This window comes from Hyperoodon ampullatus, assembly GCF_949752795.1.
Source record: "Hyperoodon ampullatus genome assembly, chromosome: X".
Classification (NCBI taxonomy): Eukaryota; Metazoa; Chordata; class Mammalia; order Artiodactyla; family Ziphiidae; genus Hyperoodon; species Hyperoodon ampullatus.
In genome coordinates, this window is record NC_136913.1 from 72,362,447 (window position 1) to 72,478,461 (window position 116,015).

At 37.4% G+C, this 116,015-nt stretch overlaps 1 protein-coding gene across 2 annotated transcripts; it reads left to right on the plus strand.

The window, feature by feature from the left end:
* Nucleotides 1-32,941: 32,941 nt before the first annotated feature.
* APOOL (apolipoprotein O like) lies at nt 32,942-112,597 on the plus strand (the record flags this gene model as incomplete). 2 transcript variants are annotated; one of them, XM_079727034.1, is made up of 8 exons in its annotated part: nt 32,942-33,046; nt 61,343-61,462; nt 71,986-72,040; nt 73,521-73,619; nt 79,880-79,971; nt 100,524-100,661; nt 100,846-100,963; nt 112,509-112,597. In XM_079727034.1, 8 exons carry the CDS (start codon nt 32,942-32,944, stop codon nt 112,595-112,597), a joined length of 816 nt encoding a protein of 271 aa, XP_079583160.1. The 2 variants fall into 2 exon arrangements, with proteins under 2 accessions (XP_079583160.1, XP_079583161.1); XM_079727035.1 differs by having other exon boundaries at nt 100,524-100,637.
* Nucleotides 112,598-116,015: the final 3,418 nt, after the last annotated feature.

Sequence of the window (116,015 nt, forward strand, 5' to 3'; positions counted from 1 at the left end):
ACATTTCTCCAAAGAAGATATACCGGCTGCTAACACAGACATGAAAGAATGCTCAACATCATTAATCATTAGAGAAATGCAAGTCAAAACCACAATGAGATATCATCTCACGCCGTTCAGAATGGCCATCATCAAAAAATCTAGAAATAATAAGTGCTGGATAGGGTGTGGAGAAAAGGGAACACTCTTACACTGCTGGTGGAAATGTGAGTTGGTACAGCCACTATGGAGAACGGTATGGAGGTTCCTTTAAAAACTACAAATAGAACTACCATATGACCCAGCAATCCCACTACTGTGCATATACCCTGAGAAAACCATAATTTAAAAAGAGTCATGTACCAAAATATTCATTGCAGCTCTATTTACAATAGCCAGGAGATGGAGACAACCTAAGTGTCCATCATCGGATGAATGGATAAAGAAGATGTGGCACATATATACAATGGAATATTACTCAGCCATAAAAAGAAACGAAACTGAGCTATTTGTAATGAGGTGGAGAGACCTAGATTCTGTCATACAGAGTGAAGTAAGTCAGAAAGAGAAAGACAAATACCGTATGCTAACACATATATATGGAATTTAAGAAAAAAAATGTGATGAAGAGCCTAGGGGTAAAACAGGAATAAAGACACAGACCTACTTGAGAATGGACTTGAGGATATGGGGAGGGGGAAGGGTAAGCTGTGACAAAGCGAAAGAGAGGCATGGACATATATACAGTACCAAATGTAAGGTAGATAGATAGTGGGAAGCAGCCGCATAGCACAGGGAGATCAGCTCAGTGCTTTGTGACCGCCTGGAGGGGTGGGATAGGGAAGGTGGGAGGGAGGGAGATGCAAGAGGGAAGGGATGTGGGAACAGATGTATATGTATGACTGATTCACTTTGTTATAAAGCAGAAACTAATAATAAAAAAAAAGATGTGGCACATATATACAATGGAATATTACTCACCCATAAAAAGAAACGAAATTGAGCTATTTGTAATGAGGTGGATGGACCTAGAGTCTTTCATACAGAGTGAAGTAAGTCAGAAAGAGAAAGACAAATACCGTATGCTAACACATTATATGGAATTTATGAAAAAGAAATGTCATGAAGAACCTAAAGGTAAAAGAGGAATAAAGACACAGGTATACTAGAGAATGGATTTGAGGATATGGGGAGGGGGAAGGGTAAGCTGTGACAAAGTGAGAGAGTGGCATGGACATATATACACTACCAAACGTAAAATAGATAGCTAGTGGGAAGCAGCTGCATAGCACTGGGTGGGCTCGGTGGTTTGTGATCTCCTAGAGGGGTGAGATAAGGAGTGTGAGAGGGAGACACAAGAGGGAGGGGATATGGGGATATATGTATGCATATACCTGAATCACTCTGTTTTACAGCATAAATTAACACAAAAATGTAAAGCAACTATACTCCAATAAAGATGTTAAAAGTAAAATAAAATAAAATTCTTAAAAAAAACTGTTTCTAGAAATAAAGAAAGTCATTTTAATGGGAAGTGGGTCAGTTCACCAGGAAGATATAATAATTATAAATATATACGCACCCAACATTACATCACCTAAATATATAAAGGAAATATTGACAGATCTGAAAGGTGAAATTAATAGCAATAGAATACTAGTGGGACACTTCAATATCCCCACTTTTAATAATGGATAGTACATCTCGACAGAAAATCAATAAAGAAACAACTGAGTTATATAACATTATAGACCGAATGAACCTAACAGACATATACAGAATTTTCACTCAAGAGTGGAAGAAAACACATTATTCTCAACAGTACATGGGATATTCTCCAGGTTTGATCACATATTAAGTCACAAAACAAGTTTTAACTAATTTAGAAGACTGAAATCATACCAAGTACTTTTTCTGAGCACAGAATGAAATCAGAAATTAATAACATAAAGAAAACAGGAAAATTGACAAATACATGGATAATACACAATACACACTTGAACAACCATTGGATCAAAGAGAAATCAAAAGGGAATTTTAAAAATATCTTGAGAAAAATGAAAACAAAACACAACATACCAAAACTTATGAAAGGTAGTAAAAGCAGTGCTAAATGAGAAGTTCATAGTGATAAATACCTACGTTAAAAAAGAAGAAAAATCTCAAATAAAAAAACCTACCTTTACACCTCAAGGAATTAGAAAAAGAACAAATTAAGCCCAATGTTGGCAAAAGGAAGGAAACAATAAGATTAGAGTAGAAATAAATAAAGATAAGGAAAGCAATAAAAACTGTCTATAAAACTGAGATTTGGTTTTCTGAAAAGGTAATCAAACTCTTATCTAGATTACCTAAGGGAAAAAAAAAGAGAGAAGACTCAAATAAATAAAATTTGAAATGAAAGAGGACATATGACAATGGCTGCCTCAGAAACAAAAAGTATCATAAAAATCTATTATGAATTTTATGTCAACAAATGGGATAACCTAGAAGAAATGGATAAATTCCTAGAAATATACAACCCTCCAAGACTAAAACAAGAAAAATTGGAAATTCAGAACAGGCCAATAACAAATTAGGAGATTAAAATGGTAACTGAAAACCTCCCAACAAAGGAAAGTCTAGGACCAGATACTTTCACAGGTGAATTCTACCAAACATTCAAAGAAGAATTAATATCAATTCTTCTTAAATTCTTCCAAAATAGAAGAGAGAACACTTTCAAATACATTTTATGAGGCCAGCCGCACCTTGATATCAAAGCCAGGCAAAGACACCAGAAGAAAACTGCAAGTCAATGTTCCTAATGAACATAGATGCAAAAATCTTCAATAAAATACTAACAAAATGAGTTTAACAGTGAATTAAAAGGATTAAACCCCATGATGAAATGGGATTTTTATTTAAGATGCAAGGATGATCAACATATGCAAATCAATCAATGTGATTTGTGGTATGCTCTCCTAGTAATGCTTAAGACATGGGTCATGTGTGGGTTTGTTCACACCCCTAGCTGATTTTACTCCTTTGTTGGAGCGTATATGAAAACATTTAGATTCACATGGCCACCAATGTCCTAGTTCTATGATTGTTTTCAAGTTTACATATATATAATTAACTCACAATATAATTAACTAATCAAAAGATCTCTTCTGTGTAATACACTTTCAGTAATGTACCAAACAAGGTTGTAGAACATTTCTCTCTTATAAGAATTGGACTTATTTTAAGAAAGAGTTCATGTTCTGCATATGTGTGGTTTCACTCCACTGTAAAGAAAATGTATGCTAGCACATACTCTTTTGTACCAATTTTATTATGATACAAGTTATATAAACATTCACCCTTATAAAACGGTTTTAGTATACTCACAGAATTGTGCGACCATTGACACAATCTAGTTTTAGAACATTGCATAATCCCAAAGGAAAGCCCTTACCCATTAGCAGTCACTTTCCATTTCCCCCCAACTTTTCAGCCCAAGGAAAACACTAATGTACTTTCTGTCTCTATAGATTTCCCTATTCTGGATATTTCATATAAATGGAATCATATAATATGTGGACTTTTGCGACTGACTTCTCTTTTACTTTAAAAAAGATATCATTTTATTTAGGCAACAAATATTTATTGAAAGACTATAGTAAGAAAACAATGACAATAAACATTTTATTAACATGGTTATTTCCCTTTGAAGACCTCATTATTCACAGGATTATGGAGGAGGAAAGATAATTGTGACCAATTATTTTGGAATTAGTCTGTGTGTTTAAAGGAAAAAAAAGTATGAAAAATCATGAGATGAGCAGTTAGGGGAAATGTGATTACATTCATCCCTATATATTTTTTTTTCTTTGCGGTATGTGGGCCTCTCACTATCGTGGCCTCTCCCGTTGCAGAGCATAGGCTCCAGACGCGCAGGCTCAGCGGCCATGGCTTACGGGCCCAGCCGCTCCACGGCATGTGGTATCTTCCCGGACCGGGGCACGAACCTGTGTCCCCTGCATCGGCCAGCGGACTCTCAACCACTGCGCCACCAGGGAAGCCCCATCGCTATGCTTTTAAAACTGCATTTATTTGTAACACATTTAAAAATGAATGGTATGCCGTTCTTCCTATGTGGTAAATATGGATGGCTACTAGATAACATGAATTTTATAAATTCATGTTTACATATATTTTACATATATATATATAAATCATATATATATATAAAACTTGCCAGTTACACAAATAATTTAAATCATCATTTAGAAAGCATACAAGTGAATATTAGACTTCACAAAAATTCACTTCTTATTTTATTCCAGTTAGTGTGCTTTCTTTAACTTAGCATAAAGTTTTAAAGTTTCAACCATGTTGTAGTGTATATAAGTACTTTATTCCCTTTTATTGCCAGATAATACTCTATTTAATGTATATACCATATTTTGTTTATCCATTCATCAATTGGTGGACATTTGGCTTGTTTCCACTTTTTAGCTACTATGAATAGTGCTGCTGTGAACATTTGTGCACAAGTTTTTGTGTGCACATACTTTTCATTTCTCTTGATTGGATACCTAATGGTGGAATTGCTGGGTCATAAGTTATTTCTAGGTTTTACAATATGAGGAACTGCCAAACTATTTACCAAAGTGGCTATACCATTTTATGTCCCCATCAGCAGTATAGGAGGGTTCTCTCCAAATCCACACCAGCAATTATTATTCTCCATTTTTTTTATTATAGCTAATCAAAAAGTGACTGTGAAGTGATGTCTCATTGCAATTTGGATTTGCATTTCCCTGATGACTAATGGTGTTGAACATCTATTATGAACTTGTTGGCCATCTGTAAACCTCCTTTGTAGAAATGTCAATTCAGGTTTTTTTCTCATTTTTAACTAGGTTGTCTATTGAGTTGTAAGATTTCTTTACATATTCTAGATAAAAGTCTCTTTTTCAGCTATATGATTTGCAAAAATTTTCTCTCCCATCCTCTCTCTCTCCATATTTTATATACATATTCTTTTCACTTTCTCCATGGTGTACTTTGAAGCACAAAAGTTTGTAATTTTGATAAGTCCAACTTAATCTTCTCTTTTTGTGTTTTCATTTTTGGTATTATATCTGGGAAATACTATATACAGGAAATATAGAATCCCTAATGCACAGTCATGAAGATTTGTCTTGTGCACATCCTTTATAATAATTTCTCTCCTGTCTTGTATATATCTTTGATATTATGCAATGTGTAACAGTATGGTTTCATAGAGGAATTTTACCAACAGTTTGTTCTCTCTGTACAAATGCTTAGTGGCTAGCTTTACACGGTTCTTAACAGCTAGGTTTACGCAGTTCTTAGCAAAAGGAAGTCTTTTCCTCTGTTTCCTATGATAAGTACATCTTTGAATGATGCTTCTTTGTTTTGGTCTCTTCCCAACTTTTAGAGAAAAAAGTCATAAATTTTATTTCATAAATAATTACTTTGTACTTGTTTTAGAAAAACTCAGTTAGTTTACATTGCATGTACTCTGAACGTGGCATGAAAGCATCAATAAAATCAATCCATTATTTTCATAATTCTCATAATCGACAACATCCTAAGGATTCAGAGTGAATGCATCACTGGTCCAATGAAATCTAATTTTTAGATATTTACCATTGTAGTTCCTGGTACCCTTTTTCCCTTTTTTTTAAAAGCTACTTATGCTACTTTTACAAAATTATCACATTTCCAGACTCATGTGTCTAAGTGCATAATGACCAATAGTCTATATTTGCTCAAAAAGTATACTAAAAATATACTACTTTTTTTTCCTTCTAGATAATAAGGATGTTTTATTAATAATTAATGTCTCATTATTAATTAACTAATAATGTCTTACCTCTGTCTATAGGAAAAGAGTTGTTTATACTGTTTTCTCTAACTCTTCACTAATTCTTCGCCTTTTTATATCTTTATTTTTTATTAAATATGTAATACATGAATACACTCTCATCCGAAGAAATTTCAACTGATACAGAAATAGAGAAAAACATAAAAGTTATGTTCACTATCCATATTTATATTGTTATGGCTTGTGGTTTTCAGGTTACTCATTGTAGTACTTAGACTATCTTAACAACTCTTTTACGTATTATTGACACACTCTTCCACCAATGATTAATTTTTGCTAGTTGAAGACCTAAAGTAATCTAATTAGTAACAATAAAATGCAAATTTAACAAATCTAAATATAAAATACAAATACTGGAAAATATACTAAGCAAGAGAAAACGAACCATTAAATAAAATAAAATGTCCTTGATGTGCACACATAACCTTTGAGTCTACAATTATTATTAAAACTATAAAGAGATTTCTGTAAAAATATTAATCTAAATTCTCAAATTTGTGAATATGTAAACAAAATTATTTTCTCATATTTTTACTCTAAAACTTCCAAATAGCCTTAAGAGATAACTAGGAGAAAGACCACTCTATGCTCACCCTGAGCAACCTCATCCATTGGTCACCTATATACAAGATTCCAAAATCTTTGTAGACAGTTCAGACCTCTCGTCCAAGCTCCAATATGCAACTGAATGTCCCACAAATATCTCATATTTGGCACATCCAAAACTGAACTCATCATCAACTCACATCCTCCTTTGCTCCACTATACAACTGTCCTTGGGCACATTTTATTGTAATAAACAGAAATTTACTCAAGGTTGATCACATTTCTTTTTTTCATCTCATGAAACCCAACTGTTGCAGGGCATAATAGTTATGGGATTTGGTTTCCTGCTTTAATGATGAACTTCTCTTCTATCCTAGATTGAGGGACACTAATTGTACAAAGTGTGGAGTATTTATTCCTCTCTTCCAGTGAAGGAAAAGTGTATTTCCAAGGACATGGGAAAAGATGTAACAAATTAAAAGTTAATGTGTTGTGAAAGACTGGGGACATCAGGCTCTTTCTCATGATCATCAGACCCTATTATGGGGAATACATTTTAGAATGAAGGCTTTTATGAATAACATTCTAAAGAAAAAGTGAGTAGAAAGAGCAGGGCAAAAAACAGATTGAAGAGGCTCTGTGTCCTGAAGTTCATATGCCTGGCCATATACTTGAGTCCCATAAACTATAGTCTGGAAGGTGCTGCAGCTAGTGGGTTGCTATGAAGGGCACTGTGCAAGTGCCCAGAATCTCTTATTAAATGGAGAATTCATACCAGCACCATAGCTTGGAGATGACTCACCTGGTTAGGCCACTCAACCTGAGTGGAAACCTTGCCATACTGTGCCTCAAGGTATTGCAATGAGATAGACTGGGCCCTGGGACCCTTTGCTTCAGTGCTTGCACCTAGACAAATATCTCGTTGAGCAACAGAATACAAAGAAACTGTAAGGGACTAAAAATAACTGCACACATGCGCAGTTGAGGCACATTATGAGCAACAAGATACAAAAGGACCAAAACCCAACTGCCACTTCTGAGATGTTGGGGCAAAAGCAGGATACTTCACAAGATCCCTGCAGATAGCACCACCAAAGGGGTGAGCAGACCACCTAAGCCACCCCTCTTGCCTAACCCATGAGTCTGCCCCTACCCTCACCCCATTTAAGGGACCAGCTTGCCCTCCTTCAGGGAGCGAGCAAGGGAACATGTTTCCTGTTCTCACTCCCTCATGCAGCAGCATGAACCTCAATAAAGCCTTGTCTGAATTTTCTTGTCTGGCTTTTTATCAATTTCTATTTATTAAAGAGTCCAGGAACCCTGGTCGGTAACAACAATACAAAATGAGCACAGGACTTGGGACTTCCTGCCAATTCCTACTACTCATAACGTCCGGGATTTAGGTTGCAGACTATGAGTGTGGTCTAAAAATTTAAATACCAGAATATTTTGTCTTGAAAACTTGGAACTGAGTAGAAGGGACTGCTGTAAAGTTTGTCAGAATCTCTCTCTCTTTCTATTGTCTTCCTGATGCTGAGGCTGAGTACCAGGGGCCATTGATCATTGCACTAGTGTTGTTTTCTTAGTATCCTTTTTTTCCAAAATGGAAAAATAAAAGGTAGACCAAAAAAAGCTATATATTTCTTACATGTCTTGTACTTCACTCATTTAGGTTAACAGATTATGAATAATTTTGTGCCAACATATTTGACAACTAAGATGAAATGAGATGTCAGTACTACTATAACTCAACATATGAATCCCGAAAAATCAATGCACCATGAAATCATGTAATAAAAACTGAAGATCTTATGGGGAAAATGAGATTAGAGGCACAACACCCAAACACTTCATCAGTAACCCATTACAAAAAGATAAGAACTTAATAAACATGGTAGCACACTTTTAAAAAATATATAAATACTACATACAATACATAGGAAAGTCAACTGAAGTTTGCTTATAGAAATGGATGTAGGAAGGGTTGCAGCTTGTGAGTCATTGTGAAGTAGTTTTAAGCAGGGTTATCAAAATTTGCAATCTTTCATAGCCTTAAATCTTAGGTCATATTATTCTTTCTTTCAAATGTAGGTCCTTCAAGAGATACGTATATAACAGATAACTGTTTCATTAAAATTGAAAATGTAATCCAATGTAATCCTTCTTCTTCAATTATCATGTGTTTCACAGCTAGACATTCTTCTGCAAGTTTTAAATCTGCAATCATATCTTCACCCAAGGCTGAAAGCTTTGGAAATTGCAACAGTGTTTTAAATCACCAAACCATCATTGAAGGAGCCACTTCTGCAGGACCTGACAATTTTCATTTAAGGCCTTTGTGCATAGATAGTGCCTTCTCATTGAATGTGAGAAAGGTTGTTCCTAATTTTTTTTACTGTCTAGTCTTCAATCAATAGATTCATCAATCTTTTCATTTCTTCTATTACTTTAGGTCTCATTACTAATTCTGAATTTCTTGAAGTTTTTCCAGACATAGATGTTTCCTTTATTTTCACTGTATTGTCTCAGAAGGTCCAAAAATGCATATTTCTTTACACCTACTGCTCAGGAGATATCACATATTCTCACACTTCTTTCAAAATTCTTGGTTACTTCAAACTTCACCTCAATATTTAAAGCTTTCCTTTCTCATGCAGTGCTTGGTGTTTTTGGGCCAGGGTGCTTAGACATGTTTAGGATATTGTTTACTTACATAGAAAAATTCACAAATAAAAAATAGTAACAAAACACAATTTTGTAGGTAACACCTGAGTGAACCAAGGTATCCGGTAGATGTTTGAGGAGTCTGTGTGTGTGTGTTGTGCATTCTTACACAGTCTGATCGCGCTGGGTGCTGTTTTCTGCATTCACATCATGTTTCTTATGGACGAAATAGTGCATGAGTGAACATAACATTTATGTAATTTTCAAATTGTTTCCTAATATATCCACCATTTTGGAACAAATTCACATTTTTAAATAAGTGTTATTGTAGAACTGACTGTGCACAACTCAGCAAAGCAGCCACAAGAAAGAGTGGAAAATCTGAGAGCATGTTAAATAGTTTGGATTTATAATTAAAAACCTTATTACAAAGAAATCTCCAGGCCTGGATGACTTCGTTGGTGAAATCTTTTAGATATGTAAGGAAATAATAATGTCAATCTTAAACAAACTTTTCCTGAAAATAAAGAGGAAACAATTCTCAATTTGTCTATGAAGCTAATAAAACACTGATACCAAAGTCTTAAAAGAAAATTACAAACCAATAACCATCATGGACATAGATGTAAAAGTCCTAATGAAAATATTAGCAAATGGAATTAAGCAACGTATAAGAAGAATAATGTATTAGTCTGCTTAGGCTGCCATAGCCAAATACTATAGACGGCGTGGCCTAAACAACAGAAATACATTTTCTAAGTTCTGGAGGCTGGAAGTCCCAGATCCAGGTCCAGCAGGGTTAGTTTCTGGACACCACTGAAGGGATAAAAAGGCAAGCCACAGTGTGAGAGAAGATATTAACAACACATAAAACTGGCAAAGTGCATGTATACAGTCTTCTGAAGAACACCTACAAATGAGAAAAATGTACAACAGAATAGAAAATGTGGGCTAAAAACTTGAATGAGCACTTTATGAAAGATAACATCAAAATGGCCAATTGAAATATGAAATGGTGATCAATTTCATTAGACATCAGAGAAATGCAAATAAAAACTTGAATGAGGGACTTCCCTGGTGGCGCAGTGGTTAAGACTCTGTGCTCCCAGTGCAGGGGGCCCGGGTTTTGTTGCTTGTAATCAAAGAATGCTGACCAATACAGAAATTGGTATCAGGAATAAAGAGTAGTTCAGAGAGAAAGGTGTAGGGATTTTGAATACTCTTAGCCCTCCAGATCCTCCCAGATAGCCCCCTTAAAATGTCAGACTACCACTCTCTCCTGCTCAAATTTCTAAATTTTTATATAAGTGGCCTATCAAGGTTAGGTATGAATTCAACTGAAATAATTTTAGAAACCAAAAGAATCAGTCTTTGAGTTTAGCTTTTAAAAATCTAAGCTTTTTTTGACCATGAGAAGTAAAGGGGCTTTCTTTAGTATGGCCATCAGAGGTCCCTGAGATTTATTATATGCCTAGGGGAAAATTTAAGAAGCTGCATATACTTTTCCTCTCACGTTAAATTAGTCAGTGACATCAGATGTAGCCACTTCTGACACACTGGCCTTTTTTTTATTGCTGTTCCTTCTGCGTGGAAGGTTCCTTCAGGACTTTTGTATTCCTTCAGGACTTTTCTCAAAATTCCTAAATTTTGAGGACTAAATTCCTTCAGGACTTTTCTCAAATGTCACTTTATCAGAAAGCCTTTCCCTAATCTATCTAAAAAAATAAATTCCCACCCCATCCCCATACTGTTTTATTTTCCTTCATAGCATTTGGCACTTTGTAACATTTATTTGTTTCTCTTTTCCTCCTGGAATCACAAGCTCCGTGAGGGAAGGCATTACGTTATGTTCTGTACTTTGAACAAGTGGCTGGCACGTAGTAGGCGCTTAGTGACATACTCTTAGGCTGTATGAACTTGCCCACGTATTGCAGAGGTAACATGTTCTTTTTGTGACTATACAGTTATTTAATAAAGCAGCCGGACTTGGATTTTAAGTCCTCAACTAGACAAATCACATATGCCTGAAAAAACGAACATAATGAAAAGTTCTGCACCCAGCAAAGTAACTTTCAAATGGACTATGGAGAAAATTCTGAAAGGTGTCATCAGGGATAGCGACAGTCAACCACAGGGTTGAACGGTTTTCTCCGGAGAAACAGGGCCAACTTCAGCAGCTTCCTAGAGCGGCACTAGGAAGGCGGAGGAAGGGCGGAGCCGGCCGGCGAGGGGCGGAACTGGGTGGGGCTACTTTGAGCGGTGCCTAGTTGAGTTATTTTGTCCCTTTCCGCTCTCCGTGCGAAGACCTGGGCGGAGAGCGCTACAGCTATGGCGGCCGTTAGGGTAAGTAAAATTTACTCTGCTTAGTTTCTCTGGATGCTGGTAGCCCTCTGATAACTGTAGAAGGGATCCTCCTAACTTCAGAAGGGAGTCCCACGGCAAGAGGCGAGGTGGAGATAGGGTTGCGAGAGAATTGGCAAGGTCAGGGAATCTTTAACATTTGAAGCCTCAAGACACCTGCTTCTCCCCTGTAGAGTTTCCTCAGCCTGGGACGGTTCTGTCTTCTCAATCCCCTGCTGTTGACTGTTTACACAGCGGCAGGGTGAAAACTGGGAAACAGCTGGGCGAAAATGGCCCGCCAGGCGACGAGCAGCGAACAGACTTGGGTCTTGAGATGAAACAAAGAGAAAAGAATCCTGGGCATTTGTCTGGGTGCACAGGGCGGGGCCTCACGACCCTTTGAAGGACTTTGTTCAAACATTATTTCGGGTGAAATAGACCAGGATAGAGACGTCTCAAGTTTCTCTGCAGTGCCTGGGTTTGTATTCACTGTTGTTACTTTACGGGTTTGAATGACAAACCTAAGTTTCTTTCGAGTTCTGTAATGGGAAAAGGTGCCTTTACTTAGGAATCTGTGTACAGGAAGTGACACAAGTGGCTGCTAGCTGCAGTTCCCTAAGTAGGTTTCAGTAACAGTAGTCGACAGATATCTATGAGTAGACAAATACCTATGGGTAGATATTTGTAGCGGGTTTTAAGTGTAAAATGCACTGCTTGCAGGAGATACAAATATGAATAATTCAGGCTCAGTATCCGTCTTGATTCGCCATTCTCACTCCATTTCTGCTTTCAGAATTTATTTGAATTATCACAACACCCTTCTAACTGGACTCGCTGCCTCTAGCCTGGCTCTCATGGAATTCATTTCCCCCTGCACTGCCAGAGTATTAAAATGTAAATCTGATTATGCCCTTCCACTACTTAAAAATCTTTATTGGCACTCCATCATCTGCCCTCTAGTGTCAGGTCAGACTCCTATGTCTGGAACAGCCGACTCTGCTTTGGCTTTCCAGCTTCATTTCCTGTCTCTCAGGAACTCTCCTAATATCTGTACTCCAAGCCTTTTTCCCTGCTCTTTCTCTGGGCCTGAATGCCGTTTCCCATCCTCATCTAGTTAGTTCCTATTCATATTTAACTCATTCATTTAACAGGGATTTGTGTACTGCCTCCCCCTATGCTAAATACAAAATGCCTTTTCCAAGATAGTGTCCCAGATCTCCCCAGTCTGATTTAAATAACTCCTCTTTATGCTCAAGAGGATTCTGGGCATACTTTTACCATAGGACTTATCATACTGCAAATAGTAGACTATTTACTTGTGTATTCTATCCTCCTAAACTATAAGCTACTTGAGGACAGTAATTATAATATGTTAATTTTTGTATCCTTAGTACCTAGCACAGGTATGAGCTATATTAGGGACTCAATAAATTCTACATGAATAAATAAGTGTCAGACAATGGACATAAAAGATATTAAATTAAGTAGTGGAGATGTATCATATAACAAATTATTGTCATTCAGAGTAGAGGAAGTGCCTTGTTCTCAGGAGAAGTACAAAGTGATCTGAGGGTTCAGAAGAGAGAGTTCACACCTGGTTGAAGAGAATAAAGAAGGACATCATGGAGGGAGTGCAGAGAGAGAAGGAATGGTCAGTAGTTAAAAAGCAGACCTGAATAGTGTGTTGTCACTGAAGCCTAGAGAAGGAGCGAGTTGAACAGTAGAAGGAGCGAGTTGAACAGTCTTTTGATTTGGCTATTAATAAGTCACTGGTAGCTGCCATTTATTAAGTGCTTACTGAAAGGCCAGGCACCATGCTAAAATACTTTGCATATGTTATTTCACTTAATTCTCAAGACAACTTTATGTTGTAGATGTTAATGATCACCATTTTACAAATGAAAAACTAAGGTTTAGAAAATTCAATTAAATTACCCAAAGTCACAATGCTAATAAGAGCTGAAGTGAGGTAAAGTGGTAGAGTGAGAACCTAGATTGTAAGGGGTTAGGGAAAGGATAAGGAGTGGGAAACTGGCATTCATTTAGCACCTACTTTGACCACCTGCTCTACATGTATTACTTCAGTTTAATCTTCTTGATGACCCTAAGAAATGGGTAGTATCCCCATTTTACATATGAAAAAAACTGAGGTTTAGAAAAAGTGCTTGTTCCGGGTTATCCAAGTGGAAGAACCAGGTTCAAACACAGGTATATTTGGCTTCAAAGTCCCTGATCTTTCCACTACTCCTTGCCTCCTCTGGAAGGGAGGTGTACATTACTCTTTAGAGAAATGTTGCGGCAAAAGGTAGGGAAGAAATCTTGAGTTGGGGGTAGCAAATTCCAGGAAGGTTTCTTTTCATTTAAAAAAGTAGGAGACTATATGCCAATTAAATCTCAATAAAACTGGTGAAACAAAAATGTCAGGAGACCTGAGCAGGTTTGGAGACAAGTGGAAATGTGCCAAGAACTGGTAAGAATTAATAATAGTGATCACAGCTATTATGCTATTGAACATTTACTGTGCTAGGCATTTTGCTAAGCACGTTATGTGAATGTTCGCATTTATGCTTCACAGTGGCCATATATCTAGGTACTGTTATTACCAGCATTTTACAGGTAAAGAAACTGAAGCTTAGAAAGGTTGAGTAACTTTCCCACAGTCACTCAGTCATAAGTGGTAGATATGGACCTGAAATTGCTATGGTCTGAGTTCAAATCATGGGGCTTAAGCTTGAGGAAGCATCAGTGAGGCCGAGTTACAAAAATGCTGATCTGTGTTAATTTTGAAGCCCCAGAGATTAATAACAAGGACTAAGGTAGAAAGGAGTCCTGAAAGTTGGTAGATAACTCTGAAAATAGTTTACATACATTTTGAGAGATAAGAACTTTTTGAGCAGATGTGATGGTGGAACACTGATGTGGAATTAGCCTTGAGAACAAGTACTGTACTGATCTCTTCTCCTGACCTCTTGAATCAGAGAGAATGGCTGGAGGACTGGCCTTCATTTAAAAGGGTTGGGAGGAATGTAGTGTCAAAAGCTAGACTTCATTAATGCCAGAGATTGAGTGAACTTGAGGAAAATTTTCATCCTAAAAGATATTTGTTTCCAATAGAATACTTAATATTGAAATATGGCTACCATGTATTGAGTATTTCCTATGTGTCAGACACTGTATTATGCTGTTGATGCACATTATTTCATTTAATTCTCACAAAAAGTTTTCTGTGGTAGATAGTTTTATTGGCTTAAAGAACAGGAGTAAAGCAGTAAGGAAAACAAAGCTGAAATAGGAGGTTGTAGTTAGAGAAAAGCTTGTTGAGTTTATGATTTTAGCTATTAACAAGTTCTGGGAAATGGTAAATTCAGGGTGTACTCATGGAGTGGGTAACTGCAGTGGAGTGAATATAAAGGTCTAAAAAGGTGAGGTCAAAGAAGAGTGAGGTGAGGCTTTTGAGTGGTTCAGCCATATGGACGTTAAAGTCACTCAGAGTTATGGCAGGATTTAGAGTATAGAAGAAGACTATTAACCAGGATCCTAAATCTTCAATGCGATGAAGTGACCAGGAGGCAGGTGCTAAGGATGAATAAATGGGTGGTATGAGTCTCAGAGGAGAATTACTTTTCTTTCCTTTATGAAGACTTTCTTCAGTTGAAGTATAGCATACATACAGTTAAATACACAAATCATAAGCAGCTTGGTAAAGTTTCAAAAAATGATCATACATGTTCACCCAGCAGCCAAATTAAAAAAAAAATTACCAGCAGCCCCGAAGCCCTCCCCTTTGCTCCTTCTCCACCATAGATTAATTAGCCTATTTTAACTTTATGTAAATGTAATAAGGCAGTATTTACTCTGTTATGTCTGTCTTCTTTCACCCAATATTGTTTTTGAGATTCAGCCATTGCACATGTATGCTAGTTCATTTATTCTTATAGCTTTGTGATACTCTAGAGGGTGAATATATCATGATTTATTTATCCATTCTACTGTTAATGGACATTTGAATTATTTTCAGTTTTGAGTTATTACAAATAATGCTCCCATCAACATTCTTGTATATGTCTTTTGGCACACATAAGTGCACATTGCTGTTGAGTATATACCTAGGAGTGGGATCGCCAGGTCATAGGGCGTGCAGCTTTGGTAGCTACTGCCAAATAGTTTTCCAAAGTGGTTGTACCAATTTACATTCCCATTCATGAGGGTTCCAGTTGTTCCACTTTCTCACTAACAATAACAGAGATTTTTACCTAAGGCTGGGGAAGTAATGGCTTAGAAGCAGCATTGGCAATCAGAAGAAGACAAACTCTACCTCCTATACCTGAGACACTTTGAATAGCCTCCACTTGAGAGTTACAAGGGAAGCAGTGACCTCAGGGGACAGTCATGTTTCATTTCAGGAAAGGATAGAAGAGGGTAGACACAATGGAAGGGCTTTTGGAGTTCGGTGGAGTAGCAGGAACTTTGGTCAGTGAAGAGAAAATACAGATCACTGTAGAAATTAGAATACAGGAGATGATACATGACTCTGGAATTGTGTTTTGGGTCTTGAGTCAAGGATGATGGGGATGGGAAGGAACATGGATGCCATAGACCTAAAGGTTTCAAAATCCTTGATAATACCAGCCTTCGTGTCAACTTTAGTCTTTGTCTCTTTCCTCTTTTGTTTCATGTGACTGATATCAGAAAGTAGTTGGAACCTAACAAAGTGAAGTTCATTCTTGGGAAGATGGTTGGTTATCTCCAGCAAAATCAGTTTTTTCACTTTCCACTCAGCATTGTTTAGCATCTGTATTTTCAGTGCAACTTTGAAAGTATGCTTTGAAACCCTTAACCATACTTGGTATAGGTTCCAGGATGTTGCTTTATGCCATAGAGTGAAAATGATCTGTGCCTTGCCTCCTACCACACCTATATGACTGAGCTATTCCCTGTGATGCTATCCTTACAGGTGGCTGTTAGGTGTTCTGTGAACCTCATTTAATATGGAAATTGAAAATTGCTTGACATGGACCCTAAAATGTTTGCATAACGGGCAGATGTAAGTCAATATTTCCTGATCTTAGCTGTGCATTAGAATCATCTGGGCAGCTTAGAAAAGGTACTGTTGCCTGAGCCCCACCCCAGACAGGGCATTTTAATATTTTAAAAGCCCACGAATGATTCTGATGTGTTGCTAGGTTCGAGAACCACTGATTTAGGGGAGAATTTTTGGCTTTTATACAGGTTAGAGAAGAAAGGGTATTAGGCTTTTCAGGTTATGAAGAACAGAGGCAAGTTCAAATCATCTTAAGTGGTAGTTTATTGGAAAGTTGCATAGGTTAGGAAGAAAACCTAGGAAACTGTCTCACCAGCTAAACAAATCTCAAGAAGAACCGTTCAGGATACCATAGCAACTCTGGTAGTTACCATTCTCATGACAGTCCTGCTTCTGCTAACTCTATGTGTTTCATATCCAGGCTTCCCTAGAGAGAAGATCTGATCAGGTTGGCTAGTCACTAACCACTGCAAAATACCCTTCTTAGGCAGAAATTGCACATCGGGCCCCTTTGTAAGGCAGTCTCTTGTTGGCTGCCTTTGGCTCAGATACCAATCCCTGGTCCAGTCAGTTTTGGCCAGTGCATCAGTCCTGTAGTTAACAGCATAGTGAACTATGTTAGAAATCACAGAAGGGAGCAATATAGTTGTCAGATGCTCTAAGACTTCTTAGAAGGGGCAAGGCAATGGATGGATACTTTTGGGGTTCATGGTCTGGTACAATTTACTTTTGAATACTTTCCAGAAGTGATAAAGTTGTTCAAAATATGGTAGGATATAGTTAGAGTTATTATTAAAAGCTAACTTATTAAGATCTTGTAATTTAAATTGGGAAATTGGTTGCCCAAGGATAAAAAAAAAAAACACTGAGACAACCAGTGTAAGTAGCAATCTGTGGTGGATAATAAGATTTGCTTAGTATAATTTGAACATATTCAGGGAAAATGTAACCCACTTCTGTAATCTCTCCTGAGTTATATAGACTTGATGGATATTAGTACTCTAAGCTAAGGCATGAGTTGCATACTTAATGTAGATTTGGCCTGGCTGTTTTTGGATCTTTTCTCTCAGTCATTCTGAAACTTAATAGGGACTTCTCATATCACTAGGCTAACTGCTACTGCCATATCCCCTCAGCCTGGCTCTATAGTTCACCTCATTCATTCATACATCCAAATTCCTACTTGATATCTTTAGGTGCATCAAATTCAACATGTGCAAAATTCCTTTATCTTTACCACATTTGATTTTTCTGCTGTATTCCATCATTTTAAAGAATCCTCTACATCCATACTGTTAACAAGTCTTGTGAATACTTTATACTTTCATACATTCTTATTCTTTTATACATTCTTTCAAAAAAATCTTAATGCCTATAATGTGCAGGAGATGGTGACAAACATTGGGGATACAAAGATCAACAAGATATGAACAAGAGGTATATAGAAGAGAAAACACTAAAACTAATAAGCACATGAAGAGATGCTCAAAATAATTAACAGATAACTACATATTAGAACAATGAGATAACATTTTATTAAGCTAGAGGAAAACAGAATGCTGGTTAAGTCCAAATGTTGTTAGGGATATTGGAATATAAGAGCCCCCATGGACTGCTGGTGGGAGTATTGACTGGTACAGCCACTGTGGAGGTCAATCTGATATTATTTAGTGAAATTAAGTACATACTCATGTCCTGTGGCATGGCAATTCTGTTCTTGAGTGTATATCACAAAGATATACAAGTTCATGAGGGCACTTATAGGAGGATATTCATCGCAGTGTTTTTTTATGGTGATGGGGAGTTTGAGGCAATATAGGTGTCCATCACTGACAGGGATAGGTGAAATGTTCTGGATGTACATCATTTAGTACTATATAGCAGCTAGAAGAAATGGGTTATATGTACACATAGGAACACAGATGGATATAAAAGGCTATGTTTTATGAAAAAGGATAAGAAACAAAACAACTGTAATACACCATTTACTTTGTGAAAACAGTAAGAAAAAATGAGATGTGTAACAAAATTAAAAATACGTGTACACATTACTACAATATGCATTTAGTAAAAATTCAAACAAAAAGATAATCATTAAATATATGAAAATAGCTACCTGTGGTGGATGAATTAGAGTGAAATTTGGCAATTAAAGGAAATGAATGAATTAATCAATTATAAAGGAAGGAGGGCAAAGTAGAACAAGACCAAAGTACTGTCCTCAAAGAATGGACTCTAGCGGGTGAAACTGATAAGTAAACACAAGTTGTATTCAAAATAAAATATATCTAAAAGTTACTATGGGAGAAAAGTAGTTTAAATGCCTACAGAACATAAGGCTGCTTCATAATATTTGTTCATTTTAGTTCATTCATTTAGTTCTTCAACAAGTATGTATTAAGCACCTACCATGGGTTAAGAACTGCTACTTGACATGTGGTGGTAGATAGTATTTTTTATTTCAAATATTTGCTTTCTCTTCCTGTGAGAGGATTATACACCCCTGCCTAGATTTCTTATTCTTTCCCTCTACCTCAAGAATGACTAGTATTACTTTACTAGGTAAATAATTTTATAATTTGTTTTTGGCATATTTTGGTACTGATCAAAATATGGTTAAAGCAAAATATTTACTCTACCTTAGTCTAATTGAAACACGAGTCCTTCTGTTTATCATGAAAGAGCCAGTAGAACTTAATTTTGTAAGCAGAGAAAATACTGTTATATCCATTCACTCATCTGGACTAATGGAAGGAAAGGAACATCATAAATAATTGAAAACCAATATTTGCACTTAACTTTGGGATGCATTTTTATACTTATATTTCTGCCTATAACAAAACCTGAAATTTTGGGCCCCTGTGACAAAATTCACAATAGAGCTCTTGTGACAGAAATTCACAGAGCCATGTAACTGGCAGGGACAATTCATCCTCCCATTGAATTGTCTTGGCACATTTGTCAAGAACTAATTGACCCTAAATGTAAGGTTTATTTTTGGACTCTCAATTAACTCTATTCCATTGATTTATATTTCTATCTTTATGCCAGTGTTACACTGTCTTCATTGCTGTAGCTTTTTATTAAGTTTGAAATGGGAAAATGTGAGTGCTCTAACTTGGTCCTTTTTTTAGTATAATTTATTGTGAAATAATTTCACATTTACAGAAAAGTTGCAAGAAGAGTACAAAAAACTCATCTCCTTAAATCAGATTCTACAGTTGTTAACTTTTGACATTTTCTCCCTTTCTCCTCTGTTATAATTATTCCTTTTCTGATCAGTCTGAGAGCAAGTTGCTATTTCACCCCTAAATATTTCACTGTGTATTTCCTCAAAAAGAAGTATACTGTTCTGTAACCTTTGTGCAAGCCTCCCAATCGGGATGTTAATACTGATACAACACTACCATCCAGTCCACAGATGCCATTTATTTGATTTAGTATAATAATCACCACATTAATTTGGCCAATAAGTTTTGTCATGACACATTGAAAGTAGAATGTTGTTTCTAGTAAGAAATAATCAGGTTTGCTCTGTTGTCCAGTTAGGTATAGTCTTCAGAAGTTTGAAATTTAGTCAAGAAATGTGTTATAAGAATACTACCTTCCATTTATCTAGCACTTAACAGTTTATAAAATTTTCATGTATTATAGTATTTGATTCTTAGAACATTCTTGTGAGATTTTTTAGTAAGGAGAGAAATATTCTCTATTGCATTTATACTTGTATCAGGATAGGATGAATTTGTGATAAATTTTAGTTGTGGTGGGCCTAGATTTAATTGGGTCCCCAAATGCTTCAGAGAGTATGGTGGAGCCTGCAAGCATATGCAAAATTTTGAGAATAACTACATTTTGGGGACCATAATGCATAATTTTCATTGGATACTCAAAAAATTAAAATCATTAAATCAGTCTTACAATTTCAGATCAGCTTTAGGACTTTTAGTTATCATTTGCCTTCACAAATACTTGGCACATAGGTAGTCAGTAAATGTTATATAGAAGAACTTGCTAGATTACCTATGTATACTGCCTTATTTAAACCTGTGAATGATTTTATTACTTTTTTTGAGATCCTTAGTCCTGCAAAGCCCTTTGAATACAAAGAGGCATAAGACTACTCACAAGGAACCTGCATTTTAGTAGAAGAATAGGCTATATATATTTCAACGGGTAAATAATAATGTAACATTATGTTTGTTTAATTCCAGATTGGTGTTTCATACAAATAAGAACTTTATCAACTCAGAGAGAGGACTATGAGTGATCTAGTAGGACTTGAGCTAAACCTTCAAGGAAGGACAGAGTTTAGGCAGTGTATTCATTCAACAAATAGTTTTTGAGTACCTGCTACGTGCCAGGCACTGTTAGGTGCAGGAGAGGTGAAGACATTTTAGCAGGGAAAATGAAGTGAGTGAAGGTACTGAGGAAGGAATGTACTTGACATGTTTTGGCCTAGGAAGATTAATTTGGCTAGAGCCAGGGAGCCTAACAGGACATTGGTTCATAAGACATTTGGTTTATAAGACATTTGGATGACACCAAAAAGTCCTTGAAATTTGGTCCTATCTAAAATGTCCATGAGCATATTTGGTCTGTGCCAAATGGTTTTGGACAGGACCAAATATCAAGGACCTTTTGGCATGTCTTTTGGACGTTTTGCACAACACCAAATATCTGCTAACCCCAGAGGGTATATAGAGAAGGATAAACTAAGATGGTTTATTTGATTGTTGAACCAGGAGAATAAAGCAGTATTTTAGAAAGATTCATTTCATTTCCTTTATAGTTTACTTAATCCTATTTTGAAATTTAGCAGCAACTGAATTCTAAATGGACAACATCTTGAAAATCATCTCTTACTGGAGTATTACTGTCTTCTCAAGTAAATAGAATGCTCTCAATATTCCTTTCCCACATCACTACAAGGTAGATATAGCCTAATTTCTTTGTTATAGATAGCACACATGTTTGTAAATATGTATTGTGAAAGGGAGCTGTTAGGTGTTTTTTTTTTAATTTAGTTACTGATTTTGACAATAAGTTAGTATTTGTCTGACCCTGATTACCATAAACTGACTAAAGTTGAATTATGCCAATCTGTGTTACTATTTCTGGAGGATTTTTTTAAAAAATGTTTATGTAACTGCTACATTCCCTGTTTTTATTTTTAATTTTCTACTTAAATTTTTATTTATCTAAAGTAAACTTTTGACACTTTCAAGTGTTACTCAGTAACAATTACATCACAATTATTGAGTGTTCATAAATTCCAAAATAATTTTGTTCTTTCATACATCATAATTAAAGCACTAGGTGCTTGAAAGGCTTTAACATTAATTAATGTTCTATAATTTAATAATACAGTAAAAACCATACCTATCCAAGCCACACTGAGGCAGGCAGTTATTTATTCTGTCTAATTTAAGATTGGCCTTTCAAGTGCCGGAACTTTAATTTTGATGAAGATTAGAGCTCAAGTGTATCATGTACTTCCCATCCATCTTAAACCTATTCATCATCATTCAGTATCTTCATTGTTTAACTTTGCCAATTTAAATATGCTATAGCTGTTATTCTTAATGAAGATGCTATATAGATAGTGAATGGTATTGAACGCGGAAATAGCCTTAGGATCTGCTATCTTGAAAACATTTCTGGTGTCATTTTCTTTTTTTTGAAATAAACTATATGCAACTTCTTAGCTTTATGGGCAGTATCACATGCTCAATAAACTGAAGGCAGCCTTTTTCCAAGTGTTTTTCTGCCCTCCAAAGGTCACTGGTGATACTTGTGTCCTTTTCCTTGTCTGCCCCATTGAAAATATTCTGTATGTTTCCTGCACCATTAACATAAGATACTTTCTGATGCATAGTAGTAGGCATTCAAAAAACATTATTTATCCCTTTCCTGTTACTAATGTATTAGAGCAGAAGTATTATTTTGTCATCACATTCATCTTCAGATTATTTCACTTTTACAGATGTGCTATAAGTCACTACTTCCTCTAGTATTCCTTGATATTTAATTTCCAAGAAAAGACCAGATCCTATGCACGATTTAAAATGGCATTTTAAATATAGGCAACAGAGCAGAGAGATGGAAGAACCTGGGTTTTTGATGTCACCAAATCAATCCTAAAGTTCTGTCTACTTCTAGACTTCCTATTACATGAGACAATAATGTTTGTCATTGTTGAAGCCTGTTTAAGTTGGGGATTCCAAAACTTTAGCCAAAACCATCCTAAATCCCCAATATTGAATTTTTGTAAAGATTAAAAAACTCAAAGGATGTAAAGCACGTGGCACATAGTAAGTGCTCCTTAAACACAGAACACCCTGTCTTCAGGGATCCCTTATATTTTCAGGGACATTATATTAAGGCATAGAACAGGTACCACTACCAGGTTGTAGAGCTGTTGCATTTTTAACTTCATTGCTGATTATCTTTCTTTCCCAACCATGGTGTGTGCCTCTGCTACTATCTTTTATTCTGCTTTTATTCTTTCTTATCTCTTACATTTCTTGTTACTTCTTCCACTTTTTGGCTTTTGTATAATAAATCTAGCCTTTTATAACACAACTAGCCAATTGGAATACCCTTGCCTGTAATACTCAGCTCTTTGGTTCTTTTCCCTTTTGTCAGTAACTGGATGTTCAGGGACAGCTTCTTGGCCACAATAGATTCTACAACATGAGGTCTTGTTTCTTTTCCCCCTACCCACGTTTTAGAACTTCTCTAGGTACCTAAAAGTTTTAGGTAGCAAAGGTCATACTGTACCTAATAATAAGCATGGTTTATGAAAGAGACAGATTTCTAAAAGCCACAGGAAAATTAATCTTACTTTGGAGTCACACCATTTTTCTTAGACAGCTCCAGCTGCTATAACAAAATACCCCAGACTGGCTGGTTTAAACAACAGGTATTTATTTCTCACAGTTCTGGAGGCTGGGAAGTCCAAGATCATGGTGCCAGCAGATTTGGTTGTTGATGACGGCTCTCTTCCTGGGTTGCATACTGCCACCATCAAGCTGTGTGCTCTCATGACATCTTCTTTGTGCATGCTGCAGTGGAGGTGGGGAGAGTTCTCATGTCTCTTCCTTTTCGTATAAATACACTAATCTCATTATGGGGGGGCTCCACCTTTGTGACTTCTTCTGAACTTAATCACTTCCCAAAAGCCCCACCTCCTAATACCACCACATTAGGGGTTAGTCCATCAACATAGGAAACTGGGGGGATACTACAAACATTCAATCCATAGTACCATGTATATTTTTACATCTTAACATTAGGTAAGTTTGATGTCATTGGGAAAAAATATCTTTTCTTGCAGAATGTCTCCCCAGCACCCCGTTATTTCAGTTTGGGATTGCATTTGATCATCATGTGTCCCCATAGTGTTGTTAGACTAGAAGTAATAAAACTGCTATTCAAATATTTTATAAATATCATTTTAGAAAAACACTGGGTGATAGTGGATAACCATCATAGAAAGCAGCCTTGTGTTTATAGTACAAGTAACAGGTTTCATAATTTTTCCCAGGTGGTACTTTTTTGGTCTTGTTTTTAGCAAAAATGTCAGTTCACGGCTAAGGGGAAAATAAGCACTCTCATGATTTGACAGTTTTCATGTCAAATAAGCCAACAAATGTTTCTCTAATAGATTTTGAGTTTATTTGTAGACTTTTGATGACCATTAATAAGTTAAACCATGTTTGTATTTCATAAGCCTTGTGTTTCATACCATAACAAATTTCAGATGAGAGACCTGTTTGAGGCATAAATCTGGCTTATTCCAAGATTAAACCTATGGAATAATAATGTATAAACAGAGAGGTTATCCTGTTTTATTGAAGTATAGTTTATAGTTGATGTATAATATTATATAAATTACAGGTGAACAGTATAGTGATTCACAACTTTTAAAGGTCATGTCCCATTTATAGTTATAAAATGCTATATTCCCTGTGTTGTACAATATATCCTTGTTGCTTATTTTATACCTACTAGTTTGTACCTCTTAATCCCCTACTCCGGTACAGTCACTTCCCCTCCCTCTCCCCACTGGTAACCACTGGTTTGTTCTCTATATCCGTGAGTCTGCTTCTTTTTTGTTATATTCACTAGTTTGTTATATTTTTTAGATTCCACATGTAAGTGATATTTGTCTTTCTCTCTCTGACTTATTTCACTTAGCATAATGTCCTCCAAGCCTATGTTGCTGCAAATGGCAAATTTTCATTTTTTTATGGCTGAGTAATATTCTATCGTGTGTGTGTGTGTGTGTGTGTGTGTGTGTGTGTGTATACATACCACATCTTCTTTATCCATCTATCTGTTGATGGACACTTAGTTTGCTCCCATATCTTGGCAATTGTAAATAATGATGCTGTATGAACATTGGGGTGCATCTATATTTTCAAATTAGTGGGTTTTTTCAGATATATACCCAGGAGTGGAATTGTTGGGTCATATAGTACTTCTGTTTTTAGTTTCTTTGAGAAGCCTCCGTACTGATTTTCACAGTGGCTGCACCACTTTACATTTCCACCAACAGTGTACAAGGGTTCCCTTTCAGAGAGGTTATCTTGGATATACTAATTATTATCCCCAGCTCTAACATTTCAGGAAAGTGGTAATGATCTGTAGGCCAAATGAAAATCCAAAGAATGGATAAAGATGATATGATTACTTCATATTTTAAACCTTACATCTTACACTTGTCCAAGGATAGGTTACTTTGACCTGATGATTTGCTATCATTAATTTATACTAAAACATGTACTTGATACAAGACTGGAGTAAAGTAGCTACAACACTGCTAAGATTTAGTCCTTGTCTTTAAGGAAAATGCCCTTGGAAGTAGTACAGGAGACACAGTATTATAGATTTATTTTCATGATTTTATGAGACTATTTTCTGATTTATAGATTTAGACCATCTTTTAGAACCATTCCTATAAAAGGATAAAATTTCTCATTTTCCTATTTTCCTTTTACTTTCTTGAAAGTGTAATGCCATTATATTCTTCTACAGTGGTATAAACAGTGTCCAGTTCTTTCTTCCACTGTTTTCAGGTTAGCATATATGCCCTGAATGGATGGATATAGAGTTAAAACTGGTATGTTTGAAAGCAAAAATCATATAAATCATTTTATTTTCTTATTGAATAAATTTGACATGTAATGTGTAAGCTTAAGGTGTACAGCGTGTTACTTTTATGCATGTATATGTTATAATATGACTGCTGTTATAATAATATTTATCCAATTACATAATTACAGTACAATATTGTCTATATTGTGCATTAGATCTCTATGGCTTATTTACTACTTATAAGTTTGTACCCTTAAACCCCACCAATCTTATTCCCCTCCCCCACTTCCCTTAGTAACCATCATTTTACTCTCTGGTTTTTACAGGTTTGACTTTTTTAGATTTCACATATAAGTGACATCATCCAGTACTTTTGCTTCTCTTACTTATCTGGCTTAGTATAATGTGCTCAAAGTCCATCTATGTTGTTGCGAATGGTATGATATCCTCCTTTCTCATTATGAATAATATTCCCTTTTGTACGTGTACCACATCTTTTTTATCCATTCATCCATTGGTGGGTTTTTGGATTGTTTCCGTATCTTGGCTGTTGTGAATAATGCTGTGATAAACATAAGAGTGTATATATCTCATCAAAATCTTTTTTTATTAATTAATTATTATTTTTATTTTTGGCTGCATTGGGTCTTCATTGCGGCATGCAGGATCTTCTTTGAGGCATGGGAGATCTTTGTTGTGGCATGTGGGCTTCTCTCTAGTTGTGCTGTGCGGGTTTTCTCTCTCTAGTTGTGGCATGTGGGCTCTGTAGTTTGCGGCACGTGGGCTGTCTAGTTGAGGTCCACGAGTTCAGTAGTTGTGGCCTGCGGGCTTAGTTGCCCTGTGGCATGTGGGATCTTAGTTCCCCGACCAGGGATCGAACCCACATCCCCTGCATTGGAAGGCAGATTCTGTACCACTGGACCACAAGGGAAGTCCCCTCATGAAAATCTTAATCTCTTCTTTTTGATAGAATCATAAGAAAATCCTAAAGGTTGGAGCTCTAAGGCAGTGCTGTCCAATAAAACTTTCTTCAGTGGTGAAAATGTTCTATTTCTGTGCCGTCCAGTATGGTACCCACTGGAGTCACATGTATCTACTGAGGCCTTGAAATGTGGCTAAGGGAATGAAGTGGCCTTATTTTTCCAGCTCTCATACTGTGAACAAGTGTCCCTTTTGTGGTAAATAGTGCTAAGTGTTTTCACTTTTTTTTTTGGAAAAACTGAACTTTTAGTTTTTAAATTTTCATTAATTGAAACATAAATTTAAATAACACATGTGGATATTGTCTGCCTTATTGGATAGTGCAATTCTAAGGCCCTAAGAGATTATCTGCTCAAGGTCTTTCATTTTACAAATAAAGATGCTTTGGCCCAGAGAGATGACATGACTAACTAGAGATTACATAGTTGTTCAAGAACAGAGCTTGGACTAAACACAGGTGTCTTGATGGCCAAGTCAGTGGTATTACTAGATCACTTTGAAATTTTAAGTTGCTAATCAAATAGGAATTATTACTTTTATTCCATTTATTGTGTTTAGTAATAATTACCCATTTTCCCTATCCTTTCTACTGCTTCCTGTCCTTCACACACACTTACATTATCTCCATTAAAAAAATGGTGTCTTTTTCAGCTTGGTGCTTTGTGACCACCTAGAGGGGTGGGATAGGGAGGGTTGGAGGGAGGGAGGTGCAAGAGGGAAGAGATATGGGGACATATGTATATGTATAACTGATTCACTTTGTTATAAAGCAGAAACTAACACACCATTGCAAAGCAATTACACTCCAATAAAGATGTTAAGAAAAAAAAATGCTGTCTTTAGGAAGAAGTTTTCATTTATTTATTTATTTATTTATTTATTTATTTATTTTTGCGGTACGTGGGCCTCTCACTGCTGTGGCCTCCCCCGTTGCGGAGCACAGGCTCCGGACACGCAGGCTCAGTGGCCATGGCTCACGGGCCCAGCCTCTCCGCAGCACGTGGGATCCTTCCGGACCAGGGCACGAACCCGTGTGCCCTGCATCAGCAGGCAGGCTCTCAACCACTGCACCACCAGGGAAGCCCTATTTTTTTTAGGAAGAAGTTTCTAAATTCATTTATTTAAGTAAGAGGTAATTTTTAGTTGTGTATGTTTTTAAATGACTTTTAAATTCTTGAAATTCCCTCTGTGGTCTTCACATTTAAGATGTTCGATGTGAGTAAGAGTGTGATTCTGATTATATAATCTAGAGTATTATTATAAGGTAATTATTTGTTGGTGACTTTCCTTCTGGTTTTTAGAGAAACAAAATGGCAATATCTTATCTGTAGTAAATTATATACTTGAAAATTATCACTGAACTTTAGAATCATGCATTGTCAAAATTAGAAGGAAGTGTAGACATTTTGTAGTGCAGCTTCCTTTCACAAATGGGCAATCTGACCCACAGTGAGGGGGAATTAACTTGTGAAAGGTGACATAGTGAATTATTAGCAGAGCGCAGACTAGAACACAGCTTTTCCAATTCACAGCCTGGTGTTCTTTCCACCGTATCACTACTTCCTCTCAGATCTTCACAAGTAAACAACTCAAAAGGCACTACAGGGCTTCCCTGGTGGCGCAGTGGTTGAGAGTCTGCCTGCTGATGCAGGGCACACGGGTTCGTGCCCCGGTCCGGGAATATCCCACATGCCGTGAAGCAGCTGGGCCCATGAGCCATGGCCGCTGGGCCTGCGCGTCCGGAGCCTGTGCTCCGCAATGGGAGAGGCCACAACAGTGAGAGACCCGTGTACCACAAAAAAAAAAAGGCACTACAGCATACAAAGTTCTGTTAAGCTGCTAATGTCTGTACTGAACTTTGATGACTAATGTCAACTTGTCACAACTCATTGGGTGCTGGAAATAGACTCACCAAGTTCTTGAGCCAAATATTTTAAAGCAGTTTACACTTGCAATATTGCAAGCACAATTGAATTTTCTTACAAATCTCAACTCGAAGGTCTGTCTGGATGTTTGCGTGGGGTACTTTGTTGCATAGCTATATTCCAGTACACCATGGTGTCTTAATGTATTTCTCCATCTTCTGTATTTCCTGTATCATGATAATATAAGATAATCAACTTATAAATCTTATTCCAATTCAGAACTACAGGATCTTGCTTTAACTTCATTAATCTTACATTTTTCTCCCACACTGAAAATCCCAATCTTTAAAATGCCAGCATATTTAAATGTCTCCTTGTATAACATACACAGAGCAGGTTCATAATAAAATACCAAAGCTGCCACTAACAATATGATTATTAAGTTTTAAGGTTTGTTTGTTTGTTTGTTTGTTGATGTTCTCTTTGTCCTTTGGGTATAGCCCAATTACTGGTTGTAAGTTCGTTTTGAATTGTTCCTGTCTGTGTGATCATTGCCTCAACATTGTTTATTTCATTTTCCTTTTAGTTTTTAGGGCTTACCTTTCTAAATTTCAGTTCTGTTTTATACTTATCACAGGACTCTTGATTTAATAAAATAGCATTTACTACATGATAATATATATCTAAAGCAGAATGAATGATTAGGACTGATTTTAGATTAGCCTATAATAATTATATGCTCTTTCTTACAAAATAAGTAACAAAAATTCTTATAGAAGAGAACTTTAAATTTCAGTTCTGTTAGTAAAGAAGAGAAAACAGATATGTTTATACTCCCAAGTTGGACCAGTTAATTCTCTGCCTTATTTTTCCAGTTCTCATACTGTGAACAAGTGTCCCTTTTGTGGTAAACAGTGCTAAGTGTTTTCACTTTTTTTTTTTTTTGAAATGCTGCTGTTTGAAATGGCTCCATGCATAGTGCAGAAGTGCTATCTAGTGTTCTTAAGTGCAAGAAAGCTGTGATATGCCTTAGGGAGAAAATATGTATGTTGGATAAACTTCATCGTGGCATGAGTTATAGTGCTGTTGGCTGTGAGTTCAATGTTACTAACTCAACAATATATAGTGAACAAGGTGTCTTTAAACAGAAACACATATAAAACAAGATTATGTACTGATCAATTGATGAAAATGTAACCAGAGGTTCACAAGAAATTAACCCTGTATTTTCCCTAGGGGTAGTGTTCATTATTCCCTAAATCAGTGTTCATGGCTACTTTATGGGATATAACTACTGCAAATAATGTGAATCAACTATATTTTGATTACAGAAGTACTTGGAGGGGTTGAGTTTCATGGGGGAGTTAACTGATGCTCATCTTCAGTCTTGCTATTTGTAAATCTCTATATGATAGAATTCTGTTCTAGGGCCTGTTTGTTATCTTTAATAGGATGACAATTGATTTTAAACAAGACACAATTTTGAATTGACAAGTCATTATTTTGAAGTTACAAATAATTTTAACTCAAGGTCTTACCTTGTGAAAACTAGGATTGCCTCTGCCCAATTTTAATACTGTTTAACTAACAGCCTTATGAGCCTGTAAATTTTATAATACCCCAAGCTCTGATGTTCTTTAAATACCTTATTTTATTTTCTAAATTAGGCATTGGCAATTGTTTTTTCTATAAAGGAGAAGATAGTAAATATGTTAGACTTGTAGGACACAAAAGGTCACATATTCTTCTTTGTTTTCTGTTTGTTTATTTTGTTTTTATAAAATTTTAAATATGTTTAAAAAAAACATTTTTAGCTCAGAGTCCGACCAGATTTAGCCCAGATCTGTAGTTTACCAATCCATATTCTAATTTTTTCAGTGTGGTATATAATCAGCTGTCTCTCTGGATAGTGATGCCTTTTTCGTCAGTATAACCTGTGTTTTGAAAAGGCCTGAGTGTGCCAATCTGCCTCTTTTCTTTTGATCGAAGTCTTGGCCTTTTTTGTTTAGAGGAAATGAGTATGCTATGTTTTTTATTGTTATTATGGCCCTCACTAGAGCCTGATTAACATCAAATACATGTGAGAAGAAAAATGGGGAGTGAGCACCACCACTTAACATCTTTATTCAGCAATCAGAAAGAATGGGAAACTAGAATTAATTGCCCATTTACCAAGTGCAAGCCATTTTTATGTAATTCTTTAACCCTCAAGATAATCATAAAAAGGAAGGCATTCCCATTTCTTTTCAGATATATAACCTGAGACTCTTAAGATAGCGCTGTCCAGTAGAAATTTCTTCAGTGATGGAAATATTGTATATCTGTGCCCTACATTATGCTGTTGAGCACTTGAAATGGGGCTAATGTGACTAAGGAACTAAATTTTAAATTTTATTTATTTTTAATAAATTTAAATTTAAATAGCCATATGCATCTAGTAATTACCATATTGGGCAGCATAATTCTTTTTTTTTTTTTTTTTTTGCGGTACGCGGGCCTCTCACTGTTGTGGCCACTCCCGTTGCAGAGCACAGGCTCCGGACGCGCAGGCTCAGCGGCCATGGCTCACGGGCCCAGCCGCTCCGCGGCATGTGGGATCTTCCCAGACCGGGGCACGAACCCGTATCCCCTGCATCGGCAGGCGGACTCTCAACCACTGCGCCACCAGGGAAGCCCTGGGCAGCATAATTCTTAAGAGCTTAAGTAACTTGCCAAGATTTAGATAGTAAGTTCCACAACTTGGGTTCGAAACCAGGTCTGTGCAACTCCTAAGCTTATGTTTTTACCATTATGCCACACTGCCTTATTAATAAAAGTCAAGGTGGATGGACCCTGCCCTACAGAATAGAAAATGTAGCAAAGATACTTAAGCATTTTTCAAGGTATACTGTATTAACTTCTTAGGCCACTAGTTCAGTTAGTAAGTCCACACTCTGGAGCAGTCGATCATAATTATTAAGTAATACCTATGAATTTATTTTATAGTCTACATGCTATTATTTTTCCATTATGTGAAATAAAATGACTGTACTAAGAACATAGGGTATTGAAATTTTTTCAGATATTAGCATACTTCAAAAGTTCTATCTTTTGGATAGGGAGTAAGGTCTAATCCGGTATTTTTAAAATAGGTTTTAAATATTGTAAGAATCGACATGCTTCAAATAATCACCTCAGAGCTTTATTGAAATTATTTTTCAGGTACACTGGAGAACATCCATTGCTGGCATCCATTTTAATATGTTTTTTATTGATACCCGACATTAGATACTGAGTGGAAATCTTATTTCATTAGTGAATACCAACTGTGTGTAAGAAATCAGAAGTGATGCCTTTTGGAAGGCAGGCCTAGATAAATTGTTCTGTGATGCTGACTTATGTACTAGAGGGAGGCTTGAAGGGGGAAAAACAGTGAACACAATTTCTTTTATTAGTGTTGAGTCTTCCTTTTACCCTATATTTCTGGAGTCTTGATCTAAATCAGAATCATGCCTAGTTTAACAGGAAATTGCTTAACTAGTGCATGCAGCTTCCCGTATTCTGTCCAGAAAATATTGAAAAATATGTCAGAAATGAAGTGCAGACATGATCACTGTTATTCAATAACATTTGGAATCCTATGGCCAATGTTTCTTCTAGTTCTTGAACAATTCCACTTATGTGTAAGCCAAAGAGACCTCTTCCCTCTGGATGTCTTTGGTCAATTTCAGTAGGCCTCCTTCTGAGTCTAAAGAATCAAGCTCTTAAAATAGTCATTCCCTGGAAAGCTTTTCATTTGGCCTTGTTGAATGAATAATCTTTAGGAATTATTCTGGTACCTGGATAAACACTGGAACACTTTGTTCTTAGAGCCAGTAATTTTCCTGCATTCATTTCCTCAAGTTATATCTAAAACTAAGGTCACTTTTGGCTTTACATCAAGCATGAAATAGGTAAAAAGGAACATGTTAGTTAGGGGCCTAAGATTTATAATGGTAGGAAGTTATTTTTATAAATAATGTAATTATAAATTTTATTGCAAGATACAGCCTGAATTACCCAGTACTCCAGATCACCCTTATCCTTTACTTTCTCCATAGCATTTATCGATTGTAATATACCATATAATATATGTATTGTGTTTATCTCCTGCCTCTTCTCCACTAGAATGTCAGCTCCATGAGAGCAAGGATCTTTGTTTTGTTCCCTGATGGGTCTGGCATATAGTAATTGCTCAATAAATATTTGTGGACTGAGTGAATATCATAATCTATATCTCACTTCATCCCTCCAAACTATATTCACTTCTAACTGGTAATTATTGCTATATTCCATATGAAGTAGATAGTTAACAAATTGGTAAAAATAATACTCTACCATCTACCATGAGAAAATAATTTTAGGAATTATATCCTAAAAATGTATGAATAATTTGGAGTGCTTGAGTTTTTAATAAATTTAAATGAAACCAATAGTGTTCCTCAGATGCCCCCCAAACTTTATCAGGAAATAGAGAGTGGGAAGCTTTCAATTAAAAATACCTTTTTGATATATCTTTCTCAGATGGGAAAGCTGACAACCATGCCAGCAGCTCTAATATGTGCATCTATAAGTGTGTATGCGGCCAAAGAAGAGGAGTCCAGAAAACATTTAGTGAAACCAGAGCAGGTAACTTGCCTACAAAAGTTTGAATTTTGTATAACAGAAATATGATGTAAAAGCTGTGAGGTTGGTTTGTTTGTTAGCTCTATTCATCAAAAATGTCTTTGAAGTATTTGTTAGGCACGTTTTTTAAGTTGTGAGAAATAGTTACAAGGTGTCTCAAAGTAAACACTATTATATTTAACCCAAACATCTAAAATCCTAACCCCAATGAAAAACAATTGGTGATTTTTCTTAACGAATAATCAATGAGTAGTACAGGGTTTTAGTTCTTCCAAGCAGTCTGACTTTTCTTTCTTAAAAAGTTTATACAGGTACACCTGATATTTGGAAGCCTGAGTTTAAGAAATTCATTAAGATCTCAGTTTTGAAAGTAATCTTAGATGTTTTCTAGTTCAGTCTTCACTGTGGTACCGTAGTCCCCTCTATAATAGGTACGCTAACTGGCTGTTTTCTTCTACATGAATAAAACTCTGGATAAAGGAACCTAAGGCAGTCCATTCCATTTTCTGGCAGCTCTCATTCAATTTAAGGTCCTTTCTTACGTCAAGCACAAACCTGTCTCATAATTATAAGGTCTACCCATTGGCCCTGTATCTCGCATTGGTGCCATACAGAACAATTCTCATCTCTCTTCCACAAAACAGCTCTTCAGATGTCAGTTACACTTTAAGTAGTTTTGCTTCCTGGATAAGTGTATTAGTAGTTTAACCATTCCTCATATGTCATAGCTTTGAGTTCCTTCACTTTCATGATCATTCTCTGCCAAACATATTCAGGATGGTTAGTGTTTTCTTCGGGTGTATGTATTTTGACTACTGCAGGATAGAGTCAGACTCTGACTTCTCTTGTTCTAGATAATATATTTCTGTTAAAGCTGCCTAAGATCACATTTGTTTTTATATTTATTTTTGTTTTGAGTCATCACAATCAACCTTGCTTATAATCAGCCTTTGAGCATGATATAGTGATTGTGCAGTTCTCTAAAATTCATTAAACTTTTTTACATGGGCCACTGGTAAGCTATGTCTGTACTTAGGCATATAGACTTTTTGGACTTAGTTACAGGTACATTTATGTCTTTTTAACTTTTATCTTGTTGATCTAATCTATCATGCCAGTGTATTGGTATCTCATTGTAGTAACTGATTCTATTCACCATTGTACTTTTCATCTTTTCTAGCCTCAAGTTATTCTTGAATTTATCTACATGCTTAGAAATATATACTCAAGTCAAACAGGCCTGAAACTGAATCCTGACCCCACCACTGAGTAGTTGGATGGCATTGGACAGAATTCTTAACAGTGGCATAAATATTCTGTGTATGAATATACCATTTTCAAATGTACAATTTTCATAAATTTTTGGAAATTTAACATATTTCCAATTATTTTGCTAATGTAATCAATGCTTTGTCAAAACACCTTGTACATAAATCTTTATGTACATCTATAACTGTTTCCTTAGAATAAATTTCTAGAAATGGAATTGTAAGTCAGAAGGCATGAAAAATATCAATGTATTGCCAAACTGCCATACATAAAGGTGGTATTTATTCATTTATTAAACAAAAAAAATATTTCCTGAGCTTCTCTTATATATGTTTGAGTCATATACGAAGCACTGGGTAAAGTTTTATTAATTTTCATTAGCAGTCTAGAATAGATTCACTCTCCTGTATACTCGCTGACTCTCAGTATTTTTTCTCCTTTTTATTAATCTTAGAGAGATGATGTTTTTAAGCCTACCTTGACACTCCTATCTTTGGAAAGCTCAAAATCTAGATTGGATAATAAGTAACTAGCATTTGTCCCTAATAGCTGAATTTACATATTTCTGAATTTTAAAATAAATTTTTGCTCTTTACTATATTATGGAATAAACGGGATTTCTTGGTATTTATTGTATTCCCCAGTACATTTTAAATAGAATTCAATTGAATTACTTATTAAATAAAGTTGCCAGCTGAGTGCTAGGGACTATTCCTATAATCAGGATTCAATCCTTGAGAAACTTAGAATTGCTGAAGGAATGAAAATGTGATTGCACGAACTATTCCCAGGTACTTTTATTGTGTAAAGTGAGTTATGCCTTTGTTTAAATCTATTTACAATAAGTCTGTACTAAGCCAAAATGCCTTATGAATGAGGTGTTCTGGTTAATTGACTCTTCTGGTAAACTTGTGGCTAATGAGAAGATCCTTTTTCAGTTAAACTCTCGTTAAACATCTTTTTCAACTGTATCAATATACTCCTGTCTTATTAATTATGATGTAATGAATGTAATTAAATCTCTCTATTAGAAAACTCTGCAGAGCTGTGGGGTGACCCTTTTCTTAAACCATAAAATTCTCAGTATTCAGACTGTAAAATGACTGGAGGTTGGGCTGTGTGTATACAGTCAGCCATAGACATTACCGGATGTTTCTTTTTAAAGTATTTCTATAATGTGAGTTTGACTTATTTTCTTGTCATTTGCTTGTTTTTGGCAAAAAATAACAGAGAAGAAATATTGATTTAAGAGCTCTAGTTACTTTCATTCAATTTAATTTAACTGTTGTTTTATAGTTTACTAAATCTAATCTTAATTTCTAATTGAATACAAACAAGTTGTATTTATGCAATACAATAAATGGCATTTAAGCCCAGGGCCTCCAATCCAGGATGAGAATATTCATTTAAAGTGTACAGCTTGATGTTTTGACATACGTATACATTGTGAAATGATCACCACAATCAAGCTAATTAACATATCTGTCACCTCATATAATTACCATTTTATTGTGTATGTGTGTGTATGTGGTGAGAACACTTAAGATCCACCCTCTTAGAAAAGTTTAAGTATACAATACAACACTATTAACCATAGTCACCATGATATACATTAGATCTCTGGAACTTACTCTTCTTGCATAACTGAAGCTTTGTACTCTTTGGCCAACACCTCCCCATTTTCCCCTCTACCTTACCCCACACCGGTAACCAGTATTCTTCTCTCTGCTTTTGAGTCTATTTTAGATTATACATATAAGTGAGATCATACAGTATTTCTCTTCTGAGTCTGCCTTATTTCACTTAGTATAATGTCCTCCAGGTTCAACCAAGTTGTCAAAAATGGGAGGATATCCTTTTTATTCTATTGTATGTATGTGTATGCATGTGTGTATACACACACATGCACACATATATGTATATACATTTTTAAACCATGAAATTTGCAGTATTCAGTATTAACACGCACACACATATAAACACATACATACACACATAATATTTTCTTTATCCATTCATCTGTTGATGGACATTTAGGTTGTTTCCATATCTTCGCTATTTGAATAATGCTGCAATGAACATGGGAGGTGCAAGTATCTCTTCAAGATCCAGATTTCATTTTCTTTGGATATAGTCCCAGAAGTGGGATTACTGGATCATATGGTAGTTCTATTTTTGAGTTTTTGAGGAACCTCCATACTGTTTTCCATAATAGCTATACCAATTTACATTCCTACCAACAGTGTTTAAGGGTTCTCTTTTCTCCACATCCTTGCCAACACTTGTTATCTCTTGACTTTTTGCCATCCAACAGTTGTGAGGTGATATATCATTATGGTTTTGATTTGCACTCCCCTGATGATTAGTGATGCTGAGCACCTTTTCATATACCTGTTGGCCATTTTTATGTCTTCTTTTGAGAAATATCTATTACTTTTCTTTGCCAACTTTTTAGTCAGTTATTTTTTTTGCTGTTGAGTTGTATGAGTTCCTTATATGTTTTGGATGTTAACCCTTATCAGATACATGGTTTGCAAATATTTTCTACCATTCTTTAGGTTGCCTTTGTTAATTGTTTTTTTTTGCTGTACAGAAGCTTTTTAGTTTGATGTTGTCCCCCTTGTTTATTTTTGCTTTTGTTGTCTGTGCTTTTGGGGTTATTGCTAAGACCAATGTCAAGAAGTTTTTACACTGTGCTTTCTTTTAGTAGTTTTACATTTAAGTCTTTAATCTATATTGAGTTGATATTTTATATGGTGTGAGATGCAAAATTAGGATCCAATTTCATTCTTCTGCATCTAGATACCCAGTTCTCCCAGCACCATTTATTGAAATGACTATCCTTTCCCTACTGTGTTCTTGGCACCCTTGTCAAAGATCAGTTGGCCATAAATGCATGGGTTTATTTGTCTGTAATCTGTTCTGTTACATTGGTCTATGTGTGTTTTTATGCCAATACAATACTGTTTGGATTACTGTAACTTTGTAATATATTTTGAAATCAGGATGTGTGATACCTCCAGCTTTGTTCGTGCTGAAGACTTGCTTTGGCTATTCAGAGTCATTTTGTTTCCATATAAAATTTAGGATTTTTCTTCTTTTTCTGTAAAGAATGCTATTGGGAGTTTAATAGGAATTGCATTTAACGTGTAGATCACTTTGAGTAGCATGGACATTTTAATAATATTAATTCTTCCAATCCATGAACATGGGGTGTCTTTCCATTTTTCTGTCTTTAATTTCCTTCATCAGTTTTTAATAATTTTCAGTGTACAAGTCTTTCACCTCTGGTTGAGTTTATTCTTAACTGTTTCATTCTTTTTATTGCTATTGGAAATGGAATTGTTTTCTTAATTTTTTTCAGATAGTTCATTGTTAGTGTATAGAAACACAACTGATTTGTTGTATGTCGATTTTATATCTTGCAGCTTTAGTGAATTTGTTTATTAATTCTAATAGTTTGTGGTTGTCGTTAGAGTTTTCTACATATATGATTGTGTCTTCGGCAGATATTTAACTTCTTCCTTTCTGATTTGAATTCCTTATATTTCTTTTTCTTGTCTAGTTGCTCTGGCTAGGACTTCCAATACTATGTTTTGGTTTTTTTTGCTTGCTTCTTTGTTTTTTTTTCAAAATTTCAAAGATTTTAAAGCTAATTGGTACTTGATTTTTTTAATTAGTTTCTGATTTATAACAAAGTGAATCAGTCGTACATATACATCTGTTCCCACATCCCTTCCCTCATACATCTCCCTCCCTCCCACCCTCCCCGTCCCACCCCTCCAGGCGGTCACAAAGCACCGAGCTGATCTCCCTGTGCTCTGCGGCTGCTTCCCACTATCTATCTACCTTACGTTTGGTAGTGTATATATGTCCATGCCTCTCTTTCGCTTTGTCACAGCTTACCCTTCCCCCTCCCCATATCCTCAAGTCCCTTCTCAAGTAGGTCTGTGTCTTTATTCCCGTTTTACCCCTAGGTTCTTCATGACATTTTTTTTTTAATTCCATATATATGTGTTAGCATACGGTATTTGTCTTTCTCTTTCTGACTTACTTCACTCTGTATGACAGACTCTAGGTCTATCCACTTCATTACAAATAGCTCAGTTTCGTTTCTTTTTATGGCTGAGTAATATTCCATTGTATATATGTGCCACATCTTCTTTATCCATTCATCCGATGATGGACACTTAGGTTGTTTCCAGCTCTGGGCTATTGTGAATAGAGCTGCAATGAACATTTTGGTACATGTCTCTTTTTCAATTATGGTTTTCTCAGGGTATATGCCTAGAGTGGGATTGCTGGGTCATATGGTAGTTCTATTTGTAGTTTTTTAAGGAACCTCCATACTGTTCTCCATAGTGGCTGTACCAATTCACATTCCCACCAGCAGTGCAAGAGAGTTCCCTTTTCTCCACACCCTCTCCAGCATTTATTGTTTCTAGATTTCTTGATGATGGCCATTCTGACTGGTGTGAGATGATATCTCATTGTAGTTTTGATTTGCATTTCTCTAATGATTAATGATGTTGAGCATTCTTTCATGTGTTTGTTGCCAGTCTGTATATCTTCTTTGGAGAAATGCCTATTTAAGTCTTCTGCCCATTTTTGGATTGGGTTGTTTGTTTTTTTGCTATTGAGCTGCATGAGCTCTTTATAAATTTTGAAGATTAATCCTTTGTCAGTTGCTTCATTTGCAAATATTTTCTCCCATTCTGAGGGTTGTCTTTTGGTCTTGTTTATGGTTTCCTTTGCTGTGCAAAAGCTTTGAAGTTTCATTAGGTCCCATTTGTTTATCTTTGTTTTTATTTCCATTTCTCTAGGAGGTGGGTCCAAAAGGATCTTGCTGTGATTTATGTCATAGAGTGTTCTACCTATGTTTTCCTCTAAGAGTTTGATAGTTTCTGGCCTTACATTTAGGTCTCTAATCCATTTTGAGCTTATTTTTGTGTATGGTGTTAGGGAATGATCTAATCTCAAACTTTTACATGTCCCTGTCCAGTTTTCCCAGCACCACTTATTGAAGAGACTGTCCTTTCTCCACTGTACATTCCTGCCTCCTTTATCAAAGATAAGTTGGCCATATGTGCATGGGTTTATCTCTGGGCTTTCTATCCTGATCCACTGATCTGTCTTTCTGTTTTTATGCCAGTACCACACTGTCTTAATTACTGTAGCTTTGTAGTATAGTCTGAAGTCAGGGAGCCTGATTCCTCCAGCTCCGTTTTTCGTTCTCAAGATTGCTTTGGCTATTCAGGGTCTTTTGTTTTTCCAAACAAATTTTGAAATTTTTTGTTCTAGTTCTGTGAAAAATGCCAGTGGTAGTTTGATAGGGATTGCATTGAATCTGTAGATTGCTTTGGGTAGTAGAGTCATTTTCACAATATTGATTCTTCCAATCCACGAGCATGGTATATCTCTCCATCTATTTGTATCATCTTTAATTTCTTTCATCAGTGTCTTATAATTTTCTGCATACAGGTCTTTTGTCTCCTTAGGTAGGTTTATTCCTAGATATTTTATTCTTTTTGTTGCAATGGTAAATGGGAGTGTTTTCTTGATTTCATTTTCAGATTTTTCATCATTAGTGTACAGGAATGCCAGAGATTTCTGTACATTAATTTTGTATCCTGCTACTTTACCAAATTCATTGATTAGCTCTAGTAGTTTTTCGGTAGCATCTTTAGGATTCTCTATGTATAGTATCATGTCATCTGCAAACAGTGACAGCTTTACTTCTTCTTTTCCAATTTGGATTCCTTTTATTTCCTTTTCTTCTCTGATTGCTGTGGCTAAAACTTCCAAAACTATGTTGAATAAGAGTGGTGAGAGTGGGCAGCCTTGTCTTGTTCCTGATCTTAGTGGAAATGGTTTCAGTTTTTCACCATTGAGGACAATGTTGGCTGTGGATTTGTCATATATGGCCTTTATTATGCTGAGGAAAGTTCCCTCTATGCCTACTTTCTGCAGGGTTTTTATCATAAATGGGTGTTGAATTTTGTCGAAAGCTTTCTCTGCATCTATTGAGATGATCATATGGTTTTTCTCCTTCAACTTGTTAATATGGTGTATCACATTGATTGATTTGCATATATTGAAGAATCCTTGCATTCCTGGAATAAACCCCACTTGATCATGGTGTATGATCCTTTTAATGTGCTGTTGGATTCTGTTTGCTAGTATTTTGTTGAGGATTTTTGCATCTATGTTCATCAGTGATATTGGCCTGTAGTTTTCTTTCTTTGTGACATCCTTGCCTGGTTTTGGTATCAAGGTGATGGTGGCCTCGTAGAGTGAGTTTGGGAGTGTTCCTTCCTCTGATATTGTTTGGAAGAGTTTGAGAAGGATGGGTGTTAGCTCTTCTCTAAATGTTTGATAGAATTCGCCTGTGAAGCCATCTGGTCCTGGGCTTTTGTTTGATGGAAGATTTTTAATCACAGTTTCAATTTCAGTGCTTGTGATTGGTCTATTCATATTTTCTATTTCTTCCTGAGTCAGTCTTGGCAGGTTGTGCATTTCTAAGAATTTGTCCATTTATTCCAGGTTGTCCATTTTATTGGCATAGAGTTGCTTATAGTAATCTCTCATGATCTTTTGTATTTCTGCAGTGTCAGTTGTTACTTCTCCTTTTTCATTTCTAATTCTATTGATTTGAGTCTTCTCCCTTCTTTTCTTGATGAGTCTGGCTAATGGTTTGTCTATTTTGTTTATCTTCTCAAAGAACCAGCTTTTAGTTTGGTTGATCTTTGCTATCGTTTCCTTCATTTCTTTTTCATTTATTTCTGATCTGATCTTTATGATTTCTTTCCTTCTGCTAACTTTGGGGGTTTTTTGTTCTTCTTTCTCTAATTGCTTTAGGTGCAGGGTCAGGTTGTTTACTTGAAATGTTTCCTGTTTCTTAAGGTGGGATTGTATTGCTATAAACTTCCCCCTTAGAACTGCTTTTGCTGCGTCCCATAGGTTTTGGGTCGCCGTGTCTCCATTGTCATTTGTTTCTAGGTATTTTTTAATTTCCTCTTTGATTTCTTCAGTGATCACTTCGTTATTGAGTAGTGTATTGTTTAGTCTCCATGTGTTTGTATTTTTTACAGATCTTTTCCTGTAATTGATGTCTAGTCTCATAGCATTGTGGTCGGAAAAGATACTTGATACAATTTCAATTTTCTTAAATTTACCAAGGCTTGATTTGTGACCCAAGATATGATCTATCCTGGAGAATGTTCCATGAGCACTTGAGAAAAATGTGTATTCTGTTGTTTCTGGATGGAATGTCCTATAAATATCAACTAAGTCCATCTTGTTTAATGTATCATTTAAAGCTTGTGTTTCCTTATTTATTTTCATTTTGGATGATCTGTCCATTGTTAAAAGTGGGGTGTTAAAGTCCCCTACTATGATTGTGTTACTGTCGATTTCCCCTTTTATGGCTGTTAGTATTTGCCTTATGTATTGAGGTGCTCCTATGTTGGGTGCATAAATATTTACAATTGTTATATCTTCTTCTTGGATCGATCCCTTTATCGTTATGTAGTGTCCTTCTTTGTCTCTTCTAATAGTCTTTATTTTAAAGTCTATTTTGTCTGATATAAGAATTGCTACTCCAGCTTTCTTTTGATTTCCATTTGCATGGAATATCTTTTTCCATCCCCTTACTTTCAATCTGTATGTGTCTCTAGGTCTGAAGTGCGTCTCTTGTAGACAGCATATATATGGGTCTTGTTTTTGTATCCATTCAGCCACTCTGTGTCTTTTGGTGGGAGCATTTAGTCCATTTACATTTAAGGTAATTATTGATATGTATGTTCCTATTCCCATTTCCTTAATTGCTTTGGGTTCGTTATTGTAGGTATATTCCTTCTGTTGTGTTTCTTGCCTAGAGAAGTTCCTTTAGCATTTGTTGTAAAGCTGGTTTGGTGGTGCTGAACTCTCTCAGCTTTTGCTTGTCTGTAAAGGTTTTAATTTCTCCATCAAATCTGAATGAGTTCCTTGCTGGGTAGAGTAATCTTGGTTGCAGGTTTCTCTCCTTCATCACTTTAATTATGTCCTGCCACTCCCTTCTGGCTTGTAGAGTTTCTGCTGAGAGATCAGCTGTTAACCTGATGGGGATTCCCTTGTGTGTTATTTGTTGTTTTTCCCTTGCTGCTTTTAATATGATTTCTTTGTGTTTAATTTTTGACAGTTTGATTAATATGTGTCTTGGTGTATTTCTCCTTGGATTTATTCTGTATGGGACTCTCTGTGCCTCCTGGACTTGATTAACTATTTCCTTTCCCATATTAGGGAAGTTTTCAACTATAATCTCTTCAAATATTTTCTCATTCCCTTTCTTTTTCTCTTCTTCTTCTGGAACCCCTATAATTCGAATGTTGGTGCATTTAATGTTGTCCCAGAGGTCTCTGAGACTGTCCTCTGTTCTTTTCATTCTTTTTTCTTCATTTTGCTCTGCAGTAGTTATTTCCACTATTTTATCTTCCACCTCACTTATCCGTTCTTCTGCCTCAGTTATTCTGCTATTGATCCCATCTAGAGTATTTTTCATTTCATTTATTGTGTTTTTAATCGATGCTTGATTCATCTTTAGTTCTTCTAGGTCCTTGTTAACTGTTTCTTGCATTTTGTCTATTGTATTTCCAAGACTATGGATCTTGGAAATAGAATCTTGGATCAGCTTAACTATCATTATTCTGAATTCTTTTTCAGGTAGACTGCCTATTACCTCTTCATTTGTTAGGTCTGGTAGGTTTTTATCTTGCTCCTTCACCTGCTGTGTGTTTTTCTGTCTTCTCATTTTGCTTATGTTACTGTGTTTGGGGTCTCCTTTTTGCAGGCTGCAGATTCGTAGTTCCCGTTGTTTTTGGTGTCTGTCCCCAGTGGCTAAGGTTGTTTCAGTAGGTTGTGTAGGCTTCCTGGTCGGGGGGACTAATGCCTGTGTTCTGGTGGTTGAGGCTGGATCTTGTCTTTCTGGTGGGCAGGTCCACGTCTGGTGGTGTGTTTTGGGGTGCCTATGGCCTTATTATGTTTTTAGGTAGCCTCTCTGCTAATGGGTGGGGTTGTGTTCCTGCCTTGCTAGTTGCTTGGCATAGGGTGACCAGCACTGTAGCTTGCTGGTCGTTGACTGAAGCTGGGTGCTGGTGTTGAGATGGAGATCTCTGGGAGATTTTCGCTGCTTGATATTATGTGGAGCTGGGAGGTCTCTTGTGGACCCGTGTCCTGAAGTTGGCTCTCCCACTTCAGAGGCACAGCACTGACTCCTGGCTGCAGCACCAAGAGCCTTTCATCCACCCGGCTCAGAATAACAGGGAGAAAAAGTAGAAAGAAAGAATTAGTAGAAGAAAGAAAGAGAGAGGGAAAGAAAGGAAGAAGGGAAGAAAGGAAGGAAGGAAGAAAGAAAGAAAGGAGGGAGGGAGGGAGGAAGGATGGAAAGAAAGAAGGAAAGAAAGGAGTGAGGGAGGGAGGAATGAAAGCAAAAGGAAGAGTGAATGGAAGAAGGGAGGGAGGGAGGAAGAAAAGAAAGAAAGAAAGACAGGAGGGTGGGAGGGAGGAAGGAAAGAAAAAGAAAGTGGAAAGAAGGGTGGGAGGGAGGGAGGGAGGAAAGAAAAAGAAAGAAGGAAAGGAGGAGCGGAGGGAGGGAGGGAGGAAGGGAAGGTAGGAAAAAAAGAAAGAGCAGGTAAAGTAAAATAGAATAAAGTATGAAATATAATAGCGTTATTAAAATTAAAAAGTAATTATTGAAAAAAAACACGGACCGATAGAACCCTGGGACATATGGTGGAAGCAAAGCTATACAGAGAGAATCTTACACAGAAGATTACACATACACATTCACAAAAAGAGAGCAGGGGGAAAAATCAAAAATCTTGCTCTCCAAGTCCACCTCCTCAATTTGGGATAATTCGTTGTAAAAAGAGGAAAAGGGCGAGAAGTCTGAAATCTTGCTAAATCCACCTCCTTAATTTGGGATAATTCGTTGTAAAAAGAGGAAAAAGGGGGGAAAGTCTTAAATCTTGTCCTCAGAGTCCACTTCCTCAATTTGGGATGATTCGCTGTCCATTCATGCACTCCACAGACGCAGGGCACATCAAATGGACCGTGGAGCTTTAATCCGCTGCCTCCGAGGCTGCACAGAGAGATTTCCCTGTCTCTGCTCTCACAACTCCCGTGTCTCAGCCTTGGACCTGGCCCCACTTCTGCGCGTAGGTCGCCGGAGGGCGTCCGTTCTTCGCTCAGACAGGATGGGTTTAAAGGAGCCGCTGATTCGGGGGCTCTGGCTCACTCAGGCAGAGGGGAGGGAGGGGCGCGCAGTGTGGGGCGGGCCTGCGGCGGCAGAGGCCAGCGTGATGTTGCAGCAGCCCGTGGCGCTCCGTGCACTTTCCCGGGAAAGCCGTCCCCCGGTCCCGGGACCCCGGCAGTGGCGGGGTGCACAGGACCCCGGAAGGCGGGTCGGACAGTGACCCGCGCTCGCACACAGGCCCCGCGGCGGTGGCGGCGGCGGCGGCAGCGGCGCGGCGGCGGCGGCGGCAGCCCCAGCGGCGTCCCACGCCCGTCTCCGAGGTCCGCGCCTTACCCGCTGCTCGCGCCTGTCTCTGGCGCTTCCCCAAGCAGCCCTCTTAATGCCCTCTCCTCGCGCACCAGGAAACAAAAGGGAAAAAGTCTCTTGCCTCTTCGGTAGCTCCAGACCCTTTCCCCGGACTCCCTCCGGGCTAGCCGTGGTGCACTAACCCCTTCAGGCTCTCTTCCTGCCGCCAGCCCCAGTCCTCTCCCTGCGCTCCGACTGAAAGCCGATACCCGAGCCTCAGCTCCCAGCCCCGCCCGCCCCGGCGGCCCAGCAGACAAGCCTCTCGGGCTGGTGTGTGCCTGAGGGCACCGATCCTCTGTGCCAGAATCTCTCCGCTTTGCCCTCCACACCCCTGTTGCTGTGCTCTCCTCCACTACTCCGAAGCTTTCCCCCTCCGCCACCTGCAGTCTCCGCCCACGAAGGGGCTTGTAATGTATAGAAACCTTCCCTCCTTCACGGCTCCCTCCCTCTGGTGCAGGTCCCATCCCTATCCTATTGTCTCTGTTTATTCTTTTTTTCTTTTGCCCTACCCAGGTATGTGGGGAGTTTCTTGCCTTTTGGGGGGTCTGAGGTCTTCTGTCAGCGTTCAGTAGGTGTTCTGTAGGAGTTGTTCCACGTGTAGATGAATTTCTGATGTATCTGTGGGGAGGAAGGTGATCTCCGCGTCTTACTCTTCCGCCATCTTCCAAAGTCTCTCCAATACTATGTTAAATGGAAGTTTCAGATGTGGACACCCTTGACTTGTACTGGATTTAGAGAATAAGTTTTCAGTTTTTCCAATTGATTTTGATGTTAGCTCTGGGCTTTTCATATATGATGTTTATTGAGTTAGGTTCCTTCTATACCTATTTTGTTGAGAGCTTTTTCTCATGAATGGATTTTTAATTTTGTAAAATGCTTTTTCTGTATCTATTGAGGTGATCACAAATGTGGTTTTCATCTTTTATTCTGTTAATGTGGTGTGTCACATTGATACACATATGGTGAATCATCCTTGCATCTGAGGGATACAGTCCACTTGTTCCTGTTGTATAATCCTGTTAATATGCTGTTGAATTTAGTTTGCTATTACTTTATTGAGGACTTTTGCATCTGTGTTCATTAGGGATATTGGCTTGTAGTTTTCTTTTCCTGTAGTGCCTTTGTCTCGCTTTAATATCAGAGTGACACCATCAAATGAATTTGGAAGTGTTCCCTCTTCTATTTTTTGGGAGAGTTTAAGAAGAACTGGTATTCTTCGAATGTTTAATTCACCCATGAAGCCATCTGACCTTGGGTTCTTCTTTGTTGAGGGGTTTTTGATTACTGATTCAATCTCCTTGTTGGTTATTGGTCTGTTCAGGCTTTCTATTTCTTCTTGATTCAGTCTTGGTAAGTTGTTAGTTTCTAGGAAGTTATCAATTTCTTCTAAGTTATCCAATCGTTGGCATATACTTATTCATAATAATCCTTTATTATCCTTTTTGTTTCTGAGGCATCCACTGTAATGTCTTATCTTTCATTTCTAATTTTATTTATTTGAATCTATTCTTTTTTTAATTAGTCTGTATAAGAGTTTGTCAATTTTGTTTACCATTTTAATAAATACTTTTATCATAAACCTTTCAAGTGTGCTTGAATGCCCATATCTAAGAAGGAAAATACTTTAAAGCACTGGTTCTTAACCATTTTGACCCCTTTGAGAATCTGACGAAAACTTCGGATGCTCTTCCTAGAAAAGTACATATCCAAAATTTTGCTTACAGTAGACCACAAATAACAAGCCTGTTCTTTAAACTGTTAATCTAATTTATACTAGGGTATAAATGAAGAATCAGTAGGTTTTGATTAGGATAGAAGAGAGAACAAGAACACTAAATGACTCATAAAGTTTGGAATTGAGGAGCATAAAGAATAGAGAGGATGGGGACATAATGGACAAATGTTATCTACTTTAACACCCATGCATCCACATGCATTCTTCCTTGAGGAGTTGGGGAACTTCCTTACTTGCTGTGTGCCTGCTTTTTATGCATGTAGTGCACCTTTAATATAAAATTGAACCTCTGACCTTCTAACTACACATAGTTGCCAATGTGGGGAATTTAAACTTCAAGTATTAGTCTGGAAAGATAAACACTTTAATCCTGGTACAGGTAGCAAAGGGTCATTTATCTAATGGTAAAAACAAGACTTTTGTGACCCATTACTGTTAAGGTTTTACCAAACCTACACTGTTTCATGTTTGTTGCTGGTAGAAGATCACATCTGAAGCTATTAATAATCTAGTTCCCTTGCTGTTGATTTGTAAACTTGATTCTCCCCAAATATGTCTTTACCAAACCTTATAGAAAGGTACTATACCCTGAACATAAAGTAAGAAAAAAAAATGAAGGAAATAAGTCCTTACCTCATTAAATTTTTCATAATTCTTTTATGTTTTATATTTGTATTTATTAAATATGGATTAGAACCAAAAGACTGTTTAATCAGTTTATGAAAGGTATAAAAATAATAACATGATGAGCAACCATATACCTACCTACCACCCAGTTTAAAGGAAAAACAAAATAAAATCCCCTGGTTCTCATCCCATTCCCTATCCATTCAGAGATAACCACTACCCTACCCTGAATTTTGATTATTGTTCCCTTTCTTAATTTTTTAACTTCACCTTATATGTCTGTATTACTAAACAATGTTTTCGGTTTTGTAAGTTTTTGAGCTATATATTGATAGAAATATACCTGCATATAATTTTCTATATTTTACCTTTTTTGATCTACAAATACTTTTTTATGCTCAAATTCCTGAAATCCATCCAGATTTTTCCATGTAGCTGTGATTTATATATGTCCCCTAATTTATAGTATTTCATTTTGTGGATATATCCCAGTTTAATTATCCATTCTACTGCTGACAGACATTTGAGGTGTTTCCAGATTTTTGCAATTAAAAAGTTGCTGTGAACATTATTGTACATATCTCTAGGTACACAATTACAATCATTTCTCTAAATATACCTAGGAGTGGAACCACTGAGTCATACAATATGTATCATTTTCATATTTGCTATAGTATGCCAAATTGTTTTTCAAAGTATATGTACCAATTTACATTCCCATAAGCAGTACATAGATGTTGAGGTTGCTCCGCATTCTTGCCAGCACTTGATATTGTCAGACTTTAATTTGCCAAACAGTTGAAGTTGAAATGTTATCTCGTTGTGGTTTTCATTTGCATTTCCATGTTATTAATGAAGTTGAACATCATTTTATATATTAGTCATTTTAGTGGTTATGTATAGGTATAGCATTGTACATTTAACTTGTATTTTTCTAATGACTAATTATGTTGAGCATCTTTTCCTGTGTTTATTTGCTATTCTTCTTTGGTGAAGAGTCTGTTAAAATGTTTGGCCCATTTTTATTAGGTTGTTTGTTTTGTTATTATTGAGCTTTGAAAGCTTTTTATATATTCTGGATTTTCAGCCCTATATCAGGTATGTGTTTTGCAAATATTTTCTCCCAAACTGTGGCTTATCTCTTCCTTCTGTATTACTTTTTCATTGCTTCTGTAACAAACTACCATAAAATTAGTGATTTTAAACAGCAAAATTTTATTATAGTTTCTGTTAAATTAGAATTCTAACATATGTACACTGGGCTAAAGTCAAGATGTTGGCAGGGTTGCATTTCTTTCTGAAGGCTGTTGAGAAAATCCATTTCCTTCATTTTATCATCTTGTAGAGACTGGCCCACTTTCCTTGGTTGGTGGTCCAATTCCTCCATTTTCAAAGCCAGGAAAAGTAGTGTAAGTCATTCTCGTGTCACATCACTCTGACTATGCTTCTGTAGTCACATCTTCTCCTGGCATTACCATTCCACCTCCCTCTTCTACTTTTAATGTCTTATGATTACTTTGAACCCACCCAGATAATCCAAGAAAATCTTCCTATCTTAAGGTCACCTGATTAATGTTAATTACATATGAAACCTTAACTCCACTTTGCCATTGTAACATAACATATTCATGGCTTCCATAGATTAAGACATAAATGTCTTTGGGTGGGGAATCATTGTTCTGCACACATTACCTCCTTTTAAAAGTGTCTTTTGAGGAACAGAAAATTTTAATTTTATAAATTCAAATTTATCCATTTTTGAATTTATGGATTATTATTTTGCTGTCATGTCTAAGACATTTTTGCCTAACAAAAAGTCACAAGCATTTATTCATGTTTTAGTTGTTTTTCTTTTCTTACAATTAGTTGGGTTTTAGTATATTTAGAGTTGTGCAATCATTACTGCTAATTTTATTTTTTTTTAATTTTATTGGAGTATGATTGATTTACCATGTTGTGTTAATTTCAAGTGTACAGCAAAGTGAATCAATTATACATATACATATATCCACTCTTTTTTAGATTCCTTTCCCATATAGGCCATTACAGACTATTGAGTAGAGTTCTCTGTGCTGTGCAGTAGGTCCTTATTGGTTACCTACTTTACATACAGTAGCGTGTATATGTCAATCCCAATCTCCCAATTTATCCCTCCCCCACCCCTTGCCCACTGGTAACCATAAAATTGTTTTCTACATCTGTAACTCTATTTCTGTTTTGTAGATAAGTTCATTTATACCTTTTTATAGATTCCACATATAAGTGATATCATATGATACTTGTCTTTCTTTGTCTGACTTACTTCTCTCAGTATGAAATCTCCAGGTCCATCCATGTTGTTGCAAATGTGGTTGCAAATTTTGTTCTTTTTAATGGCTGACTAATATTCCATTGTATATATGTACCACATCTTCTTTATCCATTCCTCTGTTGATTGACATTTAGGTTGCTTCCATGTTCTGGCTATTGTAAATAGTGCTGCAATGAACATTGGGGTGCAGGTATCGTTTCAAATTATGTTTTTCTTCAGATATACACCCAGGAGTGAGGTCACTGGATCATATGGTAGCTCTATTTTAGTTTTTTAAAGAGCCTCCCGACTGTTCCCCAGAGTGTCTATACCAATTTACATTCCCACCAATAGTGTAGGATGGTTCCCTTTACTCCACACCCTCTCCAGCATTTATTGTTTGTAGGTTTTATGATGATGGCCATTCTAACCACTGTGAGGTGATACCTCATTGTAGTTTTCATTTCCATTTCTCTAATAATTAGTGATGTTGAACATTTTTTCATGTGCATTTTAGCCATATGTATCTCTTCTTTGGAAAGATATCGATTTATATCTTCCACCCATTTTTTGATAGGGTGTTTGTCTTTTTGATATTGAGCTCCATGAACTGTTTGTATATTTTGGAGATTAATCCCTTGTTGGTTGCTTCATTTGCAAATATTTTCTCCCATTCTGAGGGTTGCCTTTTTGTTTTGTTTATGCTTTCCTTTGCTATGCAAAAGGTTTTAAGTTTAATTAGGTCCCATTTGTTCACTTTTGTTTTTATTTTCATTACTCTAGGAGGTGGAACCAAAATGATACTGCTGCGATTTATGTCAGAGTGTTCTGCCTATATTTTTCTCTAGGAGTTTTATAGTATCTGGCCTTACATTTAGGTCTTTAATACATTTTGAGTTTATTTTTGTGTATGGTATTAGGGAGCATTCTTATTTCATTTGTTTACATGTAGCTGTCCAGTCTTCCCAGCACCACTTATTGAAGAGGCTGTCTTTCCTCCATTGTGTATTCTTGCCTCCTTTGTCATAGATTAGGTGATGATAGGTGCGTGGGTTTATCTCGCAGCTTTCTATCCTGTTCCACTGATCTATACTTCTGTTTTTATGCCAGTACCATACTGTCTTGATTACTGTAGTTTTGTAGTATAGTCTGAAGTCAGGGAGCCTGATTCCTCCAGCTATGTCTGTTTTCCTCAGGATTGCTTTGGCTATTCGGGGTCTTTTTTGTTTCCATACAAATTGTAAATTTTTTTGTTCTAGTTCCGTGAAAAATGCCCTTGGTAATTTGATTGGGATTGCATTGAATCTGTACATTGCTTTGGGTAGTATAGTCATTTCCCAATATTGATTCTTCCATTCCAGGAACATGGTCTACCTCTCCATCAGTTTGTGTTATCTTTTATTTCTTTCACCAGTATCTTATAGTTTTCTAAGTACAGGTCTTTTGCCTCCTTAGGTAGGTTTATTCCTAGATATTTTTTTGTGTGTGTGGTATGCGGGCCTCGCACTGTTGTGGCCTCTCCCATTGCGGAGCACAGGCTCTGGATGCACAGGCCCAGCGGCCATGGCTCATGGGCCCACCCGCTCCATGGCACGTGGGATCCTCCTGGACCAGGGCACGAACCCGTGTCGCCTGCATCGGCAGTCAGACTCTCAACCACTGTGCCACCAGGGAAGCCCATATTCCTAGGTATTTTATTTTTTCTGATGCAATGGTAAATGTGATTGTTTCCTTAATTTCTCTTTCTGAACTTTCATTGTTAGTGTGTAAGAATGCAAGAGATTTCTGTATATTAATTTTGTATCCTGCAACTTTACCACATTCACTGATGAACTCTAGTAGTTTTCTGGTAGCATCTTTAGGGTTTTCTATGTACAAAATCCTATCATCTCCAGAAGTAGTTTTACTTCTTTTCCAATTCAGATTCTTTTTATTTGTTTTTCTTCTCTGATTGCCATGGCTAGGACTTCCAAAACTATGTTGAATGAAAGCGAGAGTGCACATCCTCTCTTGTTCCTGATCTTAGAGGAAATGCTTTCAGTTTTTCACCATTGAGAATGATGTTTGCTGTGGGTTTGTCATGTATGACCTTTATTATATTGAGGTAGGTTCCCTCTATGCCCACTTTCTGGAGAGTTTTTATCATAAATGGGTGTTAAATATTGTCAAAAGCTTTTTCTGCATCTATTGAGTTGATCATATGTATTTTCTTCTTCAATTTGTTAATAGGGTGCATCACATTGATTGATTTGTGTGTGTTGAAGAATCCTTGCATCCCTGGGATAAATCCCACTTGATCATGGTGTATAATCTTTTTAATGTGTGGTTGGTTTTGGTTTGGTAGTATTTTCTTGAGGATTTTTGCATCTATGTTCATCAGTGATATTGGCCTGTAATTTTCTTTTTTTGTGTTACCATTGTTGGTTTTGGTATCACGGTGGTGGTGGCCTTGTAGAATGAGCTTGGGTATGTTCCTTCCTCCAATTTTTTGGAAGAGTTTCAGAGGAGTGGGTGTTAAATCTTCTCTAGATGTTTGATAGAATTCACCTGTGAAGCCATCAGGTCCTGGACATTTGTTTGTTGGAAGATACTTAATCACAGTTTCAATTTCAGTACTTGGGATTGGTCTTTTCATATTTTCAATTTCTTCCTTGTTCAGTCTTGGAAGATTGTACCTTTCTAAGAATTTGTCCATTTCTTCTAAGTTGTCCATTTTATTGGCATATAGTTGCTTGTAGTAGTCTCATGGCCCTTTGTGTTTCTGTGCTGTCACTTGTAACTTCTCCTTTTCATTTCTAATTTTTTTGATTTGAGTCCTCTCTCTTTTTTTCTTGATTAGTCTGGCTAAAGCTTTATCAATTTTGTGTATCTCCTCAAAGAACAAGCCTTTAGTTTCATTGATCTTTGTTTTCTTCATCTCTATTTCATTTATTTCTCCTCTGATCTTTATTATTTCTTTCCTTCTACTAACTTCAGGTTTTGTAACTTCTCCTTCCTTTAGTTGCTTTAGGTGTAAGGACAGATTGTTTATTTGAGATTTTTGTTTATCTTGTTTCTTGAGATAAGATTGTATTGCTATAAACTTCCCTCTTAGAACTGCTTTTGCTGCATCCCATAAGGTTTTGGGTCGTCATGTTTTCATTGTCATTTTTTTCTAGGTATTTTTTTATTTCCTCTTTGCTTTCTTCAGTCATCCATTGGTTATTTAGTAAGATATTCTTTAGCCTCCATGTGTTTACATTTTTTACAGTTTTTCCTGTAATTGATTTCTAATCTCATAGTGTTGTGGTCAGAAAAGATGCTTGATATGATTTCAGTTTTCTTAAATTTACCAAGGCTCAATTTGTGACCCATGATGTGATCTATCCTGGAGAACATTCCTGTGCACTTGGGAAGAAAGTGTATTCTGCTGCTTTTGAATGGAATGTCTTATAAATATCAGTTAAGTCTATCTGGTCTAATGTGTCATTTAAGGCTTGTGTTTCCTTATTTATTTTCTGTCTGGATGATCTGTCCATTCATGTAAGTGGGGTGCTAAAGTCCCCCACTATTATTGTTTTACTGTCGATTTCCCCTTTTATGGCTGTTATCCTTTGCCCTATATATTGAGGTGCTCCTATGTTGGGTGCATATATATTTACAATTGTTATATCTTCTTCTTGGATTGATCCCTTGATCATTATGTAGTGTCCTTCCTTGTCCCTTGTAATAGTCTTTGTTTTAAAGTCTGTATTTTCTGATACGAGTATTGCTACCCTAGCTTTCTTTTGATTTCCATTTGCATGGAATATCTTTTTCCATCCGCTCGCTTTCAGTCTGTATGTGTCCCTAGGTTTGAAGTGGGTGTCTTGTAGACAGCCTATATACAGGGATTGTTTATGTATCCATTCATCCAGTCTGTGTCTTTGGGTTGAAGCTTTTAATCCATTTACATTTAAGGTAATTATGGATATGTATGTTCCTACTGCCATTTTTTTAATTGTTTTGGGTTTGGGTTTTTTTGGTCTTTTTTCTTCCCTTTCTCTTTTGTTCTCTTCTCTTGCGGTTTGATGACCATCTTTAGTGTTGTGTACTTATCTTTTTTGTGTGTATATCTATTGTAGTTTTCTGGTTTACATTTCCCATGAGGTTTTGATAACACAACCTATATAGAGAAGGTTGTTTTAAGTTGGTGGTCTCTTAATTTCAAATACAATTCCCATTTCCTGCATTTGTATTCTCTTCTCACAGTTGCTCATTTTGATATCATATTTGTGTAAGGATGATTTCCTCCTTTTACTGTATGGTTGCCTTTACCAGTGAGCTTTCCCATTTGTAATCCCTGTTTCTAGTTGTGGCCTCTTTTTTTTTCCCTCTGCCTAGAGAAGTTCCTTTTGCATTTGTTGTATAGCTGGTTTGGTGGTGCTGAACTCTCTTAGCTTTTGCTTGTCTGTAAAGCTTTTGATTTCTCCTTCAAAACTGACCAAGAGCCTTGCTGGGTAGAATATTCTTGGTTGTAGGTTTTTCCCTTTCATCACTTGAAATATATCCTGCCCCTCCCTTCTGGCCTACAGAGTTTCTGCTGAAACATCAGCTGATAACCTTGTGGGGATTCCCTTGTGTGTTATTTTTTGCTTTTTCCTTGCTGCTTTTAATATTTTTCTTTGTATTTAATTTTTGTTATTTTGAGTAATATGTGCCTCGTTATGGTCCTCCTTGGGTTTATCCGGTATGTGACTCTGCATTTCCTGGACTTGGGTGACTATTTCCTTTCCCATGTTAGGGAAGTTTTTGACTATAATCTCTTCAAATATTTTCTCTGGCCCTTTTTCTTCTTCTGGGGCCCCTATAATTCGAACATTGGTGCATTTAATGTTGTCCCAGAGGTCTCTAAGACTGTCCTCATTTCCTTTTGTTCTTTTTTCTTTATTCTGTTCTGTGGCAGTGATTTCCACCATTGTGCCTTCCAGCGCCCTTTCCCTTCTTTTGCCTCAGTTATTCTGATATTGATTCCTTCTACTGTATTTTTCATTTCAGTAATTGTATTTTTCATTTCTGTTTGTTTGTTCTTTAGTTCTTCTATGTCTTTCTTAAACATTTTTTGTATCTTCTTAATCTGTGCCTTCATTCTTTTTCTGAGATCTTGGATCATCTTTAGTATCATTACTCTGAATTCCTTTTTAGATAGATTGCCTATTACCTCTCCATTTAGTTGTTCTTGTCGGTTTTTATCTTGCTCCTTTATCTGCAGCATATTTGTCATCTCATTTTGTCAAACTTACTGTGTTGTGGTCTCCTTTCTGCAGGCTGCAGGATTGTAATTCCTGTTGCTTCTATTGTCTGCCCCCTAGTGGGTGAGCTTGGTCCTGAGGCTTGTGCTTTTATCCCCTTGATAGGTGATTTGACTGGTGGTGTGGTGACCGGAGCCTGCCCTGGATATTGAGAAGGCCTCCCCTTTGTTCTGTGGTTGTCACTGCCCTGTCAGGGGCAGGGTCTGCTCCCTAATTGTTGGAGTAGATGTCTCCAGATCTTAGCTGTGTTTCTCATCTGCGGTGCAAAGTGGGTGGGATTGGAGCACTCCCACTGGGAGAGAAGCCAATGTGTATTCCTTCTCTGGAGCTGTTCACCTGTGAATGTGCTCCGTTGTGTCCCCTTTCGTCCATTGTGTGGGCTCACAAAGTACACTGTTGTTGGCACTGCTGTTGGTCCCACCTTAACTGTGGGTATGCGAGCACTTGGCTGTAGTGACTCTCAAGCATTGTTTTCACCTGGTCACTCGCACAGATCCACTGAGGTCAGGTCCCAGGACTGCAGTAGTCATGCACCTGGACCTGCTGTGGGAGCTATGGAGGCAGCTCAGATTCTGACCTGGCCCAATCCCCACGTGTACGTGCCCACATAGCCCACAGCTGCTAAAGCCAGACCCGTCCCAGCTACAGGAGCACTTGTTGTCCTTTTGGATGTTTTGCAGGCACTGAATTTAGGAGGCCATCAGTGGAGGTGTAACTCCGTGGTTGACACAGTGCAAAGAGAGATCTCAGCTCTTCTTCCTTAGTCCCACGACCCCTGGGGCTCAGCTATGGTTTCAGCCCCACCTCTGCATGTGTTCCTCCCACTGGTGTCTGCTCCAGAGGTTGCTAGAGTACACGAGCCCATCAGGCAGGAAGGAGCCAAGGCATCAATTGGGGCGAGCAAGCCACCCTGGTGGCAGGGCTCTGGGGTAGCAATTGGAACGCGTGAGCCCATCAGGCAGTGACTGGGGCAAGCAGGTTGCCCAGGCAGGGAGGTGGAGGGGGCAGGGGAGACGATTGCAGGGGCACATGTGCCAGCTCCGGTGGGAGCCCTCCCAAGTGCTCATAGAGGCATGGGCTGGAACTTGAGGAGAAAGGCTGCAATGGGGGCCCCACCCACGGCACATCACTCAACACAGGCACATTGCTTCTGTGGTGGTCCTGGCTTCCTCCATGAGCATTCCTGATTGCGGAGCTCCTCACTCCTGTCCCCTAAGGCTGTCTCCTCACAGGCAGCAGGAGCCCCCTCCCGTGGTCTGCTTTCCAAATCCCATGTTCCAGCATGCAGCCCCTGTGTGCACCAGCAGACATCTGTCTCAGGCTGGGGTGTGCAGTGCTCTGGCACAGACCCTCTGTGTAGGTCTGACTGTCTTGTCTGCCACAACCAGTTGCTGGGCTCCCCTCCAAGCTCCCGAAGCTCCCCTTCTGTCCCAGCTGATCTCCTCGCTCATGAGGGGGCTTCCACAGACATGAGAACGTCTTCTCATATTCAGCTCCCCGCCAGGGGTGCAGGTCACAACCTGCTTCCTCTCCTCTTCCTTTTCCTTTCTTCTTTCTTTCGTCCTAGCTGGTTACGTGGGATCTTCTCCTTTTATATGTCCGAGGTCCTCTGCCAGTGTTCAGCAGGTGCTCTGTGAAAATTGTTCCATCTGTAGATGTATTCTTGATGTGTTTGTGGGTAGAGATGAACTTCACGTCCTCTTACTCTTCTGCCATCTTGGAAAGCCCATTACTGCTAATTTTAGAAAAAAATTCATCACTACAAAAAGAAAGCCCCTCCAAGAGAAAAAAAGAAAGAAAGAAAGAAAGCCAATACCCATTATCATCACTTCGATTTCAGTCTCTCCTAAGGCCCTGGTAACCACTAATCTGCTTACTTTCTCTGTGGATATGCCTATGCTAGACATTGCATATAAATAGAATCATATAATACGTGGCCTTTTGTGACTGACTTCTTTCAATTACCAAAATGTTTTCAAGTTTCATCCATGTTATAGAATGTATTTGTATGACATTTCCTTTTATTGCTTAATAATAGTTCATTCTGTAAATACAGCAGGTGTTTATCCATGTATCAATTGATGGACATTAGGGTTATTTCCACTTTGGGGCTATTATGGCTGATACTTCTATGAACTTTGTTGTGTAAGTTTTGTGTCAACATATGTTTTCATTTCTCTTGGGTATAGACCTAGGAGTGGAACTTCTGGTCCATATGGCAACTGTATCTTTAACCTTTTGAGGAACTGCCAAGCTGTTTTCCAAAGCAACTACACCATTTACAGTCTCACCAGTAGTGTATGAAGGTTCCAGTTTCTCCACATCTTTACCAACCCTTATTGTCTCTCTTTTTTGGTTATAGCAATCCTAGTGGGTGTGAAATGATACTTCATTGGAGTTTTGATTTGCATTTCCCTAATAAGTAATGATATCAAACATTTTTTCATGTGCTTACTGGTAATTTGTACATCTTTGGAGAAATGTCTATTCAAATTCTTTGTCATTTTTTTAAATTGGGTAATTCATCTTTTTATTGTTGAATTGCAAGTGTTCTTTATATATTCCAGCTACAAGTTCTTTATGAGATACATGATTTGTAAGTATTGTCCATGGGTTGTCCTTTTACTATATTGATGGTATCATTTGCAGCACAAGTTTTTAATTTTGATTAAGTCCAATTTATTTATTTATTTTTTGCTTTTGTTGCTAGTGCTTCTGATGTTGTATATAAGAAATCATTGCTTAACCCAAAGTCATGAAGATTTACCTTTATGTTTTCTTCTAAGAGTTGTATAATTTTAGCTCTTATATTTAGTTCTGAGATCCATTTTGAGTTAATATTTTGTATGTGGCATGAGGTAGGGGTCCAACTTCTTTCTTTGGTATGTGAATATCCAGTTGTCCATGTACTGTTTGTTGAAAATACTATTCTTTCTCCATTGAATTTTCTTCGTTACCTTGTTGAAAATCAGTTGACCATAAATGCATGGGTTCATTTCTAGACTCAAAATTCTATTCCATTTATCTATATATCTATCCTTATAACAATACCATACTATTATTTTGTAACAAGTTTTGAAATTGAGGAGTATGTGTCCTCCAATTTTGTTCTTCTTTTTCAAGATTGTTTTGGCTATTCTGTTTCCCTTTCACATCTGTATGAATTTTAGCATCAAATTTTCATTTTATGGGAGGGGGAAAGGCAAGCAGGATTTTCATAGTGCTTCCTTCAAATCCGTGGATCAATTTGGGAAATATTGCCATTCTAGTAATATTTAGCCTTCTAATCCAAGAACATGGGATGTCTGTGATGTCTTTCCATTTATTTACATCTTCTCTCTTTCTTTCAACATTTTTGTAGTTTTCAGTGTACAAGTCTTACACTTCTTTGTTGAATTTATTCCTAAGTATTTTATTTTTTGATGCTATTTTAGATGGAATTGCTTTCTTAATTTCATTTTTAGATCACTTATTGCTAGTGTATAAAAATACAATTGACTTTTGTATATTGATCTTTTACCCTGCAACCTTACAGAATTTGTTTATTTGTTGTAGTAGGGGTTATGGGGGTTCCTTAGGATTTTCTATATACAAGATCATGTCATCTGTGAATAGAGATAGTTTTATTTATTCCTTTCCAATTTAGTGTCTTCTATTTCTTTTTCTTTTCTGAATGCACTGACTAGAACCTCCAGTAAAATGTTGAATAGAAGTGGTGAGAGTGGCATTTTGTATGTTTCTGATGTAAAGGAGAAAACATTCATTCTGTTACTAGTAAGTATGACTTAGCTGTGGAAGTTTTGTGTTAAGAGAACATATTCTGTATATTAGTCCTTTGAGATTTCCTAAGTCTTTCAGTTCCTGAAATGGTCCAGGGTGCAGTCAGTTTTTTATACATTTCCATTTGTGCTTGAAAATATTATGTATTTTGCAGTTGTTCAATGCACTGTGCTATATATGTCCGTGAGATTGTTGATTATATTTTTCTGTATCAGGAGTCAATAGAGTTTTTCTTTAAAAGCCCTATAGTAAATATTTTAAACATGCAACTCTGTCACATCGTCTCAACTGCTGTTGTAGCACAAAAGCAGCCATAGACAATACGTTAATGAATGAGTATAGCTGGTGACCCAATAAAACTTGATTTACATAAACTGGTGACTAGTCCATGGGCTATAGTTTGCCCACTTTTGCTCGTTACTATTAGTTTTTATTTTTAATCTGCTTTTTGATCAACCATAATGGAGAATAAGTTAAACTTCCTCTATGATGGTGAATTTGTCTATTTCCCCTTGTTTCATGTATTTTGAGAATATATTAATAGATGCATACAAGTTTAAGAATGTACTCTCTCATTATTTAAACTTTTTGTCTTAATATAGGCACTTGATCTCTAGTAATGATTTTTGTCTCAAAGTCTGTTTTGTCTAATATTAATATAGCTTATAGTAGCTTTCTTTTGGTGACTATTTGCCCAATATGTATTTTTTATTCCTTTTTTCCCCCTAACCTTTCTAAATAGTTGTTTTAACAATGTCTCATAAACAAAATGGTGGCTGTATTTTGTAAATGCAGTCTCATCATCTTTGGCTTTCAACTAGATCATTTTATCCATTTCCATCTATTATAATTTTTAATATCTTTGGAATCATTTCTACCAAGTTTTTGTGTTTTTTGTTTTTCTTACCTCTTCTGTTATTTCCTTTCTTTGCTTTATTTTTGCTCTTTTTTTTCTATAACAGTTTATTAATTCTGCCTTCTTTTTATTTTCTTTTATTGGTCACCCTAGAAATTTTAACCTGCATTCATTTCAAGTCTCATCAGTATATTTACCCTCTGTCCAAACCATATTAAGGACCGAGAACATTTTAATTTCTGACATCCCTTCCTAACTTATACTATATTGACACTCAGGGATGTAGTTCTATTTTTTAAACACATGCATAAAAATTATTATTTTATATATTCATTGTTTTAGTTTTACCCACGTATTTACCACTTTCTTTGCTAATCATTCCTTCTTCCATCACAGACCTTCTCAATGGGAATATTTTTCTTCTGCCCTAAGTACATTTTTTAAAATTTCCCACTGAGGGTCATTTGGTTACACACTATCTTGGGTTTTGTCTGTCTGTGTCCTTCTCCCCTCATTTTTGAAAAAAAGATATTCTATTGAGTATATAATTCTCAATTGAGTTACTCTTTTTAGTGCATTAAAGATATTATATTGTGCCTTCCAGTGTTGTTTTTGAGAAGTCAAAGTTTATCTAATTTTTATTCCTTTGAAGGTAATCTGTCTTTTCTCTCTGGCTTTTTTTTTTAATATCACCTCTTTGTCCTTGGTGTTATAGGGTTTTACTATGACTTGTCTAATTGTGGATTACTTTTTATTTATCCTGTTTGGGATATGTTAGATTTCTGAACCTGTCAAGTGTTCATAAGTTCTGGAAAAATCTTGACTATTCTCTTCAAATATTACTTCTGCCCCATCTTTCTCCTTTCCTCTGGAACTCTGATTAGACATATATTAATATTTCTCACTCTATCATATGTATCTCTTTCATATTTTTTTCATTTCTTTGCATAAAAAATTCTTTAGGTGTACTAATTCACAAAATCTCACAGCAACTGTAAACTGTATCCAATCTATTAAAACTTATTAATTGAGTTCTTTATTTGTTTTAATTTCCAGTTCTAGAAATTCTCTTTCTCTTTATTTTCATTAGCTTTGGTAATTTTTGTAGTCTCTTGCTCTTAACTCAAATTTCCCCTTTTATTTCTCTAAAAATAAAAATATATGTATTTGATACCGTATGATCTAGTATATACATTTTTTGTGGCTCTGATTCTGCTCTTTGTTGTTTCTGCTAGCTCTTGTCCAGATGCTTCCTTGTGTTTTCTGATTTTGCTTCTTTGTGTTTTTTAATTTTTTGAAATTATGGTCTCATATTTCTTGGGCCTTTATCTGTTGTAAATCTTTGAAGTCTGGGTAGCTTCCTCCAGAGAGGAGCTGTTCATTTGCTTCTGCCAAGCATCTGTGGGGGATACCAGCCTGGGAGCACCTTAAATGTATACTTAATTTGAGATTTCTTAGATTATCAAGATAGTTTTATGCTGCACATTATGAGTTCTCACTTGTGATTGCCAATTCTTAGGAAATATTTCTTTCCTCTCTACTCAGTGCCCAATCTTTGAGACAATCAGTTTTGCTAACAGTTCCTTGGAGTGAACTGTTTATTTCTAGTTCAACCTTAAATTGAGCATGCAGCACCTTGAGATGCCAATTTTATAGGCTCTCCAGTAAGATTGCCCACCTCAAGCTCATTCTGGGTTTTGTTTCCTGATCCCATACTCCATGAACCATCTGTTTTACAGCAAATGACATCAAGGTAAAAGCTGATTTAAAATATACTTTATCAGCATTTTTAGTTGTTTTCAGTAGGAATGTTGATGAGGATTCTTATTCTGCCATACTGCCAGAAAAGGACATTCAGCTATTTTATATTTTTGACATGAATTTTTTTCCTTCTAGCTCCCCATATATACTGCACCACCTCTCCAGTCTAAATATGTTGATGAGCAGCCTGGTCATTTACAAATGGGCTTTGCGTCCATTCGCACTACAACTGGTCGTTATATTGGCTGGTGCAAGGTAAGTGAATTCTGATAGTGGTTTCATATCAGAGGGTTCTCATTTTATTACATAACAGTTGTTCCAGTTATTCATTGATGTGTAACAAACTACCCCAAAACTTAGTGGTTTAAAGCAACAATGTTCTATCTCATGATTTTGTTAGTCAGAAATATAATCAGACTTCAGACAGCTGATTCTTCTCTTGCATGTGGTGTTTGACAGAGGCCACCCAGTGGTATTCATCAGGAGAATGGGCTGACTTAGAGGGTCCAAGACAGCTTCATTCTCTTTGCTGGCACCTTGTCACAGATGGCTAGAAGGCTGGGCTCAGCTGGGAATGTTGACTGAAGCATCTACACCTGGCCTCAGGTAGTCAGTTAACTTACATGGACAGTTCAGGGTTCCTAGAGAAGATGTTGCAAGAGGCCTTAGTCAGAATTTGCCAAGCTTCTTACCTGTCTTCAGGTGTCCAGGAAGGTTACTTCTACAGCATTCTGTTGTTAAATCAAGTCATTAAGGCCAGCCCAGTTTTTATGGGAGGGGAATTAGATACCATCTCTCAATATGAGTAGCAGCAAATAATTTGTGGCCATATTTAATCTACTCTACCACTACTGCATAGATTAAAGTAGTTCAGCAAGCATTTATGTCACGTGGCATGTACAAAACATTGCTTGACCTTTTATATGAAGTTCTGAGATTACTTCTGCATTGTTAGTTATTTGGCTGAGTAAAATATTCACTTGTTAGGTTTAGTTCATAAGACCGTTTTGACTATAGTCAGCTATTGGGCAAAATAGAATTCACCTTATTTTAATACTTAGCCTTCAATCAGCATTATCCAGCAGCAGAGGGGTGGAGTAAGCTAGTACAATACTGCTGTTTCATAATCATCGCATCAACATAGATGTGTGCTAACATCATCTCCAGTGTCAGTGTCATAATGGTGGTACCATTGTTTTCATCATTCTGACCTAATAACCACACAACTTTTCCTCAAATCTAACCTATCCAATTGTGAACCATTGTGCTTTTTTTTGTTTCTAATCCATTCTTTTTAAAAAGAAAATTCGAATGGTCTTATGAAATATCAAATCTGTGAACGCTGGTCATTTCCGATATTTCAAACATCTGATGAATACATGGTGTTATTTTTTAAAACACTGTGCCTGTCAAACAATTCTAATAGACTTTTATAATTCTAATAATAACACTTTTAATAGTTTGACTAGTTGTACTACACACTATTAATAGTTTGGTCTCAGCAGGAAATAGCTTAACTAATTAGGGTCTGAGTCATGCCCCTGAGGCTGTATGCCAACAGCTGGATGATTCAGACTGAAGTCTATTGACACCTAATTTTCCATAGTGTTCTCAAAGTTGTTTTCAGTGAGGTTAATTGTTCCTGTGAGATCTTTAAATTGCTATTGTTACTATCACCCAATTTAAGACTAAAAGGGCTTTTTACTCTGTTAATATGCTGAATGAATAGATTGAAGAAGGGCGCTTTCAAATGCATTTCAACTTCAATGTAAACATTTCCTCTCTAATGTTCTCCTTAAAATGTAATCTATTCTTTAAAAATTACCTCCGGCTCAAATTACATTCTGCATTAAACTTAGAATCATGTAGGTCAAATTCAATTTCTATTCCTACTCCTTAGTGTTTCGAAATTTAGGTAGCAGCGACCTCCAGTGGTAAAAGTGGATTCCTAAACACAGCTAAGGAAAATTTCCCCAAAGTTTTCTTCCTCAACAGTTACATTATTCCCAATCAACTGATCAGTAAGCATTATAACTTTGAGGTGAAATTTTCTCAAGGGACAGTCCCCAAGGAGAAGTAGCTCAGTGTTGGTTAGGATCTGTGTTGGTTGTACAGCTTTAAACCATGGTAAACAGGATGAACTTCTGCATCTGATCATCATGAAAGTATCTGTCTGAGATAAAGTTACTAATACCAAGATATATCAATAGCAATAATTTAATTCTTTCCTATCTAATATAATCATTTCCATTGTCTTTGTTTTGAAAATCTCTTTTGTTGTTTTTATCCCATGGTTTCATAGCAGCTAGTTCAGAGATGGAGAACACATACTTAGACTGTGTTTTCTAGTTTTATCAATAGAGTACAGCATGACTATGGGCAATTACTATGGGTAAATTATTCCATGCTTTCATTTTTCTTCTGATGTACTTGAGATAGTACATATCAAAAAATGTGTGTAACAATATTTCTTGCATTAAAATAAATAGTTAGAAACAGGTAAAAAGAATCATTTGATTTAAAGTTTTAATCGCTTCAGGGGGCTAATATAATCTTGATTTGCAGATAATTTATGTTCCTGTTGAAAACAAGATGGACACTAGTCTGTGTAGGATGATTTCTTTTTTTTTTTTACATCTTTATTGGAGTATAATTGCTTTACAATGGTGTGTTAGTTTCTGCTTTACAACAAAGTGAATCAGTTATACATATACATATGTTCACATATCTCTTCCCTCTTGCGTCTCCCTCCCTCCCACCCTCCGTATCCCACCCCTCTAGGTGGTCACAAAGCACCGAGTTGATCTCCCTGTGCTATGCGGCTGCTTCCCACTAGCTACCTGTTTTACGTTTGGTAGTGTATATGTGTCCATGCCACTCTCTCACTTTGTCACAGCTTACACTTCCCCCTCCCCACATCCTCAAGTCCATTCTCTAGTAGGTCTGTGTCTTTATTGCTGTCTTACCCCTAGGTTCTTCATAACATTTTTTAACTTAAATTCCATATATATGTGTTAGCATATGGTATTTGTCTTTCTCTTTCTGACTTACTTCACTCTGTATGACAGACTCTAGGTCCATCTACCTCATTACAAGTAGCTCAATTTTGTTTCTTTTTATGGCTGAGTAATATTCCATTGTATATATGGGCCACATCTTCTTTATCGATTCATCCGATGATGGACACTTAGGTTGTTTCCATCTCCGGGCTGTTGTAAATAGAGCTGCAAAGAGGGCTTCCCTGGTGGCGCAGTGGTTGAGAGTCCGCCTGCCGATGCAGGGGATACGGGTTCATGCCCCGGTCTGGGAAGATCCCACATGCCGCGGAGCGGCTGGGCCCGTGAGCCATGGCCGCTGAGCCTGCGCGTCCGGAACCTGTGCTCCGCAACGGGAGAGGCCACGACAGTGAGAGGCCCACATACCGCAAAAAAAAAAAAAAAAAAAAAAAAAAAATAGAGCTGCAAAGAACATTTTGGTACATGACTCTTTTTGAATTATGGTTTTCTCGGGGTGTATGCCCAGGAGTGGGATTGCTGGGTCATATGGTAGTTCTATTTGTAGTTTTTTAAGGAACCTCTATACTGTTCTCCATCGTGGCTGTACCAATTCACATTCCCACCAGCAGTGCAAGAGTGTTCCCTTTTCTCCACACCCTCTCCAGCATTTATTGTTTCTAGATGTTTTGATGATGGCCATTCTGACTGGTGTGAGATGATATCTCATTGTAGTTTTGATTTGCATTTCTCTAATGATTAATGACGTTGAACATTCTTTCATGTGTTTGTTGGCAATCTGTATATCTTCTTTGGAGAAATGTCTATTTAGGTCTTCTGCCCACTTTTGGATTCGGTTGTTTGTTTTTTGTTATTGAGATGCACGACCTGCTTATAAATTTTGGAGATTAATTCTTTGTCAGTTGCTTAATATGCAAATATTTTCTCCCATTCTGAGGGTTGTCTTTTGATCTTGTTTATGGTTTCCTTTGCTGTGCAAGAGCTTTGAAGTTTCATTAGGTCCCATTTGTTTATTTTTGTTTTTATTTCCATTTCTCTAGGAGGTGGGTCAAAAAGGATCTTGCTGTGATTTATGTCATTGAGTGTTCTGCCTATGTTTTCCTCTAAGAGTTCGATAGTGTCTGGCCTTACATTTAGGTCTTTAATCCATTTTGAGCTATTGTTTCTGTATGGTGTTAGGGAGTGATCTAATCTCATACTTCTACATGTCCGTGTCCAGTTTTCCCAGCACCACTTATTGAAGAGGCTGTCCTTTCTCCACTGTACATTCCTGCCCCCTTTATCAAAGGTAAGGTGACCATATATGCGTGGGTTTATCTCTGGGCTTTCTATCCTGTTCCATTGATCTATCTTTCTGTTTCTGTGCCAGTACCATACTGTCTTTTTTTTTTTTTTCCTGCGGTATGCAGGCCTCTCACTGTTGTGGCCTATCCCGTTGTGGAACGCAGACTCTGTACATGCAGGCTCAGCGGCCATGGCTCACGGGCCTAGTTTCTCCATGGCATGTGTGATCCTCCCGGACTGGGACACGAGCCCATGTCGCCTGCTTCGGCAGGCGGACTCGCAACCACTGCGCCACCAGGGAAGCCCTACCATACTGTCTTGATTACTGTAGCTTAGAGCCTGCTTCCTCCAGCTCCATTTTTCATTCTCAAGATTGCTTTGGCTATTCGGGGTATTTTGTGTTTCCATACAAATTGTGAAATATTTTGTTCTAGTTCTGTGAAAAATGCCAGCGGTAACTTGATAGGGATTGCATTGAATCTGTAGATTGCTTTGGGTAGTAGAGTCATTTTTACAATGTTGATTCTTAAAATCCAAGAACATGGTATATCTCTCCATCTATTTGTATCATCTTTAATTTCTTTCATCAGTGTCTTATAAATTTCTGCATACAGGTCTTTTGTCTCCTTAAGTAAGTTTATTCCTAGATATTTTATTCTTTTTGTTGCAATGGTAAATGTGAGTGTTTTCTTAATTTCACTTTCAGATTTTTCATTATTAGTATATAGGAATGCCAGAGATTTCTGTGCATTAATTTTGTATCCTGCTACTTTACCAAATTCATTGATTAGCTCTAGTAGTTTTCTGGTAGCATCTTTAGGATTATCTATGTAGAGTTTCATGACATCTGCAAACAGTGACAGCTTTATTTCTTCTTTTCCGATCCTTTTATTTCCTTTTCTTCTCTGATTGCTGTGGCTAAAACTTCCAAAACTATGTTCAATAAGAGTGGTGAGAATGGGCAACCTTGTCTTGTTCCTGATCTTAGTGGAAATGCTTTCAGTTTTTCAGCATTGAGGACGATGTTGGCTTCAGGTTTGTCATATATGGCTTTTATTATGTTGAGGAAAGTTCCCTCTAAGCCTACTTCCTGCAGGGTTTTTATCATAAATGAGTGTTGAGTTTTGTCAGAAGCTTTCTCTGCATCTATTGAGATGATCATATGGTTTTTCTCCTTCAATTTGTTAATATGGTGTATCACGTTGATTGATTTTCGTATATTGAAGAATCCTTGCATTCCAGGAATAATCCCCACTTGATCATGGTGTATGATCCTTTTAATGTGCTGTTGGATTCTGTTTGCCAGTATTTTGTTGAGGATTTTTGCATTTATATTCATCAGTGATAATGTCCTGTAGTTTTCTTTCTTTGTAACATCCTTTTCTGGTTGTGGTATCAGGGTGATGGTGGTCTTTTAGAATGAGTTTGGGAGTGTTCCTCCCTCTGTTATATTTTGGAAGAGTTTGAGAAGGATAGTTGTTAGGTCTCCTCTAAATGTTTGACAGAATTCATCTGCGAAGCCATCTGGTCTTGGGCTTTTGTTTGTTGGACGATTTTTAATCAGAGTTTCAATTTCATTGCTTGTGATTGGTCCGTTCATATTTTCTATTTCTTCCTGATTCAGTCTTGGCAGGTTGTGCATTTCTAAGAATGTGTCCATTTCTTCCAGGTTGTCCATTTTATTGGCATAGAGTTGCTTTTAGTAGTCTCTCATGATCTTTTGTATTTCTGCAGTGTCAGTTGTTACTTCTCCTTTTTCATTTCTAATTCTATTGATTTGAGTCTTCTCCCTTTTTTTCTTGATGAGTCTGGCTAATGGTTTCTCAATTTTGTTTATCTTCTCAAAGAACCAGCTTTTAGTTATTGATCTTTGCTATCGTTTCCTTCATTTCTTTTTCATTTATTTCTGATCTGATTTTTATGTTTTCTATCCTTCTGCTAACTTTGGGGTTTTTTTTGTTCTTCTTTCTCTAATTGCTTTAGGTGCAAGGTTTACTTGTTTATTCGAGATGTTTCCCATTTCTTACGGTTGGATTGTATTGCTATAAACTTCCCTCTTAGAACTGCTTTTACTGCATCCTATAGGTTTTGGGTCGTCGTGTCTCCATTGTCATTTATTTCTAGGTATTTTTTTATTTCCTCTTTGATTTCTTCAGTGATCACTTCGTTAATAAGTAGTGTATTGTTTAGCCTCCATGTGTTTGTATTTTTTACAGATCTTTTCCTGTAATTGATATACATTCTCATAGCATTGTGGTTGGAAAAGATACTTGATACAATTTCAATTTTCTTAAATTTACCAAGTCTTGATTTGTGACCCAAGATATGATCTATCCTGGAGAATGTGCCATGAGCACTTCAGAAAAATGTGTATTCTGTTGTTTTTGGATGGAATGTCCTATAAATATCAATTAAGTCCATCTTGTTTAATGTATCATTTAAAGCTTGTGTTTCCTTATTTATTTTCATTTTGGATGATCTGTTCATTGGTGCAAGTTGGGTGTTAAAATCCCCTACTATGAATGTGTTACTGTCGATTTCCCCTTTCCTGGCTGTTAGTATTTGCCTTATGTATTGAGGTACTCCTATGTTGGCTGCATAAATAATTACAGTTGTTAAATCTTTTCCTTGGATCAATCTCTTGATCATTATGTAGTGTCCTTCTTTGTCTCTTCTAATAGTCTTTATTTTAAAGTCTATTTTTTCTGATATGAGAATTGCTACTCCAGCTTTCTTTTGGTTTCCATTTGCATGGAATATCTTTTTCCATCCTCTTACTTTCAGTCTGTATGTGTCTCTAGGTCTGAAGTGGGTCTCTTGTAGACAGCATATATATGGGTCTTGTTTTTGTATCCATTCAGCCAGTCTGTGTCTTTTGGTGGGAGCATTTAGTGCATTTACATTTAAGGTAATTATCGATATGTATGTTCCTATTCCCATTTTTTTAATTGTTTTGGTTCCTTATTGTAGGTCTTTTCCTTCTCTTGTGTTTCTTCCCTAGAGAAGTTCCTGTAGCATTTGTCGTAATGCTGGTTTGGTGGTGCTGAACTCTCTCAGCTTGTGCATGTGTGCAGGTTTTAATTTCTTCATCAAATCTGAATGAGATCCTTGCTGGTTAGAGTAATCTTGGTTGCAGGTTTCTCTCCTTCATCACTTTAAATATGTCCTGCCAGTCCCTTCTGGCTTGCAGAATTTCTGCTGAAAGATCAGCTGTTAACCGTATGGGGATTCCCTTGTGGGTTATTTGTTGTTTTTCCCTTGCTGCTTTTAATATGTTTTCTTTGTATTTAATTTTTGACAGTTTGATTAATATGTGTCTTGGCGTATTTCTCCTTGGATTTATCCTGTATGGGACTCTCTGTGCTTCCTGGACTTGATATACTATTTCCTTTCCCATATTAAGGAAGTTTTCAACTATAATCTCTCCAAATATTTTCTCAGTCCCTTTCTTTTTCTCTTCTTCTTCTGGAACCCCTATAATTCGAATGTTGGTGCGTTTAATGTTGTCCCAGAGGTCTCTGAGACTGTCCTCAGTTCTTTTCATTCTTTTTTCTTTATTCTGCTCTGCAGTAGTTATTTCCACTATTTTATCTTCCACGTCACTTATCCGTTCTTTTGCCTCAGTTATTCTGCTCTTGATCCCATCTAGAGTATTTTTAATTTCATTTATTGTGTTGTTCATCATTGCTTGTTTCATGTTTAGTTCTTCTAGGTCCTTGTTTAATGTTTCTTGCATTTTCTGTCCTCTATTTCCAAGATTTTGGATCATCTTTACTATCATTCTGAATTATTTTTCAGGTAGACTGCCTATTTCCTCTTCATTTGTTAGGTCTGGTGATTTTATCTTGCTCCTTCATCTGCTGTGTGTTATTCTGTCTTCTCATTTAGCTTATCTTACTGTGTTTGGGGTCTCCTTTTTCAGGCTGCAGGTTTGTAGTTCCTGTTATTTTTGGTGTCTGTCCCCAGTGGCTAAAGTTGGTTCAGTGGGTTGTGTAGGCTTTCTGGTGGAGGGGACTAGTGCCTGTGTTCTTGTGTATGAGGCTGGATCTTGTCTTTCTGGTGGGCAGGTCCACGTCTGTTGGTGTGTTTTAGGGGTGTCTGTGGACTTATTATGATTTTAGGCAGCCTCTCTGCTAATGGGTGTTGTTGTGTTCCTGTCTTGCTACTTATTTGGCATATGGTGTCCAGCACTGTAGCTTGCTGTTCGTTGAGTGAAGCTCGGTGCTGGTGTTGAGATGGATATCTCTGGGAGATTTTCGCCATTTAATATTATGTGAAGCTGGGAGGTCTATTGTGGACCAGTGTCCTGAAGTTGGGTCTCCCACCTCAGAGGCACGGCACTGACTCCTGGCTGCAGCACCAAGAACCTTTCATCCACACAGCTCAGAATAAATGGGAGAAAAAGTAGAAAGAAAAAGAAGGAAAGAAAGAAAAAGAAAGAAAGAAAGAAAGAAAGTGAATGAAAGGAGGGAGGGAGGAAGGAGAGAAGGAAGGAAATAAATAACATAAAATAAAATAAAATAGTTTAATATAAAATAAAATAAAGTTAGTAAAATAAAAAATAATTATTAAGAAAAAAAATTTTAAAGAAAAAGAAAAAAAACGGACGGATACAACCCTACGACAAATGGTGAAAGCAAAGCTATACAGACAAAATCTCACACAGAAGCATACACATATACACTCACAAAAAGAGGAAAAGGGGAAAAAATAATAAATCCTGCTCTCAAAGTCCACCTCCTCAATTTGGCATGTTTCTTTGTCTATTCATATATTCCACAGATGCAGAGTACATCAAGTTGATTGTGGAGCTTTAATCCGCTGCTTCTGAGGCTGCTGGGAGAGATTTCCCTTTCTCTTCTTTGTTCTCACAGCTCCCAGGGCTCAGCTTTGGATTGGGCTCTGCATCTTCATGTAGGTCGCCGGAGGGCATCTCTTCTTCACTCAGACAGGATGGGTTTAAAGGAGCTGCTGCTTCGTTGACTCTGGCTCACTCATGCCACGGGGAGGGAGGGGTACGGAGTGCGGGGCGAGCCTGTGGTGGCAGAGGCTGGCGTGACATTGCACCAGCCTGAGGCGCGCAGTGCGTTCTCCCGGGGAAGTTGTCCCTGGATCCCGGGACCCTGGCAGTGGTGGACTGCACAGGCTCCATGAGGGGAGGTGCGGATAGTGACCTGTGCTCTCACACAGGTTTCTTGGTGGCGGCAGCAGCAGCCTTAGCATCTCATGCCCATCTCTGGGGTCTGCACTGTTAGCCGTGGCTCGTGCCTGTCTCTAGAGCTCCTTTAAGCAGCGCTCTTAATCCCCTCTCCTCGCGCATCAGGAAACAAAGAGGGAAGAAAAAGTCTCTTGCCTCTTCAGCAGGTCCAGACTTTTTCCCGGACTCCCGTCCGGCTAGCCATGGTGCACTAACCCCTTCAGGCTGTGTTCACACCGCCAACCCCAGTTCTCTTCCTGGGCTCCGACCGAAGCCGGAGCCTCAGCTCCCAGCTCCTCCCACCCTGGCGAGTGAGCAGACAAGCCTCTCAGGCTGGTGAGTGCCGGTTGGCACCAATCCTCTGTGCGGGAATCTCTCCAATTTGCCCTCCGCACCCCTGTTTCTGTGCTCTCCACCACAGCTCCGAAGCTTTCCCCCTCCACCACCCACTGTCTCTGCCCATGAAGCGGCGGCTTCCTAGTGTGTGGAAACCTTTCCTCCTTCACAGCTCCCTCCCACTGGTGCAGGTCCTGTCCCTATCCTTTTGTCTCTGTTTATTCTTTTTTCTTTTGCCCTACCCAGGTACGTGGGGACTTTCTTGCCTTTTCGGAGGTCTGAGGTCTTCTGCCAGCGTTCAGTAGGTGTTCTGTAGGAGATTTTCCACGTGTAGGTGTATTTCTGGTGTATCTTTGGGGAGGAAGGTGATCTCCGTGACTTACTCTTCCACCATCTTCCCCTCGTTCTCCCGGATGATTTCTATTCTAAGATAAATGTCTTATTTATATTTACTTTTCTCATGCTAATGAACACTAAGAAAAAGGGAGAAGATGAAGCACTTTTCTTTAGCCTTTTTGTTGTTTTCTCCACACGTCATTATGTTGTTGCTGCCACATCTTTATTAATCAGATGTTGCTTCTAAGCTGAAATATACCTCTCTTCATGCTTCTAAAAAATTCCATTCATTTTTCTATGGTATCATAAAATAAGATGATAAATCTTTGTACTTCTGTAATGACTTTTCTGTGAGCTGCTCAGATTATTTTATTGGCATTACTTTACCCATTTATATGAGGAATATAACAAACAAGTATTCATGTTAAATAGAATGAAAAGCAAGAAGTGAAGAGAAGCTAAGTTCAACAAGTGTCCATATAGAGAATAAACAGGACAACTAGATTTAGATTTTGGTGCAATTTCATATAATCTCAAAGATGTGGGCTATTTGACCTAATTGTCAACATCTTCAAAAATGCAGATGTCCTTTTTTCCCCCTTTTTACTTAGGGTGTTTATGTCTTCATGAAATATGGGATAATGGATACAGTACAATTTGGAAAAGGTAGGATGAGTGAACTGTCTATAATTAGAAATGTTCTATTGTCTTTTTAACTTGCAAGGTTTAACTGGGAAAAATAAACTTGGTATGTTATCAATTATCATGTTTTACTAACTCAGAAGATACTCTGTATAGCAGTTTATAATAATAACAAAGCAGTAGTATCCATCATTTATTTAGCAATTATATGTTGAGGAATTATGTTGAGCATGTTACATAATTTACCTAATTTTATTTTGTAACAAATTTCTGGATGTTGGTATTATAATGACTCCCATTCTACAGATGAGGAAACTGGGGTTTAGAAGGGTTAAGTAGATTACCAAGGTCACATAGCTAGTAAGTGGCAACACCTGGACTCAAACTGGCTGTTTTAGGTATGAAACTCATATTGTATACTCATACAGCATAAATTAAACATATATCTCCATTGTTATTAATTAGTTTGAATAAGTACTATTTGCTGTTAAAATACATAGTATTTTGCTATTGATTGCTAGGAAACACTATATCAATTAGTCACCCTAGAATATTTGAGCTAATGTTGGAAAACAATTGTATTTGACTCGTTAGTTTGATAATGTTGTTTGGCAGCAGGTATAGCTCCCTAACATTTTTTAGCCTAAGCCAGTTGTCAAAATAAATGTGTATTGGGGGACAGAAAGAACACCTAAAATTTTAAATGCCTCTGTGATGTTGATGACCTGTATGTATTATTATTTAATGTGTGTAAGAATTAATTCCAATTAATACCAAGTTATATTCCTCATGAACCTTGAGGAATATGATTAAATTCCATTAAATAAATAATTAATAATTAAATAAATAATTATGATAGAATGTGCTTTTTGGATTGCATGGAACCGGAAATCATTTAAATATATAAAAAGCCAAGAAATTTGGACCTCTGCCCCCTTTCCATCTATTTTTTGTCTAGACTCACTTGTCATTCTGATCATTGGTTTTAACCAAGAGCAACAGCTTCTCTGAGTTTACTGGGGAGTAGTGGCAAGCAGAGTGATAGCTGCATGTTTCACTAGACTGTTATTCAAAGTTTCCTGCTAAAGTATCTATTTCAATTCTTACTAGATCCTACTAATGTTTGAACAGATAAGGCCAGAAGCATTTCCATTATAAGAATATAATACATACACAATGAGGAATTTGCTTTAAAGTAATCCATCTTAATCCATATAATGCTAGTGTGTGTTCTAGCATTATATTTCATTAAAGTGTAATAATCGCCTTTATTAAGAAAACAAATACCATTAAATCAGCTGTGGAAGGAAGATTTTATTTTGTAACAAGTAACTATTAACAACTGGCTTTTTGATTTTCTGCTCAAATCATTATTTTGTGTAGTTCTTTTGAAGAATGTTTAAACCATCTGCTATTAGCAAATCTCTAACTTTTCTTCATCATACCTATATAGAATGTCAATTATAGTAAGTTATTTATATTATTTTTTAAATGATTTCTTGAGATGCATATGTCTATTTGAAGAATCCTCCTCGAGATTTTCTTCCGAAAATTGGAATGATTACAGTTTCAGGATTGGCAGGCTTCATTTCAGCGAGAAAAGGTAGGGTTAAAAATATATATTCTCTCTTTTAATGCCGTTATATTAATTTCTGAATTTATTTGTATAAACAGTTTAAGCACAGTGTACAGTAAGTCCCCTACATATGAAACTTCAAGTTGCAAACTTCCAGAGATGCTAACGTGCATTTGCATGTCCAATCATGTCAGTTAGTTCACATGTCTGGCATTGCTAAGAAGCACCAAGTGATAATGATGGAAACAAAAGTGAAAATATTTGAGAGAGTGGAGCGAGGCGAAAAGATGGTAGACATCACTCATTCTTATAACATGAATCATTCAACCTTCGGCAAGATTCTAAAGAACAAGAACAAGATCGTGGAACATGTGAAGTCTACTGTGCCAGTGACGTGGACAATGATATCAAAGAAGCGTGGAAAAGTGATGGAGGACATGGTGAAACTTCTCAGTGTTTGGATGCAGGATCAGCATCAGCGTTAAGTCCCACTCAGCTTAGTGCTGGTTCAAGGGGAAGGTAAAAGCCTTTATAAAGACTTGAAGAAGAAACACAGCAAAGAATCAGCGGGCCCATCTTTTAATGCCAGGCATGGCTGGCTTCATCAGTTCAAGGCTAGAGCCAACATTTACAACGTAAAAGTAAGTGGTGAGGCCGTGAGTGCAGATATGGTAGCTGCCTGGGAATTTCCTAAAATGCTTCAGGAATTTTTTGATGAAGGTGTGTATTTACCCGAGCAGGTTTTTAATGTGGATGAGGCAGGACTGGAAGAGGATGCCAGACCAAAGTTATATCAGCAAGGAAGAAAAGTTGATGCCAGGCTATAAAGCAGCAAAGGATAGGCTAACTCTGTTGCTTGATGGCAGTGCTTCCGACAAGATGAAGCTGGAGCCTCTCTTAGTTTATCATTCAGAGAACCCAAGAGCCCTTTTAAATAGCCAAGGGCTCTCTTCCTATTGTGTGGAAGAGTAACCCCAAAGCCTGGGTTACAGAGGCCATTTTCCAGGACTGCTTTTTCCACCACTTTATTCTGGAGGTAGGGAAATATTGCTTGGAGAAGGACGTCCCACTGAACATTCTTTTGCTGCTCGACAGTGCTCCAGGCCACCCCCCATTCATGGACGACTTTCATCCCAATGTCAAAGTAGTGCATCTGCCACCGAATACTACATCGCTCATCCAACCTATGGACTAGGGAGTTATAGCGACTTTCAAGAAATATTATTTACGTCACACTTTTCGTCAGAAAGTAAAGGCAAGTGACGAATCAGGAACAACCTTGCGACAATTTTGGAAGGACTGTAACATCTACAAGACCATAAAAAACAATTGACTTTGCTTGGCGTGATGTTATGGCCATCACCATGAATGGAGTTTGGAAGAACCTTTGCCCGCAGTTTGTTCACAATTTTCGTGGATTTGAGAAGGTGGATGAGGAGTCCAAAGAGGTCTTAGCAACTTAGTGACCCTCAGCGAGAAGCTGGAGCTAGATCTGCAAGAGGACGACTTCATTGAACTCCTTTCTGTGCAACATGAGGAGCTTAGTAATGAAGACCTGATGGAATTGTAGGCCCAGAGAAAGGATAAAGAGAGACAAGAGGAAGAAGTAACTGAAGAACTGAAGAGATTCACAATGCAGGAAATGGCAAGGGGATTTTCTTAGTTTTTGAGGCACAGGACCCTAATGTAGAATGGTACACAAAGGTTGCAGCAGCCGTTCAGAATGCAATCCAGTACTACAGTGTCATCTGTGATGAGAAAAAAAGAGCTACTACCCAGACATCACTGGATCATTTATTTTAGAGGGCAGATAGAAATGAATCCAGCAAGGAACCAGAACCTATGCCATCAACGTCAGGCATGAGTGAAATTGCAGCTTGCCCTCCATCTCCTGTTGCTGATGATCCTTCAGCTCTACATCTCCCATTTCCTCTCCCTTCTCCAGTCAGTGACTCTTCTTGCTTGTTCACTCGATGGCAGCCCCTGTATGCCAGCTGTTATACTGTATTGCTGTACTTCTCGAGGTACTGTATTGTAAGATTAAAAATGTTTTCTTTATTTTTTGTGTTTGTTTTTTATTTTGTATGTATTATTTGTGTGAAAAGTATTTTAAACCTATTACAGTACAGTACTATATAGCTGATTGTGTTAGTTGGGTACCTAGGATAACTTTGTTGGATTTACAAACAAATTGGACTTATGAACACACTCTCGGAATGGAACTCGTTTGTATGTAGGGGACTTACTGTACCACTCTTCTGATTCAGGGAACATTTTCTATTAGTGTAGTGAACTGCTTACCAGTCAGGTTCCCAGATGCCAGCCAATGGCCAGTCCTGTAAGCATGCCTTTCTAACAGTGGCAGTCTTGGGCATATGTTAACTCTTTTCTGCACATCACTAAATAACTCTTTCATAAGCACATGGTGAATTTTGTATTTGCCCATATTCTATCTCTGGGTATAGAAATCTCTCTCAGTAGGATTACTGCTTCCCCTCCTCACCTAAGCCCTTACTAAGCTGGTGCAGTTCTCTGGTCAGTAGCCATCTGGGGTAACTTCCATTCATCCTCTGTCCCCAGTGCCAGTCATTGTCCCCAAATTAAATTACATGTTGTTGCAAGTCACAGCTCTGAACCAACCTGTAATCTGACATCAGATATGGTTGGTTTGCCCAGCTTTAGTCCTTAAAGTAGCCTTAACTCAAGTACACCTAATCAGATACAAAACCTCTGAATTATAAGAACATTCCAGCATTCTAACTCTAGCCCATATATCTTATCCCAATAGATCTTCCCTACAGCTAGTATTAATCATAGCTTGCATCATATTTTTATTCTAACACTATATGCAACTTCTAATTGAATATATGTTATAAATTATTCATTAGGAAAGACATTGAAAATCAGGATCACCACATGTAACAATAAGAGAAAGAATTAAATTTTGAATGAAACCAGCCAAAGCATATTACTCAGTTCTCAGTGAGAAACTCATAATCCACTTGTAAGAGAAAATGTTTCTTAGGTCATTCACAATGACTCCAAGTGTCAGAGCTAGAATAATCTAACCCAGTATTTTTCAAATTACAGAGCTCAGTTTATAAGTAGGTAGTGAAATAAATATGGTGACTCTCAGGAAGCATTTTATAAAAAAATAAAATAGAGGACAATAGCAAATATCGGAGTGTTTTGTACTCAGTATGGATAAATATTGTGAAACTTCTGTTTCAATGGAGTGTGTATGTGTGTGTGTGAAAGAGAGAAAGAGACAGAGACAGAAACAGACAGAGGGAGAGGTCATAATGTAAAATTTGTTCCTTAGTATGAGTCATGGTCAAAAATGTATGAAAGAGGGCTTCCCTGGTGGCTCAGTGGTTTAGAGTCCGCCTGCCGATGCAGGGGACACGGGATCGTGCCCTGGTCCGGGAAGATCCCACATGCTGCAGAGCGGCTGGGCCCGTGAGCCATGGCTGCTGAGCCTGTGCATCCGGAGCCTGTGCTCCACAATGGGAGAGGCCACAACAGTGAGAGGCCTGCGTACTGCAAAACAAACAAACAAAAATGTATGAAAGATGTTGGTTTAGTCAAATCCTATAATGCTACAGCTAGAGGTCCAGACAAAGGAAGTCATTCAATGATTTCATAGTACATATTGCATAGCTAGTTAGTGTCTGTGTCTAGAGTCCCTTTCTACTTATGGGAGTAGGGCTATTGAACCCAAATGAAATTTATTTTCTTGTAAACTGGCCTTTCATATCAAATAAAGAGAGGATGAATGTAAGTCTTTTTAATATTGAAAATAATAACAAAGACGTGGTGCATGTGAGAAATATCCCTTTGTGTGTGTGTGTGTGTGTGTGTGTGTGTGTGTGTATGCAATGGAAATTACTCAGCCATAAAAAGGAATGAAATAATGCCATTTGCAGCAACATGGATGGACCTAGAGATTATCATACTAAGTGAAGTAAGTCAGACAGAGAAAGACAAATACCATATGATATCATTTATATGTGGAATCTAAAAAAAATTATGTAAATGAACTTATTTACAAAACCGAAATAGACTTACAGACATAGAAAACAAACTTACGGTTACCAAAGGGGATAGCAGAGGTGGGGGGATAGGGGAGGTAAATTAGGAGTTTGGGATTAACAGATACATACTACTATATGTAAAATAAACAACAAGGACCTACTATATAACACAGAGAACTATATTCAATATCTTGTAATAACCTATAATGGAAAAGAATCTGAAAGAGAATATATATAACTGAATCATTTTGCTGTACATCTGAAACTAACACAGCATTGTAAATTAACTGTACTTCAATTTTAACACATTATTGACTGGGGGATTTTTGCAGAAACTGATGCCTGTGGCCATAATACATCTCTGGTCAAAAATGTGTTAAAATGGTTCAAAAAAGTATAGCAACTACAAAAAAAGTAAATAAAAAATAAAATAAGATGACACATCAAGGAAAAACTGCCACCTTCCAAGTTTAGGAGTAGCACAATTAGGGGAATTTGGCTGAGTCAAGGAAACCTACATTAAGGGATGCTAGGTCAGTAAAATCAAGAACCAAACTACAGATACTAGAATAATAGTGAGCAAGACATATTTTAATATAGCTAGACCCTCTTTGCCAGTATCACAAAAACCTGTCAGTATCTAAAGGAAAGCTACAGTAAAGGTTGAAGCAGCCTACCTACCCACCTCCCTCAATGCTCAGTCTGTTGTAGACATGACTGTAGAAGGCCTCCTTACTAATAGTTAAACCGGACAGAGAAATACATCTTGTTTTTACCTACCCTAAACTGTAAAGTTGCCTGCAAACATTGCCAGGTATTTTTCACCATAGTCTTTACTGATATACCAGATAGGGTGTCTCATTTTTAAATTAAGGGTTGTAAGATCTGTTCCAGAAAATAAAAGTACTTACCCTAATTAGAAATCCCATCATCTAATTGTCCAGATCACATTTACAGTCCAGGGTACCCAGACAAGCATTTAAAATACATAATGTTTTCAACCAACAGTCTGTTGGAACTAAGCTATGGCTTAGAGTGGTGGGTTTCACACTATTCTATAGAACCTAGGGTTCCATGGAAGTGTTTAGGGGTTGTATAGGGATAAGGGAAAAGCGGTGTAGGTAGGGCTTGGTAATGAGCTTCACTCCCTCAGGCTAACCAGAGTAGCTTCAAGTGTATAGGTTTTATATATGAAGTTCCAGGTGAGATTCTATTTGAAAGACTTTTTTAAAGGATTTTGCTATTTAAAAAAAAAGTTTGAAAATGACTCAGATGCTTAGTTAAGGCACTTTTGGAAATGAATGAATTATTGCAAGTTACTTGCAAATTTTTTAACTTTTTATTTTATATTGGAGTACAGTTGATTAACAATGTTGTGTTAGTTTCAGGTGTACAACAAAGTGATTCAGTTTTACATATACATGTATCTATTCTTTTTCAATTTCTTTTCTCAATTAGGTTGTTACAGAATATTGAGCAGAGTTCCTTCTGCTATACAGTAAGTCCTTGTTGGTTATCCATTTTAAATATAGTAGTGATGTGTACAAGTCAATCCCAAACTCCCTATCTCTCCTTGGTACCCATCCCCCCCCGGTAACCATAAGTTTGTTCTCCAAGTCTGTGAGTCTGTTTCTGTTTTGTAAATAAGCTCATTTGTGTCATTTTTTTTAGATTCTGCATATAAGTGACATCATATGATATTTCTCCTTCTCTATTAAATTATTACTTTAGTATTCGAAATCAGTGACACGAAGGAGTTATGTCCCTTTTAAAATCCTTAGCTGCTTAGTTAGTTGGATCCTTTAGCTATCTAAGGACTTAATCAAAAAAGGATCTCTGAAGAGTCCATTTCAGTTTAACATGGTGTCACAAACATGGTAGTTGATTAATTCTCTATATTATCATGCTTTATTAGATACTTGAAAAAATGTGGTTACAACTTTGGGTTTCTTAGGACATGAAAAAATACCTAGTTTTTAAAAAGAAGAAAATCACCAACCCCCTTTGTGTAGGTAATTACCAATGTTAGATTGAGAATACTTTTCTTAAATTGGACATGACAACTAAGGGGTATTAATTAAACTGTAATACTTAAGGACATTTTACCTATCATCTTGATTGGTATTATTACCTAAAGAAAATGTAACATAGGGTGATGGATTAAAGGGGAACAAAGAAAGCATGAGAGTTATAAAAGAATCAAGTCTCTGGTAGCATCTGTTTGGAGTTTAATAGTTTGTTTGAATGTCATAGGTTCTAGGTTTAAGAGAATTGCTTATCCACTGGGACTGGCCACTTTAGGAGCAACCGTTTGCTACCCTGTTCAATCAGTAATAATTGCAAAGGTAAGTTCTTTTTAAGCAATAGCTTCATTTCAGTACTTGTTTAAACTCTCAGTGTGACAATGTTTAAATGTCATACAGCACCTGCAACATTTAATTTTCAGAGAAATATAGTTGGTATTCTCTTACGTTGGCAAAATCACATTAGCATCTCAGTGTGGTAAATGCCATGGTTGATTACATGATTATCACAAATAAATAGGATGAATTTGTTTAAATATAATTCAAGGAAGTGAATGCTGATTTGAGGATTAAGTTCAGAGAAAATCAATTAGAATTTATGGGGAGAAATACTGCTCCATTGTTGAGCTGTGTAAAATTCAGTTTTTAATTAACAGAAAATTATACCTGCTGGCAGTTGTCAGTTCAGCAGATTAACATAATGCAAGAAATAACCAACTGATAGAAAACAGAGGCTTCTGGGGATTAAAAAATACACTCACTTATGCACACTCAATTTTGAAATCCATATTATAGTTGTTTTGTCATTTTCTTGTGAGTTTACCCTACAAATCCAAAGATTCTCCTAATGATTTGAAGAGTTTGTGTCAGTATTTTAATTTTATTTTTTAATACATATTTGGATTGAGAAGGAGAGCTTTGGGATATAGTTTTTTTCTTCCATTCCTTCTTCCTTTAATTACCAACATTTAACATTTCGCCCTCACACTTGAAGTATTGTGTGGTGTTACCAGGACTTTCTGTACTTGTATTCTCATTACTTCATCTCTTTAATTGTTGATGTAGATAAAACTGCCTATTTAGTATTTTGAGAATTTCAAGGATATAGTGCCCTATGTAGTTTCTATTATGATCAAGCTATAAAAGCTTACAGCAAAGGAAGAGAGCATTATTCATTAAATCTAGTTAAACTTGAGGTAACTGATGGATAAAATGATAAACTTATTTTTAAAAATATTTTCTAAGAATTTACATAGCAGTTAGCCACTTAAGTTCATATAATGTTAGTACTAAAAGAAACCTTTGAGCTCATTACGTTCAACTTCCTCATTTTCTCATTTGCCAATTTGGAAACTGTGGCCCAGAGAAGTTTCAGTGACTGATTGTCCAGGGTTCTATTCAGCTTCAGACATCTTGCTTCCCTGTCCATTTCTCTTCCCAGTGCATGATGCTGCCACTGATTGTTTTTGTTTGTTTAGAATAATGACTTTGTGTTTTTTTAAATAAAATTGGTACCTATTTATTCTTAAATAATATAAGCATTACAAAACAGTATAAGAAAAAAAAAACAACTAACCACCTGAAATTTTTCCATCCAGAAAAATATGTGTTAAAATTTGATAGAATGTTATTCTAGACATTTCTTCTTGCATACATAGACATAGAAAGGTAGATGGATGAATAGATACAGTTTCGTAAGAACAGGATCATAGTATAGTATGCATCTTATTTTTAATTTTAAAAATAAAGTATGAAGTTTAATTTTACTTTAACAGAAGGAAAATAAAAACAAAAGAACTGCAGGACTTCAAATAAAAATTTCTATGGTAAAAAAAATTAATGTGAGTTCCTAAAAGTTCTTCTGTAGTTAAATAATGATTGTTACTTAAATTCCTAGAGTTGAGACCTTTGCTTTTCTTTGACTGTCATATAACAGCATCACATGTAATATTCGGTGAATTCTAATACATATATATATATATATATATACATACACATACACAGAGAGAGAGAGAGAGAGAGAGAGAGAGAGAGAGAGAGAGAGAGAGAGAGAGAGAAAACAAGGGTTCTTATCCTGAGATCCATGATAGACTTAAGAGAATCTGTGACTTCCCTGCCCAAAACTATATGAAAACTTGTAGGTATACAGTAGGAGCCTTCCAATTTGATATTATCAGGACAAGTAGTTAACAATTAATTGAAAATGTTAAAGCAAGAAGTTTTTTAAAAATCATAAATATGTACCTTAAATATTTTATTTCAATTTAAAACATAATGTGTGTTCATTTTTCTGTCTTTAGAAGTAGGACTTTTCTATGAGTATGAGTCTCCTAGTTAAAGGTCCATAACATCTTTCTTATAATTATCCATATCTGTAATATGTCTTCTACTGTTTTCAGTTTAGAGGTTTCTTTAAAATCTAATGAACGCCATTTTTTGGCCGGGGAGCCACACCCACACAGCACACGGGATTTGAGTTGCACTGACCAGGGATCTAACCTGCACCCCCTGCAGTGGAAGCAAGGAGTCTTAACCACTGGACCGCCAGGGAAGTCCCAAACATCAAATCAACACTTAAAAACATTTTTTAAATAATATGAGTGCAGAATCCTGTTTATTTTTTTATTTCTCCTCGCCTTTTACAGTTATCTTGAGCACTTCTAATTTGACAGTAGTTTTTTTTTTAGTAATTCACTTTTGAGTCTTTACAAAATACTTAATTTTTGTGAACAGAACAATTCTCTTTACACTTATATTTCATCCTGTTATGTTACATTTAAACTGTTTAATTATAGTAAAGCTGATTAGAGATCTGGAAACAAATACAACTTATTCTTGATAAGCATACAAATCACTTGTGAAAGACAGTAGTTGCGTATATGGTAGAGTACCTACTAATGATGAATATTCAGCATTCTATGACCATCACTTATTATAACATTTTTTTAACATCTTTGTTAGAGTATACCTGCTTTACACTGGTGTGTCAGTTTCTGCTCTACAACAAAGTCAATCAGTTACACATACACACATGTCCCCATATCTCTACGCTCTTGCATCTCCCTCCCTCCCACCCTCCCGATCCCACCGTCCAGATCCCACCCTCCAGGTGGTCACAGAGCAACGAGCTGATCACCCTGTGCCATGTGGCTGCCCCCCTCTACCTATCTATTTTATGCTTAGTAGTGTATATATGTCCATGCCACTCTCTCACTTTGTCCCAGCTTGCCGTCTCCCTCCCCGTATCCTCAAGTCCATTCTCAAGTAGGACTGCATCTGTATTCCGATCTTGCCCCTAGGTTCTTCTAAACTTTTTTTTCTTTCTTTTTTTAGATTCCATATATATGTGTTAGCATACGGTATTTGTTTTTCTCTTCCTGACATACTTCACTCTGTATGACAGTGTCTAGGTCCATCCACCTCACTACAAATAACTCACTTTCATTCCATTTTATGGGGCTGAGAAATATTCCATTGTATATATGTGCCACATCTTCTTTATCAATTCATATATTGATGGACACTTAGGTTGCTTCCATGTCCTGTCCTGGCTATTATAAAATAGAGCTGCAATGAATATTTTGGTACATGAATCTTTTTGAATTATGGTTTTCTCAGGATATATACCCAGTAGTGGGATTGCTGGGTCGTATGGCAGTTCTATTTTTAGTTTCTTTAAGGAACCTCCATACTGTTCCCCATAATGCCTGTATCAATTTACATTCCCACCAACAGTGCAAGAGGGTTCCATTTTCTCCACACCCTCTCCAGCATTTATTGTTTCTAGATTTTTTCATGATGGCCATTCTGACCGGTGTGAGATGATATCTCATTGTAGTTTTCATTTGCATTTCTCTAATGATTAATGATGTTGAGTATTCTTTCATATGTCTGTTGGCAATCTGTATATCTTCTTTGAGAAAATCTCTATTTAGGTCTTCTGCCCATTTTTGGATTGGGTAGTTTGCTTTTTTCATATTGAGCTGCATATGTTGCTTGCATGTTTTGGAGATTAATCCTTTGTCAGTTGCTTCATTTGCAAATATTTTCTCCCATTCTGAGGGCTGTCTTTTTGTCTTGTTTATGGTTTCCTTTGCTGTGCAAAAGCTTTGAAGTTTCATTAGGTCCCATTTGTTTATTTTTGTTTTTATTTCCATTTCTCAAGGAGGTGGGTCAAAAAGGATCTTGCTGTGATTTATGTCATACAGTGTTCTGCGTATGTTTTCCTCTAACAGTTTGATAGTGTCTGGCCTTACATTTTGGTCTTTAATCCATTTTGAGTTTATTTTTGTGTATGGTGCTAGGGAGTGTTCTAATTTCATTCTTTTACATGTAGCTGTCCAGTTTTCCAAGCACCACTTACTGAAGAGGCTGTCTTTTCTCCACTGTATATTCTTGCCTCCTTTAGCAAAGATAAGGTGACCATATGTGCGTGGGTTTATCTCTGGGCTTTCTATCCTGTTCCATTGATCTATATTTCTGTTTTTGTGCCGGTACCATACTGCCTTGATGACTGTAGCTTTGTAGTATAGTCTGAAGTCAGGGAGCCTGATTCCTCAGCTCCGTTTTTCTTTCTCAAGATTGCTTTGGTTATTTGGGGTCTTTTGTGTTTTCATAAAAATTGTGAAATATTTTGTTCTACTTCTGTGAAAAAATGCCAGTGATTGTTTGATAGGCATTGCATTGAATCTGTAGATTGCTTTCTGTAGAATAGTCATTTCACAACGTTGATTCTTCCAATCCAAGAACATGGTATATCTCTCCATCTATTTGTATCATCTTTAGCTTCTTTCATCAGAGTCATAATTTTCTGCATACAGGTCTTTTGTCTCCTTAGGTAGGTTTATTCCTAGATATTTTATTCTTTTTGTGGCCATGGTAAATGGGAGTGTTTTCTTAGTTTCACTTTCAGATTTTTCATCGTTAGTGTATAGGAATGCCAGAGATTTCTGTGCATTAATTTTGTATCCTGCTACTTTACCAAATTCATTGATTAGCTCTAGTAGTTGTCTTGTAGCATCTTTAGGATTCTCTATGTATACTATCATGTCATCTGCAAAGAGTGACAGCTTTACTTCTTCTTTTCCAATGTGGATACCTTTTATTTCTTTTTCTTCTCTGGTTGCTGTGGCTAACACTTCCAAAACTAAGTTGAATAAGAGTGGTGAGAGTGGGCAACCTTGTCTTGTTCCCGATCTTAGTGGAAATGGTTTCCGTTTTCACCATTTAGGACGATGTTGGACGTTGGTTTGTCCTATATGGCCTTTATTATGTTGAGGAAAGTTCCCTCTATGCCTACCTTCTGGAGGGTTTTTATCATAAATGGGTGTTGAATTTTGTCAAAAGCTTTCTCTGCACCTATTGAGATGATCCTATGGTTTTTCTCCTTCAATTTATTAATATGCTTTATCACACTGAGTGATTTGCATATACTGAACAATCCTTGCATTCCTGGGATAAACCCCACTTGATCATGGTGTATGATCCTTTTAATGTGCTGTTGGATTCTGTTTGCTAGTATTTTGTTGAGGATTTTTGCATCTTTGTTCATCAGTGATATTGGCCTGTAGTTTTCTTTCTTTGTGACATCTTTGTCTGGTTTTGCTATCAGAGTGATGGTGGCCTCATAGAAAGAGTTTGGGAGTGTTGCTCCCTCTGCTATATTTTGGAAGAGTTTGAGAAGGATAGGTGTTAGCTGCCCTCTAAATGTGTGATAGAATTCGCCTGTGAAGCTATCTGGTCCTGGGCTTTTGTTTGTTGGAAGAGTTTTAATCACAGTTTCAATTTCAGTGCTTGTGATTGGTCTGTTCCCATTTTCTATTTCTTCCTGGTTCAGTCTCAGAAGGTTTTGTATTTCTAAGAATTTGTCGATTTCTTCCAGGTTGTCCATTTTATTGGCATAGAGTGGCTTGTAGTAATCTCTCATGATCCTTTGTATTTCTGCAGTGTCATTTGTTACTTCTCCTTTTTCATTTCTAATTCTGTTTGTTTGAGTCTTCTCCCTTTTTTTCTTGATGAATCTGGCTAATGGTTTGTCAATTTTGTTTATCTTCTCAAAGAACCAGCTTTTAGTTTTATTGATCTTTGTTATTGTTTCCTTCATTTCTTTTTCATTTATTTCTGGTCTGATTTTATGATTTCTTTCCTTCTGCTAACTTTGGCTTTTTTTTTCGTTCTTCTTTTTCTAATTTCTTTCGGTGTAAAGTTAGGTTGTTTATTTGAGATGTTTCTTGATTTTTAAGGTAGGCTTGTATAGCTATAAACTTCCCTCGTAGAACTGCTCTTGCTGCATCACATAGGTTTTGGGTCATTGTGTTTTCATTATCATTTGTTTCTAAGTATTTTTTGATTTCCTCTTTGATTTCTACATTGATCTCTTCTTTATTAAGTAGTGTGTTGTTTAGCCTCCATGTGTTTGTATTTCTTACAGATCTTTTCCTGTAATTGATATCTTGTCTAATAGCATTGTGGTCGGAAAAGGTACTTCAAACGATTTCAATTTTCTTAAATTTACCAAGGTTTGATTTATGACCAAAGATATTATCTATCCTGGAGAAAGTTCCATGAGCACGTGAGAAAAATGTGTATTCTGTTGCTTTTGGATGGAATGTCCTATGAATATCAATTAAGTCCATCATGTTTAATGTATCATTAAAGCTTGTGTTTCCTTATTTATTTTCATTTTGGATGATCTGTCCATTGGTGAAAGTGGGGTGTTAAAGTCCCCTGCTATTACTGTGTTACTGTCGATTTCCCCATTTATGGCTGTTAGTATTTGCCTTATGTATTGACGTGCTCTTATGTTGGGTGCATAAGTATTTACAATTTTTATATCTTCTTGGATTGATCCCTTGATCATTATGTAGTGTCCGTCTTTGTCTCTTGTAATAGTCTTTGTTTTAAACTCTATTTTGTCCTTGAGAATTGCTGCTCCAGCTTTCTTTTGATTTCCATTTGCATGGAATATCTTTTTGCATCCCCTCACTTTCAGTCTGTATGTGTCCCTAGGTCTGAAGTGGGTCTCTGGTAGACAGCATATATACAGGTCTTGTTTTTGTATCCATTAAGCGAGTCTGCGTCTTTTGGTTCGAGTATTTAATCCATTTATATTTAACTTAATTATCAATATGTATGTTCCTGTTACCATTTTCTTAATTGGTTTGTGTTTATTATTGTAGGTCTTTTCCTTCTCTTGTGTTTCCTGCCTAGAGAAGTTCCTTAACATTTGTTGTAAACCTGGTTTGTTGGTGCTGAATTCTCTTAGCTTTTGCTTATCTGTAAAGCTTTTAATTTCTCCATCAAATCTGAATGAGTTCCTTACTGGGTAGAGTAATCTTGGTTGTAGGTTTTTCTCCTTCATCACTTTAAATATGTCCTGCCACTCCCATCTGGCTTTCAGAGTTTCTGCTGAAAGATCAGCTGTTAACCTTATGGGGATACTCTTATCTGTTATTTGTTGTTTATCCCTTGGTGCTTTTAATACTTGTTCTTTGCATTTAGTTTTTGATAGTTTGAGTAATATGTGTCTTGGTGTGTTTCTACTTGGATTTATCCTGTATGGGATTCTCTGTACTTCCTGGACTTCATTAACTCTTCCCTTTCCCATATTACGGAAGTTTTCATCTAAAATCTCTTCAGATATTTTGTCAGTCCCTTTTTTTTTCTCTTCTTCTTCTGAGACCCCTATAATTCAAATGTTTGTGCGTTTAATATTCTCCCAAAGGTCTCTGAGACTGTCCTCAATTCTTGTCCTTCTTTTTTCTTTATTGTGTTCTGCAGTAGTTATTTCCACTATTTTATCTTCCAGGTCACTTATTCGTTCTTCTGCCTCAGTTATTCTGCTATTGATCCCTTCTAGAGAATTTTTAATTTCATTTATTTTCTTGTCCATCAGTGTTTGTTTTTTCTTTACTTCTTCTGGGTCCTTGTTAAATGTTTCTTGTATTTTCTCTATTCTATTTCCAAGGTTTTGGATCATCTTTACTATCATTATTCTGAATTCTTTTTCAGGTAGGCTGGCTATTTCCTCTTCATTTGTTTGCTCTTGTGGGTTTTTGCCTTGCTCCTTCATCTGCTGTGTGTTTCTCTGTCTTCTCATTTTGCTTAACTTTCTGTGTTTGGGGTCTCCTTTCTTCAGGCTGCAAGTTCATACTTCCCATTGTTTTTGGTGTCTGTCCCCAGTGGCCAAGGTTTGTTCAGTGTGTTGTGTAGGCTTCGTGGTGGCAGGGACTAGTACCTGTGTTCTTGTTGATGAGGCTGGATTGTGTCCTTCAGGTGTGCAGGTCCAAGTCTGATCATGTGTTTTGGGGTGTCTGTGGCCTTATTATGATTTTAGGCAGCCTCTCTGCTAATGGATGGGGTTATGTTCCTGTCTTCCCTGTAGTTTGGCATAGGGTGTCCAGCACTGTAGCTTGCTGGTTGTAGAGTGGAGCGGGTTCTTGGCACTGAGATGGAGATCTCTGGGAGATTTTCACCTTTTGATATTACATAGAGCTGTGAGGTCTCTTGTGGACCACTGTCCTGAACTTGGCTCTCCCACCTCAGTGGCACAGCCCTGACGCCTGGTTGGAGCACCAAGAGCCTGTCCTCCACACAGCTCAGATAAAAGGAAGAAAAACTAGAAAGAAAGAAAGAAGATAAATTAAAATAAAATAAAGTAAAATAAAATAAAGTTATTAAAAAATAAAAAAAATAATTATTAAGAAAAACAAATTTTTCTAAGTTAAAAAGAAAAAAAAAACCGGACAGACAGAACCCTAGGACAAATGGTAAAAGCATAGCTATACAGACAAAATCACCCACAGAAGCATACACATACACACTCACAAAAAGAGAAAAAGGGAAAAATTATATATATATATATATATATATATATATATATATATATAATTATATATATATATATCATTGCTCCCAAAGTCCACCTCCTCAATTTGGGATGATTCCTTGTCTATTCAGGTACTCAAGAGATTCAGGGTACATCAAGTTGATTGTGGAGATTTTATCCACTGCTCCTGAGGCTGCTGGGAGAGATTTCCCTTTCTCTTCTTTGTTCCCACAGCTCCTGGGGTTCAGCTTTGGATTTGGACCTGCCCCTGCGTGTAGGTCGCCTGTGGGCATCTGTTCTTCACTCAGACAAGACGGGGTTAAAGGAGCAGCTGATTCGGGGGCTCTGGCTCGCTCAGGCTCGGGGGAGGGAGGCATACGGATGCCGGGCAAGCCTGCAGCCCCAGAGGCCAGCATAGCATTGCACCAGCCTGAGGCTTGCCATGTGTTCTCCCAGGGAAGTTGTCCCTGAACCACAGGACCCTGGCAGTGGCGGCCTGCACAGGCTCCCAGGAGGGGAGGTGTGGAGAGTGACCTGTGCTTGCACACAGGCTTCTTGGTGGCGGCAGAAGCAGGTTTAGCGTCTCCTGCCCCTGTCTGGGGTCCACACTGATAGCCGCAGCTCATGCCCATCTCTGGAGCGCCTTTAAGCAGCGCTCTTAATCCCCTCTCCTCATGCACCAGAAAACAAAGAGGCAAGATAAGGTCTCTTGCCTCTTCGGCAGCTCCAGACTCCTTTCTGGACTCCCTCCCAGCTAGCTGTGGCTCACTAGCCCCCTTCAGGCTGTGTTCACGCAGCCAACCCCAGTCCTCTCCCTGTGGTCCGACCTCTGAAGCCCAAGCCTCAGCTCTCAGCGCCCACCTGCTCCGGTGGTTGAGCAGACAAGCCTCTCGGGCTGATGAGTGCTGGTCAGCACCAATCCTCTGTGTGGAAATCTCCACACTTTGCCCTCTGCACCCTGTTCCTGCACTCTCCTCCATGGTTCCAAAGCTTCCCCCCTCCCCCATCCGCAGTCTCCGCCCACGATGGGGCTTCTAGTGTGTGGAAACCTTTCCTCCTTCATGACTCACTTCCACTGGTGCAGGTCCCGTCCCTATTCTTTGTGTCTGTTTTTTTCTTTTTTCTTTTACCCTACCCAGGTACGTGGGGAGTTTCTTGCCTTTTGGGAGGTCTGAGGTCTTCTGCCGGCATTCCGTAGGTGTTCTGTAGGAGTTATTCCACATGTAGATGTATTTCTGTTGTATTTTGTGGAGAGGAAGGTGATCTCCACATCTTACTCTTCTGCCATCTTGAAGCTCCTATTATACATTTTTAAAACAGCTTTAGTTAATCAGACAAGTCTCTTAAAACAATGACAGGTATATGTGTATTTTTCAGAAGGAAATGGCTCGTACATTTCAAGAGATTGTCCAAAGGGGTCTATGATGTAAAAATGGTTACAAAATGATAGTCCAGAAGGTTCCATCACACTCCAAAAGTCACACTCCATTATTTACTATTTTGGAAATGCACTTCAAAGTGTAATTACTCTTTGCTTTTTATATTTTTTTCTCACAATATTTTCATTATTGACTTATGTAAAGAGTAACAAAAAATCTGTATTTGAAAACTATAAAATATCTAGGAATAAGCTTATCAAATAATGTTTTAAAACATATTTTTAAAAAACTGTTAAACTTTACTAAAGGGCATTTTTTTTTAATTCAATAGGTTTAGTGATATGTCTTATTTTCTGGATGAAAGGACTCAATATTGGAATATGGCAGATGTTCTCAAATTTATATATTTAATTCAGTTCTTACAAAATTCCTGGATTTGGAGGAAATGTGACATTCATTCAACCAGAGTTTGATGTCCATGTACCATGTATTGGGATCGATACTAAGCTATAGCATACATAATAAAATATACCAAGAGAACAAAAGATAATGTCCAAAAACAAATATGTGGAGTATGTCTTCGTATACGTGGTGGAGGGAAGGGGAGGGTATGGTAGAAGTGTCATTTCAGATCAGTGTGTAAAGAAAAGATGGACGGAAGCAGAGGAGGATGGCAGAAGAGTAAGACTTGGAGATCACCTTACTCCCCACAGATATATCAGAAATACATCTACACGTGGAACTGCTCCTATAGAACACCCACTGAATGCTGTAAGAAGACCTCAGACCTCCCAAAAGGCAAGAAACTCCCCACGTACCTGGGTAGGGCAAAAGAAAAAGAAATAACAGAGACAAAAGAATAGGGATGGGACCTGCACCAGTGGGAGGGAGCTGTGAAGGAGTAAAGGTTTCCACATACTAGGAAACCCCTTTGCATGCAGAGACTGCGGGTGGTGGAGGGGGAAGCTTCAGAGCCGCAGAGGAGAGCGCAGCAAGAGGGGTGCAGAGGGCAAAGAGGACAGACTCCCACACAGAGGATCAGTGCCGACCAGCACTCACCAGCCCAAGAGGCTTGTCTGCTCACCCGCCGGGGCAGGCGGGGGCTGGGAACTGAGGCTCGGGTTTTGTTCGGATCGCAGGGAGAGGACAGTGGTTGGCGGTGTGAACACAGACTGAAGGGGGCTAGTGCACCACAGCTAGCCGGGAGGGTTTCCGGGAAAAAGTCTGGACCTGCCGAAGAGGCAAGAGACCTTTTCCTCCCTCTTTTTTTCATGGTGCACGAGGAGAGGGGATTAAGAGCGCTGCTTAAAGGAGCTCCAGAGACAGGCGCGAGCTGTGACTATCAGTGTGGACCCCACAGATGGGCCTGGGATGCTAAGGCCGCTGCTGCAGCCTGTGTGCAAGCACAGGTCACTATCCACACCTCTCCTCCCGGGAGCCTGTGCAGCCCACCACTGCCAGGGTCCCATGATCCAGGGACAACTTTCCAAGGAGAACACACAGCTCGCATCAGGCTGGTGCAACGTCATGCCAGCCTCTGCCGCCACAGGCTTTCCCTGCACACCGTAACCCTCCCTCCCCCCTGACCTGAGTAAGCCAAAGCCACCAAATCAGCTGCTCCTTTAACCCCATCTTGTCTGAGCAAAGAACAGACGCCCTCAGGCGACCTACACGCAGAGGCGGGGCCAAATTCAAACCTGGACCATGGGAGCTCTGCGAACAAAGAAGACAAAGGGAAATTTCTCCCAGCAGCCTCAAAAGCAGTGGATTAAAGCTCCACAATCAACTTGATGTAACCTGCATCTGTGGAATACCTGAATAGACAACGAATCATCCCAAATTGAGGAGGTGGACTTTGGGAGCAAGATATATTATTTTTTCCACTGTTCCTCTTTTTGTGAGTGTATATATGTATGCTTCTGTGGGAGATTTTGTCTGTATAGCTGTGCTTTCCCCATTTGTCCTAGGGTTCTATCTGTCCGTTCTTTTTTTCTTTTTTTTTTTTTACTTTTAAAAATTATTTTCTTAAGAATTATTTTTTATTTTAATAACTTTATTTTATTTTATATTTATTTTATTTTATCTTTCTTTCTTTATATTTTATCCCCCTTTTATTCTGGATGAAAGCCTCTTGGTGCTCCAGCCAGGAGTCAATGCTGTGCTTCTGAGGTGGGAGAGCCAACTTCAGGACACTGCTCCACCAGAGACCTCCCAGCTCCTCGTAATATAAAATGACAAAAATCTCCCAGAGATCTCCATCTCAACACCAGCACCCAGCTTCACTCAACGGCCAGCAAGCTACAGTGCTGGACACCATATGCCAAACAACTAGCAAGACAGGAACACTGCCCCATCCATTAGCAGAGAGGCTGCCTAAAATTATAATACGGCCACAAACACCCCAAAACACAGAACCGGACACGGACCTGCCCACCAGAAAGACAAGATAAAGCCTCATCCACCAGAACACAGGCACTAGTCCCCTTCACCAGGAAGCCTAGAAAACCCACTGAAACAACCTTAACCACTGGGAACAGACACCAAAAACAACGGGAACTACGAACCTGTGGCCTGCAAAAAGGAGACCCCAAACACAGTAAGATAAGCAAAATGAGAAAACAGAAAAGCACAGCAGATGAAGGAACAAGGTAAAAACCAACCAGACCTAACTAATGAAGAGGAAATAGGCTGTCTACCTGAAAAGGAATTCAGAATAATGATAGTAAAGATGATCCAAAATCTTGTTAATAGAGAAAAATACAAGAAACGTTTAACAAGGACCTAGAAGAACTAAAGAGGAAACAAGCAATGATGAACAACACAATAAGTGAAATTAAACATACTCTAGAAGGGATCAATAGCAGAATAACTGCGGCAGAAGAACGGATAAGTGACCTGGAAGATAAAATAGTGGAAATAACTGCTGCAGAGCAGAATATAGAAAAAAGAATGAAAAGAACTGAGGACAGTCTCAGAGACCTCTGGGACAACATTAAACGCACCAACATTCGAATTATAGGGGCTCCAGAAGAAGAAGAGAAAAAGAAAGGGACTGAGAAAATATTTGAAGAGATTATGGATGAAAACTTTCCTAATATGGGACAGGAAATAGTTAAGTCCAGGAAGCACAGAGAGTCCCATACAGGATAAATCCAAAGAGAAACACACCAAGATACATATTAATCAAACTGTCAAAAATTAAACACAAAGAAAACATATTAAAAGCAGCAAGGGAAAAACAGCAAATAGCACCCAAGGGAGTCTCTGTAAGGTTAACAGCTAATCTTTCAGCAGAAACTCTGCAAGCCAGAAGGGAGTGACAGAGCATATTTAAAGTAATGAAGGAGAAAAACCTACAATCAAGGTTAATGTACACAGCAAGTACTTCATTCAGATTTGATATAGAAATTAAAACCTTTACACACAAGCAAAAGGTGAGAGACTTCAGCACCACCAAACCAGCTTTACAACAAATGCTATAGGAACTTCTCTAGGCAGGAAACACAACAGAAGGAAAATACCTACAATAACCCCAAACAATTAAGAAAATGGGAATAGGAAAATACATATCAATAATTACCTTAAATGAAAATGGATTAAATGCTCCCACCAAAAGACACAGACTGGCTGAATGGATAGAAAAACAAGACCCGTATATTTGCTGTCTACAAGAGAACCACTTCAGACCTATGGACACCTACAGGCTGAAAGTGAGGGGATGGAAAAGGATATTCCATGCAAATGGAAATCAAAAGAAAGCAGGAGTAGCACTTCTCATATCAGAAAAAATAGACTTTAAAATAAAGACTCTTACAAGAGACAAAGAAGGCCACTACATAATGATCAAGGGATCGATCGAAGAAGAAAATATAACAATTGTAAATATTTATGCACCCAACATAGGAGCACCTCAATACATAAGGCAAATACTAACAGCCATAAAAGGGGAAATCCACAGTAACACAATCATAGTACAGGAATTTAACACTCCACTTTCACCAATGGACATATCATCCAAAATGAAAACAAATAAGGAAACACAAGCTTTAAATGATACATTAAAGAAGATGGACTTAATTGATATTTATAGGACATTCCATCTAAAAACAGCAGAATACACATTTTTCTCACGTGCTCATGGAACATTCTCCAGGGTATGTCTTATCTTGGGTCAAAAATCAAGCCTTGGTAAATATAAGAATATTGAAATCATATCAAGTATCTTTTCTGACCATAAGACTGTGAGACTAGATATCAATTACAGGAAAAGATCTGTTAAAAATACAAACATATGGAGGCTAAACAGTACACTACTTAATAACGGGGTCATCAATGAAGAAATCAAAGAGGAAATCAAAAAATACCTAGAAAACAAATAACACTGGAGACACAATGACCCAAAACCTATGGGATGCAGCAAAAGCAGTTCTAAGAGGGAAGTTTATAGCAATACAATGCTACCTAAAGAAACAGGAAATATCTCAGACTACCTAACCTTGCACTTAAAGGATTAGAGAAAAAAGAACAACAACAACAAAAAACCCCGAAGTTAGCAGAAGAAAAGAAATCATAAAGATCAGAAATAAATGAAAAAGAAATGAAGGAAACAATAGCAAAGATCAATAAAACTAAAAGCTGGTTCTTTGAGAAGATAAACAACATTGATAAACCATTACCAGACTCATCAAGAAAAAAAGGGAGAAGACTCAAATCAATAGAATTGGAAATAAAAAAGGATAAGTAACAACTGACACTGCAGAAACACAAAGGATCATGAGAGATTATTTCAAGCCACTCTATGCCAATAAAAGGAACAACCTGGAAGAAATGGAAAAATTCTTAGAAATGCACAACCTGTCGCAACTGAACCAGGAAGAAATAGTAAATTTGAGCAGACCAATCACAAACACTGAAATTGAAACTGTGATTTAAAGTCTTCCAACAAACAAAAGCCCAGGACCAGGTGGCTTCACAGGCGAATTCTATCAAACATTTAGAGAAGAGCTAACACCTATCCTTCTCAAACTCTTCCAAAATATAGCAGAGGGAGGAACACTCTCAAACTCATTGTATGAGGCCACAATCACTCTGACACCAAAACCAGACAAAGATGTCACAAAGAAAGATAACTACAGGCCAATATCACTGATGAACAAAGATTCAAAAATCCTCAACAAAATACTAGCAAACAGAATCCAATAGCACATTAAAAGGATCATATCTATGATCAATTGGGGTTTATCCCTGGAATGCAAGGATTCTTCAATATATGCAAGTCAGTGAACGTGATGCACCAAATTAACAAATTGAAGGAGAAAAACCATATGATCATCTCAATAGATGCAGAGAAAGCTTTCGACAAAATTCAACACCCATTTATGATAAACAACTTTCATAAAGTAGGCATAGAGGGAACTTTCCTCAACATAATAAAGGCCATCTATGACAAACCCACAGGGAACATCGTCCTCAATGGTGAAGAACTGAAACCATTTCCACTAGGATCAGGAACAAGAAAAGGTCTCCCACTCTCACCACTCTTATTCAACATAGTTTTGGAAGTTTTAGCCACAGAAATCAGAAGAAAAAGAAATAAAAGGAATCCAAATAGGAAAAGAAGAAGTAAACCTGTCACTGTTTGCAGATGGCATGATACTATACATAGAGAATCCTAAAGATGCTACCAGAAAACTACTAGAACTAATCAATGAAGTTGGTAAATTAGCAGGATACAAAATTAATGCACAGAAATCTCTGGCATTCCTATACACTAATGATGAAAAATCTGAAAGTGAGATTAAGAAAACACTCCCATTTAACATTGCAACAAAAAGAATAAAGTATCTAGGAATAAACCTACCTACCGAGACAAAAGACATGTGTGCAGAAAATTATAAGACACTGATGAAAGAAAATAAAGATGATACAAGCAGAGGGAGAGATGTACCATGTTCTTGGACTGGTAGAATCAACATTGTGAAAATGACTCTAATACCCAAAGCAATCTACATATTCAATGTAATCCCTATCAAACTACCACTGGCATTTTTCACAGAACTAGAACAAGAAGTTTCATAATTTGTATGGAACAAAAACGACCCCGAATAGCCAAAGCATGTTGAGAACGAAAAACAGAGCTGGAAGAATCAGGCTCCCTGACTTCAGACTGTACTACAAAGCTGCAGTAATCAAGACAGTATGTTACTGGCCAAAAAACAGAAATATAGATCAATGAAACAGGATAGAAAGCCCAGAGATAAACCCACGCACATATGATCACCTTATCTTTGCTAAAGGAGGCAAGAATATACAGTGGAGAAAAGACAACATCTTCAATAAGTGGTGCTGGGAAAACTGGAAAGGTACATGTAAAAGTATGAAATTAGGGCTTCCCTCGTGGCGCATTGGTTGAGAGTCTGCCTGCCAATGCAGGGGACACAGGTTCGTGTCCCAGTCCAGGAAGATCCCACATGCCGTGGAGCGGCTGGGTCTGTGATCCATGGCCGCTGAGCCTGCGTGTATGGAGCCTGTGCTCCACAATGGGAGAGGCCACAACAGTGAGAGGCCTGTGTACTGCAAAAAAAGAAGAAAAAAATGTATGAAATTAGAGCATTCCCTAACAACATACAAAGAAGTAAACTCACAATGGGTTTAAGACCTAAATATAAGGCCAGACATTATCAAACTCTTAGAGGAAAACATATGCAGAGCATTCTATGACAAATCACAGCAAGATCCTTCTTGACCCATCTCCTAGAGAAATGGAAATAAAAACAAAAATAAACAAATCGGACGTAATTAAACTTAAAAGCTTTTGCACAGCAAAGGAAACCGTAAACAAGACCAAAAGACAACCCTTAAAATGGGAGAAAATATTTGCAAATGAAGCAACTGACAAAGGATTAATCTCCAAAATTTACAAGCAGCTCATGCGGCTCAATAACAAAAAAACAAACAACCCAGTCCAGAAAAGGACAGAAGACCTAAATAGACATTTCTCCAAAGAAGATATACAGACTGCAAACAAACACATGAAAGAATGCTCAACATCATTAACCGTTATAGAAATGCAAATCAAAACTACAATGAGATATCATCTCACAGCAGTCAGAATGGCCATCATCAAAAAACCTAGAAAAATAAATTCTGGAGAGGGTGTGGAGAAAATGGGACCCTCTTCCACTGTTGGTGGGAATGTAAATTGATACAGCCCCTATGGCTAACAGTATGGAGGTTCCTTAATCAACTAAAAATTGAACTACAATATGACTCAACAATCCCATTACTGGGCATATGCCCTGTGAAAACCATAATTCAAAAAGAGTCATGTACCAAAATGTTCATTGCAACTCTATTTACAATAGCCAGGATATGGAAGCAACCTAAGTGTCCAACAACAGATAAATGGATAAAGAATATGTGGCACATAGTTACAATGGAATATTACTCAGCCGTAAAAAGGAACAAAACTGAGTTATTTGTAGTGACGTGGATGGACCTAGAGACTGTCATACAGAGTGAAGTAAGTCAGAAAGAGAAGAACAAATACCGTATGCTAACACATATATATGGTATCTAAGTAAAGAAAAAAAAAAGGTCATGAAGAACCTAGGGGTAAGATGGGAATAAATACACAGACTTACTAGAGAATGGACTTGAGTATATGTGGAGGGGGAAGGGTAAGCTGTGACAAAGTGAGAGAATGGAATGGACATATATACACTACCAAACGTAAAATCGATTGCTAGTGGGAAGCAGCTGCATAGCACAGGGAGATCAGCTCGGTGGTTTGTGACCACCTAGAGGGGTGGGATAAGGCGGGTGGGAGGGAGGGAGACACAAGAGGGAAGAGATATGGGAACATATGTGTATGTATAACTGATTCACTTTGTTTTAAAGCAAAAACTAACACACTATTGTAAAGCAATTATACTCCACTAAAGATGTTAAAAAAAAAAAAGGATAGTAAACTTAACTGGGAATAAGAAAAAAAAAGAAAGAAAAGATGGACCCTTCAAGAAATGTGTTGGTATAATTGGCTTTTCGGAAAAATACTTAGACCTTTCCTAAATATCATGCAAAAATAAATTGCAGGTGGAATAAAGGTCTAATGGTGGGGCTTCCCTGGTGGCGCAGTGGTTGAGAGTCCGCCTGCAGATGCAGGGGACACGGGTTCGTGCCCCGGTCCGGGAGGATCCCACATGCCGCGGAGCGGCTAGGCCAGTGAGCCATGGCCGCTGAGCCTGTGCGTCCGGAGCCTGCGCTCCGCAAGGGGAGAGGCCACAACAGTGAGAGGCCCGCGTAACGCAAAAAAAAAAAAAAAAAAAAAAAGTTCTAATGGTAAAATATAATGCTATAAAATGTTAGAAGAGAAATGAGGAATTTTTGTGTAATCTTGAGATAGGAAAGGCTTTCTTAAGCAAAACACAATCCAGAAGTAATCGAAGAAAACGAATATATTTTACTACATCAAAGTGATACATTTCTTTTGACTACAGTATACCATATACGAAGTTAATGGGTAAATGAAAAACTGGAAGAACTATTTGCAACATATTAACAAATGATTTAATAATATCCTTCCGTATATTAAAAGCTTCTATAACTCGATATGAAAAGGATGAATGCTCTCTAAGAAAATAAAGTATATGAACAAGCAATCCACAAAATAAGAAACATAAATGTCCTAATATATGAAAGATGCTTAACTTCATCAGCAAGCAAATAAATGAAAATTTAAATAATCATTTAGATACTGCTTTTTTGCCTTTCCATTTGATAAAGATTTAAAAAAATCATAACAGTTCTGCTGGTAAATGGGGTTGGAAAACATATATACTCTTGGTGGGAGTGTAAATTGCTACAGTATAGTGCTGACTTTCTAGAGACAATGTGGCAATATTATCAAAAATTAAAATGTATATAATCTTTAATCCAGATATTTCACATCTAGAAATGTTTCCAGGGAAATACCACAACAGTATATGGTCCCAGTTATTTGTGTAATGGTGCTAATTACGGCAGGCTTATAATTGCCAGGATAAAAAGGGAAGTATTCCATATGCCCATCAACAAGGGATTTGTTAAACAAATCATAATGCCTATATGCCCATCAATAGGGGATTTGTTAAACAAATTGTGATGTATCCATATAGAATACTAGCTGTGTGGCTGTTAAAAGCAGATCTACTGGCATATAAACTGATTTGGAAACATCTCTGTGACATATTGTTAAGCTTTTAAAAAATCACACCTCAAAATAATATGTATCACCTGATTCCATTTGTGTTTAAAAAGGAAAAAAAGTGTATGTGTGGGCAGTTTATTTTAAATGTTAATTTAAAACATAATTGAGATTGTAGTTTATAATCTATTCTTTCTTCTCTTTTTTGCAATTCAGTGGTTCATCATGGATTTCTATCCATGTCAGTGCATATAGATCTACGTCATCCCTTTGGTAGATGTATAAGTATCAACATTCTGTTTGTTTTAAAATGCTATGTGTGTGCATATATAATGAACATAAAAGAGTAAAAATTCAAGAAGAATATCCATACAGTTGTTAACAAAGGTTACACTGAGAGGAGGAAGAGGACTTCCATTACTAGTGGATTGACTGATTTTTCTTAGGTATAGATATATACTTAGCAAAAATAATAAAAATATTTCTATTTAAGGAAGAAAAACATAGTTTTTAAAAATTTATGTTTATAGAAAGTATAAAACTAGAAAGCACCTCAAAACCTCTTTAAAGTTTGAGAAATCAATAGCTATTAACATTACTTTAACGATAAGAAAAAAAAAGGGTGGGAAAAGAATAGAAAGGAGGAATCAGAAAGAGATTTTTTCCAGAGGGAAAGAAATATGAATGAAAATAATAGCAGCTTCAGGAATTCAGTCAGCATCCTAGCCTCTACTTTAGTGTGTTTGTAGTTCATTGTTTATTTCACGTTTCTACCAAAAAAGTATTATTCTGTAGAGAAATACATTAATTATTTTTCTTTATGATTGGAGAAAACAACATAAAAATTTAAGCAAAAGCATTAACTTTGTAGCATCTTAAAATCTTTTTCTCAGTCAGCTGTTTGTTATCTCAAACTGTCTTTCCCAAACTCCTATTAAACAGACAGAGTTTTAAATTCACGTTACAGTGTGAATGCAAACTAAACATTTTTAAGACTTTATTATTTTTTTAGAGTACTTTTAGATTCATGACAAAATTAAGGAGAAAGTACAGAGATTTCTGGTACACCCCCTGCACCCACACATGCATAGCCTCCTCCGTTATCAACATCCTCACCAGAGGGATACATTGTTTACAATTATGAGGCTGTGCACTACCTACTGTGCTAATGAGTCTCCTAATTTTTTACAATTGATGAGCCTACACTGACACATTATTATCACCCAAAGTCCATAGTTTACGTTAGGATTCACTCTTGGTGTTTTACTAACTATATATATTTTAGCCTTTTACATGAGGCAAATAATTTTTCATATAAGATATAGAAAATGAGGCTTTGTGTTATCATGATCTAGAGATTTAGATCTTTATTATTGATTCTGACCTGGGTGTTCATATAAAATACCAGATGTAAATTTTTTAGTATTTGTTATTTTAACTTTTAAAAGTGTATATTATTTGACTCACTTTTTGTTTTAATTAGGTAACTGGGAAAAAGGCATATGCTGCAAGCCAGCAAATTTATGAAGCAGTTAAATCATTGTGGACAAAAAACAACAAAAAAGAGTCACTTCCTGAACCTACAGAAAAAACTAAGGTAGAGTTTAAATGGACCAAAAAGGTAGATTTTGAGTTTTGTTTGGGTGGGTTTTAGCTGGTAATGAGAGTCCTAGACAGAAGTCAAGGATGGATTGAAAAGAGATGAAGGAATATACTACCTTTGCATGCTATAATTTTTTTTAAGATATTTTATTCTTTTAGTAAAATGATTTACTTATCAAGGAAAAATCCTTTTTGGTAAACAGCTAGGAAGCTCTGATGAAATAGAAATACCTGCAAAAACAACTCACAACCTGAAACATTCAGTGCCTTTGTCAACAGAACTCAGCTCTGAAACAAAGACCAAATCAGAATCCACCTCAGGTTTGTTTGGAATAATTCAATTTTGTTTTCATTCTTTTCTTAAATAATTGTATAATATTATAATTAGTAGTTTGAACTTATTTATGTGTTTTCCTCATAAATGTTTTGTCTTTCTCATATCTGTAGTCTGTGTATCTTTTTAGGTTATGAGGTACTCAAGTATGTGGAACTTTTTCTAATTGCCACATAGCTCATAACGTAGTTCTTGGCATATGGGAGTAGAGAATAGCACTGGCTGGTTGGGTGAGTGAATCATTTAATCAATTTATAGATGTGAGATTTTTAATCAGGTGGAGGAAAATGTGTCTTTCTGGATTCTACCAGTTTACAGGCTATAACAAGTCACATCTACATAGAAGAAATATCAGGTTTCCATTTCTTGTGCTCTCTACCCCGTATCAGTCTTCTCTTCTACCATCAGTTTTATTTAGTTTAGATACTAGCAGAACTTTCAGCATCAAATAGTAAAAATAACACAAGTTATATAATACTAATATCTTTGCTAGTATTAGATACAGGCAATTAATACTTTGTGGGACCAAATAGTGACAATTATACTTCCTAGGCAAATACTACCATGGTTTTACTGTGATCAAAAAGAAAGTAACAGAGTGTTTAATACCATTTCAGTAGTGTATTCGCATAACTCACCAGTCACTTGTTTATGTAGGTTTGTTTATCTGTACCAAGTAAATGGTACTATGCATTAAGTTGTCTTATTACAAAGGAAATAGGACCAACTCAGAGGTAGAGAATTAGGGAATAATGAAAATATCTCCCTTTTACTGAGCAACTACTGTGGTGCAAAGAGCTGTTAGTATGTTATGTTATTCAATCCTCTCCCAAAAAGCAAAACAAACAAAAAAAAATCTCTGGTATATATGTAATTATAATTGTTTTATAATAAAGAGACTGAGACTCAGGGAGCTTAAGTAACTTGCCCAAAATTATGGTTTATGAATAGAGTTGTGTTTATAGTCTAGATATTACTGACACCAAAGTCCCAGCTCTTTCCATTGCATATAGATTATCTAATTTAAAGCCAGAGTTTAGTCTCTAATTTCAGCCTCCTCCTCTCTTACTTAATCTTTATAAAAGCTGTCACTGAATAACAAACCTGATTTGAGTTTTACTATTTCCTGTCACGTCTCCTTTCTAATCAAGATAAGTTATACAGTTTTTAGACTCTCTCTGAGTAATCCCCAGTTGATCGTATTCCCACAGGCATATAATATATCTGGTCTTTTCTCTAAATGTCTGTCAACTCCAGAGATCTTTGTGGAGATGTTCCAGCTTCACAATGGGACCAAACCACCCCCAGCCAATGTCTTTTCTTCACACATCTGGATTCTGGAACATTTTGCCTGCCTGTCATGGGTAATGTGGTATATGAAAAGCATTCTAAGGAGACATTTAGAGGAGAGAGATACCCAGTACTATTCATCCTTATCATATAGTATTCAGAGTTGGTTATACTTGAGACCCTTGAGACTATTTCCACATTTCACATGCAATCCCAAAGGTCCAAGACACAGAAAACAGTAGTGATTATGAGTACAGGTTTTAGAATAGAACCTGGATCTGAATCCTAAATCCAACATTTACTAGTTTTATTGCCTGGGGCAAGTTATCTAATACCTCAAGCCTCGGTCTCCTCATCTGTAAAAGGAGGACAATAATAGTGTTTTTCTGACATGCTTGTTGTGAGGATTAAATGAGATATTGCATGTAAAGCAAAAAGTACAATGCCAAGCACATACTAAGTTCTCAGTAAGTGTTAGAAGATATCATTATCATTGGCCTAGAGTAATTAGCCATTTTGCCCAAAAACAAATTTATTGTCATTGAGCACACTTTGGAAGCACATTACTTAGCTAGGGAACCTAGCCATGGCCACCACTTCTCACCATACAGAATAGATTGGGTGTAGTGTCCAACTATATATCATGGCTCTTAATATGAGTTTGGTTGTTCTCTATCATCCATATACATTTATGCCAATAACTTATTTTGGGAATCACAAATTCGGAAATTTGGTGACATGGACCTCTTCAAAATCTGATGAAAGCAGAATGAAATCTCTCACAGTCTCACAAGATTAATGTCCCTCTCAGAGGTTGGCAAACTATGGACCCTGTGGCAAATCTGGCTCATGGACTATTTTTGTACATTCCACAAATGGTTCCTGTGTGATTAAAATAGTTTAAAAATCAATAGAAATATCTTATAACAAGTTAAAATTGTATGAAATTCAAATTCCAGTGTCCATAAATAAATGAAGTCTTATTGGAACACAGCCACACTCATTGTGTATTGTCTTGTCTGTGGCTGCTTTCACCCTAAAATGGCAGAGTTGAGTGGTTTTGATGGAGACCTTATGGTTTACAAAGTTGAAAATATTTACTTTGGCCCTGTGCAAACAAAGTTTGCTGATTTCTGTTTTAGAGGGATGATGTGTGCCATACATACATGACTCATCTTCCCCTCTTGATATTTCCCAGATTATTTTATGGGTCATAACACTAAATAGTCAAACTCAAAACCCTGAAGGGCAAAACCAAATTTCCTACAGTCTTTCAGTGTGGGGGAGACAGAAACTCAGGCTGTCAATCAGAAGCTAGAGAGTATCATACCTGAGGAGGAGGGAGGAACCAGAGGTTGACTGTCTCTTACTATAACTGCAGCTCAGCTCAGTGCCTGATTGGAGTGAGATGATAAGTACTTCACCCTTCCTAAAAGAGGAAAAGGGTCCCCCCTCTGGCCGATGATATCATCTGGAGCTTCTTCAGTTCTTTTTTACACAGTGTCCACCATACAAATAAAATACTAGTCATGCAAAGAGGCAGGAAGATGTGACTAACAAAAGAGAAAAAATATAACAGGAGACCCACAGGTGATCTAAATATTGAAGTTAGCAAAAAAGCACTTTAACTATGACTAATATGTCAAATGGAAAACGTGATGAACAAAATGGATAAAAAGATGGAGAATTTCACAGAAAGTTGAAATCTATTAAAAAATCAAGTGGATATTCTAGATGTGAAAAATACAGTACATGAAATTATGAACTCATTGGATGGGTTCAATAGCAGATCGTATACAAAAAGAGGACAGAAATAATGAACTCAAATACAGGACAATAAAAAAAATAGCCAAACTGAAGTACAGAGAGAAAAAAGAATGGAAAGAATAGAACAGCATGTGAAATTACTTTGCAATGACTAATATCTTTTAGTGTTTCAGTTACTGAAAAGCTGAATACTGAATATCATCCCAATTTTATACAAAAGAAACAAAAATAGAATCTCTAACATTTGTAACTTCACTCAGCAATTTATTAGTGATCTGTCCTATTTTTTTTGTACCTAACTTGCTTAAAATATAAACTAGATAAGGTGTGAACTAAATTATCAGTGAACAGATAACACCTAATGGCTATTTGAGATAATAATTCATTGCTGTTTTATAACTTTAAATACCTTTATTCCTTTCCTGTTTGTATAACACCAGCTTTTTTTGAAGTCTACTAAAAAAAGAACTAAGCATAAATTGTTTTTTATTAGAGATTTGAAATATGATAAAGTACAAAGAAAATCATTACAATGATTAGGGGATTGAGATTCAAGAAGAGTTTTTATGATTGGTAATTCTTTAGGAGGACAGAGAGCCCTGGATCAAAAGGGATGAAGAAATTTCTAAGAGGAAAGATATAATCCTTAATTACTCAGAAAAGCATGAGATGACCCTTTAAAAACAAAAAAAGGCAGAAATCAAATGACCTAGCTTGAATGGCTCTAAACTAGAGGGATCCACATCACAGTTTCTTGAGTTTTTTTTTTTTTTCTAAAATTCCCTCTAACAAGAATTATAAATCAGAATCTCCAGAGGTGAGGCCTCCAAGCAGGTGGATTGTAGGAAAAGCTCCACAGGGAATTCTCTATGCATATTCCTCTAGTTAATAATATCTGACATAAGCTATAGATAAACTAAAAATTTGAAGCCTTTCAACAAATTTTGAGAGGTGGAGCTCTAAAGGCAAAGGAGCCTTTCAAATTTAGGTGATCTGACCCTTTGACCAGATTTTGGACAAGAATATAAATTAAGGTAGTGAGTAGAAGTGTTAGAGAACTTAGTCAATTGGTGGACATTGTTAAGAAAATTAGACACATTCAGAGTTACATAAAATAATTATTTGTCAATGCTTACTATAGTATGTTTGATTAAAAAAAACATTGATTAAACTATTTCGTAGTATACTTTTCACTTGTACTGAGCAAAGGCTTCCACCAGGTGGCAGTAAAGATGCATTTGGGAAAGAAGCAGACAGAACCACTAAGCTTAACCTTTTCTGTGTGCTACAGACCCCTTCTCAGAATGTTTTAAATGCATAAACTAAAATACATAGTAATGTATGAGCTTCCTTAATTGTGTTAATCAACAATATCTAACAACATATCTGATAAAGGCTATAATTTTGAAGTAGTAGTAAGTGTAAATATTTCAAGATATCTGCAACTGCAGTGTGATTATCTGTGATTTCTATTAATGACAAAGTCTAAGTACGTCAGTAGTATTGTGGTTTGTTGCCTGCATTCATTATCGAAGAAAACGTTCATCTTCAGTCAAAGGTTAATGAAAATAAAGACAAATTTCCCCCATTCAACTTCGTAGATCACATGAATTCTATCCACAGACCTCCCTCCCCCAAAGAGATCCCAGGTTAAAAATCTGTCTGTGGAGAACTGTATTAATGTCATAGATAGTGATTATTTAAGATCTGGCTGTTTTAAAAATATACTTAGTGGTGAAATTACATATAGGTCTATCCCAGTTTATAAAGCAGATACTGTTTCTGAAAACGTAGGTGTAAAATAAATAGCTATGTAAATTTTTCCCCTTCATTTTCATCATAAAACTGGAAATTAAATTCCTCTATGGAAAAAAGGTGTGTCTTCCAAATGTAAAAAAAAAATCATTTCAAAATGAATCAGAGTTTGAAAAACATTTAAAATAAAAACAAGTTTGTGAAAAATATTTTTAGTCTTATGTCACAAAGTAAATATAAAAATTGTTCTTACCTACTTACCATGAACAGGGTATTGTATGTACCACTTTGTGTGCATTATGTTGAATAAATAAATAATTAACATTGTTACTGCTCTAAGCCGCATTTTACGGAAGAGCCAGGGTTGTTGTGTTTATTTCAGATTTTTCTTGTTTCTTGAGGTAGGATTGTATTGTTATAAACTTCCCCCTTAGAACAGCTTTTGCTGCATCCCGTGGTTTTGGGTCGTCATGTTTTCATTGTCATTTATTTCTAGGTAATTTTTTAATTTCCTTTTTGATTTCTTCAGTGATCTCTTGGTTGTTTAGTAGCATATCGTTTACCCTCCATTTGTATTTTTTACAGATATTTTCCTGTAATTGATATCTAGTCTTATAGTGTTGTGGTTAGAAAAGATGCTTGATAAAATTTCAATTTTCTTAAATTTACCAAGGTATGATTTGTGACCAAAGATGTAATCTATCCTGGAGAATGTTCCATGTTCACTTGAGAAGAAAGTGTATTCTGTTGTTTTTGGATGGAATGTCCTATAAATATCAATTAGGTCCATCTGGTCTGTTGTGTCATTTAAAGCTTGTGTTTCCTTATTTATTTTGGGTTTGAATGATGTCTGTCCATTGGTGTAAGTCGGGTGTTAAAGTTGCCTACTATTATTGTGTTACTGTTGATTTCCCCTTTTATGGCTGTTATCATTTGCCTTTTGTATTGAGGTGCTCCTATGTTGGGTGCATAGATATTTACAATTGTTATATCTTATTTTTGGATTGATCCTTTGATCATTATGTAGTGTCCTTCTTTGTCTATTCTAATAGTCTTTATTTTAAAGTCTATTTTGTCTGATATGAGAATTGCTACTCCAGCTTTCTTTTGATTTCCCTTTGCATGGAATATCTTTTGCCATCCCCTCACTTTCAGTCGGTGTGTGTCCCTAAGTCTGAAGTGGGTCTCTTGTAGACAGCATATATATGGGTCTTGTTTTTGTATCCATTCAGCCAGTCTGTATCTTTTGGTTGGAGCATTTAATCCATTTACATTTAAGGTAATTATTGATATGTATGTTCCTATTCCCATTTTCTTAATTGTTTTGGGTTTGTTATTATAGGTCTTTTCCTTCTCTTTTGTTTCCAGCCTAGAGAAGTTCCTTTAGCATTTGTTGTAAAGCTGGTTTGGTGGTGCTGAATTCTCTTTTGATTTCTCCGTCAAATCTGAACGAGATCCTTGCTGGGTAGAGTAATCTTGGTTGTAGCTTCTTCCCTTTCATCACTTTAAATATGTCCTGCCACTGCCTTCTGGCCTGTAGAGTTTCTGCTGAAAGATCAGCTGTTAACCTTATGGGGATTCCCTTGTATGTTATTTGTTGCTTTTCCATTCCTGCTTTTAATATTTTTTCTTTGGGCTTAATTTTTGCTAGTTTGATTAATATGTGTCTTGGTGTGTTTCTCCTTGGGTTTAGAGTATGGGACTCTTTGCACTCCCTGGACTTGATTGACTATTTCCCTTCCCATGTTGGGGAAGCTTTCAACTATAATCTCTTCAGATATTTTCTCAGACATTTTCTTTTTTTCTTCTTCTTCTGGGATGCCTATAATTCGAATGTTGGTGTGCTTAATGTTGTCCCAGAGGTCTCTGAGACTGGCCTCCGTTCTTTTCATTCTTTTTTCTTTATTCTGATCCTCAGCAGTTATTTCCACCATTCTATCTTCCAACTCACTTATCCGTTCTTCTGCCTCAGTTATTCTGCTATTGATTCCTTCTAGAGTATTTTTAATTACAGTCATTGTGTTGTTCATCACTGTTTGTTTGATGTTTAGTTCTTCTAGGTCCTTGTTAAACATTCTTGTCTTTATTCTATTTCCAAGATTTTGGATCATCTTTACTATCATCATCTGAGTTCTTTTTCAGGTAGTTTGCCTATTTCCTTTTCATTTATTTGGTCTTGTGGGTTTTTATTTTGCTCTTTTGCCTGTAAGATATTTCTCTGTCTTCACATTTTGTCTAATTTACAGTATTTGAAGTCTCCTTTCACTAGGCTGCAGGGTTGTAGTTCCTCTTGATTCTGTTCTCTGCCACTGGTGGTGGGGTTGGTCCAGTGTCTTGTGTAGGCTTCCTGATGGGAGGGACTGGTGCCTGCATTCTGGTGGTGGAACTGGGTCTTTTCCCTCTGATGAGCAGGGCCGTGTCAGATGGTGTGTTTTGGTGTGTCTGTGAGCTTAGTATGACTTTAGGTAGTCTGTGTGCTGACGGGTGGGTTTGTGTTCCTATCTTGTTTGTTGTTTGGTGTGAGGCATCCAGCACTGGGAGCTGCTTGCAGTTGGGTGGAGCTGGCCCTTAGGTTCAGATAAAGGCCTCCATGAGAGCTCTAGGTGATTAATCTTCCCTGGGACTGGGAATTCTCTAGTGGTCCAGCATCCTCGACTCAGTGCTCCCACCCCAGAGCCTCAGGCCTGACTTCTGGTCGAGGGACCAAGACCCCACAAGTCGCTCGTCCCTGCGATAAAGGGGATTCAAAAAAAACAAAAAAAAACACTAACAAAACCCCTGACAAATGGTAAAGAGTAAAATCGAACAAACAGAAACAGAAACAAGGAAACACACAAACACACACACACACACACACACACACAAGAAACAAAAACAGAGCCAGATAACTCAAATAGCAAGAGACCAGACAAACCAAAGAACCCAAGAACAAAATCAAAGAATTAAGAAGAAAGCTGACAAAAACTCAAAACCAAAAAACAAAACCAAAGCAGAGTGGCAACTGAAGGATGAAGCAGAGAAACAAAACAAACTGACAAAATGATATTTAAAAAAGATAAAGGGGAAAGAAGGCAGAACAACAGAAAAGCAATGTAGAAACAGAACTATAAAAAATAATAAAATGGGAAATATATTAAAGTAAAAAAAAGTGACAAAACCCCAGATAAATGGTAAAAGCAAAATCAAACAAAAACAGAAACAAGGAAACACATACACATAAAAGAAACAAAAACAGAGCCAAATACAACAAAAAGCAAGAGAACAACCAGACAAATAGAAGAACTCAAAAATGAAATCAAACAATTAGGATTAAAACTAACAAAAACACATAACCTAAAAACAAAACCAAAGCAGTGTGCCAGCCAACTGAAGAATAAAGCAAGGAAACAGAACAAACCGATAAAAATGATTTTAAAAAATAATAATAAGGACTTCCCTGGTGGCGCAGTTGTTGAGAGTCCGCCTGCCAATGCAGGGGACACGGGTTCGTGCCCTGGTCCTGGAGGATCCCACATGCGGCTGGGCCCGTGAGCCATGGCCGCTGAGCCTGTGCGTCTGGAGCCTGTGCTCTGCAACAGGAGAGGCTACAACAGTGAGAGGCTCGCGTACCGCAAAAAAATAAAAATAAAAATAAAAAATAATAATAATAAAATAGAAAGGGAAAAAATAGGACAACAGAAAAGCAAAGTAGAAATAGAAATATATTTTAAAAAGAAAAACACAGGGGCTTCCCTGGTGGCGCAGTGGTTGGGAGTCTGCCTGTCGATGCAGGGGACGCGGGTTCGTGCCCCGGTCTGGGAAGATCCCACATGCCATGGAGCAGCTGGGCCCGTGAGCCATGGCCGCTGAGCCTGCGCGTCCGGAGTCTGCGCTCTGCAGTGGGAGGGGCCACAACAGTGAGAAGCCCTCGTACCGGAAAAAAAAAAAAAAAGAAAAGAAAAACACATTAAAGAAAAAGAGGAAAAGAAGGGAAAATAACACAACAGAAAAGCAAAGTATAAATAGAAATATATTAAAAAATAAAAATATGTTATAAAACACAGAGATCCCAAAAGACTAAAACAACAAACAAAAACAGAAAAAGAAACAAAAAAAATCTAGAACCAACAACAGAAGGAATCAAAACATAATAAAATTAATAGTAATAATTATGTTTCCCTGGGGTCTCCACAGTAATTGTCCTTGCACACACTGTGAACCACAGCCCAAGAGCCTCTCCTCTGCCTCTGGGCTGGTCTCTGGACCTGCTGTGGGCCCTGTGGGTACCACTCTGATTCTGATCTGGCCCAATTCCTGTGTGCACTTGCCCCCAAATTCCACAGCTGCCAGAGCTAGACCATTTTCAGTTGTGGGAACACTCACTGTCTACTCAGATATTCCATAGATGCAGGGTCTACCTAGCTGATGGCAAGGATTTAATCTGCAGTTTGTACAGCTAATGGAATGATTTTCAGTCTTCTTCCTTAATCACCCCATCCCTGAGTTTCAGCTTTGGTTTTATCCCCACCTCTATTTGTGGTCCACCCACAGATGTCTTGTCCTGAGGCTGCCTTGGAGCTCTTGGGTCAGCCCCGGGAGGACCAGGCACAGAGGTGGTATGACTGCTTGGATCACAGGAGCCCTGGTGGCACCAGATGCACAGGGAAGCCAGCGGCTACAGGCAAAAGAGATGGCCCTAGTGAGGGCCTTTTCTGGCACCCAGCATAAGATGTATGAGGGCCAGCCCTGGCCAGGGTTTTTCTGGCACCCGGCAGCAGGTGTGTGAGGGCCAGCCCTGAGAGGGCTTTTTTTTTTTTTTTAATGACTCTGCAGCCAGTGTGTGAGGGCCAGCTCTAAGGGGGCTTTTTTTTTTTTTTACTGCTCAGCAGCCAGTGCACAGGAGCCATCCCTGAACAGCCTTCTTTTATTGTCATTGTCAGGCGCTGGCATGTGGGGAGAGAGAGGCTACAATAGTGGCTCCTCCCCTTGCGTGTGACTCAGCAATAGTGCCCTGCTTTCATGGTAGTCTGGTCTTCCTCCATAGGCATTCCCTGCTGTGGATTTCCTCCCTCCTGTCTCCTCAGTCCATCTCTGCACAGCCAACAGCAGTTCTTGCTCTGGGCCTGTTCTCCAATCCCCACGCATCAATTCCCAGCCCCCTTGCACACCTGTGAGCACATGTCCTACTCTGGGGTATGTAGGGCCGTGGTATGGACCATCTGTATTTCTTACTCTGTCCTGTCTGCCACAGATCGGCTGTGTCACCCTCTTCCAACAGCCTCAAATGCTTCCCCTCTGTCCCAATTGATTTCCCCGTCAGAGAGGGGGTTTCCCCAAATTCAGGAATCTCTCTGCTTCAGCTCCCCAACCCCAGGGTGCTGGTCCCATCCCACCTCCTCTCTCCTCCTCCCTTCTTTTTCCATCCTACCCAGTTATGAAGGGATCTTTATAGACCTTTCCTCCAAGGTCTTCTGCTAGTTTTCAGCTGGTGTTCCGTGAGAATTGTTGCATCTATAGATGTAGTCCTGCTGCACCCATGGAGAGAGATGAACTCCACGTCCACCTACTCCACCACCATCTTGAATCTCCTCTCCTAATGTTCTTAACATCAAAAAGTTGGAGTATCCAAAGGGCTCATTTCTTGGACCTCTTTTCTGATATTCTGGAAGACTTCATATGGTCTCATAGTTGTAAATGCCATATATAGGCTAGGAACATAAAATTTATAAACCAGCACAGGCTACTCCTGTGCTGAACTCTACATTCACATTTCTAACTGCTTACTCAATATTTATATTCAGATGTCTAGTTAGCAATTCAAATATAGCACATCCAAAACTTAACACTTCATTTGCCTTCTCCCAAACATGGTTCTACACTTTCCCCTATCTCAGTAAATGTCAACTCCACTCTTCTAGTTTCTCAAGTTAAAGAGTCTCACTCACACAACATATTGAGTCCATTTAGGAAATCTTGTCCATTCTACCTTAAGAAGTTATCCAGAATCCAATACCTTTTCACCACCTCCACTGCTACTGCCCTAATAAAAACCATCAGCATCTCCCTCCTGGGGTACTGCAATAGCTTCCTAACTGCTCTCCCTACTTCCATGCTTGTTTCCTTATACTCTCTTCTCCCCATAGCCAAGAGTAATCTTTTAAAAAACATAACATCATGTCACTCCTCTGCTCAAAACTGTCCAGAGACTTCTCGTCTCTTAGAATAAGGAGAAAAACTTTACCATGGTCCTATGTGGCCTGACCTTCCATTGTTTTCTGATCATGCCTCCTACCACTCTCATTGTACCCACCATCAGCATATCTTGCTAACTCTGTTCTAGCCATATTGGCCACTTTATGGCTCCTCAGACATGCCTAAGTTCTATTACACTTGCTGCCTGCTCTTCCTGTAAGGCATTTCCCTCAGATATCTACAGGGCTCACACCTTCACCTCCTTCAGTTCTTTGCTCAAATATAGAAGGCTTTCCCTGGCCACCCTATTTAAAACTGCAAATCACCCAAGCACTCCATATGCCCCTCCTTCCTGATTTTTTTTTTTTTTTTGCATAGCACTTACCACCTTCTGATATGTCATTTAGTTTATTGTCCCTCTCACCCAACTTGAATTTAGGTCCATGTTGAGAGCCATTTTTATCTGTTTTGCTCACTGATGTGTGCCCCGTATCAACAGGAAATTTGTTAAATGAATGACTAATATTTTTCATTTTAATACTTTATCAGGTGCTACACAGTTTGTGCCTGACCCCAAGCTCATGGATCACGGGCAGTCCCATCCAGAAGATGTAGATATGTACAGCACTAGAAGCTGAAATAGTCTGCATAGAGAACTACAAGATGTGTGAAGTTGCGAATAACGATGAAAAAAATCATGTAATGGGTAACTGTGATGCATGGAGTATAATTTAAACCAAGTTTTTCCCTTATATCTTCTAATGTACAGTTAGACAAATCACATAAGTGATTAAAACTCAAATTGAATACAATCCGAACAATACTAAATGATCGATGAGGAGGCAGAGGTAGAAGTATTATGATGCATTTGGTGATTTTTAAGGGTATTTATAAAAAAATAAAAATAAATATATGAACACTGATGAGACTAAAATCTGAAAAAATATGTGTGTGTGTATAATTATATATACACATGCACATATATATTTGCTTTAGCTTTTATGAATTAATGTCAGCTAAATTAGAATTGTGTGTGGAAGGATGTGTTCCCTCCCCCTCTGTTTTTCATTTCCCAGAGCTGGAATAAAATATCCATATTTTATGACACTTGGGCTTGGCTTTGTCTCTGTTTTATTTATGTTAACTCCTCTTAAATGTCTCAAAATACCTCTAACTATTTGAGAGGAACATATGCTACATGGGACCCCCAATGCTGCTTAGCATTCCTTCTACTGGTTCCTGGGTGGTTTCCTATTCTGTTTTCCAGGAGAGGCATTACAGACCTTTTATTCTCAAGCCTCCTATACCTGCCAACGATGACTGTGTCTCCTATTACATAGAGAAAAAAATAAGTTACTACACATAGTTTTTCCCAACTTCTTCCCATCTACCTTCAAGACTTACCTCTTGGGCTTCCCTGGTGGCGCAGGGGTTGAGAGTCTGCCTCCCGATGCAAGGGACATGGGTTCGTGCCCCGGTCTGTGAGGATCCCACATGCTGTGGAGCAGCTGGGCCCGTGAGCCATGGCCACTGAGCCTGCGCGTCCGGAGCCTGTGCTCTGCAACGGGAGAGGCCACAACAGTGAGAAGCCCATGTACCGCAAAAAAAAAAAAAAGACTTACCTCTTTTCAGCCAAGCATCCCCCTTTTCTAAAGCTAATGCTTCTATTTGTGTTCCTGATCTCCTCCTTTCCTATCTTTTCCAGTACCATATTCCATCCCATTTAATCTTCAGTCTTTGGTTTCTCTTTTCATTCATCTTGTTTCCTCAATCTCTAAATAGCTTCAGATCTTCTTTATCCAAAGACAACAGTAACAAAAACCTTTCCCCAACTCTGCCTCTTCCTCTTGAGCTATCTTTTCTTTCTCTTTCCTATGATTTTCAGACTTCATAAAACAGTAATTAATGTCACTTTCTTACTTCCTCACTTTCAATTCCTCTAACTTGTGACACCTTGGCCTCTATACCTACTTGAATATTCTGTAATGTTTGACTGTTGACCACTCCCTCCTGAAATTCAGTCCTCCCATTGGTGTCATTGCAGCTCCTCTTGTTATTCTTCATTCTTCTCTTGCTCTGAATCCTTTAAATGCTGAGGCTCCTCAGGTTGCATTTCTAGTCTTTTCTCATTCTGTGCTCTCTCATTTCCATTCAACATACTTTACTGACTTCAGCCACCATTTATATGTCCTTATTATTTATATTTACAGCTCCTGTATTTCTCCAGAAGTGTATACCTATCTTTCTAATTATTTGTTAGTCATATCCACCTTATATCCCATAGATATCCTCAATGTCAATAGACTTAAAACCAAATTGTCTCTACATCTCTCTCATTTCTGTGTTTCTCAAATCTTTTCTACCTTCTCTAATCCTTGCTCTCATTCAAGTCTTCTTCATCACTTTCCTGGATTATTATAGTAGCCTCTGGTTAATCTGCCTGCTATCAGTCTTGCTTTTTGTCACTTAACAATGCATTCTGCTTATAAGTAACAGTAAACCAGTTAACTGTAGCTTAAATAAGTGAGAGTCTATTTAAAGTCTGGGAATTGGTCAGTACAGGGTTGGTATAGTGGCTCATTGGTATCATCAAGGATCTAGACATTTTCTCTTTCCACTCTGCTCTTTAGCATATTGATTTGTTGCCTCATGGTCACAAAATGGCTCTTATACCTCTGGGGAACACATACATTCAGAGTAGGAAGAAGAGTTACAGAAACTGTACCAGATGCTTCTGACCCCCTTTTATCAGAGAAGTAAGTGCTTTCTCAAAACCCTTCTCAAAAGACTTATGTCTATATCTTGACCAGAATTTGTCATGTAAGCCACACTTAGCTCAAGGAAGATTGACAAATCACATTTTTGTCTATGGAGAGAAAGGCAAGGGGTAAGGGATTTGGAATGGGTGTTGAGTTTAAGCTAATACACAGTGTCTGCCACCTTGGTCTTCTAACCCATCTGTCATATTATTATGACATAGTTATCTTTCTAACAACTGTTATGGGTAGTTGTCTTCCTGAAGTCTTCAGTGGCTAATCATTGCCTACAGAATCAAATCAAGACCCCTTAGTATGACATGCAAAGCCCTTCATATATGATCCCAACTAAACTTTAAACCTTCCTTCCCTCTCCCCACCCACCCTATTGCCAATGTATGTTATATTTTATCTATAACTTACCACTTGGTTCTTGAATGTGCTTTGCTATTTTATGTCTCTTTTTCTCTGCCTATGTTGGTGTTTCCTCTTAGGATTTTTTTCTGTCTCATCCTGCTTCATTCCAACTTCAGACTCATCCTTCAAATCCATCCTTTCTCAGTTCTCCAAGGTAAGATTTAGATGCTTTCTCCTGTACATTCCCTTACATTTGGTATTTATAGCTGTGATAGCCCATACAATTTATTATAAAACTAAAACTAGGTTAGTAGTTTTTCACTTACAAGGCCCCTTGTGAGTATGACTGAATCATACTTGTGTAGCTTTTATGCACATGAATACCTGGTATGTAGTAGAAACTCACATGTTCTACCATGCTAGTTGTAACATAGAATTATAATTATTTTTGCACCCTATCAAAAGGCTTACATGCTACTAGAAAGGATAGAAACATACACAAATACAGTGTTCTATGTTGTAACTTCCCTAAGATAGGTACTACAAAAGAACTGTGGATGCTCAGAGATGGAATGTAGTTCTGAGATGAAGTTAAGGAGGAAGTGGTCCTTGATCTGCTCAAGGTAGGGAAGCAGTTCACTTGCTAGTTTTTTGTAGGTAAACTTTTCAAAATTTAGCTTCAGTATTTTAAATATTTTTTTTACCTCAGATCTGTTTATTATCAAATGCACTGATATTTCATCAAATCCAAGAAAAAAGTGCTGCCAGGTCACCTTATCTTTGATAAAGGAGGCAAGAATATACAGTGGAGAAAAGACAGCCTCTTCAATAAGTGGTGCTGGGAAAACTGGACAGATACATGTAAAAGTATGAAATTAGAACACTCCCTGACACCATACACAAAAATAAACTCAAAGTGGATTACAGATCTAAATGTAAGGCT